Source organism: Convolutriloba macropyga, unplaced genomic scaffold (genome assembly GCF_964194025.1).
Source record: "Convolutriloba macropyga unplaced genomic scaffold, txConMacr16.3 SCAFFOLD_90, whole genome shotgun sequence".
Lineage (NCBI taxonomy): Eukaryota > Metazoa > Xenacoelomorpha > Acoela > Convolutidae > Convolutriloba > Convolutriloba macropyga.
Window position 1 is genome coordinate 48581 of NW_027450859.1, and position 118041 is coordinate 166621.

The 118041-nt window shown below is 34.3% G+C and overlaps 3 protein-coding genes across 5 annotated transcripts in view; all 3 read right to left on the reverse strand.

Annotated features, from left to right (window-relative positions):
• The window catches only part of LOC142356223 (solute carrier family 41 member 1-like), a 26844-nt gene extending 15185 nt beyond the window's left edge, over nt 1-11659 (reverse strand). Inside the window, exons 1-2 of the mRNA XM_075408177.1 lie at nt 11519-11659; nt 2780-2851 (exon numbers count right to left, since the gene is read on the reverse strand). Of these exons, the coding sequence (XP_075264292.1) occupies nt 2780-2851; nt 11519-11548 (102 nt within the window). The 5' untranslated portion in view covers nt 11549-11659. The remainder of the gene's footprint in view (nt 1-2779; nt 2852-11518) is intronic.
• A 2647-nt stretch (nt 11660-14306) lies between these two features.
• Nucleotides 14307-83310, reverse strand: LOC142356218 (uncharacterized). Its single transcript, XM_075408168.1, has 5 exons — nt 83258-83310; nt 82888-83085; nt 50641-50834; nt 45590-45769; nt 14307-14468 (listed from the first exon to the last, which is right to left on the reverse strand). The coding sequence occupies exons 2-5, from the start codon at nt 83039-83041 to the stop codon at nt 14307-14309; spliced, it is 690 nt and encodes a 229-aa protein (XP_075264283.1). The 5' UTR covers nt 83042-83085; nt 83258-83310.
• Nucleotides 63718-77589, reverse strand: LOC142356220 (solute carrier family 49 member A3-like). 3 transcript variants are annotated; one of them, XM_075408174.1, is made up of 12 exons: nt 77493-77589; nt 77013-77199; nt 73657-73776; nt 73100-73258; nt 72498-72714; nt 72169-72248; nt 71964-72101; nt 71183-71299; nt 70418-70570; nt 65098-65255; nt 64445-64560; nt 63718-63958 (listed from the first exon to the last, which is right to left on the reverse strand). In XM_075408174.1, the coding sequence occupies exons 2-12, from the start codon at nt 77151-77153 to the stop codon at nt 63822-63824; spliced, it is 1536 nt and encodes a 511-aa protein (XP_075264289.1). In that variant the 5' UTR covers nt 77154-77199; nt 77493-77589; the 3' UTR covers nt 63718-63821. The 3 variants fall into 3 exon arrangements, 2 of the variants coding, with proteins under 2 accessions (XP_075264289.1, XP_075264288.1); XM_075408173.1 differs by having other exon boundaries at nt 77013-77207; nt 77493-77582; XR_012761381.1 differs by lacking the exon at nt 63718-63958 and having other exon boundaries at nt 64481-64560; nt 65022-65255; nt 77013-77207; nt 77493-77583.
• Nucleotides 83311-118041: the final 34731 nt, after the last annotated feature.

Genomic DNA, 118041 nt, shown 5'->3' on the forward strand with positions numbered 1-118041 from the left:
CCTGTTTATCCCGTTTTTGAGGACGAAAAGTCAAAAGCGTCAGACGAAAAATTGGTCAAGCGAAAAATCGCATAAAAAAAGGACCGACAGGACTAATATAATTGCTACAAACTTCGTTTGAGAGCAATTAATAAGCATGATTGGGATTGAAAGAATAGATATTGAAAAAAAAAAGATTTTTGTACAAAAACATTTTTTAAGTCCGATTCATTTTGATGGCATTTCGTAGTTGAACAAACTTCTGTTTCTTAGAGAGAGGCTACAGGGGCTACTATCAAAACCAATAAGCATTAGAGAGAGGTAACTAATACTTATAGGAACGAAGTTCAAATAGCGGGCATCTAAAATTGGGCTTTATGGGTTTTTCCCGTTTCTATTTCTGACTTCAATTTTTATACTGACTCTGTTCATTTGAATTTTTTTGCTGGGCAACTGATGTTCAAAATCACTTTTAGCAGAATGAGAGAAGAGAGAAACTAGCCTAGAGAAGTCAAAAAGATTTCAAGCCAAATGTTTAAAAAGCGGCAAAATGAGGTAAAGCAAAACATTTTTTGTTCGACAAAAAAACATAGCAGGACAAGTCCTGACGTAATTCAAAAACTTTTCATTGACTAAACAGAACAACTAGACCTAGAATGGACTATGAGTGAAATCAAAAAACCATTTTTTAAAAAATCAGATAAAAAATAAGAAAAAAAGACAGAAAACCAATCTCAAAATGCCGCATGTAAACAAAAAAAAACCACTAGCGAGAAATGAAATTTTAATTCAAACAAGAAAACTAGGCCTAGAATTAGCTATAAATGGATTGGTAAAACCATTTAGAAAAAAAATCCGATCCAAAAAATCGAAAAAACAGTAAAAAAAAAAACAAAGTGAAATTGCCGCATGTGACCAAAAAACCACCGGCGAGAAAGCGAACTTTTGTTCAATCGCCGTTTTCTCACTCTACTTTAAAATTAGAGCCGCAAACCACTCGCTTTTTGGCTCCATTTCCTGTTTCGGAGTGACCAAAACCACTACTCCAATTTGACTTCGAAGATCATGAAAATGTGTGAACAGATCTTAAAAAAAATGAAAAACATAGCCGGAAGAATTCCGGAACCGTAGTGAAAATCGGAGTGAAAATCCAATTAAACGCCATCCAAACACTTATCCGACAAAACGTGCCTACACTTACATATGATTATCAAAAAACAGAACCATAAAACGAAAAACTAGAAACAGGAAAATCAAGTCTGTTAAAAAGGATAAAAAATCTGATTAAATTTTGTCATAAATTGAGATCCCATAACAAGTATTTCTGCCCGAATTACTTCACCAAAACAACTAGTACCTACTGAAACCACTTTTAAGATTTCTTTAAAAATACTTGAAGCCAAATCATGAAAAAATAAGCTCTTAAATTTTTTTTAAATATTACAAAAGCACAAAAATCCAAATAAAAAATCCCTTCAGCCAATAGGGCATCCAGATTCTCGCAGAACAATAGGCAAGTCATAATTGGCCTAGAAACTGGTCTAAAAAACGGGAAAAAATTCGAAAAACTGCAAAAAAAATAAAAATAGTTTCAATTTTCGCCATTTTTTGTCATATTTCTCAACAAAAAAATGCTTTCTATCCACAAAACTGTAACCAATTGTTATCTATTAAATGCACAAGTCTAAGGTGTCTTTTCAATACCCATTTGAGGCAGTAAAACAAAACAATCGTCAAAAATCGCAAGAATTAGCCGAAAAATCAGCAAAATACATGAAAAACCTCCGAATTAGCAAAAAACTCATATAATTTCCAGAAACCTTCAAACGACTGCCAAATTCACCCTAAAATTAAAACAATATCATAACAAAATTTCTTAACCAAAAAAATGGAAAAAAACTGCTTTAAAAAGCCGCACGTGAACAAAAAATTTCGCTCGCTTAGATTTTTTTTTCACACCTTAATTTCTCACTCTCTAGAAAACAGCGATATGAACAAAAACCAATCCATTTTCGCTCCGCTCATCACTTTTGTTCAGCACCGAAATCAGTCCAAATTTTTCCACGCGTTTCATTTCCCGCTTCAAAAATCACTCCAATAAAATTGGTTAAAAAAAAGGACTTCTCCAATACTCCTCTTCGAGTCGTAAAAAGACAGCGCCCCAATACAATTCAAATTCTTTGAATTGTAAAAATAGGAGCGCTATAATAGCCGGCTGAGAAGAGGAGGGCGGCTATTAAAAAATAATAGACAAATTGTCCCATGTGAAAACAAAAAACCAATAGCGAAAAAGCGCACACCCTTTCCTCAGTTTATTTTAAAATTAGAGAAGAAACTTCATGCCGCATGACCTCTCGCTTTTTGGCTCCACTTCCTGTTTCGGCGTGAAAAAATCCTACTCGTTTGACTATGACGACCAAAAATCATCACATGACTGAACAAATCACAAAAAAATACAACTCACTAGAATACATTAAAATTCTTTGAATTGTAAAACAATTTGTTGAATTGCAAAAAATAGGGCTGCTATAATAGCCGCCTAAGATGAGGACAGCTAAATCATAAAACTTTGTTAGATACATAATAGGGGAAGCTCTTAATTAACAAGGAGCATTTTCAAAAGAAATTTTTAAAGCAGTTCACCGCAATTTCACCTCCTACTTTTTCAAAACGTGGTCTAGAATAATTAATTGATTTATAATTGAGCATGCATTGAGCATGGTCATTTCATAAGTCGACGTCTAAATATGGGGAAATAATTTCTGTAGCTCAACTGGAATTCAATCAAGTGCTCAGTTACCTGTGTGATTAGCATATTGTCAACAATGATGGTCCACAGACCACTTCTGGAATCCATCATGCCCAAGTTCGCCTGAAATATATCAGTTCACATACTCAGAACTAGTAAACTTTTAAAGCGAAATTGTGCCGTTTTTGATCAATTCAGCTAAGGTAACTTTCATGTTTTCATACATGTGTGCTCGAAAGCAAGAACGTGAGAAAAATGTCAACGATTTTGCGTCAACTGTTGTTGTTGTAGCTGTCGCACAGAGCAGCAATTCACGGGTAATTTTGGCGGGATACAGGCGCTTGTTGCCGTTTTTAACTGGTACCCTAGATTGCATTTGTATCATAATAATAATAGGTATATTAGCAGTAGTAGTGTGTGGCTGCCTATCCACAACTTATTGTTGTGGCTAATTGTTGTGATTATAGTAAAATAAATTGAGCCTAGATCAGCAGCTTTGTTGGGTGTATGAACGGGAAACTCAGTAGTTCAACACTGTATGAAAGTCGAAGCTCTTGTTTTTTGCTAAAATTCTTGACTTTTGCTAGTGAATTTTGATAGTCTTTCGCTAATTTTGTTTAAGTAATATTCAGCCTTTCATTAAATCTTCATTATTTTCTTAACAAAGCATCGATTATAAGTTCTTGCGCTCTGCCCTTTCCATCTTCAAGCTCCTGAATGGAGCAGCAACCGAGCACGTTCTCGGACGTTTTAGCCTCTGGAACAGTTAAAAGGCAGACTAAAGTTACAAGCATCTTGAAAATGAAGATTATTCCGCCCTTCAAGAGAGAGCACTTAAAGAACGCAGAAACCTTTCAAAAAGCATCTAATGAAGCCCTGAGTAGCATTCTATCGGCCTTCGATCCAGTAAACCGCCAAAAGATTACTCTCAAAAACGTTCACTCCCATCAACCAAAAGCGACTTCACACAGTCAGAGTCATAGCGCCTATTGAAGCCGCCGAAAACAAGGACAGACTAAAAATAAACGGACTGAAAATAATGAACTGAACTAAGTTTCCGACGGCAGACGAATTCTGGCGTACGGACTATAACGGTTTCCCTAAACGTGTTATGCTGAGAATGAGTCACGTTCCGTATCTGCTTGACGACGATACTTTAATCGAGAATCTTGAATTACCTTCAGACGTCGAGCCTATCAAACCTATTACACGAGAAAGAGAAACTGCCAGAGGGCGATTTCTATACTGGCAAAGCATCAAGCTGTTAAATATACAGAACGAAGCAAACGAGAACGAATTACGTGAATGGTCATTCAAGTCCGCTGGCCGAGAAAGGCAGTTTGAATGGTTATATATATACCTTTCAACGCTCACACGCCAGCGCTGCATAGCTGTACTTTTTGTGAAGCGGAGAATAAGGTCATAATATAGCTTGGTGCAGACTGAATAAAGCGGTTAACCAAGAATGAACCAACGCGTAAAACCAAACGAAAACTCGCCAAGGCGAAAATTGAACCAACAAAGTACAACAGGTGAACAAACATCACCAAGCAGAGAATCGGACCAGTGCGAGCAGAGATCACCAAGCCGGGAATATGACCCGCGTGAAAATTACCCTCACAATGACTTCGATTACCTCACAATTGACGAAAGTGAAGTGATATTAGCAGTAGTAGTGTGTGGCTGCCTATCCACAACTTATTGTTGTGGCTAATTGTTGTGATTATAGTAAAATAAATTGAGCCTAGATCAGCAGCTTTGTTGGGTGTATGAACGGGAAACTCAGTAGTTCAACACTGTATGAAAGTCGAAGCTCTTGTTTTTTGCTAAAATTCTTGACTTTTGCTAGTGAATTTTGATAGTCTTTCGCTAATTTTGTTTAAGTAATATTCAGCCTTTCATTAAATCTTCATTATTTTCTTAACAAAGCATCGATTATAAGTTCTTGCGCTCTGCCCTTTCCATCTTCAAGCTCCTGAATGGAGCAGCAACCGAGCACGTTCTCGGAGGTTTTAGCCTCTGGAACAGTTAAAAGGCAGACTAAAGTTACAAGCATCTTGAAAATGAAGATTATTCCACCCTTCAAGAGAGAGCACTTAAAGAACGCAGAAACCTTTCAAAAAGCATCTAATGAAGCCCTGAGTAGCATTCTATCGGCCTTCGATCCAGTAAACCGCCAAAAGATTACTCTCAAAAACGTTCACTCCCATCAACCAAAAGCGACTTCACACAGTCAGAGTCATAGCGCCTATTGAAGCCGCCGAAAACAAGGACAGACTAAAAATAAACGGACTGAAAATAATGAACTGAACTATGTTTCCGACGGCAGACGAATTCTGGCGTACGGACTATAACGGTTTCCCTAAACGTGTTATGCTGAAAATGAGTCACGTTCCGTATTTGCTTGACGACGATACTTTAATCGAGAATCTTGAATTAGGTTCAGACGTCGAGCCTATCAAACCTATTACACGAGAAAGAGAAACTACCAGAGGGCGATTTCTATACTGGCAAAGCATCAAGCTGTTAACTATACAGATCGAAGCAAACGAGAACGAATTACGTGAATGGTCATTCAAGTCCGCTGGCCGAGAAAGGCAGTTTGAATGGTTATATATACCTTTCAACGCTCACACGCCAGCGCTGCATAGCTGTACTTTTTGTGAAGCGGAGAATAAGGTCATAAAATAGCTTGGTGCAGACTGAACAAAAGCAAAAGAGCGGTTAACCAAGAACGAACCAACGCGTAAAACCAAACGAAAACTCGCCAAGGCGAAAATTGAACCAACAAAGTACAACAGGTGAACAAACATCACCAAGCAGAAACTCGGACCAGTGCGAGCAGAGATCACCAAGCCGGGAATATGAGCCGCGTGAAAATTACCCTCACAATGACTTCGATCCCCTCACAATTGACGAAAGTGAAGTGATATTAGCAGTAGTAGTGTGTGGCTGCCTATCCACAACTTATTGTTGTGGCTAATTGTTGTGATTATAGTAAAATAAATTGAGCCTAGATCAGCAGCTTTGTTGGGTGTATGAACGGGAAACTCAGTAGTTCAACACTGTATGAAAGTCGAAGCTCTTGTTTTTTGCTAAAATTCTTGACTTTTGCTAGTGAATTTTGATAGTCTTTCGCTAATTTTGTTTAAGTAATATTCAGCCTTTCATTAAATCTTCATTATTTTCTTAACAAAGCATCGATTATAAGTTCTTGCGCTCTGCCCTTTCCATCTTCAAGCTCCTGAATGGAGCAGCAACCGAGCACGTTCTCGGACGTTTTAGCCTCTGGAACAGTTAAAAGGCAGACTAAAGTTACAAGCATCTTGAAAATGAAGATTATTCCACCCTTCAAGAGAGAGCACTTAAAGAACGCAGAAACCTTTCAAAAAGCATCTAATGAAGCCCTGAGTAGCATTCTATCGGCCTTCGATCCAGTAAACCGCCAAAAGATTACTCTCAAAAACGTTCACTCCCATCAACCAAAAGCGACTTCACACAGTCAGAGTCATAGCGCCTATTGAAGCCACCGAAAACAAGGACAGACTAAAAATAAACGGACTGAAAATAATGAACTGAACTATGTTTCCGACGGCAGACGAATTCTGGCGTACGGACTATAACGGTTTCCCTAAACGTGTTATGCTGAGAATGAGTCACGTTCCGTATCTGCTTGACGACGATACTTTAATCGAGAATCTTGAATTACCTTCAGACGTCGAGCCTATCAAACCTATTACACGAGAAAGAGAAACTGCCAGAGGGCGATTTCTATACTGGCAAAGCATCAAGCTGTTAAGCATACAGAACGAAACAAACGAGAACGAATTACGTGAATGGTCATTCAAGTCCGCTGGCCGAAAAAGGCAGTTTGAATGGTTATATATACCTTTCAACGCTCACACGCCAGCGCTGCATAGCTGTACTTTTTGTGAAGCGGAGAATAAGGTCATAATATAGCTTGGTGCAGACTGAACAAAAGCAAAAGAGCGGTTAACCAAGAACGAACCAACGCGTAAAACCAAACGAAAACTCGCCAAGGCGAAAATTGAACCAACAAAGTACAACAGGTGAACAAACATCACCAAGCAGAGAATCGGACCAGTGCGAGCAGAGATCACCAAGCCGGGAATATGACCCGCGTGAAAATTACCCTCACAATGACTTCGATCCCCTCACAATTGACGAAAGTGAAGTGATATTAGCAGTAGTAGTGTGTGGCTGCCTATCCACAACTTATTGTTGTGGCTAATTGTTGTGATTATAGTAAAATAAATCGAGCCTAGATCAGCAGCTTTGTTGGGTGTATGAACGGGAAACTCAGTAGTTCAACACTGTATGAAAGTCGAAGCTCTTGTTTTTTGCTAAAATTCTTGACTTTTGCTAGTGAATTTTGATAGTCTTTCGCTAATTTTGTTTAAGTAATATTCAGCCTTTCATTAAATCTTCATTATTTTCTTAACAAACCATCGATTATAAGTTCTTGCGCTCTGCCCTTTCCATCTTCAAGCTCCTGAATGGAGCAGAAACCGAGCACGTTCTCGGAGGTTTTAGCTTGTTGACGATGATTTAATCGAGAATCTTGAATTACCTTCAAACGTCGAGCCTATCAAACCAATTACACGAGAAAGAGAAACTGCTAGAGCGCGATTACTATACTGGCAAAGCATCAAGCTGCTGAATGTACAGAACGAAGCAAACGAGAACGAATTACGTGAATGGTCATTAAAGTCCACTGGCCGAGAAAGGCAGTTGAATGGTTATATACACCTTTCAACGCTCACACGCCAGCGCTGCATAGCTGTACTTTTTGTGAAGCGGAGAATAAACCGCACATAGGTCAAAATATAGCTTGGTGCAGACTGAACAAAACCAAAAGAGAGGTTAACCAAGAACCGAACCAACGCGTAAAACCAAGCGAACAAAACTCGCCAAGGCGAAAATTGAACCAACAAAGTACAACAGGTGAACAAACATCACCAAGCAGAGAATCGAACCAGCGCGAGCAGAGATCACCACACCGGGAATTGGACCCGCGTGAAAATTACCCTCACAATAAATTCGGTCCCCTCACAATTGACGAAAGTGAAGGTTTCAGCACTCCTGAATCGGAGTTCCGGAAGCAAGCGAGGACCGGGAGATTAGCGGCAAAAAGAGACAACAACCACATCTCAGCAATAGAGGCTCCTAGCAGATACGAGGTTCTGCGGAAACCTAGTAAACTGGACAATATAAATGAAAAAACTAAACAAACTGAGCAAGACCATCCATCAATTATATCAGATAAAATCTCCAAATTATGTTTATGTTGAAATATTGGCTATCTTTGTTCCCTTTAACTGTCAGGGCTTAGGATCCCACTTAAAAATGTTAGAGCTTTCCCATTTTAGGAACAAAACAAAAGAAAAAAAATGTGTAATTGCCCTGCAGGAAACAAAAATAGAAAGGCTAAGTTCAAATCACCAGGCGATCTTAACACGTTACAAAAATCAATTCATTATTGAACCATCGATAACGAAATTGGGTGGGCTCCTATTACTTGTAGCTTGTCACTGGAAAATAGATATAAATTTGGTTTACCAACAGTTTACCTTAACCCCTCCTTTCCAAGTACAGAGACTATCAAACCCCTTTCTCAAAATATTGAAGAATTTTCCAATGATTTTGCAGTATGGATAGGAGATTTCAACGCAATTAATCCAACCTAGGCTACAGCTCAAGTAAGGGCAGGGGACCGAAGGAAAAAAGAGATCAACAAATTAGTGATACTTTCAATTCATTAGGACGCTTTGATGTTTTTAAACATCACAAAAAAATCTAATAACACATCTTGACAAAAAGAACAAGAGAGAGTCTCGCATTGATTACATACTCAGCAACGAATGCAACTCAGTTGAAAGTCTCAAAACTATTAAAACATCTTTAATGATCATAACATACTGCAGCTAGACACATTAAATAAAAACCAAGAACCAAGTTACGTATAGAAGCGCTGGAAATTAGGATACAACCTCATAAATAATCCTAACAACTCGCTAGATATTTCTTAGTGTAATTGAGAAAAGTTTTAAGAGTTTTAACCAGAATGAATTGACGAACAAATATGATAACTGCAAAGCTAAGCTAAGAAATTGTCTAAGGTATCTCGACATTAAATACCAAAAAAAGCGAAGGGATTTGTTGACACAAAACTTTGAAAGTGATAACATCCGAACAGCCGAGGCTGAACATATGAAAGCAGCTGTTCACTCCATAATTTTTTTTTACTCAGATCTAAACTGCGGAGACTCAAAGGCTCTCAAAAAATCTTTTAACCGACTTCAACATTAATAAGAAAATATCCGCTATTCTAAACAACAACGGGGAAGTAACAGAGGATATTGACGAAATAATTAACCTATTCACTGATTACTATAGTAGTCTGTACAGGAAACAAGCTCAGATAACTGGAAAAGTAGAGATGCAAAACAAAATCATCCACCAGTTTTCTAAAACAAACAGTAAGCCAATCGGAAAAGCGAAAAAGCACTTCAATTCTGACGAATTTAGTGAACCAGAGGTTAGACATGCTATTGAAAAACTTAATAGCCATAGTGCGCCTGGATCTGACGGTTTTACGTCTGACTTATTTACGAGAAACATTGATTCCTTTGCTCCAAAACTCACTAAACTCTTTGACTCAATTGCTGAAAATGAGAAAGTGCCAAACTCGTTTTGCATCTCTATTATAAAGATGCTACCTAAACTAAATTCAGTGTGTACTGTTGATAACTTTAGACCAATAAGCTTGCTTAATATCGATCTTTAAATTCTATCACACGTTCTTGCGTCTAGAATCAAAAAATCATTAAACACTCTTATAAAGAAACACCAATTTGCTTACCTCCCAAAACGCAGCATCAATACAGTCATTCCACTAGCTCGGTTGGCTAAAGAAAAATTAGGCAGATCAAACTGCATGATCTCAAAAGATTTTAGTAAAGCCTTCAAAAGACTTGGGAATATTTTCTGGAATTATTGAATGAGATAGGCTGCCCCTATAACCTGACAAAAACGATTGACAGCCTGTACAGGGAATTCAAAGCATGCATTGAAGTTAATGACCATTTATCAAGTTTCATTCAAATTGAGAACGGTATCCAGCAAGGTTGTCCACTTTCTGCTCTCCTCTTCATTCTAGGCATAGAACAGCTGATTCAAGCTAAGCAATAAAAAAACTTTCTTATATTTGCTAAAGAACTAGGGTTGGATAGGCTTTCAATCACGAAAGACTGCTGTAGTATAGATTATTGAAACAAGAACATCGACATTACAAATCTCTCGCAATCAAAGCTTTACCAAACTTTAACCAACCACTCATAAGTTAATGGTCGAATTGAAGAAAGAGTGCACGCTTTTTGTGATACATTAGATCAAGAGTTTTCGAACACATTGATGCCCTTCGTCAAAAACATTTGGAAAATAAAAACATTGACACCGCTAGATAAAAACGTCCTCTATCTGCTATTTTTGAAAAGTTACTAGGAAAACCAAAAAAATGTTGAAAAATATTACAACACACCCAATACGAAAAAGATTTTGAAACTTTTAAACACCTTTTCTTTTCTTCGAATGTTCAACAGATGAAACAATTAGATTAAAGTTATCCATGACTAATATAACCGAGCTGATTAAAAATAGGAATAAGTTAGGACTAAAATACATAGTTGCCAAATTGATTTTGTCCTGGGTTGAAGAGGAGAGAACCTATATGACTAAACTGTACTTTATAGTAAATATTGATTAATTATTTATAAACTTTGTACTGTTTCTGTTAATATGGTTAAGGTGTAATTAATTTTTGAAGCCTATTCACAACTTGCTTGTGGTGCGTCAACCTTTCTGCATCTACGCCGTGATGAGTGACATGCGGCGCCCGGGTTAGGGGGACCAGGAGGGGCATCGTCAGCATCAGGTCATAATCATCGTCAACTCATTGACGCCTCTACGCGGCAGAACTACGAGTGGGCAACCGCTCCCAGGATCCATACACACGACACAGATTTTGCGTCAACTCATTTAACAGGTGGACAGTTCTACTAGTTTTCTAGTTCATGTTTACTGTAGACTCCTCAATGAAAGCCACAGATCGAAAAAAGTTTCTTGTTTTCCACTTTTTCTGCGATATTTCTACCGCCAAATACGGATCTATTCTGTTTCCCCCCCCCCAGTGTTTTTTATGACCCCAGTTACAAATTATATGTTTTTATGTAGCACGTTACAATGTAAGAAAATAGCACATGCGCCTGGGGGATAATAAAAATTTATACTCACTAAGCTGGTGGGGGGGGGGACAGAATAGATCCCCAAATACAAGTAAGAAACTGCGAAAAATTGGACATCATAGTTGAGGCTCACGATAAAATATTTGGCTTTTTTCCGTTTGTGCTCCCCCCCCCCCACCAGCTTAGTGGGTGCATATTATTTGCACCCCCCAGACGCACGTGCCATGTTTTTATACTGTGACTTACTATGTAATGGCACGTGCTTTTTATCTGGTTGCGCATAAGGTACTGGGGGGGGGGGGCACAAACGGAAAAGATCCAAATGTTTTTCTACTCATAATAACAGAAAGATGTTCAAATCGAAAACCGTTTAAATTTTAGGTTCGAAAAGGTCTCACTACTTTCCGAATTCGAGCCACTTGGGATGCTGTAAACAGTCTTTAAGATCCGATAGACCAACAACTCTGGATCGAATATCAACAAACGTTGAAATTACGTATGGAATCGGTTTAAAATAATGACTAACTGCAGTTGACAGCCTGGATGCCAGTGTCATTTCTAAATTTCCCTTCAGCCCAGCGAGCGCAGGCACCAAAATGAACAGTTCAGTTATGGACTGGAACACAGACCAGTTTTGCACTTTGTCCAGAAGACATCCAGCAGCAACTGTTCCCAGACCCGCTATCACAAAGGGTATTACAATTTGGATAAATATACGCCAGACTGCCTCCTCCGTTCCTCCTTCGAATATGTTTTTGACTCTATTTGAACCAATAAAACTCCCTTTCACGATTTAGAACTACCGATTGACGCATTTATTTTATGTACTAAACTTCGTTTCTCCCGCAAAGGTCAAAGCCAGAGTTCAAAAATTACTGTGGTGATCAGTGACTAACAAAAATGAAAACAGCTGTAAATTCTATATCGGAACATAACCGTTTAATAATAAAGAAAATGATCTCAAACGAAAGCCAGCGGTGATTTGAGCAGGCTTCGCAAGAGGCAAGCAATAAATTCACTGAAGGGATTAAAATCAATATTTTTACTTTTACATTTAGAAGTAAACTGCCGCCTATTGAGTTCAGCAGCTCAAAATTCATAATAAGCGAAACATAAATGATGCAGCAATCATTAATTGAAGTGTGGAAAAAGTCAGTCAAAAATAAAAATTGATTAAAATAAAAAATGACCCGGCCGAAAATTGCATAAACAGACCAAGCGGACCTAAATAATTGCTATAAACTTTGTTTGAGAGCAAATAATCAATATTGCGTACAGAAGCAGACTCAAAGTTTCTCACGAAAACGACACAAAGTTTCTATATTTCCAACAACAGAACATATGAAGAACATTGTGAATTTGAAGTATGTTTTGCAAAATCTTCAAATTCACAAAAACTGACAGACCACTCAGGAGAAAAAACACGAGTCCTCGCATAAATACTGTTCTTGCTTTCAAGGAAATATGGCACACTAATAATTTAAGTTAAGTACTGGAATTACTCAATTATGCGTCTCTCAAACAAAAATTAAACAAAGATTTAACAAAACTGAAAATCATACGTAAGATCAGCATAATAAAGTTTTCCGAAGTTATGCTCAATTTGTGACAAAATTTCCTACGATTCCAATTTAGGATCTTGTTTTACTTTTCATTACGAGCGTCTACCGGTATCGAAAAACCTATTTACAAAGAAAGTGACGGGCGCTTTCCTCTACCAATTTAAGATCAATGCGATGGGAAACAGCTTAAATTTTAAAGTGGCTTCCACAAAGCAATTAAGCCTTACAATGAAAAATAGGATCAAATAAATGTCAAAAGTAGATATGTTCGGCTGTAAAGACAATTCACTAAATTTTAATCCATTTTGAAAGGAAGCAAATACCAGACACTTAAGATAAGCCTAACAAAAATTATTTACGTTTCCTAAACAGGCGGCAGATTCATCTATTTTGAAAACTAAAATGAGGGATTATTGTACAATTAATCTGCCGCTTAATTAGGGTCTTTTGTTCCCGTCTATTTCTTATCTTAAGCTTTCCTGTTTTGAGGATTAAGCTATTCCGTGCTACTCCGTGGATTGCTACTCCGTGGATGCTATTCCATGGATTACAACTATTCCGTGATACTTTGTCAACTCTAGTAATAATTTGGGGTTATTTCAGGACTATTCACTTAAACGCGAATGTGGCTTTTTTAAAAGTGATTTTTGCTTCCAAGCGGTAAAAGCGCGATATTCGGTCCTGAAATTATGTGAAAATAGATGGCAGATTGCCAAAAAATAGCCGCAATAGCTTTGTAGATCTGCAGTCTCAAAAAAAATCAGTAAAGACAGAACAAAGAATTCGTCTTTTCATTGAAGGCCGATATGTTATATTTTGATTAAAAATCGGTATAAGTTTTTGCTGCCTCTATTAGCTCCTGTCAAATAACCTTCATTTAGAGTGACACACACCCATTTGACCTTATCTCTGTAAATTAAAATAAATAAAATTCAACTTCAAAGTGAGAAGTAATTTTTGAGAGCGAGGTAAGTCAAGTGTGACCAAAAATTTAATCACGCGAATGAACAAAAAACACTCGTTCCACTAAGAGCGAAAAATGACGTCACACACGCACTTCAGTTGAAATTGCATGAATGAATGAGCAAAAAACAGATTTGAAGTGATTGTGGCGTCATATGGTCGTAACAAAAATCGCGACGACGAAATAAAAAAACCAAGAGAAGGCCAATAATAGCCCCAGCTATCGATGTGCGGCTATTAAAAACTGACTGAGTACGCCAAATTTTGCGGATTGCGCTACGTCAAACCTACTTTGCGGTCGAAAGCAGTTTTCACTTTTCAACTTCCAGTTTAAAAGTGAAAAACACTGACTGGAATTTCCATACAGGGCTCCGCCTTTTGATCCGCGAAGTTTGTAAGTATGTTTCACACGTACAGTGTATTAACATAGGGAAAGGGAAATCTGGTATTAGAAACGAGTAAATTTACTAAAAAATTTGGTACCAGTAGACGCTCCTAATGTTGAAGGTCAGTAGTGGACAGATGCAAATTAGTAGCAACCACTTATTGTTTGCACTTCTATGTAAATTGAAGGTTCCGGGTGACTTCCTTACTGCACCCCTCCCCCCCATTGTTGATTATGATGTTTTTGCTGGACTCGTAACAGCAGAGCGCAATTTTATAGCATACAAGTTTTATAATAAGACAGTTCATTATGTTTAAAGGGATTTTATGAACCAGAACAAATCTCTTTTCTCTTAATCACATTGCAGATAAAATAGGTTGACTGAATCTGAGAGTCAAAAACAGCTAGGTTCCTGTCATTTTTGGCTGTTCTTCAGATAAGAACTTGACACCTTTCGAAGATTTCATTCGTATGTTTTCGGTCTTCTGAGGGGTAATAGGCTGACCAATCAGAAGGAGCTTTGCTCTGCGACACCATTGGGCGATAAGATTGCAAGAAGCATCATCCTGATAACAGAACATAATAATCAAAACTAATATTGTTTTTGGTAATTCGAAAAAAATAAGCGCCTCTTAAATATGAGAGCGCGAATTCCGCGGGTTACTGTAATTGAGATTGGTAGGAGTCGTAAATAGAAACTATAATTGTTAACTACCGCAAAATAGAGGCCAGGATCATAATAAATCTCGGAGAAAATTTAACTTTTGCAGCAACTAACGACTAAGAAAAAAAAGGTTCCGTTAAACCTTTTGGTTCCAAATTAGCCAGTTATTGATCAAATGTGCCTTGCTGCCTTTCGAGAAAGTCTGAAATTTTGTTTTTCGACTCACGTGATGATTGCCAGCGTTGATTTCATTCGAAGACCCAACTTTTCAATACCAAGCAAAAACTAATCTTCCTGATAAGATCAGAACAAAAACTTCAGGAATTGAGCCAACTTGCAAATTCTTTAAATAAGTACACAAACAATCAATAGGGCGCTAAAAATTGACGACTATAAGACAATAAAGATAAGAAATGATTTAAACTGTGATGGAAGATCAAAAAGTGACGGCTCAGTAAATTTTCCATTGAAAGCGATTAATGTCCATACAAAATTGCACACATCTCTCCACAGCAAATATTTATACATCGTTACTAACTATCGTGTTCCTATTTTATCGTAACTCAACCGTCCACTGGCTTTAAATGACACTTTAAAGTCTTTCTCTCCGCTCTCTAACTTTAATAAGTACTTTTGATCGACAGAAACCAAAAAGGAAAAAAGGAAAACTGACATAAGAGAGAAAATGGGATATTTAGATCTAAAATTACTCATAAGTGAATCGCTGGATCTTTTACGCTATTGCCCCCCCAGGGGGGAGTACACATAAACACCTACTAAGTTAGAGGGGCACATGATCTGAATCGTTCCTCAGAAACAGTAGACTCCATAACAGAAACTACAGAAACGCTTTGAGGTCATTCAATTAGGGATTATAGCTTCTCTATAAAAAAACTCCGTAAACAATGCACGAAATTTATTAACGATGAACTATTAAACGGAAAAAACAAATGACGAGCAAACGTATCTTGCAACACATCATTTTTATCATGGGGGGTCATTGTGTCAAAGCAAAGCTAATTTCTGTGGCTTTCCGATAGTTTAAGCCCATTTTCCAATCCATCCTGATCTTCGTTTGAGCCCAGGGAATCCATTTTTATCACAATATTTGCACCAAAACGGTACCGACCTGCGGTTTTGTTATCAAACTTGGAAAAAAAGAAGAGCATTGTTAATTTCCTCTGATACACATAAGAATAAAATGCAAATGGTAAAAGAGGCAATGTAATGTTATGAATATAACATTATGTAAAATTATAAAATCATTAAATTACTTCACTAAAAGTTTGACCTTACATTAGTAAAAAATGGCCCAACAGCCAATTTTTTACTAATAGTCCCAAAAGAAATTTTGAAGGACCCAAAAGTAACTGATATGAAAGATGACATTGAGAGCATTAGATTTTAATTTTAATTTTTAATCTTCATGATGTACATAAAAAATTGTGAGAACATTTTATGCTCGCATTATAGGCCATTTTTTACTAATTTAAGGTCAAATTTTTAGTTAAGTAATTTAATGATTTTCTAATTTTACATAATGTTATATTCTTAACTTTACATTGCCTCTTTTACCATTTGCATTTTATTCTTATGAGTATCAGAGGAAATTAACAATGTTCTTCTTTTTTTCTCATTTATATAGCTGGAAGATTGCCAGAAAATAGCCGCAATAGGTTCGAAGATCAGCAGGCTAAAAAAACAGTAAAAGACAGACCAAAAAAATTCGTCTTTTCATTGAAGGCTGATCTGTTATATTTTGATTAAAAATCTGTATAAGTTATTGCTGCCTCTATAAGCTGATCTCAAATAACCTTCAATTAGAGTAACACACACCCATTTGACCTTATTTCTTTGAATTAAAGTAAATAAAAGTCAATTTCAAAGTGAGGAAGTCATTTTTGTGAGTGAGGTAAGTCAAGTGTGACCAAAAATTTAGTCACGCAAATGAACAAAACAACTCGCTCCACTGAGAGCGAAAATGACGTCACGCACCCACTGCAGTTGAAATTGCATGAACGAATGAATAAAAAGCAGATTTGAAGTGCTTTTGGCGTCATATGGTCGTAACAAAAATCGCGACTACGAAATAAAAGAGGATAGCACGACCAGTCCTGAAGTACAATTCAAAGAAATTTCAATAAATAAAGAAAAAATAGACCGTGAACGCACTTTGAGTGAATTGGGAAAACCATTTCCAAACCATTCAAAATCAGATCAAAAAACAAAAAAAAATAAAATCAATGTCAAAATGACGCATGTGAACAAAAAAAACAGCAAAAAATACTTCATCAAAACAAAAAAAAATTCATCAAAACTACTACTATTTACTAAAAGCATTCATGTGAATTTTTTAAAATACTTGAGGCCAAATTATGAAAAAAAATATGTTCTTTAAAACAACTTGCACTAAAAAACTGGACAAAATTAATAATTTTTTAAATATTACAAAAGCATATAAATCCAAAGAAAACATACTTTCGGCCAAAGAGGAATCCAGATGTTCGCAAGACAATAGGCAAATCATAATAGAAAGAGAAACTTGTCTAAAAAGCAAAAACAAAAAACAGAAAACCTGCAAAAAATTAATAAAAATAGTTCCATTATCGCCATTTTTTGTCATATTTCTCAACAAAAAATGATTCATATCCAGAAAACTGTAACCAGTTGTTATCTAAAATTTGCTCAAGGAGGAGGGGTCTTTTTAATACCTATTTGAGCTAGTAAAACAAAACAATCGTAGAAACAACGCAAAAAATACCCCGAAAACCAGCAAAATAAATAAAAAAACCTCCGAATTAGCATAAAATCCATATGAATATTCAGAAACCTTCAAACCACTACCAGAACCAGCCTAAAATTATAACAAAATCATAACCAAACCTCCTAACCAAGAAATGAGAAAAAAAATGCTTTAAAATGCCGCACGTGAACAAAAAATTTCGCTCGCTGACAATTTTGCTTCCACACTTGAATTTCTCGCTCTCTAGAAAACAGCGATATGAACAAAAAACCATTCTCTTTTCGCTCTACTCTTCATTTTGTTCAGCAACAAAATCACACCAATTTTTCACGTGTTTCAAAACAACTAGTACTCACTAAAACCACGTATGTGATTTTTTTTAAATACTTGAGGCCAACTTATGAAAAAAAGCTCTTAAAACAACTTGCACTAAAAAAACTGGAAAAAGTTAACAAATTTTTTAATATTACAAAAGCATATAAATCCAAAGAAAAATTCCTTTGAGCCAATGGGGTATCCAATGCTCGTTGCTCGTAAACCAAAAGGCAAGTCATAATAGTCTAAGAAAATTGCCTAAAAAACAGAAAAAAAAAACGAAAAAGTGCAAAAAATTAAGAATAGTTCCAATTTTCGCCATTTTTTGCCATACTTCTCAACAAAAAAATGACTCAGATCCAAAAATTTGTAAACAATTGTAATCCAAAATTTGGTCAAGTATAAGGGTCAAGTTTTAAAACCCGTTTGAGCTAGTAAAACAAAACAATCGTAAAAACAACGAAAAAAAATACCCCGAAAAACCAGCAAAATAAATAAAAAACCGTAATAAATAAAATTCCGTTAAACCTTTTGGTTCCAAATTAGCCAGTTATTGATCAAATGTGCCTTGCTGCCTTTCGAGAAAGTCTGAAATTTTGTTTTTCGACTCACGTGATGATTGCCAGCGTTGATTTCATTCGAAGATCCCAACTTTTCAATCCCAAGCAAAAATATTCTTCCTGATAAGATCAGAACAAAAACCTCAGGAATTGAGCCAACTTGCAAATTCTTTAAATAAGTACACAAACAATCAATAGGGCGCTAAAAACTGAGACTATAAGACAATAAAGATAAGAAATGATTTAAACTGTGATGGAAGATCAAAAAGTGACGGCTCAGTAAATTTTCCATTGAAAGCGATTAATGTCCATACAAAATTGCACACATCTCTCCACAGCAAATATTTATACATCGTTACTAACTATCGTGTTCCTATTTTATCGTAACTCAACCGTCCACTGGCTTTAAATGACACTTTAAAGTCTTTCTCTCCGCTCTCTAACTTTAATAAGTACTTTTGATCGACAGAAACCAAAAAGGAAAAAAGGAAAACTGACATAAGAGAGAAAATGGGATATTTAGATCTAAAATTACTCATAAGTGAATCGCTGGATCTTTTACGCTATTGCCCCCCCCAGGGGGGAGTACACATAAACACCTACTAAGTTAGAGGGGCACATGATCTGAATCGTTCCTCAGAAACAGTAGACTCCATAACAGAAACTACAGAAACGCTTTGAGGTCATTCAATTAGGGATTATAGCTTCTCTATAAAAAAACTCCGTAAACAATGCACGAAATTTATTAACGATGAACTATTAAACGGAAAAAACAAATGACGAGCAAACGTATCTTGCAACACATCATTTTTATCATGGGGGGTCATTGTGTCAAAGCAAAGCTAATTTCTGTGGCTTTCCGATAGTTTAAGCCCATTTTCCAATCCATCCTGATCTTCGTTTGAGCCCAGGGAATCCATTTTTATCACAATATTTGCACCAAAACGGTACCGACCTGCGGTTTTGTTATCAAACTTGGAAAAAAAGAAGAGCATTGTTAATTTCCTCTGATACACATAAGAATAAAATGCAAATGGTAAAAGAGGCAATGTAATGTTATGAATATAACATTATGTAAAATTATAAAATCATTAAATTACTTCACTAAAAGTTTGACCTTACATTAGTAAAAAATGGCCCAAAAGCCAGTTTTTTACTAATAGTCCCAAAAGAAATTTTGAAGGACCCAAAAGTAACTGATATGAAAGATGACATTGAGAGCATTAGATTTTAATTTTAATTTTTAATCTTCATGATGTACATAAAAAATTGTGAGAACATTTTATGCTCGCATTATAGGCCATTTTTTACTAATTTAAGGTCAAATTTTTAGTTAAGTAATTTAATGATTTTCTAATTTTACATAATGTTATATTCTTAACTTTACATTGCCTCTTTTACCATTTGCATTTTATTCTTATGAGTATCAGAGGAAATTAACAATGTTCTTCTTTTTTTCTCATTTATATAGCTGGAAGATTGCCAGAAAATAGCCGCAATAGGTTCGAAGATCAGCAGGCTAAAAAAACAGTAAAAGACAGACCAAAAAAATTCGTCTTTTCATTGAAGGCTGATCTGTTATATTTTGATTAAAAATCTGTATAAGTTATTGCTGCCTCTATAAGCTGATCTCAAATAACCTTCAATTAGAGTAACACACACCCATTTGACCTTATTTCTTTGAATTAAAGTAAATAAAAGTCAATTTCAAAGTGAGGAAGTCATTTTTGTGAGTGAGGTAAGTCAAGTGTGACCAAAAATTTAGTCACGCAAATGAACAAAACAACTCGCTCCACTGAGAGCGAAAATGACGTCACGCACCCACTGCAGTTGAAATTGCATGAACGAATGAATAAAAAGCAGATTTGAAGTGCTTTTGGCGTCATATGGTCGTAACAAAAATCGCGACTACGAAATAAAAGAGGATAGCACGACCAGTCCTGAAGTACAATTCAAAGAAATTTCAATAAATAAAGAAAAAATAGACCGTGAACGCACTTTGAGTGAATTGGGAAAACCATTTCCAAACCATTCAAAATCAGATCAAAAAACAAAAAAAAATAAAATCAATGTCAAAATGACGCATGTGAACAAAAAAAACAGCAAAAAATACTTCATCAAAACAAAAAAAAATTCATCAAAACTACTACTATTTACTAAAAGCATTCATGTGAATTTTTTAAAATACTTGAGGCCAAATTATGAAAAAAAATATGTTCTTTAAAACAACTTGCACTAAAAAACTGGACAAAATTAATAATTTTTTAAATATTACAAAAGCATATAAATCCAAAGAAAACATACTTTCGGCCAAAGAGGAATCCAGATGTTCGCAAGACAATAGGCAAATCATAATAGAAAGAGAAACTTGTCTAAAAAGCAAAAACAAAAAACAGAAAACCTGCAAAAAATTAATAAAAATAGTTCCATTATCGCCATTTTTTGTCATATTTCTCAACAAAAAATGATTCATATCCAGAAAACTGTAACCAGTTGTTATCTAAAATTTGCTCAAGGAGGAGGGGTCTTTTTAATACCTATTTGAGCTAGTAAAACAAAACAATCGTAGAAACAACGCAAAAAATACCCCGAAAACCAGCAAAATAAATAAAAAAAACCTCCGAATTAGCATAAAATCCATATGAATATTCAGAAACCTTCAAACCACTACCAGAACCAGCCTAAAATTATAACAAAATCATAACCAAACCTCCTAACCAAGAAATGAGAAAAAAATGCTTTAAAATGCCGCACGTGAACAAAAAATTTCGCTCGCTGACAATTTTGCTTCCACACTTGAATTTCTCGCTCTCTAGAAAACAGCGATATGAACAAAAGACCATTCTCTTTTCGCTCTACTCTTCATTTTGTTCAGCAACAAAATCACACCAATTTTTCACGTGTTTCAAAACAACTAGTACTCACTAAAACCACGTATGTGATTTTTTTTAAATACTTGAGGCCAACTTATGAAAAAAAGCTCTTAAAACAACTTGCACTAAAAAAACTGGAAAAAGTTAACAAATTTTTTAATATTACAAAAGCATATAAATCCAAAGAAAAATTCCTTTGAGCCAATGGGGTATCCAATGCTCGTTGCTCGTAAACCAAAAGGCAAGTCATAATAGTCTAAGAAAATTGCCTAAAAAACAGAAAAAAAAAAACGAAAAAGTGCAAAAAATTAAGAATAGTTCCAATTTTCGCCATTTTTTGCCATACTTCTCAACAAAAAAATGACTCAGATCCAAAAATTTGTAAACAATTGTAATCCAAAATTTGGTCAAGTATAAGGGTCAAGTTTTAAAACCCGTTTGAGCTAGTAAAACAAAACAATCGTAAAAACAACGAAAAAAAATACCCCGAAAAACCAGCAAAATAAATAAAAAACCGTAATAAATAAAATTCCGTTAAACCTTTTGGTTCCAAATTAGCCAGTTATTGATCAAATGTGCCTTGCTGCCTTTCGAGAAAGTCTGAAATTTTGTTTTTCGACTCACGTGATGATTGCCAGCGTTGATTTCATTCGAAGATCCCAACTTTTCAATCCCAAGCAAAAATATTCTTCCTGATAAGATCAGAACAAAAACCTCAGGAATAGAGCCAACTTGAAAATTCTTTAAATAAGTACACAAACAATCAATAGGGCGCTAAAAACTGACGACTATAAGACAATAAAGATAAGAAATGATTTAAACTGTGATGGAAGATCAAAAAGTGACGGCTCAGTAAATTTTCCATTGAAAGCGATTAATGTCCATTCAAAATTGCACACATCTCTCCACAGCAAATATTTATACATCGTTACTAACTATCGTGTTCCTATTTTATCGTAACTCAACCGTCCACTCGCTTTAAATGACACTTTAAAGTCTTTCTCTCCGCTCTCTAACTTTAATAAGTACTTTTGATCGACAGAAACCAAAAAGGAAAAAAAGGAAAACTGACATAAGAGAGAAAATGGGATATTTAGATCTAAAATTACTCATAAGTGAATCGCTGGATCTTTTACGCTATTGCCCCCCCCCCAGGGGGGAGTACACATAAACACCTACTAAGTTAGAGGGGCACATGATCTGAATCGTTCCTCAGAAACAGTAGACTCCATTACAGAAACTACAGAAACGCTTTGAGGTCATTCAATTAGGGATTATAGCTTCTCTATAAAAAAACTCCGTAAACAATGCACGAAATTTATTAACGATGAACTATTAAACGGAAAAAACAAATGACGACCAAACGTATCTTGCAACACATCATTTTTATCATGGGGGGTCATTGTGTCAAAGCAAAGCTAATTTCTGTGGCTTTCCGATAGTTTAAGCCCATTTTCCAATCCATCCTGATCTTCGTTTGAGCCCAGGGAATCCATTTTTATCACAATATTTGCACCAAAACGGTACCGACCTGCGGTTTTGTTATCAAACTTGGAAAAAAAGAAGAGCATTGTTAATTTCCTCTGATACACATAAGAATAAAATGCAAATGGTAAAAGAGGCAATGTAAAGTTATGAATATAACATTATGTAAAATTATAAAATCATTAAATTACTTCACTAAAAGTTTGACCTTACATTAGTAAAAAATGGCCCAAGAGCCAATTTTTTACTAATAGTCCCAAAAGAAATTTTGAAGGACCCAAAAGTAACTGATATGAAAGATGACATTGAGAGCATTAGATTTTAATTTTGATTTTTAATCTTCATGATGTACATAAAAAATTGTGAGAACATTTTATGCTCGCATTATAGGCCATTTTTTACTAATTTAAGGTCAAATTTTTAGTTAAGTAATTTAATGATTTTCTAATTTTACATAATGTTATATTCTTAACTTTACATTGCCTCTTTTACCATTTGCATTTTATTCTTATGAGTATCAGAGGAAATTAACAATGTTCTTCTTTTTTTCTCATTTATATAGCTGGAAGATTGCCAGAAAATAGCCGCAATAGGTTCGAAGATCAGCAGGCTAAAAAACAGTAAAAGACAGACCAAAAAAATTCGTCTTTTCATTGAAGGCTGATCTGTTATATTTTGATTAAAAATCTGTATAAGTTATTGCTGCCTCTATTAGCTGATCTCAAATAACCTTCAATTAGAGTAACACACACCCATTTGACCTTATCTCTTTGAATTAAAGTAAATAAAAGTCAATTTCAAAGTGAGGAAGTCATTTTTGTGAGTGAGGTAAGTCAAGTGTGACCAAAAATTTAGTCACGCAAATGAACAAAACAACTCGCTCCACTGAGAGCGAAAATGACGTCACGCACGCACTGCAGTTGAAATTGCATGAACGAATGAATAAAAAGCAGATTTGAAGTGCTTTTGGCGTCATATGGTCGTAACAAAAATCGCGACTACGAAATAAAAGAGGATAGCACGACCAGTCCTGAAGTACAATTCAAAGAAATTTCAATAAATAAAGAAAAAATAGACCGTGAACGCACTTTGAGTGAATTGGGAAAACCATTTCCAAACCATTCAAAATCAGATCAAAAAACAAAAAAAACAAAATCAATGTCAAAATGACGCATGTGAACAAAAAAATACTTCATCAAAACAGAAAAAAAATTCATCAAAACTACTACTATTTACTAAAAGCATTCATGTGAATTTTTTAAAATACTTGAGGCCAAATTATGAAAAAAAATATGTTCTTTAAAACAACTTGCACTAAAAAACTGGACAAAATTAATAATTTTTTAAATATTACAAAAGCATATAAATCCAAAGAAAACATACTTTCGGCCAAAGAGGAATCCAGATGTTCGCAAGACAATAGGCAAATCATAATAGAAAGAGAAACTTGTCTAAAAAGCAAAAACAAAAAACAGAAACCTGCAAAAAATTAATAAAAATAGTTCCATTATCGCCATTTTTTGTCATATTTCTCAACAAAAAATGATTCATATCCACAAAACTGTAACCAGTTGTTATCTAAAATTTGCTCAAGGAGGAGGGGTCTTTTTAATACCTATTTGAGCTAGTAAAACAAAACAATCGTAGAAACAACGCAAAAAATACCCCGAAAACCAGCAAAATAAATAAAAAAACCTCCGAATTAGCATAAAATCCATATGAATATTCAGAAACCTTCAAACCACTACCAGAACCAGCCTAAAATTATAACAAAATCATAACCAAACCTCCTAACCAAGAAATGAGAAAAGAAATGCTTTAAAATGCCGCACGTGTACAAAAAATTTCGCTCGCTGACAATTTTGCTTCCACACTTGAATTTCTCGCTCTCTAGAAAACAGCGATATGAACAAATAACCATTCTCTTTTCGCTCTACTCTTCATTTTGTTCAGCAACAAAATCACACCAATTTTTCACGTGTTTCAAAACAACTAGTACTCACTAAAACCACGTATGTGATTTTTTTTAAATACTTGAGGCCAACTTATGAAAAAAAGCTCTTAAAACAAATCCAAAGAAAAATTCCTTTGAGCCAATGGGGTATCCAATGCTCGTTGCTCGTAAACCAAAAGGCAAGTCATAATAGTCTAAGAAAATGGCCTAAAAAACAGAAAAAAAAACGAAAAAGTGCAAAAAATTAAGAATAGTTCCAATTTTCGCCATTTTTTGCCATACTTCTCAACAAAAAAATGACTCAAATCCAAAAATTTGTAAACAATTGTAATCCAAAATTTGGTCAAGTATAAGGGTCAAGTTTTAAAACCCGTTTGAGCTAGTAAAACAAAACAATCGTAAAAACAACGAAAACAAATACCCCGAAAAACCAGCAAAATAAATAAAAAACCTCCGAATTAGCATAAAATCCATATGAATATTCAAAAACCTACAAATCACCACCAGAATCAGCCTAAAATTAAAACAAAATTATAACCAAACCTCTTAACCAAAAATGAGAAAAAAAAGCTGCTTTAAAATGCCGCACGTGAAAAAAAAAACACCGAAAAAACACTTCATCAAAACAAAAAAAACTTATCAAAACTGCAACTATTTACTAAAAGCATTCATGTGAATTTTTTAAAATACTGGAGGCCAAATTATGAAAAAATATGTTCTTTAAAACAAATTGCACTAAAAAACTGGACACAATTAATAATTTTTTTAATATTACAAAAGCATATAAATCCAAAGAAAACATACTTTCGGCCAACGGAGAAACCATATGCTCGCAAGACAATAGACAAACCATAATAGGCAGAGAAACTTGTCTAAAAATCAAAAACAAAAAACAGAAAACCTGCAAAAAATTAATAAAAATAGTTCCAATTATCGCCATTTTTTGTCACATTTCTCAACAAAAAATGATTCATATCCACAAAACTGTAACCAATTGTTATCTAAAATTTGCTCAAGGAGGAGTGGTCAAGTTTTAAAACCCGTTTGAGCTAGTAAAACAAAACAATCGTAAAAACAACGAAAAAAAATACCCCGAAAAACCAGCAAAATAAATAAAAAACCTCCGAATTAGCATAAAATCCATATGAATATTCAAAAACCTACAAACCACTACCAGAATCAGCCTAAAATTAAAACAAAATTATAACCAAACCTCTTAACCAAAAATGAGAACAAAAAGCTGCTTTAAAATGCCGCACGTGAAAAAAAACACCGAAAAAACACTTCATCAAAACAAAAAAAACTTATCAAAACTGCAACTATTTACTAAAAGCATTCATGTGAATTTTTTAAAATACTGGAGGCCAAATTATGAAAAAATATGTTCTTTAAAACAAATTGCACTAAAAAACTGGACACAATTAATAATTTTTTTAATATTACAAAAGCATATAAATCCAAAGAAAACATACTTTCGGCCAACGCAGAAACCATATGCTCGCAAGACAATAGACAAACCATAATAGGCAGAGAAACTTGTCTAAAAATCAAAAACAAAAAACAGAAAACCTGCAAAAAATTAATAAAAATAGTTCCAATTATCGCCATTTTTTGTCATATTTCTCAATAAAAAATGATTCATATCCACAAAACTGTAACCAATTGTTATCTAAAATTTGCTCAAGGAGGAGTGGTCAAGTTTTAAAACCCATTTGAGCTAGTAAAACAAAACAATCGTAAAAACAATACAAAAAATACCCCGAAAACCAGCAAAATAAATAAAAAACCTCCGAATTAGCATAAAATCCATACGAATATTCAGAAACCTTCAAACTACTACGAGAACCAGCCTAAAATTAAAACAAAATCATAACCAAACTTCTTAACCAAAAAAGGAGAAAAAACTGCTTTAAAATGCCGCACGTGAACAAAAAATTTCGCTCGCTTACAATTTTTCTTCCACACTTGAATTTCTCGCTCTCTAGAAAACAGCGATATGAACAAAAAACCATTCTCTTTTCGCTCTACTCTTCATTTTGTTCAGCAACAAAATCACTCCAATTTTTCACGTGTTTCAAAACAACTAGTACTCACTAAAACCACGTATGTGATTTTTTTTAAATACTTGAGGCCAAATTATGAAAAAAAAGCTCTTAAAACAACTTGCACTAAAAAAACTGAAAATGTTAAATTTTTAAATATTAAAAAAGCATATAAATCCAAAGAAAAATTCCTTTGAGCCAATGGGGTATCCAGATGCTCGTAAACCAAAAGGCAAGTCATAATAGTCTAAGAAAATTGCCTAAAAAACAGAAAAAAAAAACGAAAAAGTGCAAAAAAATTAAGAAAAATAGTTCCAATTTTTGCCATTTTTTGCCATATTTCTCAACAAAAACAATAACTCAAATCCAAAAATTTGTAAACATTTGTAATCCAAAATTTGGTCAAGTATAAGGGTCAAGTTTTAAAACCCATTTGAGCCAGTAAAACAACAAAAATCGCCAAAAAAGCAAAAAATAGCTCGAAAATGAGCAAAATACATGAAAAACCTCCGAATTAACATAAAATTCAGATGATTTTTTAGAAACGTCAAAACACTACCAAAAAGAGCCTAAAATTAAAACAAAATGCCGCACGTGAACAAAAAATTTCGGTCGGTTACAGAATTTTTTTTGCACCTCAATTTCTCGCTCTCCAGAAAACACCGATATGAACAAAAAAATCACTCTATTTTCGCTCCACTCTTCATTTTGTTCAGCAACCCCACAAAAAAATATTTGGGACCTTTCTGTTAAGCTATTTTTTTTCCAATTGATACATTTTGCGGAGAAATACAAAAATAGCTCCAAAAAAGCAATAGAAAACTGATAAAATTGCCAAGCGGAATTATTAAAATTTTGAACTCTCGACCAGAAAATAGAGTTTGAAAGTTATCAAAACATTTACTTTTCCTTCGCTTTGAATGAAATAACTGAAAAGCTTAAAACTCAATTAAACCTTTAATTTTCCTTGTATCGACAACCAATTAAGGCTAGATATTTTTAATACTTTGCGAAAAGAACCTTTAAATGCCTTGGGCCGAAAAATTGTTTCTCATTTCAAAAAGAATTCTCATTTCAAAGAATTTCAAAAAAATTAACTTTCAGGGCAACAATAATGGAGTCCACCATATCGATCAAAGTTATCAGCGAAAGCAGAAAAACCGAATCTTTGACATTTTGCACCCTATATGGTAGGAAAAAAACAAACCAAATCAATAATGGCTATCACAACTAGCGAATAAGAAATAAAACAGCAAAAACGGAACTTTTTCTTTTGGTTTTTTTTATTTTGTCGTAAAAAAAAACAAAATAAATCATTTTCTATTTAAAGCAACTAATTAAAAACAAACAGTTGTACAATTGTGTCTAAATAATTTTCTGATTGGATGAGCTGGATCTTCAATATTTGATCATCCTTTTTCCGAGTTAAACAAAAAACAAACATAACCGATTAACACCGGCGAATTGCTGTCAATTAACGGGCCGACAGATGGCTTTGTCAGTAGCTAGTGGGGCTTAGGTATGATAACTTAAACTTAAATGCGAGAGCCAGAAATGAGTGAAAAATTAGGGTAGATGAGTGCGAGGGGGGTCCAAACCGATAAAAATGTCCATCACACTATATTTCAAGTCTTCTCAGGAGATTCGATTATTTTTACACTTATCGCCTAGTAAAGCTCTAAGGAACCACCGTCCACTAACATCGGAAGAATTCGGCTCAAACGACTAGTCGGTGCGCGAATGTATCACAGCCTGCTGCGGTAGCAGCCTGAGGAGGGTACTAACTAAATGAACTACGGGGGTTCCAAGTGACATCATTAGAGGTTATTATATACCACTATAACCACTAATAGAACTCAACGTGAAAAAAAATACACCAATTTCGGCTTTTCAGTTGACTTTTAGTAGTGACTGCCGCCACTACAGTTCCGTTGCTGACACTTGTGATAGAGAAATTTAGATCACGCAAAATGAAAAAGTCAAGGGCGTAAAATTTGTTCGGAGTAGAAACAATGAAGCAAAATTGTTGTATAAAAATGACCAACACGTTTGCAATAATTGCTTCAAGCTTCGTTGGAGCGCAATTAAAAGCTGAATTACTTAATGCCGTCCAGTCTTTACCTGTTTATCCCATTTTTGACGACAAAAACCCGAATAGTCAAACAATAAACGCTAAGAGAGACGATATAGACTAACAAAAATGTTGCTACGTATCTGAAGGCACTATCATTATCACTTTTAAAATATTAGTTATCAGAGATGAAAAATTGCAAAGCCTAAAAAATGTAGCTTTAATAATAGCACCTCGTGAAGGTAAAATATGCCAATAGCCAAAGATGCCAATTATCAGGATACTAAATTTCTATCTCACTTAATGTTGAAATGTTTAACTACTCAATAAATCTTAATTTGATTAAACATATAGAAGCCAAAGCAATCAATTTATCAATGACTTGATAAACGAGCTAAACGCTTTACCAAATTCGGAGAAATACCGAAAAAAAAACATTTTCATGATCTTATTTTTCAACAACATAATGTTCCTGTACATAATACATAAATAGATAATTCCCAGCGTTTTCTACAAAGATAAGGAGGTGGAGGCATTGGAATTGCTATCAAATAGTCCGGATCTGAATATAACTGGAAAATTATTGGCTGTTTTAAGTAGTAGATAAAACAGGGAAACCAGCCACCAGCAAAATTTGTTCCTTTTCTCCTAACGCTAATCGCTCACGTCGAATGGAACAAATTTTACTGCTTGCTGGTTTCCCTGTTTTATCTACTACTACATATTCACTCTATATTCACTTCTTATACAATTAAAAACTATCAATTCTTGTCTCACTTAGTGCAAACCACTAGTACAGAGTTAAGCTGGTAATTAACCATTATCAGACGGATCCGTGAAGCGGTTTCACCGATAGTTCGGGTTCTATCCCCACCGACTCCGGTGGACGTATCCCAGTACTAGTATAAAACTAAGAAGCACGTAAAACCAAATTGCGAAAAAACTGGAACAAAAAAATGAAAATATTAAAATAATTAAAATTTTCATATATTCCCCTAATCAATATTTAACCAATCTAAAACTAAAACTTCCTGTCTCACTTGGCGTAGTGGTTAAATCATCGAGTCTAGTTAAGTTGCTTTAGCAAACGGAAGGTTTGGGGTTCCTTCCTCACTGACTCCAGTGAACGTCCCCCGATAGGCGATGCCGCCTTTCAGCATTCTGATGAAAAAAAAACTATGAAACTAAGTGAGATAAAAAAAACAAAAACAAAAAAAAAACAAATTCACAGTTCTTAAAAAGGATGATCAGTGAAACTGCTTTGCAGATCCCTGCTGTGAGACTGTATATGGGACACACTGTGATGGGTATACAGTCAAAAACACTGAGATCGGTGGAAACACAGTGATAAGTGTTTTTTTTTCAATGTCTTCTTGAATATTCTCTCTATATTCTCTCTACATTGGATCAATAATTAATCAGAAATTAATTTAAATTAAAAATAAGATTAAAAAATTAAAAAATCAAAGCAAAATTTACATTTTACTCTTTAAGAGTGATTCACTCTTATTCGGAGTGATCCCCCAGTAGAAAATATCGCTCTTTTTCACTCTTAAGGAGTGATTCCCTCTTTTTATAAATTTTTATAAATTTTTACATTTTTTATACTTTTATTTCAAATTATCTATACTTTTTAATAAATTTATATTTTCTTTTACTTTTTTTATATTTATTCCATTATTAATAAGAAATAATACAAAATCATAATATTTACATGAGCAATCTTCTTCATTTTGTCTAATGGCTAAAGTACTTTCAGTTTTAGAACTTTGTTTTTCAGTTAGATTTCTACTAAATCCTTTAGTTAATTCTACACCTGGATGTTGTTTCTTTACATGAGCCCGTATCCCATCATATCTCACAACAGAAGTACAATATGGACAATTAACTTTAGCTGAAGTACAACTTCTACATGTATACTTAGCCTCATCAAAATTATTTAGTGGTTTTATATAATTACACTTATTACAACATCTAGTTAATACTTCTGAGCTGAGGTTAAGGTTAGGGTTAGGGATAAGATTAGGGTTAGGGTTAGGGATAAGGTTAGGGTTAGGAATAAGGTTAGGGTCAGGGTTGGGGTTGGGGTTAGGATCTGAGTTAGAGTTATAGTCATAGATAGAACCAGAACCAGAACTAGAGCTAGAACTACAGTTAGAATTAGGGTTAGAACTAGAACTAGGGTTAGAATTAGAATTAGAATTAGAACTAGGGTTAGAACTAGAACTAGAACTAGAATTAGAATTAGAATTAGAACTAGAATTAGAATTAAAACTAGAACTAGATTCATTTTTTAAAGAACAACCCCATGGGGAAAAATCATTAGCACAAACAGCACTTATTGTTATATTACCACATATACATTTATCAATTTTATCTTTATGACATGATTCGTAATGATATTTTAAACAAGCAATGTTTCCACATTTATAATTACACTCTAAACATTTTATAACCATTTATAATGGGGTAAACTTTGATATTTACCTAATCATTGATAATATTTAGCCATGATTTCAATTAAATCTATAGTATTATCTTTAGATTTGATACACTCTGCTAAATATTTATTTCCTAACGTATTGAGTAAATTAGTTTTACATCTCTTATCTAAAATTGCTTCAAGGTTTAATTGCATTTTACTTTTAACATAATTTATAATTTCATTTCTAAATTCTTCATTATTTACATATAGACTGTTTAAATTCTCTCGTCCCTCTTTACTTAAAATTCCAGTATATTTATCTGCGAAGCAGCTTCGCTGATGTGTATAACAGCTTCGCTGATGGGTCTTCGACCATGTTTCTCCATCTGTATATTCCCTTTCATGTTCCAGATCTTGATCTTGATTTCTGCCAAATCCATAGTTCAATAATGTACTTGTTCTATTCAACATAGTACTCGCTGCAGTTGCCACATGTCCGGCATTTCTTACTGTTATATCAGGACTCATGAAATTATATATCATTAAACCTGAACTTATAATCCCTAAAATAGTTGAAAATAATCTAAGACCATTTGCTTTAACCACTTCCTGAGTTAAAACATCATTCTGTATTTTAATACCTTTTAATGTAAGAAGTTTATTAAAATAAAACTGATAATTATCATGACTAATAGAATTTCTATCTGTTGCATTTATCATGAGTGGTTTCATATATGCTATAAGTTTATTTATATCTTCTCTTCCTAACTCATCTTTTAAACTGAGAGCTTTTAAATCAAGGAAACCAACTCTTGAATCATATATCATTGTTCTATTAGTATTAATGATAATAAAAGTATTTTCTTTCTTATTATACTTAATTATACCATAACGAAGTTCATATGACATTCCATCTGTACAATTATAATAGTTACTATTTAATTCACTAATTATTTTATTGAAGTCATGTTCACATTTATATATCTCATTAAAGTTTTTAAATAGGTCAGGTCCATTATAAGTTGTTAAGTAAATAGTATCACAACTCATTCTTGCTGTATTAATTATTTGAGCTGGTTTATGACACATTACAATCATTTGAATATTATGATGTCTACCTTCAGTAAAATAATAACCTATATCCTTATTTAACTTATCACCCATATCATCAAGTACTATTAAACAATTTCGAAATTTTTGCATATTGTTTTTTGTGATCATATTCATGTCACATTTATTAAATCCAGTATAAAACTTATTAGTCTCGGGATTTATCCAGTCTCTGTTATCTTTACACACTATAACTATAGGTCTTTGACCATGTTCCACCATATTTTGATCTTGATTTTGATTTTGTTTTTGATCTTGATTTTGATCTTGATTTTGATCTTGATCTTGATCTTGATTTTGATCTTGATTTTGATCTTGATTTTGATCTTGATTTTGATTTTGATCCTGATTGGTGTAACCACTTCGCGGATCTTGATTTTGGACTGAGTACAATTTTAAATATTGTCTAACAAAATATGTTTTACCCGTACCAGTTCCACCATAGACAATAGTGTGTAATGGTGACTTTTCATATTCAAATCTAACTAGACTCCTATTCATAAATCCGCCAAAGCTTTCTTCTAGTTTTGCATATTTACTCGGTATTGAATCATATACTATAAAACAAATTATAATTAAGAAAATAAAAATTATAACCACGCTACCTGTTTCCATTTTTATAAATGAAAACATAGATAAATATAGAAATAATTAGACTTATGGGTCTTCGACCATCCGTGTAACGGTTCCACCGATGCTTCGCCATAATTAAACATTAAAAATATTTATAAGAAAATGCTTATCCTAACTTTTGAGGAATTCAATAATAATTTTAATATTGATAATAGTGCTATGAGTGATATCAGAATAAAAGATATAGGTAAAGATATAAGTCTAACACCAATTGAAATTGTAATGAGAGATCAGACTCCGAATAACATAAGTGAACCCAACTCCAACATTATTGTAAATTTACATCCAACTGAAGGTACACATTGGGTTTTAGTTATAAGAAGAGAAGGTGGTCCAGTGTATTACTTTGATAGTTTTGGTGTTGAGACGCCACCACTCTTTTTAGAAGAATATGTTGATCTAGGCTCTTATGAAAGAATACAACAATATGATGAATCTTATTGTGGGGCTTATTGTTTATACATGATCTATCTTATTGATAGAGGATTTAGAATTAACACTGCTTTGAATATTCTAGTTAATCAATGTAAATATCCAGGAATGTATAATGAGTGTTTTTGTTTGAATTGTAGTAGAGGTGATGTTAACGATCTACGAAGTAGCTTTGCTAATAATGTTAATGTTAATCAGGGAACCTGCTTCGCAGATGATAATGATAATGTTATTGATAATGTTAATGATAGTGTTAATGATAATGATAATGTTAATGATAGTGATAATGATAGTGTTAATGATAGTGTTAATGATATTATTAATGATAATGATAATGTTAATGATAATGATAATGTTAATCAGGGAACCTGCTTCGCAGATGATAATGTTAATGTTAATGATAATGATAATGATAATGATAATGTTAATGATAATGTTAATGATAATGATAATGTTAATGATAATGTTAATGATAATGTTAATGATAAAGATAATGATAATGATGATAGAGACAATTATATATATCTATTGGATGAAAAACATGGTGAAACATGGGCGAAGCCCCATCAAAAGGGTAAACCTAACAATAATACCCCTACTAATAATATCCGTGAAGCGGTTTCACCGATATCTGTAAACATAAATGATGATCTATATTCATGGCTAAATGATGATGATATAATTACTGAAGCCGCATTCCCAGATAATTTTAGATGTATAATATCTGGTCCTAGTGAATGTGGTAAGACATTCTTATTGAAAAAACTAATTCTAGCTAGTACATATTTTGATAAGCTATACATCATTGGACCTACTGGTGATCAGTACCATGGTATAGAAAGAATAAACCCAAAAGCAGATCGGGGAACCCGCTTCGCGGATGTTGAATTTATCAAAGATATAAAAGATTTACCATCTCCTGATAAACTACCCAAAGACTTAAAGAAACTAATGATATTTGATGATGTTAGAGCCAAAGAACCAGTTATTAATGAATACTTTTGTAGAGGTAGACATAATAATTGTAATATGATATATCTCAATCAAAACCTGTTCTCTCTGGATAGGCAGAGTGTTAGAGAGAACTGTAATCTATTTATTTTATTTGAACAGAGAGGTAAAGCCCTCATATCTATATATCAAGATTTCTTTAATAATGTGGAACTTAGTTATAATGATTTTGCTAATATATGTAATAAGGTATGGAAAGAACCGTATAATTATATTGTCATTGATATAACTAAAAATAAAAATATTAATGGTAAACTAAGAATTAATTGGGATCGGAGAGTTTTGTAGTTTAGTTTAAGTCTAAGTCTAAGTCTATATCTATGACTAAGTCTAAGTCTAAATCAAATGTAAAGTAAAACTTAATACATCACCATTAAAGTCTATAGGTCTTCCATGCTCATCTTTAAAATGAAACTCTATATATTCTATTCTATCTTTAGTTACATTTTGATATAAGATATTAGTTGGTATAATATTTATCAAGCAACCTGGTGGTTCAGTTAGATTAAAAGTATATAGTATGTCTGTATCCTTACCATTATCTTTAACGCCAGATATAATATTACAATGAATGTGAATATTACTAAAACCCATAATATCAATAATTTTCTGAGATTTATATCTACCTTTTTAAATTATTTTTCTAAATCCTAGTAATGAGGCTAGTGAGTTTTCTATATCAAAGCTGAGTGCTCCTTCTTTTATTTCCATTAAACATTTCATCGTATTCTTATCAAGTTCTATTATAACATTACCATCAGTTTCTTCTTTTATTAATTCTGCTATGTCAGTTAACTCATATGCTCCCGGTGTAATAGTTGAATATAGCAATGGGATTCCTTTATAATTATAATTAAGTATAGATGTAATGTTTGGGCTGGAGGTAGAGATAGGATTAAGGTTAGGGTCAGAGCTAAGAGCCCGAGGTAAAGTTTCATCATCTTCTATAACAGTACTAGCATATAAGAATTGATTATTTTTCCTATTCACATTAAACACCGAATTATAAACAGATAATCTAATTAAACCTAATTTTGTTGTATTAAGTATAGGTTCGCTAAAGTTAAACTTTTCTGTTGGCTTTATCATTCTAAAGTTAAGTGTATGCTCTTCTTTAGTTTTTGTTAATGCTTCGTGTATATTTTGTAGTTCTCTTAACATTAAACTATCGGTGAAACCGTTTCGTAGATCAGTCATTTTTTATCTAATAAAAATGGATTTTAATTTGGATACAACTTATGGTTATAATGATGATATACATAAAAGTAAGATTATAAAATATAAACCTAATAATCTAGCAACAATGAATACGGTTAATACCAATATTAATATCATACTCAATAGAGAAGAGAATCACTTAAATTTGCATGATTCATATCTAGAGATAGAGTTTGTTGTATCAAATGATGCTGATGGTGTATTTGCTAATGATGCTAATATCAGATTAGTTAATTATGGTATGATGGCATTGTTTAGTTCAATTAAGCTTGAAACTAGTGGTGGTAGGACTATTGAATATATAGATCATTGTCATCCTAATCTATTGATGTATAAGTTATTAACTAGTACTGATGATGAATATGAGAGTGGTTTTGTTAAAAATCAAGGTAATAGAGATAGTCAACTTAAAGTTGACCATATTGCTGCAGAACGAGGTCATATGTATATGATGGTTAAGATGAGTGATCTATTTGGTTTTGTGAATGATTTAAAAAAGATTATATATGGTCTAGGATTTAAACTAATATTAAAAAGAAATAATAATGATAGAGCTCTATATAGAGTTAATGCTAATCCTGGTGCAGTTGCTAATGATGGTAATATAGAAATTAGAGATTTATCATGGTGTGTACCTAGTATTGATCCTAGTAATGATAATAGAATTATTGTGCAGAAAGGATTAAATAAAAAGAATAATGTAGACTTTGGTTATTGTGAAAGGAAGACATTTTATAAGAATGTGCCCAATGCTACTAACTTCTTGTTTGATCTAGGTATGGAAAGTGGTATGGAAAGACCACAATATATTATAGTTGGTTTTGAAAATAATAATGTTAATGAGCAAACTCATGATGCAAGTACATTTGATGCGATGAATGTTACTGAATGTTATTGTAAGATTGGTAGTGAGTTTTGTCCTGAGGATAGAATGAATATTAATTATGGAACCAATAATTATAATGAGGCTTTTAAAGAGATTATTAGCTTTAATAAAGATTATAATGGGCTACCACATAATATAAAACCATATATAAATCATAGAACATTCAAAAGTAATTATAGAATATATGTATTCGATACTAGATATCAAAGGGATCATATAGGTCCACAACCAATACAACTTAATTTTAAATTTAGTGCTGCAGTTGCAGATGTTATATGTCATGCATTAGTATTAACTAGAAAGGTTATTAGTGTGAATAGTGATGGTAATAAGATGGTAGACATAATATCATAGATATAATTTAAGTCTTAATTATAATTATAATTTTAGATATAACTCTAGCGATAATTTTAATTTTAGATATAACTCTAGCGATAATTATTATTTTAGATATAACTCTAGCGATAATTATAATTATAGTATAATATAGTTATTGTTATAATTATATACTTATACTTATTTATAACCATATACTTATACTTATATTTATAGCTAGTCAGCTCTAACTGTTACTCTTGTTAGTCTTGTTAACACCCAACAATTTCTTATTAGTATTAACAAAACCTTTAGCATAAATAATGTCTAATTTCTTTTTATTCTCTAGAGCCAAGCCTCCAGCTTCAAGCTTAATCTTGGACTTAGGTCTAACCTTGGGCTTGGGCTTGGGTTTAATAACAACAAAAGGATTATACTTTTTAACTTCCATTATTTTTTATATATAGTAATGAGTCTTTTAAATAAGTTCAAAACCAATTCATATTGTGTTGGTGGCAGACATTATAGTGGCACAAATAACATAAGAGGAGTTATCGGGGAACCCGCTTCACGGATCTCAGCCAAAGGAACTAAGATGTTAAAAGGTAATTGTGTTAAGTGCAATAGAAATAAATCAATGACAGTATCTGATGCAACAATAGAAGCAGAGGGATTGAAAGATTTCTTTAAAAGTGTTGGTAGAGCTACAGTTAACTTTGGAAAGAAAGTTGCTAATAATCCAATAAGAGCATTAGAGATTGCAAGTAAAATAGGAACTGCAGCGGCATCTAGAAACCCTAGAGCTGCTTTATCAGCCACACCTGATTTAAATAAATTTGCAACTACTGGTGAAGGTATAAAGGTAGTACAAAAAGGAAGAGGTTTATACTTAGGTACAAAGAAAAGATAATTATTTGATTATGATTATATTTATGTTTATATTTATGATTACGATTATCGGTAAATATTTATACTAATATTATTATTACTAAAGACATTGTTGTTACTAAACACTATTAACTTTAGTTTAAAAAAACACTTAATTTATTTTTCTTGTTCTTCTTATAATCCTCATATACCTTGACTAATTCATTATATTCATCATTATCTATTTTATTATCATTCATTGATTTAGTATATAGTTTATTAAATTTATCACTAAACTGTTTAGCTAGAATATACATTTGTGAATACTTTATAATTTTATTTCTTATTTTAGTATTAATTGTTTTTGATAATGAACCACAAAAAGTTGCTGTAGCAAAAGCTGAGGGTATAGAATAAGGTAATCCTATACCTGTTAATGCAACTGATGTTGTTGTTGCTGTTGTTGCAATTGATGATAATAGTATTTCTGTTATCTCAGCTACGTTAATATAATTTTTATATCTACTTAACTTCTTATCATAATTATTAGTTTCAGTTTCATAATAATTTCTAATATCTTTTATAATGTTAATATTGTTGTTAAATTTATTATTAGCTTGAATCTTTTCATTTATCTGCTGTTCATTGACAGCAGCAGCTTCGCGCATCAACCGTTCTGATACTGATGATAAATCTGGATACAGTAAGCTCTCACTCGGTGCTGTTGGCTGACTCATTTTCATTAGTAAAAAAACTTTCTATTTCTTTTGTTATATCTTCTTGTTTAAATCCATAATGCATCTCAAGTCTGTCTTGCTCTTTATTATCAAGTAACTTACTTCGTAAAAGTATACAAATTATATATTGTACTATAACACCTCTAAGAGATTTATTGTATTCTTTCATTTCCCTTAGACCATTAGTAAACATTTCATCTAGTTGTATGTTAGTGATATTCTGATTAAACTTATTATTATCAAATTCTTGTTTTAATTGATTATACTTAGAGATAGTGTCAGCGGCAACTTTATTACAAAAGTTAACAGTATTTGTGACTTCATTTGCTGATTTAATGAATTCTTTAATTAGATTTTCATTAACTTGTATTTCATTTAGCTGTAATATTTTAGTTGTAACTTTATCAAATTCACCTTTTCTTAGTTCAGTTATGTTTCTACTTAAAATATCAATTTTATTAGAAGAGGATATTAAGTTATTGTCACAATACTCTTTATTAACAACATCCTTTTCATCTATTGGAGGATGAACATTTGTAATTTTATAGGTATCCTTCATATCAATATTATCATTATCTTCTAGGAATAACCCACGAGCCTTACTTAGTGTTAAGTTGTTTGTTGATGTTGATTTATGTTTAGCTTGATTGAATCTATTTCTTGTCATTATTTATATTAAGAAATATCTATATTTAATGATTCTAAAACTTTATTATTAGATTCAAAGTCAAACTCCGATTTTAATAATTCCTGTTCGTAATATTTACCTTCTATTATCTCTCCATTAATATCTTCTATTTTATATGTTGGTGGTTGTGTTTTTAGAACTTCATTAACTTTAAATAGTTCTCTATTCCAATTAGAAGTGTAACCTTTAGAGAAGATATTACGTTTATCTGCGTTTCTAACATAATCACCAACTTTAAATTTTGGCCTAATATTCTTAAAATTAAAAGTGTATTTAACCTTATCAGGATTATTAGAAGCATCAACAGGTGTCATATTAATTGTTGAATGGATGTTATTGTTATATGTTAAGACTGCATCATTTAATATATTTACCCAATAACCATCACCATTGATGAACATTGGTTTATTTATTATGTGTAATAATGTTCTATTGAATCTCTCTATAAACACAGCCTTTAAATCACTATAAGTAGAATATATTTTCGTTTCATATTCTTTAAGTAAAGATTTAAATGTTTTATTATAAAACTCACTACCTTTATCTACCCATAACTTTTCTGGTTTTCTACTTTCAGAGCCACCCTGTGGACTTTCACTTAATACTATTTTAAAACCATTAGTTATAGATAAACCAGATTTATTCTTTAATGGAATAGCCCATGCATATTTTGTGAATATATCTATAACTGTTAATATAAACTTATAATTATTATTGTATTTACTTAGAGATGACTTATCAATTAAATCGGCTGACCAAGTTTCATCTTTATATAGTGGTATTATTCTTTGTCTTTTAAACTTTGTTATTTGAGGACTGAATACTTCTTTAGCTAGTAGTTGTTGTTGTTCTATCATTATGGGCGTAGCCAGGTGTTTACCCTTCATTTACCATAGTTAAAAACAAAATTATCTAGTTGTTCTTGATTAATAATATTCGTAGATAATAGTTGCTTAGATATATCTAGCATTTCGTCATATAATCCATCATGACCACCTTTTGTTTCTAGTATTAATAATTCTAGTCTTTCTATTAAACCATTTAAATGGCAACTTCGTTGATTATTTGGGTTGCTATTTAGTCCCCTACCATATACATCATCTTTTGCCCCCATTATACGTTTTATTGTTCTATATCTAGCACTTTTCTTATCCCCTTTTCCTAAATCATATCTAATATCCTTTAAAAACCTTTTTATTTTGTTTTCATCTTCCTCGATTTCACCATGTTTTATATTAGGGTTAGTAAGAAAGTTTATAAGTTCATCTGACAACTCATATATATTATCCTTAACTATAAATGAATTTTCTTGGTAAATTAGTTTAACACCATTCATTTCAAATTCACCAATATCTAAATTTCCGAACTTTAACTTTAATTGGGGATTAGATTGAACTGACATCAAATTAATAATTTGAGCCGTGTCTTTATCTACTAACATTCCTGGTTTATCTCGAGTTTTCTCTACAGATTTGTCGTTGGACTTCATTAAAGCTTCATTAAACTGGGAACCAGCTTGCTCGATCTGCGAAGCAGTTTCACCAATCTGCGAAGCAGTTTCACTGATCATCTTAGTTTGTTTATCTAACTCTTGATTTTGCCAATCTATTGCTCTTAATGTTTGTTCACTTAATGCTAGATTCTGTTCATTGTTTGCATTTAGTGTTTTAGTTAAAGGATCAAATAACTCTTCTATTTCACCATAATACTCTTGTTGTTTTAATTTATCTTCTAATCTATTTCTTCTGTTTTGTTTTTCTAGATTGTTTAATTCTATAAGTTTATCTAGTTTAGTCATTTTTTATAATTATAATAAATCATTATATAGTGTAATTGCAGCGAGGATTAACTTTCTATCATCATTAATGGTTAGCTCTTTAATATTATTTATCAGCGAAGCTGTTTCACAGATAAGTAGGTCTTTGTTTAAAATTAAATCTGCTGCACAGATTTTATTTACTAGATCTCTTTTGAATAGATATAGATTCTCACCGTGAGGATAGCTTTTAATGTTATTTACATAAAACCTTTTATCATCAAATATATTTAAACTAATCTTAGTTGTTTTTGTTGTTGTCATGTTATTACCAACTTTTTGTATTCTACATTCATCTACTGTTCTCTGTATATTATTCATTAATGCATCATAATACTCTTCATGTTTAGCATTATTATGCTTCTTTATTCCTTTTTCTTTAGTATTCTTTGGGCTATCTTTAAACGGGCTCTGCCCGTGGGTAACCAAACTATAAGTCTTAGGTGTTAAGACTATAAATTCCTCAATAATCCTACTCCCAAGCTCGTGCTTAAACTTGCCGGGGACTTTATTATTTGTCTTGATTGGTTTTTCGAGATTGGATAGATCCATATGCTCATCACTAACTTTACCTTCACTATAACTTAATACAAAACTGTCTGTATCCATATAGTGAAGTGTTAGATCTTTGAGGGATGGTTGTAGAATATTATAGAATACATCATACATGTGTAATTTGCTTAGTTCGAGTATTGTTACTCCCACATATACAGGTGAGCTATATTCTATTTTTTTCTTTATATATTCTATTTGACAATAATCTCTATATCTAGTTATATTCTTAAATGATGGTTTACTTACACTTTTCATTATTTTTTCTTCATCATGCAAGAACTTGCTTTGAAAGAAATGCAGAGGATTCATACACATTCTTCCATATAGTGAGTTATTCATTAATTTCCTTACATCCTTTTCTGCTTCAGTTTTAGCTGTTGCTCTTTTGTTAGTATTGTTTTGTATATAATCTCTACATATGTAGTCTTGTTTAAATTTAATTACTCTATGTATTTTTGTTACTTTTACTCCCATCTTAACATAGAACTTTAACATCCTATAATGAACCATATATTCTGTTTTGTTGTTTTGATCTAAGATTAATTTCTCTGATCGGTGTAACCGCTTCGCGGATCTTGCTTCGCTCCCATCTCTTTCCTTGTAACCTAATTCATTATCATTTATCTTTCTCTTATTAGGCATTAGTGCTAGTTGTTCTGTTCTATCTTTACATTCATTAGTATAATCAATATCACAAACTATATAATAACCATGATCACTATCATCTGGAGTATTCAATATTACATCGAGGAACCCGCTTGGCGGATTGGTGTAACCACTTCGTGGATCTAGAGTAGTAGTAGTAATAAACTCAAAATCCTTATAAGGTAACTTTTGCATCATTGCATAACCATATAGGTTGTTTGCGTCTATGTACCATATGGACCTTCGCCGATTATTAATATATCTATCACCCATTATTCCACATATACCACCTCTCTTCGCTCCAACAAAATCATCTAACATTTGTTTATCTTGCAATGTATCTAGTGTAACACCACTTGACATTAACCAACAATCAAAACTATAACCTGGGAGACTAACGTAATGTAGTGGGTTGAGCTTGAATTCTTTCATACTTAATTTAACATATTCATTCATGCAATAGTCTAATATTTCCACATCATTCTGTAAATACTCTATAGTTAGATCTTTACCAGTTTTATGACTGTTTTCATTATTAAAGTTATCTACTTCTTCTTGTGTTGGTAATTTATTATGTAGTGAGGATTTGAAGTCTTCTATTTTTAGATTACCTATAAGATTTTTATAGGTAGCTTTGCTACCAGTGGTAGTTCCACTACCATACGACTTTGTCGTGGTTGGGGAACCAAGGCCGGAGGCCCTTCCCCAGGAGTCTAAACCAAAGTATTCATATGGATATAATGTTTTAGTTTTACATCCATATATCTTTGCCATTTGATCTAGAGGCATAGCTAAGAAGTTATAACTATCTAAGAATTTGAGACAACCAATGCTAAACATCTTAGACTTACCAGCAGCTAGTGGTATGTTATCTACTTTTCTTTTATCATTATTCTGTTTGAAGAGTTCACTGTATAGTAAGTTGAAGTCATAGCCAGAGCCATTATGGAATATTACAGGAATGAAGTTTTGTTGTTTATACCTCAGATTACATATCTTACATGCTGGTCCTCTATATTTACCAGTTTCATGACAATGATCTCTTACTTTATCGGTGTAACCGCTTCGCGAATTAATACATGTTTTGCTGCAGATATGACAAGTGTTATTAGTTTCATGGTATAATTTATCTTCTTCTGTGAATATCATCTCTTCATTGTGTTTGAAATTATTTTCTGTTTCTATTTCTAACAGATCTCTAGCAAATCTTTTGATACAATCAAGACCGAAGTAGTGCTTGAAGTTACCTTGCCAGGTGTAACCCACAGCTATTGGAATATGTTCAGCTATTACATATTTACTATCATTAGTTGAGACTTCAACAATGCAACATTCTATATCGGCAGTTATAGTATTTTTTATATTCTGACGTTTGTGTTCATTTATAAAAGTAATATGTTTTTTCTTAGGACAAACAATCTCTGGTTTGAATGAGTTGTTGCATTCATGTTTGTCATATTTAATTTTTGAATCAAACCAATATGTACATCTATCACAGTAATAGAATTTGTGATTCATTCTATTTGGTCGATCTAACAAGGTTTCTATGTTTTTAATTAGAGCACAGTGTTCTATTTGTCCATTACTCCAAACTAGTATTCTTACATCTTTTCTATCTTTATTGAAGTCATCCACTGGTTTAAACAATTCTACTTTACCCCCACCACAAGGTGTGTATAACCAAATATTAATATTATATAATTTCTGTATTCTTAATATATATCCGAAGTTATCTTCATGTTTTTGTCTTGGCTCAATAAGTTTATCTACATATTTACTTTCTCGAGTTGTATGGTGTGTGGCAGGATATAGCCAAGCAGTAATAGTTAGTTGCAAGCAATTGTATTTATAACTTCGTATATTCAATATCGATTTAGAGTTTTTGAGATCAGCTGGTAAATCTATATGGGTACCAATAGATGCTTTAGTTGGTTCAATGTTCAACTGAATACTTCTTATTCCAAGAAACTCGAAATCATAACCATAACCTTCATATATTTCCTTTTCGAAGTTTAGCCATTGAGTGAAGTCTCCATTTTCATAAATTGCGTTATTATTAATATAGTCAGTATTGAAAAATATTTTTGCAATCTTAACGTCTTCTTTGGTTCTCTTCTTATAATCACACTCGACTGTAATCTTATATTTAAAACTCTTAACTCTACGAAACTGATAGCAGTTTTTAATTTCTTCTAAAGAGTAATTAGTTGCTTCATCTATATCTTTAATGTAATTCCCTCCTTTATCAGTAATATAAAATTCTTTCATGTTCTGACTGGAGTTTATATCAAAGTCTTCTGTGTTTTCTAGATACTTACGATTATGACTATATGAGTGAGTAGTTAGAGCTATTTTATTCCTAAATTCTTCATGACATTCTTTACACTCATACCTAATTTTAGAGTATATATTACCATCTTCGGCTTTAGGTTTAGTTTTAGTTTCAGCTTCATCAAGATCCATAATAATATCCCTAGCTCTTTTCTGGTGCTGGTTTGTTAAAGTGTGTTTGAGAAAATCCTTCCTTGAACCAAAGGATAAATCACATATATCACAAAGGTTTACATTACTGTTAGTTGAACGAGACATGGTGTATTTTATTAGGGAAAATTATAAAAAAAATAATTTTTCGAAAGTAAAAAATGAAGTGTGATAAGTGTAAAAATAAGCCTTGGAAAGAGTGTTGTGATAATTGTAAAGAATTAGAATATTCTTGTTATATATGTGAGAATGTAGTCAAAGTAAAGGATTATATTGAACATTTAGGAAAACATTATAATGATAAGAATTTATATTTAACATGTTGTATGTGTGGGGTTAATAAACATATTTCTTACTATAGATTTAGAAATGCTAAGTGTAGATTGTGTATTTATCTTCATAGATACAGATATGGCCATACTAGAAATCAATTCAAGGAGCATGTTTATAAGTATAATATTAATTTATCTGTCATGTAGTTTTTTATTGATGGATAGACCTTCGGTCATGCTCTGCCATTGGTGGAAGAACCTTCGGTCTTGGTTGGTGAAACAAGGCTTGTCCTTCCCCAACCACTTCATGGATAGACCTTCGGTCATGCTCTGCCATTGATGTTAGGAACAAATTTTAGTGTTGGTTAATTTCCTGTGATTAGTGTTAGGAAATAAAACAAAAATTTTGGTGAGTTGTATATTTTTTTTTCTAGAATTAAAACACTTCATATTTTAATGTTAGACCTAGAGTGAATATGTAGTAGTAGATAAAACAGGGAAACCAGCAAGCAGTAAAATTTGTTCCATTCGACGTGAGCGATTAGCGTTAGGAGAAAAGGAACAAATTTTGCTGGTGGCTGGTTTCCCTGTTTTATCTACTACTGTTTTAAACTAAAACAAAAATCAGTTTTTGCGAAAATTTAGAAATTTTTCGGAAATCTGGAACAAATTGACTCGGTCGTCGTTCGAAATGTTTACAAAACTATACAAACTTCACTGGATGACATAATTTAAAGGTTATGACACGTTATTAGGTAACAGATTTCAACTCTAAATACTGTTTTAATATTTTTTTAAAAAAACCTGCAGGTGTACATAGCTTATAGGTACCATAAAAAACTCTTTGTTTTGTCACAGCAGAAGAGATCCCAGTTGACTAGCAACAAACCTTTGCGATTTTCACTTTTTCGTCGTGATTGAAGCTCCTGACGATTTGGACTTCATTTTGTGAAGAAGAATGTGGTTCTTCGCATTGCGACGAATGCGCGCTGTTGTCCTCTAATGAAGCTCCCGTCAGCTCTTCTGTTTGATAATCACTACCACTCATTTTTCTGCGTCTTCGGGTTGCCTGAAAAATGATTTATTGAAAAAGTTAACATTTGCGAGATTAATAGAAAAACATTGATTCAGGCAGACTGTCGGAAAACAGCCGTCATTCATTCCCATAAGCAACCTTGGAATTCTAAGAATCGATTACAAGTTGATTGCACGAAAAACTTTTCAAAAGTTCACGCTATTTTGATTAGATTTTTAGATCACAAAACCATCACTTAATAGAAAGCAAAAACAAGAGATCTATGACACCCTAAATCGAGAACTATGTTTTGATGCAACGTAATGTAATCTTTGGATCTATTCTGTTTCGCAACCCCCCCCCCCCCCAGGTGTTTTTTTATGAGCCCCAGTTACAAATTATATGTCGTTATATAGCACGTTACTATGTAAAAAAAATAGCACGTGCGCATGGGGGTCATAAAAAATTTATGCTCACTAAGCTGAGGGGGAGGGGAGGGGGGGGCAGAATAGATCCCATTTTTTACATACAACCAAGGATCGCGCAGCGAAAAGAGATATGCAGCAATAATCAAAAACTCACTTAACTTTTTTCAAAACGAATATTCTAAAGCCAAAAAGGAAAAACCATTAGCAACCGACTGGAACTTCTAGTTAGATGACACTTAGTCTCAATAGAAAGACAATGACACCAGTCGAAACTGAAGCTAGGAGAGACGATAAACTAAATAGATTAACAATCACGATCAAAACTCGAAAAACAACTGGTATATTTTAAATCAAAGTATCTAGAAAAACATTAGCTACGCACTAAAAACCGATAATCTATAACAGCTGTCACTGATGACAGCAAGTAACAAAACCAAATAACCGACGACCAGTACAACAAGCAGGAAAAGCCCGAAAAATTCATTGATATTTCTTGAACAACTGTGGTTAAAACCAAACAAAAATGAAAAATGAAATAGGTCAAAAGTGCATCAGAGAGACAAGGAGAATTCTCATTAGCAAGATTATATGATTGAAGAACAAATGGATCGCAAAAAAATGAAACTGAAAATATCACAAATAATTTTGAAAACAAGTACCGTCAAAAAGTTGCTAAAACAGATAGGCACATTTTTTTTTAGAAAAAAAAGAGCTAATTAAGCCTCAAAATTAGGCACTGAGACCTGTCATAATCGAAATTAAATAGTGGGACACTAAGAAGAACTATAAAAGGTGCAAAACTCAAAAAGTCAGTGACAAATTTTGAAACTAAAAAAAGCCATAGTTAAAACCAAATAAAACCACACTCAATTAAGGGAAAACAAGAAAGACTATAAAACGGGAAACCTAAAGAAGAACCTTGATAATAATTGAAAACAAGTACGGTCAAAGTCGTTAAAAACGTCGTTAAAAAACTGCCAACGTTAAATAGATTCACTTATGTCTCACCAGAGAGCTAAGGAGAGCTGCTATTAATGACATTAAGTTATAGGCCATCAAAAATCATTATGAAAACAGTCAAAACTAAAAAAACATCAGAGATAACTTTAGAAAGCACGTTTTGTTGAAAAAATTCGTCACAAAAAACCAAGTTTTAAAACAGTGAAGACAGTCAAATTGCCGCACATGAAGAATTGTTTCGCAAAAGAAAAGAAAACTAATTCAACACTGTTTTTATTAATTCATTTTGAAAGCAGTAAAAAAGTTCACGACCTAATATAACTCGCTTTTCGGCCCATTTCCTACTCCAGGAAGTCACCAGCCTAACTCTCACTGACGTTGGGTGTCGAAAAACTGCAAGCCCATTTTGAAAAAGAAGGCACACCGATACAATTGGAGTTCTTTGAATTGTAGAAAAAACATGCCTGGACAAGACCTGAACTACAATTCATAAAAATTTTCTAGGACTGAAAACCAAATTAGACCTAGAAATTACTATGAACTGATTCGAAAAAAGCATTAAGAAAAAAATGATCAAATTTAGATTATTAACACGCTGAGACAACACTAGGAAAGCCATTATATAAATTCACAAACCTGCTATTTTTGAAGAAAAATAGAAATGCAAGAAACTGACTAACAGTTTCAAGTTTTTCTACTTTTGTCAATTTTCTCAAGAAAAAAACCATCTCTCATACTATCAACTGCAATGAAATGATACCTATCCATTCACACAAGCAAGCAGCGTCTTTTAATCTCTCACTGAATGCAATGAAACCAAAGAATGGTCCAAAAAAGCCTAAGCAGCCCAAAAAAAAACAAAAAGGCACGAAAACCTCCAAATTAGCAGAAAACAAAGACTAATGACAAAAAAACATTTGGCAACCCTATCAATACAAGTATAAAAATTAATATAGCTAATCCAAACCTCTTAAACGCAAAAATACACAAAATTTAATAAGAATCTCCGAAAAAGCCGCAGGTGAACAAAACAATTGATCGTTTACACAATTTTTTCACACAAATTTCTCGCTTTCGAAATAGCAGTGTGAACAAAAAACCACTCACTTTTTGCTCTACGCCCAAAAATAAGATCATTCCAAATTTTTTTAAGCATTTAATTTCCTGCTTCACATTTAATCCAATAAAATTGTTTAAAAAAAAGAAATTTCTACAATATTCATCTTCGAGTCGTGAAAAGACAACGTCCTAATATAAATCAAACTTATTTAATTATAAAAAAATAAGAGCGACATAATAGCTGGCTGAAAAGATGAGGGCGGATATTAAAAACAACTGAAAGGATAACTTGCATCGCTACACCCAAATTCCAAAATGCCAGATCTCTGCAATGCCGGATTCTAGATTTTAAACGTTCCAAAGCACAAAATTCACGCACGGTTAAGTGAATCTGCTAAAGTCACTTTACCATTCTGATTTACATCTCAAATGGCAACGTCGTTCAAGCCGAATACCAGATCTTCTCAGTGACGTATTCAGAGTCACGCAATGCAAGTATTATGCATTAGCAAGCTGATCTCAAAAATTAACATTCAAAGTCATGCAAGTTCGTGCATAGCCCTGAATGTTCTCACATGCTTGACGAAAGTGACTCATTTCATCTTACTTTTGATTATTTATAGCCAACGGAACTTTTTGACATGGCTCTGAACTTTACACAAAAGGAAATTGGTTTCTCGTTAATAATTAAAAGTTTACATAATTTAACAAGAAAAGAAAACTGAAAATCAAAAAAATTGATTCCTCAAAAGCAACCTGCACACTGACAATTAGGGTCAAAAATAAGCCTAAAATTTTTTGCCACAGCTGAAGTTAAATCAAACCAAAAGAACAGATTAAGGTTCAAACAGGGAATAATGTTCGTTAACCAAAAAAAACTTACACGATTTCCTAATGAGTACACCTTAAAAACTCTAGTTGTCCACTCTAGTTGTCTAACTGAATTATCTAAAAAATTACAAATTTAAAAAATTGTGTGGAAAAGATAAAAAATTGTATAACCAGCTAAAAGAACTTAATTGCGAAAAACCTGCTCTCTTTTCTCCAGCAAAAAACTGCTTACCAAGCAATTTTCTCAAACTTTTTGTCAAAATCGCACTTTCGCAAAAAAAAATTTCGCTTAACTTACTGTTTATTTTGTTCACATTTTGATAGTTCCGGATTGACTAAGGGAATCTCTTCTGCCTTTGAAACGCCGACAAAAATTGTTCAAATTAGAAGCATAGAGCGAAAAATGCAAAATACAGTCGTCCAAAAAGAATCAGGCAGAAAAACAGATTTTTCAATATTTTTAACAAGCTGAAGAAAAACTTCAAAGAAAAATTCATTTCATCCTGGTTGAACTTGAAGTAATGGTTAGTTAACTCTGCCTGAAGTCGCTGAGAACTACTGGAGTTTATCGAGAACCGCGAAGCAGTTCGAGATATTAAGTCAGAATTGTGACATGACTGTTGCAGAGTCACTTAACCATGCTTAAAACACGAAAAACGCACGTTTTAAGAGGTTAAAAGTCAACGGAATTCTACATTTAGCTAATTGGGAATTTCCGCCATTTTAAGTTCTGGCGCTACAGACGTTCGGCATTTCAAAAAGTGCCCGAGAGTTTTTTAAAACAGCAAAAAGAATCTGTCCAGATTGTGTCAAAAACAAAAATGGAATGTACTATCCGCTATTGAAGCACCAGTCAAAAAAGCTTAACAATACCTTTTCAATATTTTCATGAACTGAACAACCAACATGGATCAAAATTAAGATGAAAATGAACAAGCTAAGATTTTACATCTTAGGTCAAGCTTCAGACGAAACAACTGCTTGTTGAAACCTGCAACGCCTTTAAATCAACCTATTAAAATTATCTTTTATCATTTCAAATTCAACTTTTTGTCTTCGCACAAGACTAACAAAACTCTCTCAAACAAATTTGTATAATTTCTTTTTAAACTTTGAGCTAAGCGGTTCCAAGATTTTTTGGGGAACTTTCCCAAAAACATTGGCAAACCTATGAAAACGATGTCAGCGTGAAAAAGAATTCACCCGATTTCGAAAAAACAAAAAATACGGCAAGATGTTCTAAAAAAACAACACACACACATCCAAAATTAGCAGACTAAACAAAAATTAAGCCCAGAAGGTCAAAAAAGGAAAAAAAATTAAATCAATTTTTAAAATAACTATTAGCTTTTGTGAGCTTTAGCTCTAGATAAATAATCTTGAAATATTGTCGCCAAAATTATATTCATCACGTCAAAAATAAGTCACAAAAGGATTACTTTTTCAAAAACTGAATATGGCCATTTTTGGAGTTAAATTTAGACTCTGAGATGAACTCTGAGAAAAAAAATTACCAATAAAAAAAATTTTCTAACCAAAAAATTGGGACTATTATCGATCTCTAACATTTTTTTTCAATAAAACATTTGTTCGGAAAAATATAAAATTGTCGTATAGTCAAATTATATAATCTGTTTAAATGCTTACCGGATTCTGTTCCCCAGAATTTGTTGTAAAATTTTGAAATGGAGACAGATTCTGCTGACTACGGAAGCGAGCACCGTCGTCCAATGCATACACTAATCCACCACTTTGTTGTAATATGTCTTCGCCTTTTGTCGATTCATAAGCAGTTCCCGTTTGTTTAGCCGAGAGCTCTTCTTGCAGACACGATGCCGCATCTAAATATATTTGCTATTGATGCTCATTTCAATTAATCGAACGCTGATTTCATAGTAGATTCATAATAGATCTTTTATCCGGCATTCTGCTAATGGTGTATTTCAATATAAATGGAATGTTAAGGTGAAATAAAAAAAAAACTATTGCTTCAAATGACAACAGAAAAATTTTGAGAAGTAAAAGTTTCACCAGAAATTTTTCGAAGTATAATTAAACGCCAAATAAAAATGAAATTGACTTGGACTTGAATAAAATTGCTGAATTTTGAAGCATAATCAATAACTATTTGGTAAATCTTGGTATTTTGAATAATAGAACAATTTGAGAGAATTTGCGGACAATTTGACTGGGTACGTCACAAAAACCGCATTCAATAATTCAAATCAAGATGGTTGGCAATAACTTTAAGCATCAAAGAATAAATTGGGTCACAATTTAAATAAATTTAAATCCCGTCGATTTGCGTCAGGAAGTGCAAAAGTTTTGTACAAATTTTCTAATACAGCTTTTTTCACATGGGTACAAATGGGTAATCTATGCATAATGAGAATAATGGTAGTAATAAATTTATTCTAACCATTTGAACGGCTACTATCAAAGTGTAAGTATTGTATTACTATAGTAGTTTTCATTGGGTTTGTGTGGTGGGGTTGCGGTGAAGGGGGGGGGGGGGGGGGGGGGTTGGACTGTGAGGCGATAAGTAGAACACGAAGTGCAATCATCTGGATAATAATTAGCACACATTTGCATTCAAATTAAAATATTCCACCCTTGAGATTACACACACTACACAACACTAGAGCACACACGCCACAGATGCGCATATACATTACCCTGTTTAGCGGTAGTTAGTTGCGAGAAATAAAAGTAGGGCTCTTATCTCATTCAGGGTAATAGTATTTGTTGGGGGGGGGGGGGGGGGGTTGTCGGGTCATAAAACCCAGGATGTGATTTGAACATATGATATGAGCGCATCAGAAGCGCAACTAGTGCAAAAACAAGGCCAGTTATTATTTCACACTTGGGTGCTGTTTAACTAACATTTTAACCCATTACGCAATCCACTATAAAAATCTATCACCCCCCCCCCCCCCACCCCGCCCCGCACTCAAATTTGAAAACCAAAATCACGTCCATTCGACATTCGCACGTTGGTTTGTGTCCTGTCTGTTTCCTATACTCGCCCCCATTCGGACCCTGTGAAGTCTAAACTCAACCCCCTCACTCCCCACCAACAAAAAAATGTTAATAGCTTCCTAGTTTCAAAGGAAACGACTTGATGTGATGCAGGAAGAGACTCCCAGTTAACGACAGAGCAATTACAAGTGCCTGGTTGCTCTGATGTTCAAAGTTTTTCCCCCAAATTCCCATTTTTCAATACAATTAAGTTCATGCCCTTCTGGGTACAAATTGGATTGGTCTTGGACTATAATACCTCTGCATCTGACAGGTAGAAGGCAGAGGGCAAGAAGCAGATTGTCAAATAATAGTCCCCTTGACAGCCAAATAAAAAATGCCATTTCAAATTAGGATAACTGTTCTGACGATAGCTGCATCAAAAAGACAATGTTTGTGTTTAGTACGGTTCACTTTATAGCGTGTGAGAATGTAAAGAATCGAAATTTTTAAGAGACAGGATACTTAATTTCGCTCCTGCTATTGATTTTAGTAAGAAAGTATCATTGTTTAATTTCTTTAGAAATGGTGATACATTTCTGGAGTTTTTCCAACTAACTAATTCCGAATTTTAAGCATTCTAGAAAAATGAGATTGTTACCATATTGAAGCCCTTGAAAGCTGGATTTTCACAGCGTAAAATCATACGTGCCAGATTGCCAGAAAACAGCTGCGATAGCTTCGTAGACCTGCCGTCTCAAAAAGATAAAAGACCAAAGAAATTTCATTTTTTTTTACAAATGGCCGACATACCATAGTTTGAATTAGAGTAAATTTTATATTTTATGTATTCTTACTATTAGATGCCGCTAAAGACAATCAATTAGAGTGACATATACTCAGTTGACCTTAACGCCTTCACTCAAGTAAGCAAAAGTTATTTTGACAAGGAGGCAGGTCACTTTCTAGAGCGAGGTAAGTGTGATCGAAAACATAATCACGAATAAAACAAAGAGCAGCACAAGTCCTGAATTACAATCCAATCAATTGAATTAAATAAGGACCTGACAATCAATATTTTCCCAGCAACATCAAACTACGATAGTTAGTAAAGCACATGATCCTATTCGCCTAAAAATAAACAAACATAGCTGGCAGGTTGCCAGAAAACAGCATCAATAGCTTCGTAGATCTGCAGTATCAGAAAGATAGAGGGAAAACACAAAAACACATGAGAAGGCCAATAATAACCCCAGCTAATGGTTCGGTGCTACTTAAAAACAAAAATCTTAAAAAAATTTCTTACTAAAAAATTATCAAAACAAAATTTAATTGAGTCAATAAAAGAGATAAAGTTGAAACAAAAAAATTGGCGACAAATTTCGCCGTGCTGGAGGCCAAAAAAGAACTTATTTTTCGCACTAAAACTATCAAAAACAAATGTTAATTTAGTCAATAGACGAGATAGCTTAAAGTTGAAACCGATAAATTGGTTACAAATTTTGCCGCGCTAGAAGCCAATCGAGATATTATTTTTCGGACCAAGCCTAAAAACCAAAAGGAAAGCAACGAAAACAGACAAGACTCAAAAATTCACTTTCTTTTTTAAGAAAAGGAAAATTCGACTAATAAAAAACACTGCTATCAATTGAAATCATTGAAAAAAAGAATTTGTACCTCATTAGCAACCGACGCCAATTGTCTATAATGAGACCAAAAATATAGGACAGTATACAATAAAAGGTGGGTAAAAACAATAAAAAATAGCTTTTTAGAACAATTTAAATCAACGTCAAAAACAATTTAAATCAACTATTGACTTCAACCATTAATTTTTGCTCCAGTAGCATACTGTTTTTTTAAAAAGAAGTTACGAAGAGGCAATTAAAACCTTTAGATATCAATTTAAACCAATTATAAATCGCTTCTATTACGGCTCATTAAGCGGCCAATAATACTGGTTATTATTGAAACTAAGAAGCAGTACAATAAAAGGAACTACAAAAACCATCAAAACAATATTTACTTATATTTTATTTAAAAAAGTGGGTTGTCATATTAACCATTAATTTTCCTTAAATCAAACTCAGAAAACAAATATGCTTTAGTGAAACACGTGAATGACCCTATGAAACCATTAGTCAAAAAACCAGGAAACAAACAGCAGAAATTGTGGTCAAATTGCCGCAACAAAAAGGTGGCTTTCAAAAAGCAAAAATTTGTTAAAATACAAATTTCTCACTCCACTTACAAAAAAGAAATTCGAAAAAAACTCAGTCTTCATTCCTACTCGCTTTTTTGCTACCTTTATTACTGCAGTCTGAAAAAAAAACTCATCAGTCTAATTGGACTTGAACAAGTCATTGAGGTGAAAAGGTAGAAAAAGGTATGAACTGATCTTAAAAAAACAGCCCATCAATACAAAAAAACTCCGTTGGATTGTAACAAGATCCACTAAGAGTGAAAAATGAAGTCACGTGCACAATTCAGTCGGAACTCCAAGAAGACATGAACAAAGACCAGATTTGAAATAAGCGCCACCTCATATGGTGGTGACAAAATCTCCGGAAAAACTCGACACGTCAATTCGCTAAACAAAATCACCAAACCAAAAATCTTTGAGCAAGGCCAACAAACTTTCACTCATTCCATTTACGGTATAACTCAATATAAAACAGACGGATAGACAAATAACTGAACTCCCAGAGAAACAAATTTATTGCGGAGACAGAAAATCTATTCAATTTTAAAAAAATAACCACGATGAGAAACAACCTTAGCGTTAATGTACAATACATTAAAATGCATTACATTATTTTTTGCTCCTCAGATCAGAGAAATTTCAACAAAAACTTTCTGTCTTGATACTGGCAATTGGTAACTCTCAACAAATATTTATGACAAGAATATTGCAAAAAATCTTTATTGATTTTGAACCAATTTGAAGCCGAAAAACACGTTTTATGAATTGAAACTGTCAAAAATTTATTTTCGCACGTTTTTAATGTTATCCTTGGGGCATAGGATATTAGGCTAAAACTCGATCAGGCGAACACAATTTTTGTATCCATCAGGCGAAAACTTTGAACCAAAAGGGTCAAGTACTTTATTATTAAGTAGTGCTTTTGAATGTTTTAGTTGTTATTCGCCTCATGTCTACAAAACTTTAGTTCAAAATTTTCGCCTAATGTATTCAAAAAATGTGTTCGCCTAATCGAGTTTTCGCCTAATATCCCCCCCCCCCCCCCCCCCCGTTATCCTGTGATATAAGGTCGCATGCTGTTTAACTGGGTTTTATACAACCTTGCGCTTCCATTTACAAGTCGAAAATAACAGGATTCAAAATTTGCCAAGTACGAGTGTTATAATCATACAACCCGCCCAATAAAGAAAACATCAATTGATGGATCTCTGCCTGCGTGTGTTGTCTCAGTTTAAGGAATTGTGAAAACTTGCTTTTTCACGAATAACTTCGAAAATGTAGAGAAAATTTTGCTTATTCTAAATATCTTTGCAAAGTTATGTTACAATTATGTAAAAATCACATCTTTTATAACATCTTAAAATTCGTTAAGCGTTGTCCAATTATACGTTTTAGCCCTTTTCAAATGACTTTGCTTCGCGCTTAATTTACTAGTCAAGATTTAGATTTGACAAAATTTACAAGATCTGGAGACACTTCGAGATAAATACACTCTTCTACACTAAATAGAAGCAGTATAATAGTTTTTGCGCTGCTCATTTAAAAATATCTAAAATTCAAGGACTGCAAGCATCGATTATTTCATCGGTTTTCAGCCAGATTGATTTTGTTTTCGGTAAGAATTCTCTACAGTTGATTAAAAATTCCATCTGTTCCATATCGCAATCTTCCCCTCGTTGCGAAACTAAACTGCAGATTAACTTGAGATGAAGAACGAACAAAACGAAATAAAAGCAAAAGAATTTAACTATTAAACCCTTGTCATTATAACGACACCGATTTCATCCCCAATATATGAGAAAATCAATGTTAACAAACATGAAGACAGTAACATAGGGTTTTTATGACGTTAAAACAGCAAAAAAACAGTAAGCTAACGAGTAACAAAAGTTAGCTGTAATTTGTGTTTCTATAATCTTTAAGTAAATTTGCTCAAAGTGCTTTCTAGTGACTCAAAGTGCTTTCTACTGAGTTTTTCGCCTGCAGTGCTGCTGTGTATGAAAATATGTTTGTCAAATTAACAGGCAGTATACTTCTTTGAAAAGCATACAATTCTCTTAGTAAAAATTACTGGTCCGTTTTTAATTCGTTTTCCAAATTATTTTGATTGTGTTCTTAAAAGGCACGTAGAAGGTCATATTATTTTTCAAGCAACCCAATACTTTACAAACATTTGTATTGAACCTAGCAGTATGTGCTCGTAAAAAATTTTTGAATGTAGCGCTTAACAAACTTAGAAAATAAAATTTCTGGAATTTATAACATTTTCTCATGTTTCCATTTTTTATTCGAATGTTGCAACTGGCCCTAGAAAGCTAAGTTTATTTTTTTCTGATATTTTTTTCAATCTTATTGAATTTTTATGTGAAACAAGGAGGCTCGGTAATGTGCGTTCGAACATAAAGTTCCGACCCCGCTCATCCACATTTCTGGCATAAATGTCCGCCAAATGAGGAACAGATAAAAAATCCCCAAAAATTGAAGTTTTTTTTCCAAAAAAAAATGTGTATGAACAAAAAGATCTCCTCATACGCAAATAACTCATTGGAGTAAAAAGGCCGCTTTAGATTGATGAAATCAGTCATTATTAAGAAAGCAAGTCAAGACAAACAACAAAATCAAATAACAAAATAAACAAACATTAATAACATATAAAACTTTATGCCCATTTAAAAAAAAACATTCTAACAAGGTCAAAATTAGCGCCGATTAAACTGAAACTAAACAAACAAACTGTCCTTCACTTGAAAATATATGGGACCACTCCATAAGAAGGCTCGGCAACAGTTAGACAAAAAAAACACAAAAACCAATAAAAAATTAGCTTATATTTGAAAAAAATTCATTTCAAAGTAATGAAAACCATTTGAGAGCAATTAAAATCATCCACCGTCTTTTATAGGAGGGCTGTAAGCCCTCCTATACGCTTCAGATACGCTTTTATAGGAGGGCTGTAAGGCCTGTCAATAATCAATTGTTTATGCCGTTTCAAAAAGAACAACAAATAGAGACAACAAATAAACTCAATCAAATATTGCGAGAAAACCCCGTAGAAGCCTTAAAGCCATATTTTGCGCCTCAAAATATGTTCAATTGAGCCTTCAACGAACGCCAAAATTGTGGTATAGGACCTCTCATTAATGAGAATACGTAGCAAGTAGACAAAAATAGTGAATAATGGCAAATTTAAGTATTTCTGCTTTTTTAAAAAAACAATTATTTTCATAGTCAGAAAAGCCATTAGCTACAAAATAATTAAATAGGTTAGTCTATTCACCCATTGGAAGCGCTTGAGACCTGTAATTTTTCAGAATATGTCTTAAATCTACAAACAGATCGTTAAATACAGAAAAAAAAACAAAAATCAGATTACTTTTTGTGCGAAAAACCCGTCTCCAAACCAGTAAATTCATAAGAGTGCTTTAAAAAAGATTAGATTTTGTACACTTGTACCGTGCTTCGACAAAAATAATGTTATATATGACCTGTAAGTAACAAGACTAGGTAACAAATAGACAAAAAATAACAAAAATGCAAAATTAAAGAAAGTTAAAAAGTTTTTTTATTTCTGAAAACAATCCTTTTGAAAGTCATGAAAGCCGTCAGCTATCTGCTCAAATCAGGACGAAGGCTTATTCATGACTCCATGGAAAGCAGATGAGACCTGTCATTATCCGGGTAAATTTGAACGACTTAAAAGACAAAGTAAAAACGACAGTTAAAACCATTAAAAAAATCAGTTAAATTCTTCGAGTAAGGATTATCAAAGCCGTCAAAAACCGTAATCTATGCCTTTCAAGACATTTATATGTTTAATTGTGCTTAATTTGAATGCCAATAAAGTAATATTTGAACTATCAATTTTGTGATAATATGACGAAAAGAGAAAAAACCGTGAAAAATTGGCCAACACCAAAAAATCAAAAACAAATTTGTGAAATCTAGTAGTATCAAAGCCAGAAAACAATAACTTAATGCGTAAAACAACAAAAAAGATTAAAATTTAAATCAATAGATAGACGGGGAAGAAGAAGCATTCTTTCTTTGCTGGCACTAAGCTACAAGTTGACCAAATTAAGAGAAAAATAGAGGCAAAGTTCAAGAAGCCATTGTTTATTTAAAAAGCAAAGATTTTTAAGTGAAAACGACGATAATCTATCGAGTAATTAAACTAGATATATTAATTTGGAAATGTTTAGGAAGCCTTTTGGACCCATCAACACAGATCTTTGATTTGAAATGTTCTGTTTGACTAACATAAAAAAATGATATTTTTTTTTAAAAAAAAGACCGACTGATTACGTTTCAAATTATTTTTGGATTGTAGTAGTCCAAGATTGGACCAAAACTAGCCCTACTATTGCTGCTTGTCCATTTAGAACACTCAATTGCTTCGAATCGTGATAATTTTTTTAGTTAAAAGCTCAAAAATAAAGGCTGCGTGTTTGATAATAATAGAGTAAATTTAGCAAAAAGCGGCAAAATTTTGATTCTAGACTACTCTCAATGGAAACGGAAGTAAAATGAGCTCTCATTGCAGTTTACAAAGATAGTGTTTGTTGTTTTTGGGTGTTTACTGCGAGTAAATTTAATCAAAGTGGACTAAAGAAGCCAATTTCGGGCAATTTCTGATGAAAAAGGTTGAATTTTGAAATAATTTGCCAACATTTTAGCCAAAAAACTGAATCAAAATAGTTAACAAAACTTTTTTTGTCTCTAAAAATAAAATTAACAGTACTATTGTTAATAATTTTTAAAAATTTAAGCAAAATTGAAGAAAATTGTAGGGAAAATTCCGGAAAATGTAAATAAAAACAACATTATCCATTGTCTATTATTCACAAAACTTCAAACCTCGATCACTCCCTGTAAAATACGATATTCAAAAAAACTCTTTTTAATTCCATATTCTACGCTGGAGGGGCTTTTTAATGATACCACTCGCAACTCTCTACGATGAATATATCGATCGGTCAAAATTGACTGAACAAAAAAAACCCATTTGAGTATATAGTTCCTCCCCCACAAGTGGGTCGGAACAATAACATAATACCACAAATTAAAAACTTTTTTCGTAAGCAGAAAGAAAAATTCGCTCAAAGCGCTCAAACAGAACTTCTGCAAAACGATAGCAAATCACATCCTCCCGACTGTATAACTTAAAAATTGGCACCATAACACAATAAAAGACTAGAGAGAAGCTATCAAATGGGTTAAAGTAAATCAGATTCTACGATCACCTGTGAACAATTTACTCGCTTAACAGCTGCTACCTGAACTGATTTCATCAAGCCGTTATATATGGACAAAACATTGGGAAGTTTTTCGAAAACTTTGACTAAAATCAACAATAAAATAATAATTTCGGTCACAATAGACCAAATACCACCAAATATACCACACAGAATGATTGAAAACACAAGATTTAAAAAACTATTGAAGAGCAGTTCGCGCAAACCACAAGTAGTTGCGAAAACGACACAATGCTACTTGAAAGAACTTATTTGCTCTTGGAAAGGCTTCAACAATTGATCGTACACAGTGAAGCGCACTTGAACACAATAACTGAGAAGGACAATAGTTTAGAAAAACTATTAAAATAATAAAAGGCGAATCTGGCATGTGGACCAACTCAAAGGAATCAGTCTACTCAAAACAAAATAAACCTATAATGCGAGTTTTGTTAAACCGACAAGTTGTCAAAGTCTCTGATCTCAGCAATCGAACCAAATGCATGTCTTGCCCTGTTGACCTTTCTTGCCAACCATATCCAAGAGTCAGATATTCCATGGAGCGGTTGGTATACAACCAAGTTTACAGGTCATCAAATAACGTATAACCTTGGCACGAGGACAAAAAATTGTTTCTCATTAAATATTTCACAAATTTTAGGGCGAAAAAAAAACAGAATAGATAGGGGGGGGGGGGGGGGAACAGAATAGATCCCAATTTTGTTCAAAATTAAATGAAATCCAATATATCTTCACGTGCGGCACCTGTCATAACATCCAGTGATAAGAGATGTCAGCGACTTAAATAGATCGCCATTACTCTTCTTGGACTCGTTGCAGAAAATCCATCACCATAACTATTCTTCGTGTTTTAAAAAACACACCACTACAATAATTGTTCCGACCCATCTTGAGGGGGGGGGGGAGGAACTATATACTCAAATGAGTTTTTTTTTGTTCTGTCAATTTTGGCCGATCGATATATTCATCGTAGAGAGTTGAGACTGGTATCATTAGAAAGCTTGTCCAGCGTAGAATGTGGAATTTAAAAGATTTTTTATTTTCGTTTTTAACAGGGAGATATCGAGGTTTAAACTTTCGAGAAAATAGAGTGAATTCCGTTGATTTCATTCACCTTTTTTCGGAATTTTTGATTAAAATTTCGTCAATTTTGATTAAATTCAATAAAAATTTTCAAGAAAATGTTGTTGATTTTACGTTTAAAGACAAAATATTTTGTCGGCTATTTTTATTGAATTTTTTTGTCACAAATTCCGGCTAAATATTTCACAAAATTCAGACCTTTTCATCAAAAACAGCACGAAATAAGTTTCTTTAGTCCACTCTGATTAAATTTGCAGGTAGTACACATCCAAACACCACTAACACAATCTTTGTAGACTGAAAAGGGGGTTAATTCCACTTCAACTTCCATTGAGAGTGCTCTGTAAATAAAACTTTGCCGTTTTTTGCTAACTTTATTCGTTGATTATCAAAAACACAGCATTTGTTTTTGATTTTTAACTAACAAAAAATCTATATCAATGACATTCCAAAAATTAAATATTCCTAATGGACAATCAGCATTAGCAGGAATAGTTGTGTACCAATATTGAACCGTTACAATCCAAAAATAAGTCGAATTGTCGTCAGTCGGTTTTTTATAAAAAAAATTCTATCTTTTTTATACTAATTAAATAACAGAACATTTCAAATATAAGATCACTAGTGATAGGTCCTATTGGCTTCCTAATTAGCTAAAAAATAATTTATCTAGTTGATTGCTTGAAAGCCTATCGTCGTTTTGACTTTTAAAATATTTGATTTTTAAATAAAAAATAGCTTATTGAACTTTGCCTACATTTTTCTCTGAATTTGGTCAACTTGTAGCTTAGTGTCAGCAATCAAATAGTGATCCTTCTTTCTGCTGAAATCAAATTTAGTCTTGATTGCGGTTTTACGCCTTAAGTTATGGTGTTCTGGCTTTGATACTACTAGATTTCATAATTTTTTTAAATTTTTAGGTATTTGCCCATTTTTCATGTTTTCTATTTATGTCAAATTATCACGTTATTGTAAGTTCATATATCACTTTTTTCGCGTTCAAAAAAACGCACAATTGATAATTTTTAAATCCTTAAAGATATAGATTGTGGTTCTTTACCGCTTCGACAGTACTTTCTCGAAGAATTTAATTGAATATTTTAATTTTGTCTTTAACTGTCGTTTTTACTTTGTCTTTTAAGTCGTATTTAATTTCCTGTACAATGAACCGGTTTGATTGGCTTCTCCAGGAAGAGTAGATGAGCCGATGTTCTGATATTAGAAGATAAATAATGGCTTTCATGACTTTGAAAACAATTGTTTTCCAAAATGAAAAAAAAAACATTTCAACTTCGCAATTTTGTTCCTTTTTTTCTGTTTGTAACCTGGTCTCGTTAACCAAAGGTTAAAGATGACATTTTTTGACAAGAGAAGGTGTCAAAAGGCATTGGTGTCACAAAATCTAATGTTTTAAAGAATTCGTTATGACTTTACTGGCTTCGACACGGGTTTTTCACAAAAAGAATCAAATTAATCTTTGATTTTTGTCATATTTGACGTGCTTTTTGTAGACGTAAGACTTGTTCCGGATAAATACAGGTCTTGAGGGCTTCCTTTGGAAGCATAAACGAACCTATTCAATTTTTTCATTTTGTAATTAATGGCTTTCATAACTTTGGAAACAAATTTTTTTCGATAAAAACAAGTATTACATAATCTTGCTTTTTTTCTTTTATGTCTAATTGTTGCTTATTTTCATTAATTAGCCGCCACATAATACATTATCAGTGTTCGACGAAGTTGAACTCTAACATACTTTGGGGGCCAAAGTATGGCTTTACAGCTTCCAAAGCATTTTCTGGCAAGTTTTATCAATTGTTGTTCTTTTTGTAACTGCATAAAAAATTGAATATCAAGAGTTCTTAATTCCCTTCTATAGAAGCATCGGTAATTGTAAACCTATGGGACATTTTGGTTGATTCCTAATGGTTTTCATTACTTTGAAATTAATTGTTTTTTTAAAAAAAATCAGCGAATTTTCTAGCTTTAAAGTTTCTGTTCTTTTTTGTCTAATTGTTACCAAGCTTTATTATGAACTGGTGAATAACCATTTTCTTCTGGTGAATTACATGTTATTTTGTTTTTTTTTCAGTTTTATCTGACGCTATTTTGACTTTGTTATTAAGTTTTGTTTTTTGAAACGGACATAAATTTTTTGATGTAATTAATGTTTGTTGTTTGTTTGATTTTGCCGTTCGTCTTCGCTCGTCCTTATTATCGGCATATCTCAACAATCTAATGCATCATTTTTACTCCACTGAGTTATTTGCTTTGGAGGCTATCTTTTCGTTCATACACGTTTTTTTTTTTTGAAAAATACTTGAATTTTTTGTGTTTTTCCATCTGTTCCTCATTTGGTAGACAATTATGCCAAAATTGTGGATGAGCGGGGTCGGAACTTTATGTGCGATCGCACATTACCCAGCCGCCTTGTTGCGTCAAAATTCGGTCGAGCGCAACTACTTACCATTAGGAATTATTGAAAAAATGATTATCATTTTCTCGTTTAGTTCACTTATAGTTGAGTACAGCATCACAATCTCTTTTAATACAATTGGCCATCGCCAAATAATTTACCTTTGTCGAACGCTTAACAATATTTCTATGGCACAAAATGTCCGCAATAAGCACTATTTCTCCCATAGTTAGAGCCAGACCAAAAATGACAGAGTGTAGGTTACATTGAAGTACTGATCCACGGAAAAAAAGTTTGAGATCCGCAAATGTTAGCAAAAATCTCGTGACAAGATAACCAGAGCTCACATACTTGCACCCAAATTCATGTAGAAGCAATTATAATACAGATTGCTTGAACTTAAAATGATACTTGAACCTTTCATATCGGAAGATTTCATACTGTGCCAAAAACTTGTAATAAATGACCGGACCCCAGTGTAATAAAAAATTACACTCGGATTCAAGTTCGGCATCACTGTGATCCGGGCCGTAATCAATACAGAATTTTTACAGAGTTCCCTGGTCTAAAGTGACAAGACGGGTCGGGTCACAAGCTTAAAATTGCATGGTATATTGAGTAAAAGTCCCTAGCACAATTTCTGTTCAACAGCCTTTTACAGTTAGCACCAACGGGCAAAGTCGTATCAAAGAAGAACGATCGTTTAACGATCTCTTTCACCAATCTATGAATCTGTGAATTCTGGTCACCGGTACAATGTTTGAACTACTATCGGTCAAACCTCTTTTAACTAAGAAACATTATAAAAACGCTCGAATACTCAACATTGAATTTAAGAACGTGAACTAAAACAGGAAACAGGCGGTTATAACTAATAAATTGAAGGAAATACAGATAAATTAAGGAAAATTAGTTTTCAGCAGTTGTTTGCAGAAGATGAGAGTACTGACGCAGCTGCGGCCTCCGTTTTGATTCTCTTGTCGGGAGAGTTGAAAAAGACAACAGTGAAAACTCCGACAAGACATGTGAACGCCGACAATACCAAGTTCGCAACTGAAACAATGGCTTCCGGTTACAAAAGTGCGGCTAGAAACTCTCACTAGAACCTCAACTACTCGGCAACATTGACTGAAGGCGATGGCTATCAACGTGGATTAAACTTATTTGCTGCTGTTATTCTTATCAAAAAATTCAGAATAATAATGCGTTTGGCATTTTAAACGGGCCTTTTTTTGAACATAGTCTCGAATTTCTTAATCTCTTAACTCACTATGCAATTTCTATAAATAGTGTTTAGGTGACCTAGCCCGCACAATTGCGCTTTAAAATACCATATAATCAGAATAAAATCATTTTTAGGCGCCGGACAAATTGTTCTCAAACGATACCAGCTGATCGATTACCCTGCCTACGATGCTAACGATAAAAAACAGAAATCGATTAAATTTATCGATTAGATTAACGATTAAAGGTTAAGTTTGTGTTTGAGAGCAATTAATCATCTACCAGTCTAAGCCGAAAGAATTATGAGATAATTACTCCATAGGTCCTTTTTGTCAACTCCTTCAGCACACACTTGAATATCATTCTGATACGAAGTCAAGTCCTGGCCCAACATTGGTAATCCCACAAGCATCACTATCCCAATCAGCTGACTAAATAAACAACAACAACAACCGTTCCTCAGTCTCAAATAATCTTAGACTTAGGGTTGAACTTTTCTAATGTGTCACATGTGATGACTTGATTTCTTTATACTTTGAGATGATGATAATGATCCGATTAACCAAGATCGTTTAGAGAGACAGCTTCCTTTTGGTCTCGTTTGTTTTTTTTGAAATGTAGCGATTTCGACTTTGACAATCTTCTTGACTCTTCTAACAGATGAACGCCAGTACTATGGTGTCCAGAATGCGAAAATAAGCTTACGGTTGCATTGAAAGTATTAGCTGTCGCGTTATTCTCCCTTAACAATCAACGTCTACCAAGCCACACTTAGTCATAAGGCAGAGCATTAATAACATTCACCCATTATCTCCTCGACTTCACGAATATCTCTCAATTGCAACAATGCATTGATTGCAAGCATTTTAAGGTTGTGGAAAATAAGAGCAACCTGTGTTAGACTCGTTCATCGATGATTCCTGGTTCTTGGAGATTTTAAAAATTGTATCCGATGATAGTTGAATTACCCAGCTAGGATGACGATTCCGGAGCTTGCAGATTCGGACACTGGGTACGTGCACTCGACCGACAGTTCAAGTGCCAGAGGGAAGAGAACCAGGCCGAAAAAGCCGAACCATCCCACACCCAGCAGAATAAATACTTCATTGTCACTTTTGGAGGCAGCCTGTGAAACAATCCATGTTTCCTTTAGATCAATAAAGAGCCTTTAGTTGAAATCTTTAGATCTGATGTTTCAATTCCTGGTGGAACAAACTGTTAGGGACTTAAAAACCCAAAACAACGTCATTCCGCTTAAATTGAGAGCAAACATAGCCAACTTTGCTGGCGAACTGTGCTCAATACAACTTAAATAATTGCAACAATCTTTTTAGAACAAAACACGCACTATCTCAACATCAATGAGTGAAAATGGAATACAATGTCAAGTGAAAAACACAAAGAAGAAAGTTCAAAAAGCTCAGCGAAGAGTTGGAAATAACATAAAGGACAAACGTCGCGCGAATTATCCGAAAACAACTAGCGAGCGGTTGCCAACGTCAGTAGCTAGTTGTAGCTCAGAGACTCTAGCTGAAGCTTTATTGAGGAGGGGGAAGGGGGGGGGGTGGAGTCGGGCGTCAAGCTCGCGGTGTTACCGGTGGAAGGAGGTGTATGGGTTAGAGCAGCAGGGGGTGTTTTTTGGGAGGGTGGGTTGAGTTAGGGGTGAAACTCTTAAGAACCTCCTTCACACCACGAAATTATGTATTCTGAGCATTTTCGTTGAATCTCACGTACTTCGAGACAAGAAAGACGTAAGGCTTTACGACAGCTGCTCAGAGACCTAATGTCCTCCGGGCTTTTCCTGTTTATTCCGTTTTCTGTTGTATTTCGAGGACGAGAAGTCAGGCGAAAAGCTATCAGACAAAAATCGCATTAAAAAGCAGCAGGATTAATAACCTTTCCACCAACGTCGTTTGAGAGCACTTGATAATCCAATCCAAAGTACTTGGGTCTATTTATTAAATCTAATCTTAGTATCAAAACCAATCTGCATGTGAGCAAAAACAAAGAAGTTTAATTCGTTTATAAATAGAAAAAAATGCGCCATTTGGTGTCTCTCAGTGGATAAAACTCGAGAAATTTATTCTGGTTACAGAATTATTTTTGATAACCCATATTATAGTTGTCTCTTGTCTAATTTTTGGATATAATTAAGTAGCGAACGTTAATGGTATTGCACTACATCGTTATAGCAATGCACTTTTATAATATTAAAAAGATTGAGCAGTAATAATATACCTAGGAGTAATTTTCGAGATTTCGCAGACTTTAGCAAATATTGAAAAAACTTTATTTGACATTGAAAAACAACAGTTGCCATAAAACCTTATTTGTTGCACTAATAAGATACGAGCAAATATTGATGAGTGATATCCAGGACACTATTTAGTGGCAGTAGAAGTGAAGCCCGCTCAAACTAAACTGTTCTAAATTAGTGGTTTTTACAAAATCAAAAAGTGAAAACTGAGACACAAACTAAAGCAACTAAACAAATTTACTTGTATCTAAGGAAAGCACTCACACGACCACTTGCTAGTCCTCTCCGCAGAAGAGCCTCTCCAAATGTTTAAACATAAAGTCCTTTATGCCAGCAAATGAAAAGTTCCAATTATTGGTACTTAATCTTTTTTTTTCGTTTGAAATGAAAGTCGGTCCTCAGATAAGCGGAGTTCAATGAGTTTTATTGTATAGGTTTGCTTTTCCTCACCTTTTGAGGGAAAACTTATAATCTTCAAAACAAGTAATCTCAGTAAAAACAAATTCAAACCTTTAAAATTATTCCTAAGTCTGCAGAATTCATCCTCATATAGTTCAGAAAATAAGAACTTCAGCGTTTCGCTTGCTTACATTTTTTGTAATTTTTAAGGAAAGTCTATTTTTTATGAAACGGCACATCTTTTCAACAAAACGAAATTCAACCCCTTCGTGTAAATAGTCTATGCTGGGGTCAAAAAGAGCTAGGTTCGCAACGAGATCCTTCATTACATGAGGTCGGAACAATACAATGACATCCAGTGAAGGAATTGAAAGATAATTTCGTTGGCGCCATGGAAAGTGTCGATTAGCGGAAGACTCATATATTCCTGCAACCTTTGTCAAACTCAAGAAAAAGCTAACTTATAAAAATTCGCAATGCATGATCACCTCAACCGTGGTATTTGTCCAGAAAAAAACTAATAAACAATTGGATATCAGATCGATTTTTAAAATTAAGACGCTTAAAATTTTATGTATTTCTGCTCTTTTAATTTTGATCCAACAAACAAGATAGAAGCACCCTTTCAAACAAGATGGAAGAAAAACGGCCAAACATAGCCGGCAGATTGCCGCAAAATAGCCACGACAGACGCTTGTGGCCTTCCATGAATTGAAACAAATAAAAAAATAAGATAGACAGATTGACCACCAGTCTTTTAATAGACCACCAGATTTTTGGTTCGATTCGGACTGTCATTTTTATGAGACACCTACGCTCCATAAGGCAAAAACCCTAATGGAGCTTTTTCAAAATTAATATTAGAAATCAAAAACTCAAAATCAAAATAAAAAAAAAGAATTAGGGCATATACATTTGGCACTACTTAGATGCACACTATTGACCTTTAACTAGTAAATGTTCAAAAAATTTAAAGTTCATTAAGCGGGTTCAGAAGTCATTTTTTGAGGAGGTAAGTCACGCAATTGACCTAAAAGCTGAATAAATGAGGTCACGCACAAAAATTTTAACTGCAAAGCAGTAGAAATCACTGGAACTGAAAAAGTTTACTCCAAGAAGTTAGGTCGCAAGAATCATCGATGGAGACGACGAATTAAAAAACATAGCAGGACAATTTCTGGCGTACAATTCAAAGAATTATCATTGACTGATCAATAACCTATACCTAGAACGGACTACGAGTGATTTGGAAAAACCATTTCTCAAAAAATCCGATCGAAACTTTAAAAAAAAACAGAAAGCAATGTCAAAATGCCGCATGTGAACAAAAAACAACTAGCGGGAAATGAAATTTTTGGTTCAAACAAAGAGCTAGGCCTATAATGCACTATGATTGGATTGGCTAAACCATTTAGCAAAAAATCTGATCCAAAAAACCGAAAAAAAAATGAAAATCGAAGTGAAATTGCCGCATGTGAAAAAAACCACTAGCGAGAACACCGTGTTCTCATTCTACTTTAAAATTAGAGCAAAAAAACCACTCGCTTTTTCACTCCACTTCCTGTTCCGGCGTGACCAAAATCACTACATCAATTTGATTTCAAAGATTAAAATGTGTGAACAGATTTTACAAAAACATAACCGGAAGAATTCCGGAAGCGATTCGAAGCGTCAAAGCTTCACAAAAACCGTAATTGCAGCTCATACCACGCTTTTTGTATTTAAACATCAACTTTTTATCTCACCTGGTTTGATTCAAAATGATTGCTGAAATTTATACCGAATTCACCACGAAAAACAAATGCAGCAAAAGTCCATTAAATAAATTTGTTAACGTAAAAAAATGTCCAATATTCTCAGGATGGTCAAAGTACTGATCGGATCAAAAACTGGCAGCGCTGCAAATTGGAATGAAGTAACTCAAAATTCTGGTCTTGAAAAAACTACGCAATCACCAATAATACCCAAAAACAATTCTTGAAAACAAATCACATAAAAATCTTAGATAATAAACTAAATTTTTCGAAAGAAAAAAACCAAAAAGAAAGACTCGAAAGACCACTACATTTAGTTTTCAAATCACTGCAATTAAAACCAAAATAAGATATTCGTTTTTATTGTTGGAGATATGATAGACAAAATGAATTCAAACTATTTCAAAATTAAATTGATCATAGAAAAAACAATAAAAAAAAATACAACGGCAAAAAAAGTATAAAAAGAATACCAAAGCTTCCAAATAAATGACGACAGTAGTAATCAGTGCAAATTTTGCAAAAGAAATTCCAGCAAATCCTCACAGCTGCATTCTCTCTAATGAAATCAAATGCAAACCAAAGTGACAAAAACCTAAGAAAAAGCAGAAATCGTTAAAAATTTTAACAACTGAAAAAGCAAAGCAAAATAAAAATACAGATGCTAGGTGAATGCTAGAATGATAGATGCTAGAAAGTACATGATTCAGACACAATGTAGGAAACACAAACAAAAGATCTACCTTTTGATGAGTGATTTTTACCTTAAAAGTTAAAAATTGAAATTGAAAGATAAAATGAACAAAAACAAATACATTTCAAAAATTAGAATTTTAGACTTAGATTAAACTAAGAGCCAACTTCTAGTTTAGATTTAAAAAAAGCAGATACAAAATTCGAAAACAGTAAAATATTTTGCAAAAAAAAGGTCCAAAAAATTTATAAAACTATTTTTTATGAAAAAACTGTATTTCAAAAACTTCACTCAACAAAATGAATTATTATTGAAATGAAATTAAAATCCATGGTGTTGGAAAAAAGACCGTTTGTAGTAAATTAAACCAAAATACAAAAAAAACGAAATTTCCTCGCGGTGGAAAGAGGCATTCGGTATATAAATGATCAATGAGCTGCCATATGAAGTGATTTTTTATTAATAAAGGGCTGAAAGAACCAAAAATGAAGAAATTAAAAAAAGCCAAAAATTAACTAAAAAAACAAGAAATATGTGCTAATTTTGGATTTGAATTGCATTATTAGGCTCTGCAAAGCACTGTGGTATCAATTTCCGAGGGCTGCATTTCAATATGACGTCGAATAAAAATTATTTCCACAAAAAAAACGAAATACACGCCAAAAAACTGGGCCAATTAGATGAAAAAATGGCTAAAACCGTTCTCTATATGTGCCATTCTGTTAAAAAAAAACACTTTTCAAAATCGAAAAGTCATTCACTGAACGCAGCGCATGATTAAAAAACTTCTCTCTCTCGCTCAGAAAAAATTTCTTCACACGGCAAATTTTCTCACTTTAGCTTTTATGTCAAAACGCCGTCTGAACGAATAATACTTCCAGTAAAAAACCTTAAGAAAACCAATACTCCTCTTCGAGTCGTAAAAGAAAGAGCGCCTCAATACAATTCAAATTTTTTGAATTGTAATAAACCACGATGTCCCCAATAATAGCCGCTATCGCTTCGCGGCTATTAAAAAATAAATCACTTTGGGATATTTGATCAAGAAAAATACGGAAGCCAAGAACACAATTTTTAACAAACCATACAAAAACCTGTAAATCTGAGAAACTGACAAATAGTGTTCCACCAGGTCAAGAAACATCAGTTTCAAATTTGAGCAGGAATTTAAGCAAAACCCTAACCCATGCGAAAAGAGCAATGCCCAGACAGGCGAGTAGATAGCACACTTTGTAGATGAAGTCGAACTTCTTTGTGTTGTCGGCTATCGTTCCAAATATAGCCGCTCCGATACAACCAGAGCCAATAGCTACAGTAGATGTGATCCCCGAAAACGTCTACAAAGTTTGAGAAAACAGTCAAAACTTCAAATAAAAAAAGAACATTGTTAATTTCCTCTGATACACACAAGAATAAAATGCAAATGGTAAAAGAGGCAATGTAACTTTAAGAATATAACATTATGTAAAATTATAAAATCATTAAATTACTCAACTAAAAATTCGACCTTACATTAGTAAAAAAATGGCCTAAAATGCTAGCATAAAATGTTCTCACAATTTTATATGTACATCATGAAGATTAAAAATAAAATCTAATGCTCTCAATGTCGTCTTTCATTAAATTTCAAAGTACATAATGATAGTACATATTGATACATAATGTTAGTTAAATCCTGCACAGTCCTAGAAAAAATCAGGCCTTATAAATGTGAAAATATATTACATTCATTATAAAGTTCTACACAAATTCTCCGGCGTTTCCGACGAATCGGCATACATTTTCACTTCGATATAGACATGACTTTGTTTTTTAAACAAAATCAGCCTGCTGAATATTTCAGCCTCATTTTCTAAAACAAAACTACAGTGCATTTAAGAAAGCACTTTTTTTTAAAAAAAGTAGTAAACTTGGTTGTGAAATAAGAGCAAAATGAAAGATGAACAAACGTCGGTGTATCCGTTGACGCAGAGCACTTGTTCCAGGAGAGATATGAGAGTACTGAAGGCCGCCAGTCCAGTGCCAAAAGACAACATCAAGTACCAGAACTGCTTACTCTTTAGACACTACACACCAAAACATATAATTAACCAATCATGGCTCAGACAACGCTCATTCCATGCAAAAATGTGTCCCGCAATTTGGTGATGACATTTTCAAGGATTGAGATGCCAGAATGAAGTAACCATTGATCAGACGACGATGAATGTTTATTTGCATGCTCAAATTTTGCACATGGAAAGCCAAAGATAATGCTGAGAAACGAATCAACTAATGCTCGCTTACAGTTATACGCAAGCCCAACTGAAACTAGAAACTTAATTGGCCTTCTATCTGAACTGTTATTACAGAATGTTGCTAAGACTACTGAATCTAGTATATTTTGCACACAACATATGAACGTCTTCAAAGCTGCCACATTATAGTCAGCAAAAACCAGTGCGTTACAAAGTTATGATTACATCTAGTTAAGCAGGACTCCTGTAAGCTTCGAACTTTACGGCACTCGATAATTCGTATAAAAAAGCGCAATCATAAAATAAGCTGAAACAAACGCGTCTAATGCAGATTATTTCTTCTTTTTCAAAAAATTATGCTAATCGAAAACACGCTGATCATTGATGATTTCAAAGTGATACTTCAACTCTGAAAGGATTAAGTTGAAATTTAACGGTGATAAGGTTTAGACAACTTATCATTAGCCAGCTCCTGGACAAAGGAACAACGTACTTGTTTCATACTGTCCTTGAACCCCATAGAAGCAACTGCTCCACTGGGCGAAGGAGGAATCGGTGGATAACTTCCTGTCCTGACAAAGACCAGACAGATAACTGATGGAATTACACTTGGAAGACTCCAAACTAGCACCTGAACAATAAAGGCTTTCCAATGTTTGGAAAATTGAGACGTAAAAATTATAGGAAAAACAACGAACCATTTTCTCGACGTTGGACGGATCGTTGTTGACAATGAAAGGTGTCGCCAGGAACGCGACCATAAGACCAAACTCATTGGCTAAAAAACGAACCAATCAAGAATTCTTAAGCGCATTCAATTGCTTTCCGACAAAATTCCTCATAAATATTTCAACCAAGTTCTCAATAGTTTCCAACTCACATTAAAATTAAATTACTGCTAATTACAAAAAATCAAGTTGATTTTCCTTCGAAAGCTGAAACAAATATTCGAAAAAACTTAGTCTTTCTTCGTAACCGAGGTTGGAGTTAAGACAAACCACGAAATAGATCAAAGAAGGCTTCGAACCTATAGTTCCCGCTGCATTTGCGATAGTTCTCTCATCCGGTGCGAACCAATACGCAGCCAGCTTAGTCGGCTGGATTAGAATGAAGGCCTGGGCAACTGCAGTTATAGACTGGCCAATGAAGAGAACTATAAACTGAGTTTGAATATCGTCAAACAGATAGATGGCCAGCACCCTCAACAGACCTCCTATCATGTTGATCAAAGCTGCTGAGATCATCTAAATAAGCACAGTCAATTTTGCGAGGCGGAATTGAACGCTTCTCGCAATTTTCTCCAAAAAACAATTCAAAAATTTTTTAACAATTGAATCTTTCGACTAAGATTTTTACTATTTCACTTCAACTTTTAAAAATTTTGTCCCTATTAATTAACTCTTAGTTTCAAAAGACAGTTTTAAAATCGCTTTTAGATGTAAAAAGAGAAGCAATGAGCCGTGATAGTCTAGCCGAGTGCTTCTAGAACTTACACCAAATTTTGGTTCTCCACTTTAGCTCAAACTCGGTCTTGCATTTCAAAATTCATAAGAAATTGACTCTTTTGTGCATCATCAAGCTACAAACTAATATTCTATGTTACTCGTGGAATAAAGTCTAGGTGCTTACGAGAGGTTTCAGTCCGAATCTCTCGGCCATGTAAGTGCCGACGAAGTTGAACGGAATGAATATGATGAAGTAAATTGCGGTGAGCATGTTGACCCAGGAGAGAGAGACTCCGAAGTAGGAGGCAGTCGAGTCAGCCACTGGAGCGAAGCAGATCCACATCTGCAACCAAACCACCCAAAATTTGACCAGACAAAATGCGAAAATTAAAAAAATGGGTCGCTTGGGCTACAGATTTTATCCTGATGATTGCAAATTTTTGGACAAGGCATATCAAAAAATGTACAAATGGGCAACGAATGGTTTTGAGCCACGCGTTCGAAAGTTTGCTCCAAACAGGCGTTCAAAATGTACGCTAAATGAAACGAGGAAACAAATGAGTCGCCTTCAATCCGATCTAATATTTAGTTAGTTGCCAACACTTGCTGCATATTAAGACGCAATTTAGGAACAATAATACGATAAATGTACCATATCCTAGTTGAACTGATTACTAAAAGTGCGCTAGTTACTAAAAGTGCACTGATTACTAGTTGAACTGATTACTATGCAATGCGTACAGTGGCGTTTGTGTAATTGAGGAAGAAGACTATTGAGAGGAGGACCCATCGTCTCTTGTACTGTTTGAACTCCCCACTAGACACCGGACCACCATCTCTGTCAACCCCGAGGAGATCGCTCTGAAAGGGTCCAGCCCTCAGTCAATGCTCTACTGATTGTCTGCAGTCTAATGACACTTCTCGATCTTATTTTTATCAATATTCTTAGTCGGTAGAGGTTAGTTTTTAAACCTGAGAAAATTGGCACATTTTGGGCCCAATTTTGGACATTTTGCTCAGATTCAACCTACTTTCGCCAAACTATTTGAGCACTTTTGATTTTATAATTTTTCACATCTAAGGTTTTACGCGGAAAAATCGACGTAAACTAAGAGAGCTCTGCTCAAACCTAAAAATTTCTCTATTCCAAGGTAAAACTTCGCGTACTTTTTAAAATTCGTGCATATAATTTGAAATGAAATAATTAAGAAAACCTAAGCTGAAAAAACTACTAATTTTTATCAAAAACATTTTTAACACAAAAACTTATCATGGAAGGCAACTTCACTTTTCATTATCTTGCCTCCAAATTCCATGTTTGATCTTTGATTTGAGCTGTCACCACATAGACATTGAGGTAAAATTTCTGAGTACTAAAATTTTGTTATTTAAGATTTCAAAATGGCCTTTACTGTTAATTATTCTAATTTAAAAACTCTATGCATCAATTTTTTTAGAAAAAAGTACAATGTTTTCTGAAATGAAATAAATGGTGCTCAACGGCCATTCTGATAACCTTATCAAAATATTATCAAGATTTTGAGCTGAGTGTTTGAGCAGAGCTGTATTTTGAATAAACATTGAGCTCTGAAAAAACGAAAATGGCACGCAAAGTAAATTATACTGATTAAAAAAAATTAATAATGTTAGAGTAGTTCCTTCTTTATTTTAATAAATGAAAAAGAGTAGAGTGCATAGCAATTTTTTGATAGTCAAGCATATCTGCAAAAGAATTATTTTGAGATAGCTGATTACATTATCCAGCGACCTCTTTGTCTGCACTTCGATACTTCAAATTTACAGTAAATAGATCATAAACATTGACTATAGAACCAACTGTAGACATTGGCTTTGAAATTTTCTAGAATCGAGATGCCGAAAAATTAACCTAGTTTTAATAAAGTTCAAAGTTGCCAAAGTTCTCAGGGGTGTCTTCTAGTTTTGCAAAAACAGATTTAACGAAGAAACCTTCTGAATAGATCAACAATTAAATAATTTACAAATTTTTGTTGTGCTTGCTGTCGAATAGCTGTCGTGCAATTTGTCAAAAGTCTTTGCAATCAAAAACAATATCATAGCGTCTACGGCTCAACTTTGCAAACAAAACTTGCTCTCAAGTAATTTAAATTTCTTTTAATAGTTAGTAATTTTCACGTCAAAATTAAAAGGGAATCTAAATTTTGAATACGTCAAGAATTGTTAATTTAGCCATCTGGCTATAAATCAAAAAATATACATTTACATCAGGAGATATACAGACATCATCCCGATAAAAACTAATAATCGAAGTTCATGGTTTAGCTGGATTATGCTCATTGTCTGGTAAACTTAAAAAAAAACGATTTTGTACGTTCTGTATTCTTATCAATTTGCTATTGATTTTAAAATAACCAAACCACAACCTAAGATTTTTATAATGGAGAGACGCTGACATCATTTTTTGATTAAAGCGCTCTTGGAATGAGACGATGAGAAAGTTTTTGAATCTGTCAATATTCAGTCCATGGGACTATTGCAGTAAGATAGTACTACCGATTTTTTTTTTACCAATTGATAACACTGATTTGACCACTTTCGATACTTCCGCATTTCTCTTATTTTGATTTCGCCGAGAGAGACTTTTCTCGCTGTCATAACCATGACCACCAAAAAAATTCTGGATCGATATAAACAACGCCATCGATATCTTTTAAAAAAATTTTCAGCAATTCATTAACGAATATAACCCACTAAACGTCGGAAGAACTGCTCTCGAACGACTAGTGGGAGCTCTAATCAATTGCAGCCGGCTTCAGTCGGGGGGAGCCTAAATGGGACTCAGAAAATCAATAGTGGGCTTCAAATAACCACATTAGAGGTTAACATATACCACTATTAAGATTTAAGTGAAAAATGGCACCAGTTTTCAATTGACTTTTAGAATTAAATTACCACCAATCGAGTTCAGCTGCTTTGAATTGTGATCGAGAAAGAATTTTAGATCATGCGAAACGCAAGAAGTCAAGGTCTTAAAAGTCAAAACGGTCAAGCAAAAATTTTGCATAAAAAACACGTTTACAATAACTGCTTCTCTACGAGAGCAATTAAAAAGTTAAACAATGTGCAGTTTATGCAAATTTGAAACTTTTAATGTTTTCAAATTGCACCACAAAACCAAAAAAGAGCCTGTTCAGCACTCTGACCGACACCGAAGATTCTTACTGAAATCATTATTAAAATCTTAATTTAAAAGATTCTCTTCTTTGATACTCAAAATTACAGAACACCTCTTTTAAATCGCCTTTATTTATTGTATCTTCATGTCAAATGTTTTCTAACTTCTCTTTGATTCTTGTCAGACCTGGTTACATCCCGTCGAATGGGCCAGGCAGGAAACATGGGAAAGAGAAGTTAAAAAAAAGGATGAGTGGAGTCCCGGTAATCAAAATTACTGGACTCTTGTAATTCTTCACGTCCCAACCCATTGTTTTTCATATCCTCTTTTTTATATCAGAATTAGTTTGTCCTTAGTTATTTCATTCTACGTTCATCCTACATCATCCTACTCTGTTGTTACATCTACGAGAAAAAAAAAGGTTTTAGAAAAACTCATTTTTGACCTTACCGTTTGATAATTGTTTAAAATTGCTCAAAATAAAATGTTTTGTTATTCTGGATTTGCTATGTGTTGACCTGTAGCAGTTTTGTGGCACTATATTTTGACTGGCAGTTGTTAAAAAGCTTCACGGTGCTCACTGACTATCCACTTCACATACCATTCACCGAACGAATTTATTATTTTATATCATCAAGACATTTTGCTATATAAAACAAAGCAAAATGTCATGATGATAATAATAATGATAAATTCGTTCAGTGAATGGCATTCACTGCTTTGTTTTGTTATATTTTTGCTTCGTTTTATATAGCTATATAAAACAAGCTCGGGGATTAACGCCTTGCGTGCAACCCAAAAGAATGGTTAAAAAATCACTCAGCGAACGCCTCAGAACAGAATGACACTCAAAGTTAACACTGAAGGCATTTAGGGTACCGTGAATAGTCGATAATGCATACAAAATAAAAATAGAAGTGTGGTTTCTAGGACTTTTAGGAACCTGTGAAGTGCGGTTCATGGCGCCCAATGAGGCAGACAAGTTAGGGTCACTGTTATTGGACAGAACAACCGATGGAACAGTCGAGTTAGGCGCCAGCGAGGAATCTGACGATGAGACTGAATTGCGACGTTTCAAAGGCATCCGTTGCACGTTTTGGAGGTTAAAAGGTCACACTGACGCCCGAAATCTAGGGAACTGTTTCCTTCTTCACCTTGAAAATCTTTTTTCTCTCACAAATTTGAGAGGATATAAAAATGTTTTGATAATCTTTTGCGTAGTTCAATAAGAGTTGGCGCAGTTGTTACAATTATGCAATTGGATCTCTTCCGTCTGTGCCCCCCCCCCCCAAACCCCCCAGTACGCTATGCACCTCATAGTTAAGACACACATACACAAAAGCGAAAGATCCAAGGAATTTGATCTCAAGGTCGTTAAAAAGAAAAAAGCACAATTATAGGAAAACAAGGAAACAGTTCCAACTACTCCAATATTACTCGTTCCAGGGGACACTCACACACAAGAACTCCAAGGTTAAAAAATAACCAATATCGTCGTAACAAAATTACAACGCAAAAAACGTTTACAATAACTGCTTCTCTACGAGAGCAATTAAAAAGTTAAACAATGTGCAGTTTATGCAAATTTGAAACTTTTAATGTTTTCAAATTGCAACACAAAACCAAAAAAGCCTGTTCAGCACTCTGACCGACACCGAAGATTCTTACTGAAATCATTATTAAAATCTTAATTTAAAAGATTCTCTTCTTTGATACTCAAAATTACAGAACACCTCTTTTAAATCGCCTTTATTTATTGTATCTTCATGTCAAATGTTTTCTAACTTCTCTTTGATTCTTGTCAGACCTGGTTACATCCCGTCGAATGGGCCAGGCAGGAAACATGGGAAAGAGAAGTTAAAAAAAAGGATGAGTGGAGTCCCGGTAATCAAAATTACTGGACTCTTGTAATTCTTCACGTCCCAACCCATTGTTTTTCATATCCTCTTTTTTATATCAGAATTAGTTTGTCCTTAGTTATTTCATTCTACGTTCATCCTACATCATCCTACTCTGTTGTTACATCTACGAGAAAAAAAAAGGTTTTAGAAAAACTCATTTTTGACCTTACCGTTTGATAATTGTTTAAAATTGCTCAAAATAAAATGTTTTGTTATTCTGGATTTGCTATGTGTTGACCTGTAGCAGTTTTGTGGCACTATATTTTGACTGGCAGTTGTTAAAAAGCTTCACGGTGCTCACTGACTATCCACTTCACATACCATTCACCGAACGAATTTATTATTTTATATCATCAAGACATTTTGCTATATAAAACAAAGCAAAATGTCATGATGATAATAATAATGATAAATTCGTTCAGTGAATGGCATTCACTGCTTTGTTTTGTTATATTTTTGCTTCGTTTTATATAGCTATATAAAACAAGCTCGGGGATTAACGCCTTGCGTGCAACCCAAAAGAATGGTTAAAAAATCACTCAGCGAACGCCTCAGAACAGAATGACACTCAAAGTTAACACTGAAGGCATTTAGGGTACCGTGAATAGTCGATAATGCATACAAAATAAAAATAGAAGTGTGGTTTCTAGGACTTTTAGGAACCTGTGAAGTGCGGTTCATGGCGCCCAATGAGGCAGACAAGTTAGGGTCACTGTTATTGGACAGAACAACCGATGGAACAGTCGAGTTAGGCGCCAGCGAGGAATCTGACGATGAGACTGAATTGCGACGTTTCAAAGGCATCCGTTGCACGTTTTGGAGGTTAAAAGGTCACACTGACGCCCGAAATCTAGGGAACTGTTTCCTTCTTCACCTTGAAAATCTTTTTTCTCTCACAAATTTGAGAGGATATAAAAATGTTTTGATAATCTTTTGCGTAGTTCAATAAGAGTTGGCGCAGTTGTTACAATTATTCAATTGGATCTCTTCCGTCTGTGCCCCCCCCCCCCCCAAACCCCCCAGTACGCTATGCACCTCATAGTTAAGACACACATACACAAAAGCGAAAGATCCAAGAAATTTGATCTCAAGGTCGTTAAAAAGAAAAAAGCACAATTATAGGAAAACAAGGAAACAGTTCCAACTACTCCAATATTACTCGTTCCAGGGGACACTCACACACAAGAACTCCAAGGTTAAAAAATAACCAATATCGTCGTAACAAAATTACAACGCAATAACTGAATTCGATTAAGAGCAAATAGTTAGTATGTGTCACCGCTTATTATTATTATGTACAAACTGTTAGGTCAAACATACACACCGTATCATTCGCTAAATAAAAGTCAGTAATCAAGTCAAAGAAAGTACTTCAAAGGACTTCAAATTAAAGTAGGCTTACGAAATATTTTACTCGATAGTAAGTATTAGAGATGATTTCTAGAGAAGAACTGGTCACATTAGGTACAAATATTATGATAAATTGTTGATACGTTCACCAGTTCAAAACTATGCTTTGAGAACTCTGCAAATAATGGTCAATAGTTAAACGATAGTGAAACATCGCGTAAAATAAACTGAAACGTTCTCAACATTATAAGAGGCCAAATAAGGTCTAAGTTACGTCTAAAGAGAACTCAATTTAGTATTTCATTGACATTAAAGTTAAGTGATGTTTGCTTCTAAGGCTAGTTGTGCTCAAACAGAGAAAACAAAATAAGACTATAATTCTAAATTCAAGACAAGATACATAACACATTTTACTTATTGTGGCGACGTAAACAATGAAGCCAACACACACAAGCAACACTGCATGAATACTGACGTATTAAATAAAAGAGGTTTATTTTTCTATAGATGCAATTTTTCCGCAGACGTTTCGTTCCAAAATAGCAACGCGTTTAAAAGAAGAAGAAAAAAGCAAAAACAGCAAAGCAACGCTTTCAATTTCAGATACACAAAAGGCGTTCATTTTATTCTTGTTGGGACATGCATGCAGCTTCTTTGCAAACCACTATATTTTCATATATCGTAATACACCTTGGAATGCTAAATTGTAGCAAAAATTCCTGTTAAAAACCGATAGATCGCAAGGTTTGCCCGAGTTTGCCAGCAACCGACAACGAAACCCACAACACACACAAACCGACTAATGTCGGAAGAATTGCTCTTGAACGACAGGCGGGTGGAAAAACCCGGCTAGCCGTCCCTGTTGGTTGCTAAGCTGCAATCTTTTTTATTTTAGCAACAAGCTTTACTTCAGAGTGAGAACAATAGAGATGACTCAAAAATGAAGATCGAAAGCGTGAAAAACTCACTTGTGAAGTCAAAGAATGTTTTAGAAAAGCGCAAAAACGGTCAAGCGAAAAATTTGCATAAAAAGACCAACACGTTTACAATAATTTCTATGGACTTCGTTCAAGAGCAATTAACCATTTTTATTAAATAAGGGAAAGCATTTTATCTTTCGTTCATTCCGTCTGATGATATTAACTGTCAAGGTTCACGCTAAAACGCCAAAACTTTCCGTGTTCACTGAAAATTAAAAAAAATCTATTCAACATTGAGATGAGATAAATGTAAAACTTTTAAACTTCCTTATCTCACTTTCTTGTTCCCAACTTTAACTTTCTTTTCTCAAAAATATGACAGGAACCTGCTTTCTAATCAGCCCAATTTTACAAAGCAAAACAATTCGAAACATATTAAAGCCTTTGAAAACACAAAACGTCGAATGTTCAAATTCAACTAAACTAACTCACATGTGAATCACAAATTCATCAATAAAATTACAAGAAAAACATCTGGTGAGGCCTGCTCATAATTCCGATCTTCAACAATGACTGGGAGAACCTATATCGGTGAGAAAAAAATGAGGAAAATTAGACAAATTTCAATTTAAACCATATTGTGCTGAACCTTACACAATAAAAGGACTTCATAAAAATCAAAACAGCAACAATTAACATTTTGATAGCAGTTATTTCTATGTCAATTGTACAAATGCTACGTAAAAATGCCGTATAGTACAAATAATTGCACAAAGGTCGCGTAACTTTTTAGATCTACGGTCTTTAAAAGATAGCTAAAAAGCCGGAAAAAAAATTGCTGAGATGCTATTTTGATTAAGAATCTATAAAACTTATCACTGTTCCTATTAGCTGCTCTCAAATGACCTTCAATTAGAGTGAAACACTCTCAGTGGACATTCCCCGAATTGAAGTTAAAATCATTTGGAAAACGAGGAAAGTCATTTCTGAGAGTGAGTGAAAACACACTTGACCGAATGTATCATGCTAATGAACAAAAAACTCGCTCCACTAAGAAAATTAACGTGACGCACGCAATTCAATCGGAACTGAATGAATGGACGGACAAACAGCATATTTAAAGCAATCATGACGTCATAACAAAATCTTAACGCCAAAAAAGAACATAGCAGGTCAAGTCCTGAATTACATTCGTCGACTGCTTCGTAGATCTGCAGTCTCATTAAGATAGTGAAAGAAACAACCAATTTTTTGACGACGAACTATCAAATGGTCTTCTAAATTTAGAAAAGTCCTGATCAATCCAAAGTTTGGAACAAATTGTTGACAGAACATCTTAGAAAAGGCTTCTGATTTACATTAGCCGTTGCGTTTTAATTTAACACCTGACTAATCAGGTTTTTAAAAATTGAAGTATCTCTTTGTTAGCCAGATGCCGTATTGAACTGAACATTAAAAATCGCACTGAATTGAAGGTGCGACAAAGCATATTTGTATTACTAATCAACAGATAAATCAAGAGGATCTATTCATTCTCAAAACTAACTAGTCCAATCGCTTTGTAAACTTTTTCTTGCAATTTTCTGCGAACCGAAATCACTAAAAAATACAATTAAAGCAAAAAAAATCAATTTCTAATATAATAGTTTGTCGGATATTTCCCACGTGACAACAACTTCATATGAGTAATAATCATTTTTTACCCTGCCGAATGCTAATCGTAAACTTTTAAGAGTTGAAAAACATCTTAACTTGGTTAATTTGAGACAAGAAATTTTCGATGACAAAAAACAACTCGCACTTACTTAGAAAAAACAGATGACAATGAGGCAACGACAACAAAAGCACTATTTATTCCATTCTCATAAAAAAAGAGGTTGCGTTGCCTAAATAGTTCTCGTTCACATAAATCAATTTAAATGTTACTTAAAAACACTTTAGCTGTCACCAAAAGAGAATTGAGATTGTCAAGATTAATTTCCGGGTCATATCCTTGTTTTAAAATTTGTCTTTCAATTAATAGCAATTAAAAGCTACAATATTTGGTGTTTGTCATTCGAATTGCTACTTGATTTCTCGTCATTCAATTAATTGAGCAATAGTTGATTGATTGCCAAACCCCGCATTTATATCGTAATAGGCATAAGAGAAACATAAACAGAAAAAAGTCGAGCGAATCGCTCTCAGAAGAAAGAGGTCTGTTTATTTTTTAGCCTACTTTTCAACAAGGGGTGATGTTTTGTCTAGATGTCATTATAGCTTATTCGGCTACTTGAAGTGCGGCGAATTAACTTAGCGATGTAAATTCTGAATGAGAACAAGCAAGCAATCACGCAAAAATCAAGAAGTCAAGCGTAATAAAATAGCTAAAACCACCAAAGAATATTCTGAAACAAAAACGTTCAAGCAAAAATTCTCCATTAAAAAAGGACACACGGCTATAGTAATTGCTTTAGAATTGGTTTAAGCAATTAAAACTAAACCCTTTTCTCTATTATTTTTATATGTTCCTTATAATGGACAATCTATCAGAAGGATACGACTTGGCCCGCACGACCTTATCGAAACATTCACCGTCTCGAATTAGCTTTCAGGCTAATTTACCAGCGTTCAACGATTATGTATGGTTTAATATGGCTTAACTCACTGTTGCGGCTCCAATGATTTACGTCATTGATGTTGTTATTGTCGATGTCATCTTGTGAACTATCGGCGCAGGATACCGCTTCAAAAGCTGCCATGGTGTTCCCTCCTGAATTTTCAGGTAGCTCAGTACCTACGCCACGAGAGTCTTCTGTCATTGATGAGCAGGAGTAGCAATGTCTCCAATTAGCCAGCAAAGGGGCTAAATGAAAAACAAGTCTCACTAAGTTCATTTTGCAATTTATGATATTGAAACGGAATTAAGCAGAGAAATTAATGGAACAGTAAAACCGCAAATTGTTTATCAAGATTAATAACCAAGAGTTTGAGGCCGAGAGAAATGACTTCGGAAGTAGTATAAGAAATAAACATACCAATGAAAAACTCCAAAGCTGTTTTTGCTGAATTGAATTCCTTAACATTTAACTGCTCTGAAAATTTAATCAACTACTAAATAAAGTTTTAATCTACTACTAAAATATCAACACCAAAATATTTTTGTAGTAAATCTTACCTGCGGTGCAAAATGATTTGGTTGAACCAAGAACAACGCACGTATATATCAATATAATAACGCAAAGTTACTTGCAAATAATGCCACACCCCCACATTTGACCTATCTGATAAGATTCAGTCGAATTAAAGACAAATTTACAGACGCCACTAATAAGTCGTAACTTCATTATCATTTATTTACTACTCCGTGATCACAGGAAATGATCCTGGAATCTGTTAAATAAAATGAGTAATGAAATTAAGGGCGTCAACTCTTCAGTAACCAAACGAATTAATACAGGGTTTCTCAATCAACAAAACAGTAGCAGTAAATGTCAACAGAAACGAACTTTTGAAAAAATAACATGGCGTGAAAAAATGTAGTAGCATGGTTACAGGCTTACATTCGAGGTTGGCTATCCGTTTTCTTGTCGGGTAGAAATTGAAGCGCTCATTTGGTTGTATAATTTATTGTAGTTTATTCAAACCTATCGTTTGCTACTACTTATGTGCTCAATGGAGGATATCTTTGTCACATTTACTCAGTCGACTCTACATTACATCAAATGAATCTTAAACACTGATTTTGCTTTATATTTTACTATTCGGAAGCCTCTCCAAAATTCTTAATTTTTGTAAACATTTTTTCAAATCTCGATATCAACTGAAATAGCGATGCAGCAAAGAATTTTGCGATGGATGACAACTCTCTTTTGATAAATAAGGAAACATCCGGGGAACTCAGCGTGCACTTTTCGCTTTTTTCTGGTACTGTGCAACCATTTTGTTCCGAGTGTGTTTGGTTGTATTTTAAGGTTTATGTATGCACAGAAAAAATATTGTCTGTGCATACAAACGTTTGACGTTACAAGAGCAATAAATCAGCACTTTTAATATTTTGCTTAAAAAAAGCATGGGTGAAATAGGCAACGCCAAAATAAATGAAATTGATGATCAGTTAATCAATTGATAGCCAGACTCAATCGAATTTTCCTAAAGAGACAAGGCAATAGCATTTTTGGATCTATGCTGTTTGCCCCCTCCCCAGCTTAGAAGGCTTTAACTTTTACACCCCCGGTGCAAGTGCTATTTTTCAGTAACGTGCTATATAACAACATAATTTGTAACTGGGGGCGTAGCAAACACTGGAGGCAAAACAGAATAGATCCGCATTTTTTATAGCTTACGTTATATTCTCAGAAGAAACCATTGAAGTAAAAATAAGAGCTCTTCTCATTACTAGAGTGGCCATTGTTGTGCCGCAAGGTTAGAAACAGTCTAGATGTTGAGAGTACTGGATTTCAATCTCTCGGCGCTCATTGGAAACGAGCCAAACCATGACGTGTAACAACTAAAAATTGGTCTAACAAAAAATCAAGAAGACAATTTTTCAATTGTTTGACTTCATTAGTAAAGTCATACTGAACGTGCTCCAGGTAACTGTAACTACACCTCAATTGAAGTTTTCGTGAGCTTTTTTCTTATTTGAGTTCTGGGTTTCAAAATGTTATCGTTATTGGTTCTCATGTATGAAATAGTTGAGTGCAAATGTAGGAATTTGTTGACTGCAAGCTCTGAGCGTTTAAATTTGATAAAACATAACCGGAGTAAAAAAGAAACGTTGGTGCGAGCCACTAAAGTTAAACCGAAGATTTAAACAAACTTTTTAAATTTAAACCGAAGATTTAGGGACCATTACGACTTTTCAAAGTTCTGGTAAAGTAGTGCGATAAGATAGAAATGGCGTTGATAGCAGTTGATTGTTGCAACTGATGTCACAGAACGAAAAAAACGTAGTAGGACACAGTAAAAAAGGAACACTATTTCTCCTAATATCTGTAAATGTTTCAGTCATTTTCAGTCAAAATTGACAGAGATAGGCAGTGTATAGTGAACAATAATGTATGACATGCTCATAAATTACATATTAAACGCATAATTCGAAATTTTCACAAACAAATAGGAGAACAAAAAGAGATGGTTACTAATAGTAAACCGGATTTTAACAATATAGAGAAAGCATCATAAATAATGATGGGAATCATCATGGAGTTTCATCTTGACGGGACACGTCAAGGAATGTTTGTTCATGACGGGATTCGTCAAGAAGGTAAACCTGTTATCGGTTAGTTTGACTAACAGGGACCCGTGCGGTAGAAAATAACTATGAGAAAATCCCAAGGAGATTAACGAAAATGGGTAAAAATAACCTAAGAATAATTAACCATTGATAAGACTAAAACCAAAGAACATAATCAAAACTAAACCTTACACAATCGAGCTGCCTCTCTTTAATTGCTTTACATCTCTCATGTTCACAAAACTTCTAAAATTTACAAGTAAAAGATCTAACTTTGTATTAAACTGATTGTACATTTACATCTCCTCAATTAAATTCAAGTCTGAAACTTGGAAAGTTTTCCTCTGTAACTCCGAGGTTTAAAGTGCTTAAGAATAACACCCAACCCAAACCATAACCGTAGATAGTGCACGGATATTACACTGGCGACAGAGATGGGATATTACACTGGATATTACACTGGGATATTGCACGGGTATTGAACGGATATTACACTGGCGACAGAGGCTGCAAAAATCTGCCATAGAGTTCTATCGCACTCTACCGTGAGCTACACGAGAAAAATATGATGAATGCGTTAAAGCTTTTTGAGAACACTACAGCGAAAAACCGGTCGTTTTCCGGGGACGGCTAGCTCGCCGCAAACAGCAACCAGGAGAAAAACTGACAGATTTGCTGGGAGATTTAAAGCAGTTGGCTTTGAAAGCTTACCCAACGGAGTCGCAAGACAATAGAGACCATCTCGTTCTGAGAGGATTTCTAGAAGGAATCAACTATAGTCAGGTGAGGTTAAATCTCCGAAAGCAAATCGGCGACAAGGATATGAAAATTGAAACTGTTTTGGAAAGAGCTTTGCATCTGGAAGCTGTAACAAGAATAGAGGAGGAAGAGCAAACACCAAAAGTTGCGGTAATTAGACGAGATGAAACAAAAGATTTAATGGAGGCCGTCAGCAGGCTTGTGATCCAATTGTCAGTAGATGACAAACAGCGAGATAACCGTCGAAACCATTCTAAGGAGCGAAGCAGTTCCCGGGGACGATGGGGTGACGACAGACGTGACAGAGGACAGCAACAAGATCGTGGGTTTAACGATCGGCGGCAATTTCCAACGCCAGGACCTAGTCACCGAGACAGATATTTTGGAAGAGAGGAACCGTCTAAGAGGAACGACAGGCAGGGTTTCACGTGCAGAGCCTGTGGAGAAGAAGGACACCTTTCGAGAAATTGTCGAAATTGTTTCCTATGTGGCAGTTCCCAACACTTGAAAAGAAACTGCCCTTTTAAAAAGAAAACCACCGAGAACTGCAATGTCATTAGAGTTTGTTGGACAAACAAGTTAAATGTCTAAACTCAGAAATCATACTTCATGGGAACAGATGCGTTGGATTAATAGACAGTGGAAGTAGTATATCGCATTTGAGCTGGTCTACATACAAAAAACTGGGAAAACCGGGAATTGTACAAACATACACAAAACGAGTGTTAACAGCCAATAACTCAGATGTCAAAATAATAGACAGAGTAACGCTTTTGGTACAGTTTTAACCAAGACTACCGGAGGTTGAACAAGAGTTTGTGATAACGGCAGACGAAGGTATAGAATGTCTGCTGGGAATTGATTTCCTGAAAACCAATAAATGTGTATTGAACTTACACGAAGAGAAACTATATAGCAGTCACTTTAAAATTTCAATACCGCTTACCACAGAGAAAACGCAAGGTGTACAAATTTTTGCAATTGCGGGACAAAACACTTATATACAGAGTAAAAACGAAAGTCTAATGAAAATTAGATTAGCTGATGAAAACAAAGAAGAAATTCCGGGAGTGGAAGGATTAGTGGAAGCAATTGAAGATTTTGAATTAAAGACTGGTTTGCTTTTAGCCGCCTGTATGATATCAACGAAAGATTGTTGAAGTTTGATAAAAGTAATAAATCTAACGGACGCACCAGTAACCGTGTATAAAAGCACTAAAGTGGGAACTTACTTTGAAAACAAACAGAACTTAGTTGTGAATGGAATTTTCAGAAATCAAAATAAGCCAAAAACATTGGAGACTTTTCAAATGGGAAACCACGCAAACTTGGAAGTTTCTAAACTAAATGACCAGCAGAAAGAGAAAGTGCAGGAATTGTTCACGAGACATCAACATGTCTTCTCACGAAACTCAAATGACTTGAGTTGAGATATTGTGACAAAATTAAACACCAGATTAAATTCAACAAAGATGCACAGCCGTTCAGAAGAATTATTGCAGTGTGAGCTTCGATAAAAGAAAAGCAATGAAAAAAATTGTCGAAGATCTAGAGGATGCAAAATTAATTGAACCAACCCATTCGTATTGGGCAGCAGCATCAATATTGGTGAAGAAGAAAGATGGCAGCTACAGACTAGTTGTAGATTACAGAGGTTTGAATAAACAAATCGAGAAAACCAGTTGGCCGCTAACAAGAATAAATGACGTTATTGATTCTCTAGACGGAAATTGTTACTTTTCCAATATCGATTTGACATCGGGATATTTTCAAATGGCACTCGATGAAGAGTCATAGAACAGAACGTGACAGCTTTTGTAACTCCAATGGGACTCTATAAATGAAAGAGACTACTCATGGTTTTGGCGTCAGCGCCAGGAGCTTTCCAAAATTTAATGGAATTGATCATGTCGGGACTCTCCTATGAAGTGGCTTTAGTATACCTGGATGACATAATCATCTTCGTTAGATCCTTCGAAGAGCATCTCAACCGCCTAGATCTCGTACTTGGGCGACTTAAAGACGCTGGATTGAAAATAAAAGGCTCAAAATGCAGGTTTTTTCAGGAAAAAAATTCATTTCCCAGGACACATTTTATCAAATAAAGGCGTAGAAGTGGATCCACAGAAAGTAGCGGCAGTCAGTAAAATGAAAAGCCCACGAACAATAAAAGAATTGAGAGCTATATTAGGACTAGTAGGCTTTTACAGAAGATTCATACAAGATTTCGGAAAAATAGCAGAGCCGCTTTATGAGCTATTAAACAAAAAAGAACGTTTTACTTGGAGCAAGGTGTGTGAAACAACTAAAACAAGCTTTACAGAAAGCACAAATTTTGGGTTATCCGAATGACACGGATCCCTATACGTTAACCACCGACGCCTCTTTGTTTGGCATTGGCGCAATTATTTCCCAAAGACAACAATGGGTTGAAAGAGTTATTGCATACGCAAGGAAAACTCTCAGCAAAAGTCAACGAAACTATTCTGCGACAAAACGAGAACTTTTTGCAATAGTTTATTTCACACAACACTTCAGAAATTATCTTCTGGGACAAAATTTTTTAATTGTTACTGACCATAGGGCCCTCACGTGGTTATATAGTTTTAAGGAACCAGACGGAGTATTGGCCCGATGGATTGAAAAGCTCGGACAGTTTGACTTTGAAATCACACACGAAGCGGGGAAAAAATATCCCTCACGCTGCCTGTCTGTCGAGAGTTCCACAGACTGAAGACCAAGTCAAGTCTGCAATCAAGTGAACCAATTAAATACGGAAGAAAAAAATATCTGGCCCATTGGACTAGGGAAATCTGTTGAACAACGAGTTGAACATCAGAAAAATGCAGCCGACCTCACTATACTGAAGAACTGGATTGAGAACGGAAAACGCCCTCAAAGAAAACATATTACAGGAGCCTCTAGGGCACTGTGGAAACTTTGGACTGATTTCAGAAACTTACGGATTGAAAATAATCTAATCATGAGACAGAAACGTATTGACGATTTTAATAACTTAACACAAATAGTCATTCAGAGATCACTTTTAAAAGAGATTCTACCTTTCCCTCATGAACATTGCGGACATTTTGGTATGGCCAAGACATTTGATTGGTTTCGAGAACGATTCTACTGGCCCGGGATGAAAAAAGATGTCCAAGAGTGGGTATGTTCTTGCGAAGAATGCTGTCAAAAAAAATCTCCACACCAGAAACTCATACACAGCCTGACAACGTGGAAACCAAGTCATCCGTTCTGGCAAGCTGCCCTAGACATTATGGGACCTTTACCCGAGTCCAGCGGAAACAAAAACATTCTGTTAATTGGAAATCAGTTTACAAAATGGTATGAAGCAAATACCATGCGCCACCAAGAAGCTTCAACGGTAGCTAAGGCCTTTGTAAACGTATGGGTTTCAAGATTTGGTTGTCCGGTAAATCTTCATAGCAACAGGGGCAGTAATTTTATGTCGAACTTTTTCAAGAACATGTGTAAAGAGTTGGGAATTAACAGGACTTCAACAACAGCTTATCACCCTGAAGGAAACGCAATGATAAAGCGCACCAATGGAACCATCGAAGAGAGTCTTGCCAAATATGTGGGTGAACATCACAACACCTGGCTTGAGCGACTACCTTCCGCTAGTAATGATGGCGTACAGATCATCAATTCACTCTGTTAGGAAGTAAGTACAGCCCCTTTTACCTCCTTTTTGGACGATCATGCGCGCTGCCGATTGATTGCATGTATCAAACAATACAAACCAAAATCTACCCAACTTTGAGTGATTACGTTGGTTGCTTGAAAGACGAACTACAAACGTGCAATGAGCTGGTACGGGAAACCATGGATGTGGAGCAAGAAAGACAAAAAACCTACTATGACCGTAGCACATTTGGACCACAATATGAAGCAGGTGATTTAGTAAAGTTGTTCAACCCCACAATAAAAACTGGCTAGACAAAGAAATTTAAATCCTTTTACAGCGGACCGCAGGTAATACGTGAAATAATAAAAGATCTGAACTTTGTTTTTGAGGATGTGAAAACAAAAAAACAACAAAAGGTCCACTACGATCGATTCAAACGTTTTAACTGTAGAAGTGCTACCACTGATAAAAAAGAACCTAAGAAGGGAAAGATTGAACCGAGAATAACACAAAACGACCTTACGGAGGACAATGATTTTGTGGAAATTGAAGTGGTGACCCCAAAATTGAATGACACAGAAAGAAGAGAAGTTCAACCTGAAGGAAATATTAGTCAAATTAATTCTAATACTGAAACTCACAAAGATACCTGCGCTCAAAGTAGCTACACAGCAGAAGCGGGATAGTTTGGTGTCAACATCCGAAAGGAGTGAAGGCGAAGAATTTCCAAATAGGAGCACGGCTTCTACTTCGCAAAATGTCGCCGAACGACGATATCAGACAAGAAGTGCGTCGGGAATAACAAGACCACGGAAACTGGAAGTCTATTTTTTATTCAAGGATAACGATTCAGATGAAAAATTCGATAATGATGTATTTTTTTAAAAGGTGATACGACAAAATGCAGAGGGCGGGAACCCACATTGGATTGTGCAGCTGAAATCGAAACTTCTTCAGTTGGTTAGCATATTAGGTTTTTCACAATCCTTGGAGATGGTGGGGTATGATTTTGAGAACATTCTACAGACGCAGAAATTTGCAATGACGCAACCGACAAAATGTGAAACGTCACATATAAATGAGGAGCAGGTAAACAAAGGAGGACTGATCTACCTCAAAAGCAGCATGAGTAAACTAAAAAACTGCATGTACAGGGTTGCATATACGGTAACTGTGCTGAAAAAAAGTAGTTGGTATGACGACGCAACTTATATAAACGAAAAATCATAAATAATTCCAGCGTTTTACCCAATGAAAGAGTCAGTCTGTCAAAATCTATGGCAGGGACACAAAACGCGGTTACCGGGTCTTGGTGATTTTGAATTCAATGCTCCCAAAGAAGTCCTCAACGAGATGAATGTTGACCGAACCGACGCTGAATTTGTTCAGAAGATATCAAAAACTTTCATGAAAGGTGGAGATGAGAAAGGAGTGAATTATGTCTACCCCGTGGATTGGATCAATCCAAAAGGTGAAACACAGAAAAGTAACATCATGATAAATGCAGAAATTTTCAAGGGGACTTTGTTCATTGGAACTAGGGAAGCAAATGAAGGATAATGGTTATTTTTTAAAGACCCTTTGAAACAGGGGCACACCTTGTTATATCAAGGAGACACATTTGAAATAGTTTCAGTACAATATCTGTTCGACCAAGACAAAAAACCAAACATCTTAACGATCGTTAAATTTTCAGACTCAATAACAGCAAAAATATTCCGCGCTGGAAACAAAAAGTACTTGACGAGCAAATTAGACAGCAAAAGAAATTTAGTTGTCCCGTTGAAGAACAAGACAAAACACATAGACAATTTTTTGCTTTTTGAAACAAACCACAGATATTTGTTTTACACAACGGAAAAGTTGACGGCCACGGAACAAAATTTTTTAACAACAGATATATCTGAGACAGATCTCAGGGACATAAAACTCGACCAACTTTTTGTGTGGGTTTTTCGAGGCATGTTTGAAAACCTGAAACAAATAGAGTTATTAAATTGTCACATAAAAAACTGCACAGAGCTATGATTATAACGACATCAATTAACAAAAATTCACACCAAATCTTCTTAAGTCAACAAAACGCTCAGGGTACACACGCAGAAAGGGCGGGAGGAATACTTTATGTCCAGAGGTGCGCTAAAGTAATCGTACATGTTGTCGAAAATCAGTTTTGTACGGAGGAAGTACCAATTAGGGTGTCTTCTGACAATACTTCAGAAGTAATTAGATAAATGGAACCCATTTCTAGAGTATTCTATAGAAATTTCACACTGGTTAGTTGCAACCCCATGTACCCGAACGCTCTTGAATTGCAGAATGGGTCATGAATAACATATGGGCGAAGAATACAATTGAAAAACTCAATGATTGAAAAACCCAATGATATGCCTAATTATAGAGTTAACGTCAATTGGTCAACTTCGGCGCCAATGGAAGGGTTTTTCAATGACAAGGGCCTGGAACTCAGCAAAAGGGCCCAAAGATTAAGGCATTTGAGAAAGACGATAACAGGAAGAGAAGTTTTCCTGGACAAGGAGGTTTAAATGAGCAAGAGACTGTAGTGTATTTCAACACGGACTAAAAGTACAATCATCAGTGGCATGAACTGCTGATTTTTGAATACTTGGTTAATGAAGTGAAACAAATCTGGCATGTTGCCTTTGGAAATAACCATCAGTTTGATGACTATTTGTATTGGATCTAAAATCATATTTTGTTTGGTACGCGTGTTTCTTTCAATCGATATGCTACGCAGTGGCACCAATCCTGCAGTTGCACTGCAACCCATAAACCAAATGGGGGAACTAGGTTATTTTCTTCATCTAAAACAACCTACAAAGGAACAAAAATTGACAAGAAAAAGGACAGTTGAACAGTGTGATGGTGAAACAAACATCGTAGTTATAAAAACAAAAAGGCACAATCTGTACTAGATATGGCAGAAATTGATATTGATATATTAAACTAATTTACGTGTATGATATGTAGGAATGGCAGAACCAAAAATCGGTGATTATTGCTAGTATCTACCCGAGATGTTCGAGGTCAGGTCGATAGTCAGGCACCAAGTGTATCGGATTGTTGGAGTAACCTCAAACAAAAGGTACGTGGTGCCACTGACGCAGCTGCAACCACCCAAAATATTGGATAGAGCCGCAATTAGCGTTGGGGAGTTAAATGAGATGCAACACAGAATCGAGGAACAACAGAAGAAGATTAACAACAGCGAAATGCTGGGAACAGCCGGGGCTCGGCTCGAAGAGGAGCTCCGGCAGTTAAAACTTGAAAGATTAGGTGATCAATTGCTGGAGACCAAGCGGCAACTTGAATACGCTGGGAATCAGCGGGAGTCCTGCAGGAGGCAGGTGAAAACATTGAGGAAAGAGTTTGAGGAGGTTACAAATGTAGCCGAAACAAAAACAAGGGAATGTATCGCTCTTGTGGACGAGCGGGAGTGCTTAGCTCGGGAGTTGGAGAATGCCGAGATAGACAATAGTAAGCTAAGGAGTAGAGTAAAAACAGAGCAAAACTCAAAAAAGGTCATACAGAGGAGGCTGGAGGCGATCAACGCGCAGAACCCGTTCAGTCGACCTCCAAATTTTTATGAACTTCTATTCTTACCAACCAGTACTATCCAGAAACATTTCAAAACGTTGGCAATGCTCTGTCATCCGGACAAGGGTGGTAGTGAAGACATGTTCATCATTCTTTAAGCAAAGAAAATTATGGAAGACGAGGAGGCCCGTAATATTTATGGCAAGTACGGGGTTGCAAAAGCACAAGAATATATGAACTCGAAAATGGACATTTGAAACTCTTGCTTTGTGAGTGAGTGGAACACTCACATTGTCTAAGAGGGAGGCAGTATATTGAACCATAATGTATAACATGCTCATGGATTACATATTAAACGCATAATTCGAAATTTTCACAAACAAAGAGGAGAACCAAAAAAGATGGTTACTAATAGTAAACCGGATTTTAACAATATAGAGAAAGCATCATAAATAATGACGGGAATCATCATGGAATTTCATCTGGACGGGACACGTCAAGGAATGTTTGTTCATGACGGGATTCGTCAAGAAGGTAAACTTGTTATCGGTCAGTTTGACTAACAGGGACCCGTGCGGTAGAAAATAACAATGGGAAAATCCCAAGGAGATTAACTAAAATGGATAAAAATATCCTAAGATTAATTAACCATTGATAGGACTGAAACCAAAGAACATATTCAAAACAAAACCTTACACAATCGAGCTGCCGCTCTTTAATTGCTTTACATCTATCATCTTCACAAAACTTCTAATTTTTACAAGCAATAGATCTAACTTTGTATTAAACTGGTGGTACATTTACATCTGCTCAATTAAATTCAAGTCTGAAACTTGGAAAATTTTCCTTAGTAACTCCAAAGTTTAAAGTGCTTAAGAATAAGACCCAACTCAAACCGTAACCGTAGACAGTGCACGGATATTACAAGTGTAGCAATTTGATAATTATAAACAGAGAAAACTAATAATTTATAATAAATAAAATATCGACAGAATAGAGAAATCACTTGTATTGGCGGGGAGGGACGACAGTAACATAAATTCAATACAAAACAGAAAGAAATTTAATTGAACTTAAAATGTTTCCAAGTAAAGGAACCATGTTGGGTTTTCTTCGGGTCCTTCTTGTATTCATTAAGAAAAAACCGCTTATATTTCTTCTTTATAAGACTGTATGACATTAAAAAATAATTGCTTGGAAAAAAGTTGTGCTAGAGAATACCTCTTTTGATAATACTTTTTTCATGCAAACTGCATTTTGAAATTGTCTTGAGTAAAAATTTTCTGAGTTCGCACGTGTATATTAAAACCTGCTGTTGCTAACTTCAAAGCTGAGCTTGAGAAGGCAGGCTTCTTCTTATTCATGATGCTATGATATTAAGTGGCAACCCTGCAATCAAAAAGCAGCGAAAAAGGACGTATACCAAGATTCATTTTCAGACCTGAGGATGAGTCAAATTTTGTTTGTGAAACCATGCTTTGATGGCCCAATTGTACTGCTTTTCTAGAGTTGTTATAAGATTTTGATTGATAGTTGCAATTAATATAGAAGAATATTGAACATGACTGAGAACAAAAGTGTTTAACAGAGATTTTCTGTATACAGTGGAAATTACGTTCCTTAGAGCATATATGCATTTAATGCCCTGGGCCTTTTTGACAAAAAAATTTTTGCTTGTTTTTGATTTATTTGTCAATACAAACACCGATACATTTGATTCCTGCTTTCGAACTTAATAATTTGTCTCCAACTTATTAAATTACATCGCCTCAAGATTAATCAGGATAAAACAGAGTTTTTATTTTCGGTAGCTTTAATCCTCAAGACGAAACAACGTCTTGAGGATTAGAGCTACCGAAAATGGAAACTCTGTTTTATCCTTATTAATCTTGAGGCGATGTAATTTAATAAATTGTATACATTTTTTATGGCTTTCTCAAGCACGTCTTTGCATTTGAGAACTTCATCATGACAGCTTAATAGGACTGTGTCATCTGCGTATTGTATTGTTTCACATGACAAAAAATTGCTGATATCATCAACATAAAGATTGAGCAAGAGAGGAACTAAAACTGTTTCTTGCGGAACTCCTTGAGCCACTTCAACCCAATCCGATTTAACATTATTGATTATGAATTTTTGTGTTCTGTTTGAAAATTAGCTGCTAATAAGACTTTGATCTGGTATCGAAGATCCAAAAATGGAAAGCTTTTGAATCATGTGCTCGTGATTGATGGAGTCAAAATCTTTTGATAGATCTAAAAATGCTGCTACTATAATTTTTTTCTCGATTTTGTTGCATCGTATTTGTTCTGTTAAATATACAAGCGCATCTGTTGTAGAATATATTCTTTTGAAACCAAACTGTGTTTTGGACAGCAAGGCATTCTTATAAGAAAACTCATCAATTTGTTGTTTAAAAAGAGGTTCAAAAACTTTGGCTAATGCTGTTGTTAAGGAAATAGCTCCATAGTTTAGAGGATCATCAAGGTCCCCTTTTTAAAAAGTGGAGTCTAGTTCGCTAGCTGCGTCTCGCAATGCCTATGAGGGAATGGTAGAAGGACGCATCGGCTTAAACTTTCCAAGAGCAAGAAGCGCTTCAAACTTAGTAACAAAATTAAAAGAAAAGGTTTTTTTTATTTACCATAGGCAGGTCTACAGTATAGTTCCTACTTTCAAAAAATTCTCCTAACGTACTGAGTGTTAAATTAAGTAGGTTGGCTATTTTAGTTTTTTTGTGTGATTATTTCATTGAAACAGTTTTTTAACGAGTATATCGTAGTTGTTGTTTTCTTATTCATTGATCAAATTGGGTTTCTTGCGCTCTGAGTTTGAGCTTTCAATTAACAGATTATGAAATTTCTCAAAATCTTTTTCATAGCCAGCGCACACTTCGGCGTTCAATTTGAAAAACCCGTTGAAAGATTTTGAATTGAGGTATTGCTCTCTAAGCAGATTTTTGTTACGTGTGTTCTTTGAAATGAACCGATTAGCAAGGGAAAAATGTCATTTGTGGTTTCTTAAAAATTGTTCTGATTGGCGCGTGAAGGAGTATTTGCTGTACAAGTTTTTGCTCAAATGACCCTAGCATTTCTCTTGGAATTGCAGAACTGAAAATATTTCCCAACTTAATTGTTTGATAGAATTTTTAAAATCTTTTGGGCGGTAAGTCGGTTTATCATGAATTTGTTGTTTAATTACTTTGTTCTTGCTAAATTTCTTGGCAAGAACAATTAATTAAGCAAAATGGTCTGTTTGTATTGGCGAGTAAAAAATTTCACTATAAAGAAGGGTTTCGTTTCCCTCAATCGTAATGTAACCTATAAGTGAGTTCGATTCATCCTTAAGTCTAGTTGCTTGAAACTTATTAGCCACATTTAGATCATAAGATTGAATAATTGTTTCTAAATTCTGCTTTTCTTTGTTTTCTAAATAATTGATGTTGTAGACTCCCATCAAAATTATTGTTTTTTATCAGTAATTGCTCTATCAATTCATCTAGCAGACTTCTCTAGAAATTCTTCGTAATGAAGTTTTTTTTGAATTATAAGAAATGTTTATTAGGTAAGTTTTTTTAATGTTTGGGCAAGTTATTTTGGCACACTGAGTATCAAAAAGATTACTTTTCAAGGCTAGATCAACGCGTAGTTTTGGGTAAGGTTTCCTAGGTGCAATTAACAATACACCTGCAATCTTTGAACTCACCCGATCACTGCAAAAAACAAGACAGTTTGTTTATTTCGGGTTAATCAAATTAGTGTCAATAATTGTATCTAGCCATGTTTCAGATAGACCATAGGTGAATTAGCGCCAACATCATTCATTAGGCGTTTTAAATGAAGTTGTTTTCTTGTTATGATCCGTACTTTTAAATGAAGAAATTTTAAATTGTCTGATTAAACTTGGCAACCAAGGAATATGTCTTTCTTTCATTTAAATGGCCCAGGGTTGGTTTCAATATAAAAAAATTAGCCAGATACTTTTAATGTGTAACCAAACAAAAATTTTGGGTCTTAGTGATATCAAAGCTTGTTTCTTGCTCCTGGACTTTGTCTCCGACCAAATTTGGTAGCATTGCAATTGAGTTAGGTGACGTGGGAAAAGAGGAAGTCACTTGAGAACTCAACAACAATATTCCTAAAATTATTAAACATATCTTGTTAGAAAACATTAAGCTTACCAAACACTTCAGATCCTATTCAGTCAACACAACAGAAATTACAATTGATTAGGCCTACAATTTCATCAGTACTAATATAATTGGCAACGGTAAAGAATAATTAAGTTAAAATTGGGGTTTCTACTTTTATTAGGCCAGTACTGCTCTTGGAATGTTCGAAATCGATTATTCATTTTTTAGCTCTGGTTGGTGAATTTATTAGTATCAGAAATGCCAGTAGAGGTTTGAAGTAAAAAACAATTAGAAGATTATTATTAGGGAAAGGCCATGATTGAAATTCAAATGTACATTGTCTTGATAGAGGAAATCATAATGGTTGATCGTTGGGTTGAAGGACGGAATTGAGCATATTAATTTATTCATTTTGAGCAACACAAAATTTTTTCCAAGAAATTCCAACCTTTCATTAAATGCAGCATTAATCTCACTAATTTATTTGTTTTTTGATCTATTGTAATCAGTTTTTTTGAACGATATAACCTCCAGGACTACAAAAACATCAGGTTGTAGGTTATTTTCTACAGGCATCAATAAAGCTGAGCATGTCATCTAATATCTCATTGCTGCTTTTTTGTTATTTTGAAACAGTGTTTGTTTCGTCTTTATAAGTAACTGTATTTGTTAATTATCAGCGAAAACTGCAGGACAAAACATTGGAACAGTCATCCACTGAAAGGGAGGGCCCAACCAAACATGAATCAAAATATCCACAGTAATTGTTACTTATCCGCGACAACTGCAGGACAGAACATTGGAGCAGTCATCCACTAAAAGGGAGGACACAATCAACCAAGAATCAAAATTTAAATTTTTTGCATTTAAATTTTTTGACAACTTTTATTATTTTTTGGTGGTTGACTCACGGATAGCATAGCTGTTTCCAGTGGTATCGTTGCATCACTTTCTAATTTTGCATAGATGCTGCTACCAAGAACCAAATTTGATTGTTTTTGTTTGAGGGGGATTAGATCAAAATGTCTCACCTTCTGTAAAAAAACCTGGTTTTTTTGAGATTTTGATTCATGGTTGGTTGTGCCCTCCCTTTCAGTGGATGACTGTTCCAATGTATTGTCCTACAGTTGTCACTGATACGTAACGAGCACATTTTCAATAAGTTTCCCTTTTTTGGAATCTTTGATGTAATCTTTGAGAGGAGTTCCGTTCGTCTGAGACGGTTATTGTGAGTTCTGTTTAGTCTGGTTTTTGGTGGTTTATATTCACCTGCTTCTGTTTATATCATGTTTTGTTTTGTTTCTTCTGTTTTCTAATACATCATAACCCCCCGCTTTATTGAAAGAAAAAATTGAAGATCATGAATTTCAACATGAAGCCTAAGTTGTAGAAGTTTTTTTCCTTTGGATATAAGTCAAGATATAATTTGTATGAAGTTTCTTTTTTTAGTTGAACCTATTCAGTTAGGGATAGTAATGAAGGATCAGTTTGTTCATTTAGATTGAAATGCTCGTGGCTTTCTAGTTGAATATTGCTAGAGTTGGGGATAGACATTTCAATTTCTGTATTTTTGAAGGAAAACGTCAAATTTATTGTTGCTGTATTTGCATAAGTGCAAAAAAGTAAGGCTGCCAATAACAGGTGTTGACTGTAATAAGAAGCTGGGTTGTCTGTAAAAGGTAGCTGGGAAATTTAAAAAATTCGAAATCATTACTCGACAAAAAAAGAAGTCAGGGCCGTACTTATCATTACTCGACAAAAAAAGAAGTCAGGGCCGTACTTGTTAACGATGATCTTGCAGAAATTCTGGGTGGAGTTGCTGATGAACTAAAAATAAACATAAGCAAAGGTTGATGTAGAAAGAATTATAATACACATGTCAAAATTTATCTTAAAAAACAGAATTTTGTGAATAGAAAAATTGATACAAAGAAACCAGATCTTGCTACGTAAAGTTAAAAACAGTCAAGATCTTAAAGGGTTTTGGATTTTAAGACAATTATTGACTCTAAATCAAACTGAATTTTTAAGGACCATTACGAATTTTAAAAGTTCCTTCGATAAAGTAGAGCGATAAGATAGAAATGGCATTGATTTCCTTTGATTGTTTTAACTTATGTCACAGAACAAAAAACGATGTGGGGCACAGCTATTCTGCCAATTACATATGTCGTCTGTAATAGGAAGCAGGGAAATTTAAAAAATTCGTAGTCATTACTCGACAAAAAAGAAGTCAAGCATCTTGCACTCGTGTACGACGATCTTGAGTAATTCCTTAGTAGAATTTTTCATGAACTAAAAATAAAGAAAAGCAAAATTTGATGTAGAAAGAATTATAATTCATATATATGTTAAATCTTCATCTTAAAAAGACAGGAGTTAGTAAAAAGATAGGAGACATCTTAAAAAGACAGTGTGTATAGAAAACAAAGATACAAAGAAACCAGATCTTGCTAGAGTTGCCACTGTTGTGCCGTAGGTGTAGAAACAGTCAAGATCTTAAGAGAATGGATTTTAGGGACAACTATTGACTCTATGGGTGCTCTTTGGACCATGACGTGCAACAAGGTAAAATTGTTGAAAAAAAACTTTAACAGAAATTTCTTATAATGAGTAGAACACTTTTCAATTGTTTGACTTATCTAGTAAACTCATTATGAGGGTGATCCCAGTAACCGCGACTGCTCCTCAATTGAAATGCAAAAAAAGTCTTGGAGAGCTTATTTTTTTCCATTCTGAGTTCGGGTTCTCCAAATGATATGTTTATTAGCTATCAGTTGTTAACTATTTGAATGCAAAGGTAGAAATTTGAATACTGCAAAGGTAGAAATTTGATAACTGAGTATTAATTTGTTAATGAAGCCCAATGTGAAAAAAAAATTTTCTAAAAAACGTCGGAGCTAGGCATAATTGTAATAAACGTTGTTACATTTCAGAAAAATGGATATAAACTGAGAGATTGCTTTGAGTGAACAAAGTATAACTTGTTTCTTACTAAGCGCTTTAATACAGCCAAACTTGTCAAGGAACTGGTCAAATATAAAAAAAATCATCCTATAATGAGTGATCCTATTAAACAAACATTATTCGCAGGATGGGCTACGCGGGTGAAGATAGATTTTGGCCAAACAACTTGAGCAACTGACAGAGGGAGCAGACTGGCCAAATATTAGGTGGCTGCAGGCCACACCAGTCAGACTTTGTCAATCTTTAGCAAGCCCACGCAAACATAAGGAAGTGTTTGCCCGATTGAACAGGCTGCTCTTAAGAAAACTGGCTAGATCAAACAGACATAAGCCAAATTTTCGACCCGAGGTACTGCTACTTGTAGTAGTTGTAGTAGTAGAACCGAATTTAGTTCGACATCAACGTTTTTCACTGTTTTACAATTAAATTGATTATAAATTTATGCAGCATGTTACAGTTTCCACATCTGAAAATTAATTATGAGTTACATTTTTCTTTTCGTTGTAATGTTTCTCAAAGAAATTCCAGTATATGTTCTTCAAAGTTGTTTTGTTCAAAAATTGTCCGAAGTCAGTGTTAGTCCTATATAAGTAGTTGAAGATAAGTTCCGTTCCTCTGAGAGGGTTATTGTCAGTTCTGTTTAGTCTGCATTTTGTTGGTTTGTATTCACCTGCTTCTGTTTATATCATGTTTTTGTTTTGTTTCTTTTTGTTTTCTAAAGCGTTATTGACATCATAAACGCCCGCTTTATCGACATAAAGAATTGAAGATCATGAATTTAAGCATGAAGCCTAAGTTATAGAAGTCTTTTTTGTAATCTTTGATGTAAGTTAATATAAAATTTGTATGAAGTTTCCTTTTTCTGTTGAACCCATTCCGTTAGGGAAACAAAGGATCAGTTTTTTCATTCAGGTTGAAATGCTCGTGGTTTTTGTAGTTGAATATTGTTAGAGTTTGTGATAGACATTTCAATTTCATATATTTTTGAAGGAAAACGTCTAATTTCAGTAATTCCTTCTGTAAAGTAGCGCAACTACCTAGAAATTGTTTTTGATTGCCCTTGATCGCTGCAACTGATTTCACAAAACAAAAAACGTAGTAGGGCACAGGCTGCCAAAAACATGTGCTCTCAGTAATAAGAGGCTGCAAAATAAAAATAATTCATAGTCAATGCTTGATAAGAGAAAAAAAGTCAGGCATCTTACACTAAGTATAATGGTCTTGCAACATTCTTAGTTGCAATTTTCAATAATTCCTAAAAAGTGAAAAGCGAGGACTGAAGTAGAAAAAAAAATAAATGTGATAAAATTTACATTAAAAAAGACACAACAGTATAGAAAATATGAAATAAAAATATCTATTTTGATTCGCCACTCTTTTGCCAGAAGGTTAGAAACATTCCGGATCTTCAGAGTAATGGATTTGAAAATAAATGTTGATTATATGGGCGCTTATTGGAATCGAACATGACGTGTACTAAGATAAACTTGATCAAACAAAATTTCAACAGAAAAACTGTATAATGCGTACAACATTTTTCAATCTTTCGACTTGTGTAGTAAACTGCTAATGAACGTGATCCCTGGAAACGCAACTGCCCCTCAATTGAAACGCAAAAAGTTTGGACGGCTTCTTTTTTTCTAATTTATTTTCAGGTTCTCTTCAGAAAAATACGTTTATTAGTTCTCGTTCATAAAATAGTTGAATGCAAATGTAGATATTTGATTACTGCAAACTCTGAAAGGGTTAAATTTTTTAATGAAGTTGAATCCAAAAATTGTCGAAAATGTGGTTGGTGCTAGGGAAACTGCTACAGGCAAACGACAACTAATGTTGCTGCATTTGAAAATATTCAATTCAAAACAACAGTTTATTTCTAGTAACATATTTTAAAATGTTTCATACTAAGCGTTCTAATACGGCCAAAGTTTTCAAAAAACTGTTTAAGTAGGCACAAAAATTTCTGTGTTATGTATGTTCTCAATAAACAAAATATTTCTCCACAGGATGAGATAAGCAAGTGAAAACAGGTTTTGGCCAGACAAACTTGAGCAACTGAAAGTGGCATCAGAATGCTAAAAAATAGGGGGTCAGCCACACCAGCCAGGCTTTGTCAGCTTTTAGCCAACCCAAAAAATTTTTAGTCAGCGTTTTCCCGACTGAACAGGCTGTTCATCAGACGATTGGCTATATCAAACAGACAGAAGCCAAATTTTTGATCCAACGTAGAAGTAAGCAGTAGAACAGAACTTAGATTGACATCAACGGTTTTAGTCTGGATTTGATACTTTATATTCAGCTGCTTCTTTTTGTATCATGTTTTTCTTTCGTTTTTCGTTCACTAAAACGTCAATAGCCCCATTTATCGACAGTTAGAAATGAAGATCATGAATTTCAACAAGTTTTCAAGCGTTCTCGGTAATCTAGATTTGAGCCCAAAATCCATTTCTCTACACAAAGCATCCATTTGGGAACCATTGCAAATACCCATAATTCCTTCGATAAAGTAGTGCAACAACCTAGAAGAGGCTTTTGATTGCCCTTGGTCACTGCAACTGATATCACAACAAAAAACGTAATAGGGCACAGGCTGCCAATAACATGTGCTCTCAGTAATAAGAGGCTGGAAAAAAGTCATAATCATTACTGGACAAGAGAAAAAAAAGTCAGGCATCTTACTTTATTGTGCAATTGTCTTGCAACATTCTTGAAAGCAATTGTCTATGAATTCATAAAAAAATGAAATGCAAAGATTGAAGTAGAACAAATTATTTGACATATGTTTAAAATTATTTTTAAAAATACACGACAGTATAGAAAATATGCAATAAAAACAGATCTTGCTTGATTCGCAACTGTTTAACTAGAAGGTTAGAAACACTCCGGATGTTCAGAGTAATGGATTTAAAAACAAATGTTGATTCTCTGGGCACTCATTTGAATCGGGAACATGGTGTGTAACAACATAAATTTGATCAAACAAAATTTCAACAGAAAAATTGTATAATGCGTACAACATTTTTTAATCTTTCGACTTGTGTAGTAAACTGCTATTGAACGCGATCCCTGGAAACGCAACTGCCCCTCAATTGAAACGCAAAAAGTTTGGACGGCTTCTTTTTTTCTAATTTATTTTTGGGTTCTCTTCAGAAAAATACGTTTATTAGTTCTCGTTTATAAAATAGTTGACTGCAAATGTAGCTATTTGATAACTGCAAACTCTGGAGGTATTAAATTTTTATTGAAGTTGAATCCAAAAATTGTCGAAAAAATGGTTGGTGCTAGGTAAACTGCAACAGGCAAACGACAACTAATGTTGTCGCTTTTCAAAATATTCGATTTGAAATAACAGTTCATTTCTAGAAACATAATTTAAATTGATTCATACTAAGCGTTCTAATAATGCCAAAATTTTCAGAGACTCTTTAAGTAGGCACAAAAATTACTCTGTTATGTTTGTTCTCAATAAACAAAATATTTCTCCACAGGATGAGGTAAGCGAGTGAAAACAGGTTTTAGTCAGACAAACTTGAGTAACTGAAAGGGGCATCAGACTGTTAAAATATAGGGTGTCGGCCACACCAGCCAGACTTTGTCAGCTTTTAGCCAACCCAAAAAAATTTAAGTCAGCGTTTTCCCGACTGAACAGGCTGTTCATAATACGATTGGCTATATCAAATAGACATACGCCAAATTTTTGATCCGACGTAGAAGTAATAGTAGCTGTAGAACAGAACTTAGATTGATATCAACGGTGTTAGTCTGGATTTGGTACTTTATCTTCACCTGCCTCTGTTTATATTATCTGTTTGTTTTGTTTTTTGTTTTCTAAAACGTCAATCGCCCCGCTTTATTGACAGTTAGAAATGAAGTTCAATGATTTCAACATGAAGGCTAAATTGAAGAAGGCTTATTGACTTCAAGCGTTCTCGGTAACCTAGATTTGAGCCCAAAGTCCTTTTCTCTACACAAAGCTGTAATTTTCAAACTCAGATTTGTTTTGTTTGGGAGCCAGATTTAGGACTAAAAAGACAGAAAAAACGGCCAACATAAAGACGGCCAGAATAAAGACGGTCAGAATAAAAGCACTGTGCGGATTATTCAGAACGCAAAATGGAAATAGAAAATACCCAATTACAGGTGTAAAAGCATCCAAAGATATTAAAAATTGATTGAATTTTTCTGTAATGAACTAAAGATTTAAAAAAAAAATTGATTACAGCATCGATTTGGGAACCATTGCAAGTTTCTATAATTCCTTCGGTAAAACAGTGCAACAAACCAGAAGATCCGGCAACTGATTTCACAGAACAAAAAACGTAATAGGGCAAAGGCTGCCAATAACATGTGCTGTTAGTAATAAGAGGTTGGAAAATAAAAAAAAAAATTCATAATCATTACTGGACAAGAGAAAAAAAAGTCACACATCTTACTTTATTGTACAATGGTCTTGCATCATTCTTGAATGCAATTGTTCATGAATTCATTAAAAAATGAAAACTGAAGATTGAAGTAGAACAAACTGTATTACATATGTTAAAATTTACTTTAAAAAAAGACACGTCAGTATAGAAAACATGGATTGAAAACATATCTTGCTTGATTCGCCACTGTTTTGCCATAAGGTTAGAAAGAATACGGATCTTCAGAATAATGGATTTATAAACAATTGTTGATATTCTGGGCGCTTATTGGAATCAGGAACATGACGTAAAACAAAATAAAATTGTTCAAACAAAATTTCAACGGGAAAATTATATAATGCGTACAACATTTTTCAATCTTTCGACTTGTGAAGTAAAAATATAATGAACATGACCTCAAGAAGCGCAACTGTTCCTCAATTGAAACCCAAAAAGGTTTGGACGGCTTCTTTTCTTCTATTTTGAGTTCGGGTTCTCAAAATGTTTATTAGTTCTCGTTTATAAAATAGTTGACTGTAAATGTAGGTATTTGATGACTGCAAACTCCAAAAGTAATAAATCGTTAAAGAAACTTAATCTGAAAATTGTTGAAAAAATGGTTGGTGCTAGGTAAACTGCAACAGGCAAACGACAATTAATGTCGCATTTCAAAATATCCGATTTAAAACAACAGTTTATTTATAGGGAACATAATTTAACTTGTTTCATAGTAAGCGTTCTAAAACGGCAAAAATTTTCAGAGGACTGTTCAAGTAGGCACAAAATGTTCTCTTTTTTGGATGTTCTCAAAAAACAAAAACATTTTTCCACAGGATGAGTTAAGCGAGCGAAAATAGGTTTTGGCAGACAAACTTGAGTAACTGACAGGGGCAACAGACTGCTAAAATATAAGTTGTCGGCCACGCCAGCCAGATTTTGTCAGCGTTTAGCCAATCCAAACAAATTTAAGTCCGACGCAGAAGTAAGTAGTAGAACAGAAATTAGATTGACATCAACGGTTTTAGTCTGGATTTGATACTTTATATTCACCTGCTTCTGTTTGCATCATGTTTTTTTTGTTTTTCGTTTTCTAAAACGTCAATCGCCCCACTTTATCGAGAGTTAGAAATGAAGATCATGAAATTCAACATAATGGCTAAGTTGTAGAAGACCTATTGACTTCAAGCGTTCTCGGTAATCTAGATTTGAGCCCAAAAACCGTTTCTCTACACGAAGCTTTAATTTTCAAACTCATGCAGATTTGTTTGTTTGGGAGCCAGATTTAAGACTAAAAAGACAGAAAAAAGACGGCCAGAATAAAACAATGTCCAGACTGTTTAGAACGCCAAATGGATATTGAAAATACCCAAATACAGTACAGGTGTAGAGGCATCCAAAAAGTTTTAAAGATTGATTGAATTTTTTGCAAGTGAACTAAAGATTTAAAAAAATTTGATTAAACGATCGATTTGGGAACCATTGCATATTTCATTAACTCCTTTGGTAATGTAGTGCAGCAAATTATAAGAAGCTTTTGATTGCCCTTGATCACTGCAACTGATATCACAACAAAAAACGTAATAGGGCAGAGGCTGACAATGACATGTGCTGTAAGTTATATAAGTTATATGAATAAAAATTCATAGTCATTATTCGACAAGAGAAAAAAAGTCAGGCATCTTACTTTATTGTACAATGGTCTTGCAACATTCTTGGACGCAATTGTCCAAGAATTCATTAAAAAATGAAAAACAAAGATTGAAGTAGAACTATCTATATTACATATGTTAAAATTTATTTTAAAAAAGACACAAAAGTATAGAAAATATGGAATAAAAACAGATCTTGCTTGATTCGCCACTGTTTTGCCAGAAGGTTAGAAAGAATACTGATCTTAAGAGTAATTGATTTATAAACAAATGTTGATATTCTGGGCGCTTATTGGAATCGGGAACATGACGTGTAAAAAGATAAAGTTGATCAAACAAAATTTCAACAGAAAATTGTATAATGAGTACCACATTCTTCAATCCTGCGACTTGTGTAGTAAACTCATAATGAAAGTGATCCCTGGAAACGAAACTGCTCCTCAATTGAAACGCAAAAAACTTCGACGGCTTTTTTTTCTTATTTAATATTTGGTTCTCTTCAGAAAAATACATTTATTAGTTCTCGTTTATAAAATAGTTGACTGCAAATGTAGATATTTAATTACTGCGAACTCTGAAAGTATTAAATTTTGAATGAAGTTGAATCCAAAAATTGTCGAAAATGTGGTTGGTGCTAGGGAAACTGCAACAAGCAAACGACAACTAATGTTGCCATTCAAAACAACAGTTCATTTCTAGTAACATAATTTAAATTGTTTCATACTAAGCGTTCTAATACGGCCAAAGTTTTCAAAGAAGTGTTTAAGTAGGCAGAAAAAATTCTCTGTTATGTATGTTCTCAATAAACAAAATATTTCTCCACAGGATGAGATAAGCAAGTGAAAACAGGTTTTGGTCAGACAAACTTGAGTAACTGAAAGGGGCATCAGACTGCTAAAATATAGGGTGTCAACCACACCAGCCAGACTTTGTCAGTTTTTAGCCAATACAAAAAATTTTAGTCAGCGTTTTCCTGACTGAACAGGCTGTTCATAAGACGATTGGCTATATCAAATAGACAGAAGCCAAATTTTTGATCAAACGTAGAAGTAAGCAGTAGAACAGAACTTAGATTGACATCAACGGTTTTAGTCTGGATTGGATACATTATATTGACCTGCTTCTTTTTGTATCATGTTTTTCTTTTGTTTTTCGTTTACTAAAACGTCAATAGCCCCATTTATCGACAGTTAGAAATGAAGATCATGAATTTCAACAAGTTTTCAAGCGTTCTCGGCGATCTAGATGTGAGCCCAAAGTTCATTTCCCTACACGAGGCATCCATTAGGGAAGCATTGCAAATTCCAATAATTCCTCGGTAAAGTAGAGCAACAACCTAGAAGAGGCTTTTGGTTGCCCTTGGTCACTGCAACTGATATCACAACAAAAAACGTAATAGGGCACAGGCGGCCAATAACATGTGCTGTCAGTAATAAGATGCTGGAAAACTAAAACAAAATGCATAATCATTACTGGACAAGAGAAAAAAAAGTCAGGCATCTTACTTTATTGTACAATGGTCTTGCAACGTTCTTGAAAGCAATTGTCCATGAATTCATAAAAAAAACGAAAAGCAAAGATTGAGGTAGATTACAAATGTTAATATTTTTTTTGAAAAGATACACGACAGTGTAGAAATTATGCAATAAAAACAGATCTTGTTTGATTCGCCACTGTTTTGCCAGAAGGTTAGAAACACTCTGGATCTTCAGAGTAATGGATTTAAAAACAAATGTTGATTCTCTGGGCACTCATTGGAATCGGGAAAATGATGTGCAACAACATAAATTTGATCAAACAAAATTTCAGAAAAATTGTACAATGCGTTTAACATTTTTCAATATTTCGACTTGTGTAGTAAACTCCTAATGAACGTGATCCCTGGAAGCGCAACTGCTTCTCAATTGAAACGCAGAAAGTTTGAACGGCTTCTTTTTTTTAATTTATTTTCGGGTTCTCTTCAAAAAAATACGTTTTTTAGTTCTCGTTGAGAAAAAAGTTGACTGAAAGTGTAGATATTTGATTACTGCAAATTCTGAAAGTATTAAACTCTTAATGGAGCTTAGTCAGAAAACTGTCGAAAAATTGGTTGGTGCTAGAAAAACTGCAACAAGCAAATGGCAACTAATGTTGTCGCATTTCAAAGTATTCGATTCAAAACAACAGTTTATTTCTAGGTAACATAATTTAAATGCTTTCATACTAAGCGTTCTAACACGGCCAAAGTTTTCAAAGAACTGTTCAAGCAAGCACAAAAAATTCTCCGTTATGTATATTCTCAAAAAACAAAATATTTCTCCACAGGATGAGGTAAGCGAGTGAAAACAGGTTTTGGCCAGACAAACTTGAGCAACTGAAAGCGACATCAGACTGCTAAAAATTAGGGTGTCAGCCACACCAGCCAGGCTTTGTCAACTTTTAGCCAAACCAAAAAAGTTTAGTCAGCGTTTTCCTGACTGAACAGGCTGTTCATAAGACGATTGGCTATATCAAAGGGACACAAGCCAAATTTTTGATCCAACTTAAAAGTAAGCAGAAGAACAGAACTTAGATTGACATCAACGGTTTTAGTCTGGTTTTGATACTTTATATTCACCTGCTTCTTTTTGTATCATGGTTTTCTTTTGTTTTCCGTTTACTAAAACGTCAATCGCCCCATTTATCGACAGTTAGAAATGAAGATCAATAATTTCAACAAGTTTTCAAGCGTTCTCGGTAATCTAGATTTGAGCCCAAAATCCATTTCTCTACACGAAGCATCCATTTGGGAACCATTGCAAATTCCAATAATTCCTTCGATAAAGTAGTGCAACAACCTAGAAGAGGCTTTTGATTGCCCTTGGTCACTGCAACTGATATCACAACAAAAAACGTAATAGGGCACAGGCTGCCAATAACATGTGTTGTCAGTAATAAGAGGCTGGAAAAAAAATTCATAATCATTACTTGACAAGAGAAAAAAAATGTCAGGCATCTTACTTTATTGTAAAATGGTCTTGCAACATTCTTGAAAGCAATTGTCCATGAATTCATTAAAAAAATGAAAATTAAAGATTTAAGTAGAGCAAACTATATTACATATGTTAAAATTTATTTTAAAAGATACACGACAGTATAGAAAATATGCAATGAAAACAGATCTTGCTTGAGTCGCCACTGTTTTGCCAGAAGATTAGAAACACTCCGGATGTTCAGAGTAATGGATTTAAAAACAAATGTTGATTCTCTGGGCACTCATTTGAATCGGGAACATGGTGTGTAACAACATAAATTTGATCAAACAAAATTTCAACAGAAAAATTGTATAATGCGTACAACATTTTGCAATCTTTCGACTTGTGTAGTAAACTCCTAATGAACGTGATCCCTGGAAGCGCAACTGCTTCTCAATTGAAACGCAGAAAGTTTGAACGGCTTCTTTTTTTCTAATTTTGTTTGGGTTCTCTTCAGAAAAATACGTTTATTAGTTCTCGTTCATAAAATAGTTGACTGCAAATATAGATATTTGATTACTGCAAACTCTGAAAGGGTTAAATTTGTTAATGAAGTTGAACCCAAAAATTGTCGAAAAAAATGGTGGGTGCTAGGTAAACTGCAACAGGGAAATGACAACTAATGTTGTCGCATTTCAAAATATTCGATTCAAAACAAGAGTTTATTTCTAGGTAACATAATTTAATTTGTTTCATACTAAGCGTTCTAATACGGCCAAAGTTTTCAAAGAACTGTTCAAGCAGGCACAAAAATTTCTCCGTTATGTATGTTCTCAATAAACTATATATTTCTCCACAGGATGAGGTAAGCGAGTGAAAACAGGTTTTGGCCAGACAAACTTGAGCAACTGAAAGTGGCATCAGAATGCTAAAAAATAGGGGGTCAGCCACACCAGCCAGGCTTTGTCAACTTTTAGCCAACCCAAAAAAGTTTAGTCAGCGTTTTCCCGACTGAACTGGCTGTTCATAAGACGATTGGCTATATCAAAGGGACAGAAGCCAAATTTTTGATCCGACGTAGACGTAAGCAGTAAAACAGAACTTAGATTGACATCAACGGATTTAGTCTGGATTTGATACTTTATATTCACTGCTTCTGTTTGTATCATGTTTTTCTTTTGTTTTTCTTTCACTAACACGTCAGTCGCCCCGCTTTATTGACAGTTAGAAATGAAGATCATGAGTTTCAGCATGTGTTCAAGCGTTCTCGGTAATCTAGATTTGAGCCCAAAATCCAGTTCTCTACACAACGCTTCCATTTGGGAACCACTGCACACTCCAATAATTCTTTCGTTAAAGTATTGCAACAACCTAGAAGTGGATCTTGGTCTTAACTCAACAAAACATATCTCCACGCGATGAGGTACACGAGTGAAAACTAATTTTGACCAGTCAATGTTGAGTAAATGAAAGGGGGATCAGACTGCCCAAATATAGGGTGTCGGCCACATCAGCCAGAGTTTGTCTTTTACCATCAGTCAGTGTTTGCCCGACTGAACAGGCTGTTCATAAAACAATTGGCTAGACCAAATAGACATAAGCCAAATTTTTGGCCCCACATAGAAGTAGTAGTAGTAGGACAGAGCTTAGATTGACATCGACGGTTTTAACCCCTTTTAAGAGTTCATTTGATTTTCAATTTATTCAGTATGTTACAGTTTACACATCTGAAAAATAGTTTCGAGTTACCTTTTTCTTTCGTTGTAATGTTTCTGGAAGTAGTTCCAGTATATATTCCAGTACATGTATGATGTTACAAAAAGAAAAACAGAGAGAAGTTTTGAAGAGTCCCCAAGAGCATGGCAATGTTTGGTTTTTGGCAAGAGACGAGCACCTGCGTTCTCTTCCCTTCTGTTCTGTTGACAACTAATTGTCTCATGTCTGTTTACTTGTCGTCCAAATAATTTTAAGTAGAAACCGCTTTTTTACCGTGAAGGGCAAACAAATCTCAATTGGGAAGAGCACTGTCGAGAAAACTGACGGAAGAAATCTACGTGATGTGTGCAGCAAATTCTTTGTTCAGTTCCACGACAGACGATGAGATTGTCTGTATACAAATTCCATGTTAGTCCAGGGACTGACGATAATTCTGATTCGGCTTTGAAAGTTTTTACAACTTTCGATGACCTTTCTGTCTGTGGGATTTGTGATTTGACCTCCTTGTCTCATGTTAACTATTTCGTCTTTTTAAATCTACTTTCGTTCTCAATAAGTTCGATTGCTTCGTGATGAGTTTAGATCAATTTGAGGAAGTCGTCCACATGCAAGTTTCGTTGGGCAGTCTGGACGAGACTCGTCATTGACAGCATTATCTTTTGCAAATTGACGCGAAACCTAACATAAAAGTGGGCATGATTCTCGCTCCAAAAATGAGGCGTTTGCTCGTATAATTCAATTTTCTGTTTAGGATTCTCTCGCTAGAAAAATTGTATACATCAGTTGTCGTTGCTTGGGACAGCTACGATGAGGAACATGGATGATAATGCAGTTTGCTTTTCTTGCAAGCAAACAAAATATTCCATGTTTCGTTGGGCAGTCTGGACGAGACTCGTCATTGACAGCATTATCTTTTGCCAATTGGCACAAAACCTAACTTACAAATTGGCATGATTCTCGCTTCAAAAATGAGGCGTTTACTCGTTTACCTCAATTTTCTGTTTGGGATCCTCTCGCTAGAAAATTGTAAACATCAGTTGTCGTCGCTTGGGACAGCTACATTGAGCAACATGGATGATAATGAAATTTGCTGTTATCGCAAGCAAACAAATTATTCCACTCAGGCTTGCTTAAAATAATTTTGGTCCGGAGAACTGGTTGCCATTAAAGATCAGGCTTGTTTTCTGGCAGCTGCCTTGCGCAAATTTATGCCTTTTCAGTTCTTAGTTAGATGTTGATGGGTTTATGTGTCGAATACTACTGTAGTTTTTTGTTGTTTTGATTGATTCGTGCTTGTTCAACGTTCCAAGCACAACTGATGTTGACATGTCAGTGTAACCCCGATGAAGCATTATTTAGCGCCTCGTCTTTCTGCAGGCGTCGTTTCTGAGAATTTAGATCTTCCATTGCTGAGTCGAGATTGCTGCGTAGGTTCACGTCATCTACTGCCACAGAAAGTCCACTTCAAAACGTTACCGTAAATGTGTAGTTTTTTAGCTTCTTGGCCACTCACTGCATGCTTTTCGAAGGTTTCATGACATTGTAGTTTGAATTGTAGAATTCAATGTCTTCTCAATTGCTAAAATGATTCGCTAACGTGACATACGATCTGCTATTGAGGCTGACGTTGTAGCTAGAGTTGCGGCTTGCTTCAGGAAAATTTAGTGGCCATGCAATTTTAAATCTAACTGCTCAGGGTGCAGTGCCGTCTTCTGATTTCCTGAAAACTCTGCGATGATGTGTTTTGTAGGACTATTATCAAGGAATATCTTGGACGTCATTTAATTTGTAATTTTGTGTTGACAAGTTCTTCGGAATTTAGTAGTGGTCTTTCATTTATTGTACATCTACAATTTGTTCAACATTTTTTTACCTTTTCATGGACGTAGGAATGCACTGTCACTAATTCTCAAGGATTCCTAACGGCTGCAACAGCCAACAGCATAATTTAGGTATGACATCCTGTGATCCATGTTTATCTGCGACTGCTAAGGACGTTTTTGGGTCTCAAACATAAAATTCGGAAGCAACCTTTTTTTTCTACAAAAAAAATTAAGGGTCCTGAATTACAAATGTCGAGCACATTCAGGCTTAATTCTCTTTTTTATAAATAAGGTCGCACGTCTGCGTGTCCTCCTTCTGTGATGTTGGTTGCGACTTTCGTTGTAATATTTGAGACACTCGTTAAAGCTTCTTTTTTGAAGAAGTGACTATGAAAAAAATTGATTTGTCACCTTCACCATTTGGCTACATTGATAAGAACATTAATCATTAGAAATAAATTGGGGATAAAATCTTTTATTCAACATACTGTTTTCATTTTCCCAACTAGTTAAAATTTGACAAATACACAACATAAAGAGGGATTAGCCAATAGAATTTTAACGAGTCGAGGTACAAAATCCCCACGGAAAATAATTCCCATCTTTGATTTTAAGATAAAATAATTCCCATCTTTGTCTGAGCAGCTGTCGAAAACGCCATGATGATTTCTTCTGGTGGTGGATTTCGCCTTAGAATCTGTGACATGAACACCAAACGTGGTAGTTTAGAGTGGTTTCTGGACTCCCCGGAATAAAAGATCAGCTTTATATGCAGAAAAATTCTCATCAAACTGGCAAAAAGCGGTTCTTTTTGACCAAATGAGAATAAATTTGAGTATCATTGAATTCATCTGCGCGTCTGTCATGTTTGGAGCGAGATACACGGGTGTTAAATTATAACTCAGTGACATTGAGTACGGAATTTCTTGCTCAGAGTCAAAGTAATTTCTCAAAGAGATTTCAGTTGTCAGACAGAGTTATCAGGTTTATTGTTTAAGGTAGCTGTGGTTTATTTTCCGAAACAATCCCAGCAGATTGCCCAAAAATAGCATGTCCTGCTTTGGCAATCTTTGGGTGGGTAACTGATCTCAGAAATTTGAAACACAGTCGGAACATCTAGACATTACTTCAGCGTTTGATATAATTCCTTGATTTTATTTTTTCATATGTCCAGAAAGCGCGTTGCCCGTCTTTGAAAAAAAATCAAGTTCAAAGAATTGGTTTTAGAGTCTTCAGCGTTTGAATTAAAACAAATTTTCGATTTATTGCTGCTTCGAAATTCATTTCTGTCAAACAATGACTTCCTCTGTTGCAGGAAATTTGTTATGAATAACGCCTTAGAGGGGACTCTTTGTAAATCATGAGGCCAAAACTCAGCTGTCTACCATTTTGAAGATATTGCGTCCACTGTTCTCTGATTTGGGGAGAAACTTTTCTTGTTGAGGAACTCAGCTATCTTTCTTTTTCTAGGTAGGTTTTGTATCCAACCCAAAGTAGCGTGTTAACCATATATGCAGCCACCTTTGCATATTTGACGGTGGTGACAGAATTGTTGTCACACACTGGGTAATGAGTACATTTTTTTTTTGAGTTGGACATTGACTTTTACATCTGATCTACCGTACCCTACGCAGAGTATATCCAAAACATGATAATATTTTTTTGTGAGTTGAAAACTAACATACAAGGTATTGTTGCTTTTAAAAGACCCATGAGATTGGATTTCGCGCACTTCATCTTATCAATAGCGTTGGTCTGTTTCTGACACACATCAGCATCAAAGACAACCGATCACTCTGTAATAATCAGCAATCCGCTGGAACCAGTTTTCAATACTGGTCGACAAATGATTTAGGGTTCGTTTCAATGTGCTTTTACTCCGGCTCTCGGCTGATTTGTTGCGAGAGTTGTGCTCGGTACTCTGACACCGGTTTCTGCTTTGATATGTTGTTGGTCTGAGGGGCTGAACTATAAGTTAATAGATTTCTGTTTGCTGAACTATCACGCTTACTGCCTTTGAGGTTTCTGGTCTTTGTTTTTTTATCCTGTTCCCCAAGTTGGAAGTGAGAAGTCATATTCACATATTGTGAACACTGTATACGCATTCAAATAAAAACTGAATAGTTTGTCTCATTTTTCTTTATTGAGTATTTTTGGAGTATCTATGAACACATTTGTTGACAGTGGTTAATTGTAGGGTACATCAGCGGGTATTTATTTTACCAAGTTTTCTTTATTGTTCAGTTTTCAGCTGGATCGAACATTTTCTACTCTTACAGAAGATTGCGATGATCTTGAGCTTCTTTCTTTCACTTCAATCAGGAGCTGTTACTGCTGTTGCTCTGCTTAACGTTCCTTCGTTCATTTTTGAGTTCTTGTTTCCATTGCTCAAAACGTAATTTGCGCCCTTTTTGCTAGTGTTTCAAATATAATTGCTGCTCTCATTATAATTGTTGCAGACGGCTGTGTACCTATTTTTTTGATCGCGACTTCTTTTCCAATGGTGACAATTTCGTACTTACTTGAGTCGTTATCTTCTGAATCGGATCATGTTTTACCCAAAAGCGACAACCAATGCGCCACCAGGTAGATGTGGTAACTTGTCAACTAACCATACCAAAAATTTTAATCTTCTAACAAATAGGTGTCAACATCAAATTTTCAGAAATACTTTGGTCTTAACAATAACCTCCGTTGAAAACTGTTGTCTTCTGAAGTGTCGGAACTCTCAATCAAATATTGATAAGCAATTTTTTCCTGCTGTCATTGATTAGTTTTGTGTCAGGTAGCCTTCGAACTTGATGAGGTGTCTTGAGAATAACTTGTCAAGTTCAACTTGTTTTTTTCTAACATCTTACTTTGATCACTTGCCTTCCAATCAACTGCTTAACAGTGTCTGTTGGGACTTCTGCTGGCCATTGATTCTATTTTGCTTTCCACAACCAAATCGAATTCAAGATTTTGTTGCATTTGTCAAGATCGGCAAACATATTTTTACGGCTGCTCAACAAAATCTGCGGAATAAAATCTTCAGAGCCTGGTTCTCGAATGTTAAGCCAGCCTGGTTTCTTACCCTAATTCTAACCGTCTTGAAATTTTGTCGACACTATCAGTTGCCCTGTCGTTTGAAGGATTGTAACTTTAAGTTTGACTGATGCTAAGAGTATCTTTAGCAAAACACTTTCTTCAATCCCATACTGAAGTTAAAAAAGCTTCCGTTATCGATGATACTAATGCTGACTTTTAAAAAAATTGCACTAAAATGAAACTAATTAAAATTAGGAAACGAATTATAGTCCAGCCCAAAGCCAATTGCTTTTAAACTTTTTCTAATGGTTCTAAATACAAAGCGGTTGAACTATCTAAACAACAAGAGAAGACTTCAATGATTCTTCTAAGGGTGTTTCTGCCAACGATGTCAAAAGCGAAGTAGCGACGATGTCAAGAGAGAAAACGATGCCTCAAACTAACATCGGCAAATGATTGATAGCCATGAATCCAAACTTTTCCGTTGACCAACTCAAAACAAATTTAAGATTTTGAACTCGAGTGCTTGAAGTCTGGTCATTTTAGACGCCAATGATAATTGGCAAATGATTGGACAACAAACAATTTACATTTTTTTATCACAGAAATATAGCTGCCAAGCGAATTGCCCCACGACGCACTCAAGTAATTCGATTATCATGTCTAAAGAAACAATCAATTCACCACAGACATGAAAAGCAAATACGTTGTGGAGGGGTGCTCACTTCTTATTGAAAAACTCTGAAACATAAAATGCTAAACAAAAATTTTGTTCCGTCAGATTACCTACTTTTGGAAAAGATTACCAAAATGTTTCCAACATTGTCGCATCAATACGGCGCTTTATTTAACTTTCTAACTTTGGACTGATAACATGATGCGCACGGCTTTGCGGGATATTAAACGACTGAGAGCAAAAATTATTCATCTGTTATAATTTCAGGAGATTTAATTTTTGCGAGCTATGTCAGTTCATGAAGAAGAAACTTCTATTCTTGAGTTCTTGACTAACTTGCATTAGACAATTGGGTTTTCCTCGTTGTATTTATCCGGAACAAATTACTTAATTTTTTTGTTAAATACCCTAGTCGAGCTTACACGCATATCTTGTAAGATATTGTAAGAATCTTGCAAGAGTCTTGTACCAAATTGTATAATCTTACAAGAGTCTTGCAAGATTCTTACAAGATCTTACAAGATAGGCGTTAAATGCAAGACTCTTACAAGATAGGTACGTAATCTTGTAAGAGTCTTACAAGAGAGGCGATTTCTCTTGCAAGAATCTTACAAGATAGGCGTTTTCCCTTGTAAGATTCTTGCAAGATAGGTGTTTTCTCTTGCAAGAGTCTTACAAGATAGGCGTTTTTCCTACAAGATTCTTACAAGATAGGCGTTTTCTCTTGTAAGATTCTTGCAAGATAGTCGTTTTTATTCGCCGGGGACCTAAAAAACATGGTTTTAAATAAAATAGCAAACTTCTGTCGGAAAATTATCTCAAGTCTGTTTAAAAAAACTGACTTTGTTGAGATTTTTCCAGTATGTTCTGGGTGTGTTCCCCTCCTCCTTATCTCAACCGGGCTGGGGACCGGCTACGGCGGAGTTACAAACAAACAACTATAGGAGATTTTGAGCAGAGCATTCGGTAAAAAAAACCGGGCTCAAGCTCCATCTCCAAAAATAAAACAATTTAAAATAAAACATTTGAAATAAAACGAATTAAAATAAAACAAATTAAAATAAAACAAATTAAAATAAAACAAATTAATTAAAATAACAGCAGAAATTTAAACATATAGCATACCATTGTCGGAAAATTATCTCAAGTCTGTTTAAAAAAACTGACTTTGTTGAGATTTTTCCAGTATGTTCTGGGTGTGTTCCCCTCCTCCTTATCTCAACCGGGCTGGGGACCGGCTACGGCGGAGTTACAAACAAACTACTATAGGAGATTTTGAGCAGAGCATTTC

Bases quoted from the DNA above. Each gene is read 5' to 3' on its own strand.
- LOC142356220 (XM_075408174.1), bottom strand. From the start codon at position 77,153: ATGCCTTTGAAACGTCGCAATTCAGTCTCATCGTCAGATTCCTCGCTG. The intron at 72,715-73,099 runs GTAAGCACCTAG...GTGCTTATTTAG, and splicing joins GATTCGGACTGAAACCTCTC to ATGATCTCAGCAGCTTTGAT. The intron at 63,959-64,444 runs GTAATTATCTCA...CCATTGTTTCAG, and splicing joins TGACAAAAAGGACCTATGGA to TTGCGAACTTGGTATTGTCG.
- LOC142356218 (XM_075408168.1), bottom strand. From the start codon at position 83,041: ATGACAGAAGACTCTCGTGGCGTAGGTACTGAGCTACCTGAAAATTCA. The intron at 45,770-50,640 runs GTAAGCATTTAA...ATCATTTTTCAG, and splicing joins ATTCTGGGGAACAGAATCCG to GCAACCCGAAGACGCAGAAA. The intron at 14,469-45,589 runs GTTTGTTGCTAG...TTCTGTTATCAG, and splicing joins AAAAAGTGAAAATCGCAAAG to GATGATGCTTCTTGCAATCT.